Below are 114,288 nucleotides of genomic sequence, written 5' to 3' on the forward strand. Positions count from 1 at the left end.
TTTGAAAACACATGATGTTTCTTTGGTGTATCAGTGCAATGGAGGGATAACAAAACAATTTTTTCAAGAACTTGTGCAAGAGATACTCATTCCAAGAGGCAGGATCGGAAATTCCACAAAAGAAACGGAAAAATTTAGCCATAAAAATTTTTAGCGTGCTGTCCTTTTTCAGACCTTCTTCACAAAAGAAACGGCCGACAAAAGCTTTTCCGGAGTATCAAAGGAGTTTCACATCATTCTTACTGCTGAGAAGTGAAAAGAAAAGAGTGAATGAAAGGAAAGCTTACTTCAGCAATAATCAAAATGAGAATAATTGTAATAATTCAACATAACTTTATTATTTATATATCAGGAGGAGTACAAAAAAGACAAAGTTGATGCCAACTTCTAGTCTACCTTGAGTGGAGCGCATTTTGCTATCAATCCGATGAGTCAGTTTAAAAACACATGATGTTTCTTCGTTGTATCAGTGCAAAGGAGGGATAACAAAACAATTTTTTCAAGAACTTGTGCAAGAGAGATTCATTCCAAGAGGCCGGATCGGAAGTTCCACAAAAAAAACGGAAAGGTTTTAGCCAAAAAAAATTAGTGTGCTATCCTTTTTCAGACCCTCTTCACAAAAAAAACGGCCGACAAAAGCTCTTCTGGAGTATCAAAGGAGTTTCACATCATTCTTACTGCTGAGAAGTGAAAAGAAAAGAGTGAATGAAAGGAAAGCTTACTTCAGCAATAATCAAAATGAGAATAATTGTAATAATTCAACTTAACTTTAATATTTATAAATCAGGAGGAGTACAAAAAAGACAAAGTTGATGCCAACTACTAGTCTACCTTGAGTGGAGCGCATTATGCTATCAATCCGATGAGTCAGTTTGAAACCAGATGATGTTTCTTTGTTGTATCAGTGCAATGGAGGGATAACAAAACAACTTTTTCAAGAACTTGTGCAAAAGAAATTCATTCCAAGATGCCGGATCAGTGCTTTGAGAAAGGTCTTGAATTTTTTTTGAGCAATGGGCAATGCAAACTAGCACACATTCAGTAATGATTCAGTAAAATTCAAGTACATCACCAAACTGAAGAGACTGAGCTTAATCACAATCGGTAAAGTATCACTGCAATCCCTCTCCTCAACAGTCAAAAATATTTGCCACTGATTAAGGCCACATAATAAAAAAAACAGAAAAAGCTAAGTTTGAGATGACAATGGTGATCTCGTGTGCGTAACGGCAGAGGGGCATTCCCAGATAGCCTAAACACCCAAAAAAAAATTAAAAAAAACTAAGAGATGAAAGGGATCAGCAACAAACTAGAATAGGACAAAATTCGATACTTTTTCAGTAAATTGGGAATAATTTCAGTCGAAATTTAAAACCCCTTTAAACTTTCAAAACTGTGAGCTGATGAAAAACCCAATAGCGAGTAAGTAAAATTTCTGGATAAAAATTTTATTATCATAGCATTACACAGCAATAAAAATGGTGCAATATTAATGCGCTTGGTTTTTTTTTCCGGCAACAATTTTTTGATATTTTTTTCAACTTCATTTCTTGGGTGTCAACTATTTCGATTCTTCCAAGGATATTTTTTTCTTTAAGCATATTGCGCAGAGCGAATTAAGTGGCCAAGTAACAGAAGTATCAAGCAAATGGTCTTGATAGGGAGGCAGAGAGCACTCGCCAAAATTAGTGTGGACATTTACTGGCTTATTTTTGTGTGGAAATTTACTGGCTTATTTTTATGTATAAAGCAAATTGCCTTTTGTAAGAAAACACTAACCAAAATAAAATCTTTTAAATGTTTTGCAATCATTCGAGTTTAATCCTTGCAATTATTCAATCAAAAGTCCTTCGAATATCTCCTGGGAATCTCGCTGCTCCGGTAGGAATTCAAGTTTTTTGTGAAAACGGACTTAAGATTACCAGCCACATTATAACGGATTTCAAAGAGAATTTGAAATATCGACTGATGATGTTGTTGAGTCAGGAGAATTAATGACTGATTTGTTTAAATAAAGATGTTCACTTCGGCCTTAGGATTTACAAAAAATGAGCCGATACTTGATGTGTTTTGCTGCTGAACCGGAAACAATCTTCATTGCAGCAGAAAATGGCACTTTTTGAAGAACTGCTTTTTTCAAAAATGAATATTTTATGACGAAAGCGAAAAAAATCTGACGCATTTCAATTATTAATTTTAATTTTAGCGTACAATAAGGTATAAGCAAGGAGAGAAAAAATCGTAAAAGAAATAGTCACAACTAGTGCCATTTCTCAGCAACAGTAAATGTTGGTTGGATTTTTCTGAAATCATCTTGGATAGTTTTTATCTTAACTGGTAAAAAAAATTCCATTCAAAGTTTATTGCGCTCAGGTGTTTTCTCCAGTTGCTCAGGAGAATTTTTTCAAAAGATATCACCTCATCTAAGTTTTTTCGTTTTTTTTCTGGAAAAACTTATGAAAATATGTTTTTAAAATGAATTAGCAACAAATTTAAATATGACAAAAAAGGATAATTTTTCAGCAAGGTGGGATTATTTTCAATCGAATTTTTAAACCCTTCAAATTTTCAAAAGAGTGAGCTAATTACCCTTAGCTAATGAGCTAAAGTCCAATAGGCTATATGTAAATTTTGTGGATACGAGTTTTGATTTCATAGCATTATGCAGCAATAAAAGTGTAGCAATTTTAATCTGCCTTCCAAGGCTAAAGTGTGGAAGTACGCGCACTCCTTCATAAAGAACTTAAGTAATTATACCGTGAAAGAATCAACTTTAATCACAATCCTAACGCTAGCCACTGGTCTGGCTGAACTTGTTTCAAACCAATGGTAACGTTTACTTTGACAGTCATTAGACGTTACATAATAATCTTTAAAGCGCTAATACATATATTCAGAGATCATGATTTGACCTCTACTCCACATTCTCTCTTCGATTAATTCCATAACAATAACGAGATCAATCTATTTTACTGCAGTTAACATCAAACTAAGTAATTATCATATCTAATAAGTTCAACTCAATTTGTAGTATGTCTCAAAAGCCTGCTGGCTAGTGTTATCCCACCATCTTCCTTCTTCCCCCGATAACTGCCGGTTTTTCGTCTGATACTTTCTCAAGCTGTTCCAAAATTTGTTTTTGATCATACTCCGCCATGCTGATAGTTGACATTTCACCTGCAATATACGGATTGTCTGATGCAAATGGTCCACTAGAGTACAGTAAATAATCAACAAACTTGCGATTCATTGGGCCATTGCAATTGAAAATTTCGGCTCCTCTTCAATTAAGGTATTTAGCGGCTTGTTCGCTCCTATTTTCGCTAATCCTTTTTGGTTGGCTCTGCGACTGAATAACCAAAGGCGTAATTTGCTTAACTATCTCTGAAGGTCCTAACCGATTGACTGGAGTATCGATCTTCACTCGACACTTTATTAGCACTGATACAACGGATTATATTCCTCTTCTGTCCAATAACTGCTCTCAGCATTATCAATTGCCTCTCTTGTCCTTTGAATCTTCGCTTGAGCTAGGTGTACAAGTTTAAATAGGTTCGGATTTTCCCTACTTTTTCGGATTCTTGCTTCTAACCCCTGGTACAATGAGTTTAACCTGATTCTATTAACGTACTGAGGGTAGGTAACTAAAGGCACTCTCGCTGTGTGTTTTGTTTCACTATTCCTCTTATTTTGACAGCACATCCCCGAATGTCAAGACACATCATCGTCCAGCTCTGAGAAATCGTCCTCCACGTAATCCTGAACCCAATAGAATCGACACATCTCTCTGTCGAAACACGTGTCTTCAACACTCCTCTATTTTGGTCTCGGTATATTTTTCTTCGGACGGCTATTATTCGCTGATTTCTTTCCTGATCTATCACCCATGTTCGTGCTACCTCCTCCTCTCGTTCAAATGATTGTCTCCAATGCCACGTTTGGTGTTGCGCTGAACGATTTCTTTTTTCTTCATCTGATGTGTCCAGTTGAGCGACTATCTTAACTTGGCTCTTCTCAATGGAGATCGCGTCCGTAAAAACTGTTCGCCCAAAAACATTCGTGGTCTCCTTTTCTTGAGTGGCTGTGTCTTGTCTCTTGTTACCGCTGCTTTCTCGAAGTCCCTCCAATCCGCCTTGGCGATTGCTCGAAGCTCTTGGTATAGTGAAGGCATACTCTGTCCTTCTGCCTTTCTTTCGCTTTTGTTTTGCCCTTGGTGATCTCCCCTTTGGTAATCTGCGGTTCCTGGGTGTCCATCTTGTTTGAGCTCCGATCTATCATCTTCCTCCGCTTTATCCGCTGATGACACGATCATGGAATTTCTGGTCTCGTATCATTAGCAGTCTCCAAAGTCTCCAAGTGTATGAGTTGATGAGGCTTCCGTCTTCTCAACTATAAAACGATACTATTCTACACGTTTTTAGGTGTACTATGGAGTGTTTCGTTTCCAAATCCATTGTTGTTCCCACTTCAGTCGACCGGTCTACAGTTGTCTGCAGCACCATTTTGTCGCTTGTCTCAGTCTCCTTTACACTCCCCTGTCTTCGGCCGAATCGCCACCGCTCTTACTTTCCAATGACATCAATCCCTTCGACGAACTGTCGATTTTGATCGGGTTTTCAGCGCTACTTTGAGTCTCCGGCAACCCTCGGAACTTTGAGCTAGATTTCTGTGGGCTAGGTATCCGTGGCGTCTGCTCTTTGCTCGGCATCCGTGGCGACATCTCCGCCGTTTCTATTAATGTGGCAGTTTTCCTGGCATCTAATAGCGTTTTTCCATTACTCTTGGCTACTGATTTTTTCGAGCTTCTACTCGTATTTTCTGGCGTCTCGTGTGGTCTTGACTGCATACCTAAATTTATCGACATATCAATTTCATTTATTATTTTTCCCAAGAGTAAGGTAACTGTATGATCAATTTGCCTAACTATTTTTCCCCGAGTTCTTCAAAGCAAGGCTCTGGTTTTACCCGATCCTTGATTTTCCAAAAAACTTTGTAACCTATTTTCTCGGCCTCCAACACGGATGTTTTAAGGAGTGATTGTCCTTTGATAGCGCTCCCTGATGCTCCTTGGGTCGCAGTACCTGAGGCCAATGGAGAATCGATCTTGTCAAACTCGACATAGTCGACTCTTTATCCTTCATTACCTTCGCAGGGAATATCTTCTTCTTTCAACCTTTTGAAGTCAATACATTTTGCCAAGACATGTAACTAGCTCACGCAGATCGTGCTGCCAGACGCCAAACTCTTTTTGATTTTTTAAAAATCAATATGCACTTTGAACTGTCTACAACCCATTTGTTGATGGGCTGTTGTTCTTATATTGTGAATAATTTCCTTTAAAACTTGTTTCATTTGGGTTTTAGAATGAAATCCTTGAACACATTCGTCTACTAAGTCTGTGGATTGGTGATTTCCAGCTGGTGCAAAGATCAACTTGATGTTATTTTGTGTACAAAACTCACTAATCGATTTGGCTAAAAATCCTGACCCTTGGTCCGTTCTAATCATTCGCGGTATCGCTTGTATAATTATATTTTTTTGCAGTAATTTCGTTATAACCGCCGTGGTTAGTTGTACCGTTGGAATTTTCGAGACACTATCAACACAAATCAACAAATATTTTTTTGCAAAACAAATTTTGGGCAACGATCCCGAGAAATCGAAATGTTTTTCTTGGTTTGGCTTCTTGGTTGAATCTAAACTAGTGATTTCCGTAAAAAGTACTACCAATTCTTATTTCTTAGCCGATTTGATACACTCCACTGCGGTAATCTGATTTCGCCGATTCATGTGCGGCAACGAAAAGTAACTACAAGCCGAATCTCGCATTTCGGACGTGCCTGCATGACCCTTGTGAAAACCCATCATAGAACGCGCCCTTAACTGTGCCAGAACAACATTTTTATCCTCCATAAACATAATAAGGTTTGACGTAATGGCTTAAGCAGGGTCCAAGGATAACGATGAAAAAAAAATTTGTCCGTATTTTTGCCATAATTTTGAGTATATACTCTGATCAAATGACGATTTTTAAAAGCGCCGATGAGATTCTTCGCTGCACATTCTTTCGATACGCAATTCTTGCTCAGATTTTTTTTTGCACATGACGTCATTTTGAGCGCAGCTCACACTGTGGCTTGCGTTCACCGATGGCAGTATTGGCCGATTGTCTCATGTTTTCCCCGGCGTATTTAAACTTTATAATCAATCGAAGGGTAATAATCTATCAATATAACGAGCTAACTTTGTGTGTGTCGTTTTTGAATCCTTTTTCTCTGACAAACCTTATTTTAAAGCATTGTATAATAAATAGTTTTGATAATGAGTCACTGCCAAAACGATCGCTGACAATTCTAACTCAATGATGCTATACTTGAGTTCTGCTTCATTCAGAAATCTAGACGCGTACGAGATGGGCTTTCAATCCTCGACATGCAGTTGCTCTAAAGCAGCCTCCAGGTCCTTTTTTGACGCATCACATTTGACTCTTGTTTCTCTTCTTACGTCAAATTGCTGGTTTTGTACAAAATCACTAATCGTGTGTTTCAGCGTTTTGTAACGCTTCTTCGGTTTTATATCTCATTCGAACTTCGAATAAGTTTTTTCATCAAATCCCGAGACGGCTCTGTTGGTGCCGTTACATTTTGAATAGCTAAAAAACTGATTGATCGATCCAACTAACGAACCAATATCTATAATTTTTTCTTTTTTTTCTTTTTCACAATGGAATCTACTTCTCTTTCCAACGGTACCAATCCCTTATTGGTAAGTTTAAACCCCAACCACTCAATTTCTTTGGTGAAAATAGTTCATTCAAAGCACTGGACAGTAGCGTTATGCTCATTCAAGACATGCAACTAATGGCGTTCACCGGACCAAGGGTTTGCGTTTTGTATATTGTCTAAATGCACATGTATCCCTGGCAAATGGCCTATCATTGAGTCCACAACCCGTTGGAACTCACTAGGCGTGTCTAGAAATCCATAAAACTCTGTTTTAAAACGCTAGGTTTCCTTATGATTCTTCCCACAAGGCTGAAATTTCATTGTCTATCATTTTTTTTTTAAATAAAGCCAATTTTACCGAGCTGTCTCGTTTTGCCGTGAACACTGACCGCAAATTGAAACAGTCCTCTGTGGTGAATTTTCCTAATTTTTCAAAATGCCATCTTCTAATAAGCCATTTATAGTTTCTTCGACTTTAAGTAGCAGATGCATCGGGGCTCTTTTCCCCCTTCAACTGTACGGGTCGCAACGTTTCGTGGAAGTGCGTTCCTGCTTCACAATTTTTAATACCCCCTTCTCTCGATCTTTTCGTGGAACTCTTTCAGTATATATTTGATATACTTATTCTGACCTGGTGAACACTCTATTTATGTCGTCTGTGAAACGCCTGTTCCGACTTCTTTAACTAATTTGGAGCTTTATCTCTGACGTACTTCAATCCCAAATGCAAGCAAAAAAGTTTTTCACTAGAATATCACGTAGTCCTTTCTCTTTGGTAGAAGAAACTTCCTCCCGGCCTCTCCAACCTTTCAATTCTTTCTCTACACATATACGTCCAATCATCTTAATGACGTCGTCAGTTGCACTACAAATCACGTTTCCTGTTTATTTAGGAATTGATATAATGCTCACAAATCGACACCTTTTCTACATTTCGTGTAGTTTTGCTTGCAAAATGAATGAAACAGGACTCGCATCTCATCCTTTTCGAATTATTTTTCCCATCTGCATCCAAGCGTTCAAGTGAAAAATCAAGTGTTCCTTGATTTTCATAATTTTTCAAAGAACCATCTTCTAATAAGCCAATCAAGGTTTCTTTGACCTTCGGTAGCACATGTACCGGGTATATTTTCCCATTTAACTGTATGGGTCGCAACGTTTCGGGTCGTGTTGGTGGAAGTGTTTTTCTACTTCACAATTTTTCAGTACCCCATTTCTCTCGATCTTTTTATGAAACTCATTCAGTATATATTTGATATTTTTACCTGGTGAACACTGAATTTGCGTCGTCTCTGGAACCACTGTTCCGACATCATTAACTAAACTGGATCATTGTCTATAGCGTACTTCAACCCCAATGCAGGCAAAAATGCCCCGAGGTATCACGTAGTCCTCCCTTTTTGATCTTTCTCTCTTCAGTATATCTTTGATATACTTACTCTGACCCAGTGAACGCTCTTCTTGTGTCGTCTGTGAAACGCCTGTTCCGACTTCTGTAACTAATCTGGGGGTTTGTCTCTGGCGTACTTCAACCACAAATGCAAGCAAACAAGTTTTTCACGAGAATATTACGTAGTACTCCCTCTTTGATAGAAGAAACTTCGTCCCGGTCTGTACAACCTTTCAATTCTATCTTTACATACATACGTCCAATAATCTTAATGACTTCATTAGTTGCACTACAAATCACGTTTCTTATTTCCTTCGGAAATTATATATTGCCCACAAATCGACACCTGATCTCCAGTCGGGTAGTTTCGCTTGCGAGATGAATGACACAGGACTCGCATCATCGATTTGGAACTCTGTTTGAAACCGGCTTTTGCCCATTTTGATTTTCAACTTTTTCCTATTATTTCGCCCATCTTTATCTAGTACTGTCCTGATAACAAACATCTCAAAATTTTTATCATCTTGTGGTTCATCAAACTTCCACTTTACGTTCGTTTCATAATTCGTCAATTCGAACAATCCAACAACTAGATTAACCGCTGTTTTCTTACAGAGCTTCAAGAAATGCCATCAGGCACTAATATTATTGCAATTTGTATTTTTTGCTCTGCAATACTCCCGCTGGTTTGGTTTCAGAACTCCCATTTTGTCCTGAATTGTTTGGTCGCCCAGAAATGAATCTTTTTCTTCCAAAATTTGGCAATCATCACTAATTGAAACTCATATAACTTTGTTTTACAACGCTAGGTTCACCTTATGCTTCTTCCCACTAGGCTGAAATTACACTGTCGACTCATTGCCTCACTCAACAACTTTTGGGAGTACGCATATTTAAGGTTGATGTTTGTTGTCAAAGAAAACTTTTTTTGTTGTTAGAACGAATCCTTTGAGTGTACTTATTCAATGTTCTCTAAGCAAAAGACGCTGAAGATAACTGAAAATGCTCGCAATCCGTCATAAATAAATTTTCTCGTCCCATACTTGAAGATTTCTGATCAAATGCTTATTTCTCACATTTTTCTGATTTGTTTTCAGTTCTTAGGACTTGATTTGGAGTTTGAAGCTATAAAAAGCAGTAAAAACCACTCAATTTGCTAGAGAACATATCTTCAATTCAACTGATCGATCGCAAGTTTCAGGGAGAGTTCAGGTATTTCGCTTAACAGATTGATCTGTTTTTTAAATTTATTTTTCGAAAAAACAATAATTTTATAATTGAACGAAGGTTGGTGGTAATGAATAGCAGAAATGCTGCCCCGAAGAACGTAAGGTGAAAGAACTTTATCAGCTTTCAAGTTTACCTGAAAGTGAACTATGGTTTGAAACGCTGATATATTTTTTGGATACAGCTATCTATAACTTTGGAAAGACTTTTTTATACACCACTGATAAGTCCTTTTGATGCTGATTACGTTATTATCAAAAAATTTGTCAGAAAAACGAATTTTTTGCCTTAGATTAACTAATGTATAGCGTCAATATTTGTCACTTCTAGTTGTTTTATGAAATTATAGTGAGCTAGAATCAATTATATAAAACTTTGTGGCTTGTGATCCTCAAAATAAAATAATTAAATTGAATAGAATTTTTTCACTATCAGAAGTAACTTCGTTTTTTCACTATCAGAAAAATCTGAAACTTTTGAATTAATTTGAAGTGAAACAAGTTTTTCCAAAATGAATCATTAGTTTAGTCACATTTGTATTGAATAAGGAAAATCTCTTGATATGAAGTGCAGATATTCCAGCCAATTCATGCAAATACTGCAAACAGGCAAACAGCCTCTTCAGGTTATCGTTTCGTTTCTTAAGGTTCTTTTATGTTATTTTCAGCCAACGATGAATGTATTTGATGTGTTTAATGGGTACTGAGTTGACTATGCGACTAAACATTACTTAAAATTTTTTCTGGAGTAAATTCAGAATAGTTGATCTTTCAAGTACTGGTATTAAAATCTTCTAGTTGTACAAGGTGATGTGTGCATGCAGCAAAACTTTCGAATTTGAACTATATTCAACAAAAAATAGTTTTTTTTTCTTTTTGATAGTTATGCAACAGAGTTTTGCATATTTTGTGTAACTAAATTCCATCAAAAATTACAACTCCTGGAAAAAATTGAAGCCGAAAATTTTCAAACTATATGTTAAAATTTATAATTTCTTGTCATATTAGAGCCGAAAAAAGGTTTTTAAAAACTGATTGGTTCTTTTTGTTGCAACAAAACAAGTTGGTCCCTACAAAATTTCTCGGCCAACTATTGCAATACACTGGAATTTTTGTTTGTGACATTTTAGAAGCTAATTTTATATAGAAATCATTGTTTCCGTGAATCAGAAAAAAAAGAACGGAAATCAGGTTTTGCTAAATTGTACTAGCTAAGATCCAAAATTGGTTTTTGTCAGAGAACAGTTAAGATTTGAAAATTATTTTAAAAAAAAAACACTTTCAATATTGCTAGGAAATTTTAGATCAGAAAAATAGATAGGAAATCAGTTAAATCTAATCGAAAAGAAAAAAATTTGTTATACACAACTGAAAAAGTGTTTAAGTCTATGGGAAAAGTATCCCCTTAAGCAAAGCAAGTGAACGACAACCCCTTTCTAAACAAATGCCAAAATCAAGCAATGATTGGTTAAAAAGAAAAATTGTAAATAGGTGAATGATGTATTCTCTAAATTGATTGGTGTGAAAAATTGTTCACCTGGTCTTTTGCTTTTCAACAATTTGTGATGAAGCGCCTCTTATACAAACTTTATGCATTTTCAAATCTAGGAAACGTACCCAATCGCCATAGAAAATTAGTGACCCGGGTTGAAGTCCCATTATAAATTATAGTTTTATTTGTAGTATCCCAGTGATCGCTATTTTCCAGCGCTGATTCATGTATAATTCAGTGTTTTTTGCATAGCTAAACCTGCGATATTTCAGAGCTATTTCAGTAATGATTCCGTAGAAAATCATTGCTAAAACTTAAGAAATTCATTCTAGTTGCTTTCAAATAAGAGGTTTATAGTTAATAAGCGCTTTAACTTGTGGATATGTAAAAATTTATGTCGCAGAGGTAGCATACAAGTCTGTAAAGCTAATGGTTGAGGGATCAAAACCCTGATAGAGCAATTTCCTAGCTCAATTTGATAGGTTTTATCGCTGTTTCAAAGCTGAAAATCAATCAGCCAAATTAGCAATAATTTATTCATAACAATTGCTAGTGTGACAATGAAAATCAATAACTCATTAATGGCGATTGCTGTTTTTTTTCATTTTCTTATCGCTAATTTTCGAAGTGAGCTCAACCTGGGATAGACAACCAGATTTAAGCAACGGTCATTTTTAATAATACATTCAATGTGCTGATTTAGGTAGGTTTTGTCCGAAAAAGTTTGTTGCGAAGAGCTTGAAAAACAGGGACAGCAATTCATACCTGCGTGCACATACTGCGATATCTCAAATGGCAGTTGTGTACTCAATTTTTGAGTGTCTTCAATTTTTTAAACTTTCAGCTGTAAGGGTCAGAAATCTAGATAATAAAGTAATTATTTTTCATAGAAATTTGAAAAATTTGTTTGATGTGGCAAAAATTTTGGTCTATATGAATAGTTTCCCCTAAACTAAGCAAGTGAATGATCTCCAAGTTCATGATACTCAAGTGAATTATTTTAACCAAGTGAATGATGTCATCCCCATATTGATTTCGGTATTGTTCAACTGGTGATCTGTTTTTCAATATATTTCAGAGAAACGCCTTCATACAAAATTCGTTCAATTTGTTAAATGTACGAAATGTATGGAAATTATCCAATCGAAAAAAGAAAATGAGTTAGACTCTCGGGAAAAATTGCGTGTCACATGTGCTTCACATGTTTAAGCAAGTTAGAAAAACGTGTTATGCAACGTTTTTCAAAAACACGAAACAAGAAAAAAAAATCATTTTACATTTATTTTTTTATTTAAGTGTACATATTTGTCACCCATTTTTGACAAAAACACTAGGTCAAAAAAAAGTTTGAATCAATGTTGATGCATTGCTTTACAGAATTTTTGAAGTTAACCCAATTTGAATAGATGGTGATAAATCAACTTTTTTTACCACACACTAAAACAATTTTGCTATTCAAATTGTTCAAAAGACACAAAATTTTTCAATACATTACTGGAAATATACTTTTTAGAATTTTGAAACAAAAATGAAGATTGTATATGCTTGGGTTGGAATTTTAGAAAAATTTTCAAAGAAATGGCACAAAGGAGATCAAACCTGTAAAAACTCAGTGTTAACCAGCGAAGGCTTAGCAGTATCCTAATTTTGCTTTGAGCTTATATAAAGTGCTATTTTAAAACGTTCAGGATTCTGTCTATGATCCTGAGGTGTGATACCTATTACTATCCCGTACAAAGGTTAAAACGAACTGAAATCTAGCAAGCTAACTTGGTCATGTTTTTGTTCCAACTTTCGAATAATTAGGCTCGGCTTATTTTTTCCCATAAAAACTTTGGGTTTTTACTCAACGAAAATTTTATACAGTCTGAGAGATAATGATGATCATGGTGCAGAATTTGAAAAAAAAATCGAACTCAGGATCATTTTATAAAAAAAAATGGTCCGAAAATGGGAGTACTTTGACATTTTAGTTAAGGCTCGATGTATTTCCTCCTAGTAAAATAAAAGCAGGAAAGCAAATAACTCCAAAATAAATTGAAACAAGGAATTTGCTCGTTTGATCTTTTTTTCACCAGACACAAAGTTTTTTTTCATAAGACTCAATTTTGTATTTCCGCAATTTTTTTCCTAACTATGAAAAAAATTAATCAACAAGCTTTTAATAGATGCTTGTGGGCAGTCGGAATACGAGCAGTTTTGCCTTCATTCTAAAAGTCTTGTTTTCTTTCACGGCTCAGTTTAAATTTTTGTTGGATAAAAATCGTCAAGTAAATATGGGTTATTGAGATTTTCTCACCAAAAAGTCTTCGAAACACGTAAACGACAGTCGAAAGATTCAGAGCTTTGCCGTGATGTGCAAGCAGTTTGTTTTGGTGAATTTAATTGCGGTTACCCTGCAGTGAGTTTGATATGAATAAATCGATCAAGGTAACATTGTCCCCTCCCCCCTATATTACCAAGTTAAAACTATCCACCCCACGATTTGCTTTTGATTAAAGTTGCTTAGCAAAGCCTGTAAACTACTTGGTTTTGATTGGCTAAAATTTACATAATTGAACAAAGTTAACATCGTTTTCCCCCAATAGTGTTTTATGGGAAGAGAAGGATGGTCATTTGGTCCGAATCCGGGACGGATTTAGGAGGGGGTGGCGTACGCCTCCCCCTACAGGGATTTGACCCACTCCCGACCCAAAGGGGGTCCAATCCCAAGGAGGTGACGGCTGTTTTTACCTGTTTTTTTTTCAAAAATTTGCCTTCGGCGCAGAAAATTTGGTCAAAACAGCGTCTTTTTAGTGCTTTAAGAGAGCTCGGAAAATTAATTTGGCCGACCTAAAAAAAGGTCGTCAAAATTTTCGAATATTTTTTGAAAATCCGCCCCCCCCCCCCCCCCTCGAGAAAATCCTACATCCGCCCCTGGTCCGATTAAATTATTACTTTCAACTGCTCAATTTTTTATCAATTTCAGTTTTAAAAACTACTTTTTCCGATAGACGGATTGAGATTCAAATAAAACAGTTCGTTCTCTGAAAGCTTTATTGGAAAGAAAGCAGAAATATAGAATCATTTGTTGGTTGAAACTACAAAAAATATATATATTTTTTTCAGTAATAAACCCTTCACATCACAATATACAACTTAGGGGTTTAAAAACGAATCTAACTAATAGTTCATAATTTGGTAGAGAGTTTAAGAGGGAAAGATTAATGATGAAAACAGTCGAATAGCACCACTCCACTTTTGATTGATCTAGTCCATTGCGAGATGACGTTGAACTTCGGGAGCTAAGTTGAGCAGAATCATCTTCGGCTTTAAACTAAAACAAAAAGAAACGTTTTATTTGTTGCAGCACAAGTTTTTTATAATATATGTCGTAACCTCTTTCAATTTTACATTTCTTGCTCGCACTTTTTTTGTCAATTTTGCAAATTTGCGTGTGCGGAAGGGGAGCTAAAAACTTTGATCAATGTCTTCAAATCTATCAGAAATGAGTAATTTTCACGCTAGAATGTCGCAAATGCTACACTTTGATTGGCCATTATAGTTTTCTGATGACTCACCAATGAGAGAAGGGTTGAATCTGTGGTGCCAGTCAGTGGTTGTGTGGGGAAAACCGACGGCAGCTGCAGCCGCACTTGCCCCCACCCCTACTGGGTTGTACTGTCCCACCCCCACCCCAACTCCCGCAGCTGCGGCAGATGAGTACACCTGCTGAAGACTCTGAGCGTATTCTTGGGTAGCTGAAAAAAGACAATGAGTGAGTAAATTTACCTTCTACATACTTCAGTTCACTCAATTAATTTGCAGAGAAGATTTATTTCTGAACTTCTCATCGAAGTAGTCTCTTTTCAGCCGCTTCTGCTAATAACGTTTACCTCATAACTTTGTTTTTTTTTACAAAATTTTTATCATCTTTTGCTGGACAATCGTTCAGTTATCTCGCGATTTAAGAAAATTTAACATTAAGATCATGTCACTTATTCATTGTGTATGGCAAGTTTGAAATTAAGGCTGTTATTGAACTACACTCTGTAGTTCAAAGTGGTTGTAGTATACAAGATTTTAGTGGGTTTTGGAGGGTAAAGTGGCTGAAGTCATTACCTGATGGGTAGAGTGCAGCATACATGCTGGGTGCATGATGTGGGGTCCCTGTGACACTTGTGCCTGTTCTCCCGAAAGAGGAGTTGACATTCATGAGAGGGGGGACGAGAGAAGTGGCCTGCTTGTTAGACCCCTGCAGCAGCAGAGAAGAAGTGTCGCCCTCCAAGATAGTCGCAGTCTTCTCGGAGTCCGATCTGGGCTGTGAGTCGAACAGGCCCACTAAAATATCAAATTCCAATTAAAATTTATGCGACGACAGTATATGATTAGAGCATAAAGTTATCTTATTATAAGCCGCCTTAAAAGTATCACGCCTTTGGTTAAAAAGACTAGATACCAGCTGCAAAAAGTTATTAAGAAATAATTTTTAAAATAAACAAATTAAGAGATGGACAATGAAAAACTGCTATTTTTAAGCCATTTCAATTTGTGAATAGTTTTCTCTTTCTTTTTGTTCAGTCTAAAAATGAGAAACACAAATTTCTGGACTGATGATTGTTCTACGAAGAGTAAAAAAATTTACCATTGGCGTCAGAACTAGATCTTCCATCTTTTACATTATCCCCACTTGAATTCGCATTATTTGCCATCGATATCTGCAAGTTCAGATCCATCCCCCCTGCAGACAACTGTTGTTGCCCCCCACCCCCGACCAAAGAGGGGTTCTGACTCATTGGGCTTTGAAAGAGGGCGTAATGTGATGACATCATATCGGATGCATTACTACTGGATAGGTTGTTGATTGTGTTTGAGTTGCCTCCAAGTGTGGGGTTGAGTGAGGTGGGGATCCCTCCCCCCACTACCCCTCCTGAAGTGGCACCCTGTACTGCTCTGAGGTAGTCTGAGGGGAGTGCTGATGTGAAGTAGGGTGTGGTCATTTTATCGTAGTAGAGAGAGTGCGGGTTCACAGCTGCAGCCATCATCTGAAACCAGCAATGAGCAAATGTGCAAAAAAAAACTTTTTTTTAAAATAAAAACAAAATTAAATGTTTCCAGTTTTTTCAATAACGGCTCACATTAAAGTCAACTTTCACTAAAAACAAAACAAAACGAATATTTTGCTATTTTATCAAAATTAATAACAAAGATGAAAAAAATGTCCTTCATATGAGTACCTGTGATTGCATCATTCTAGTATCCCCACTGTTGAAATGAGCTGCGTGATTGTGATGCTGATGCACATAGGCAGGGTACCCTGTGCCCACTGTCGCTCCATAAGTCCCCACCCCCGCTGCCCCCATGTGCCCTTGGGGTGCAGTGGCGAAAGCGGCAAAGGGACCCATAGGGTGGGGGGAGGGGTGCATGTGGGCTGTGTGGAAGAGAGAGGCTGAGGGGTGGTTGTGGTGGGGGTCGTCACCTCTTTTGAGTTTGGAGGAGTGGTCTAAGAGTCGGTCTCCATCTAGAAAACAAATCATAAAATATACTTTTGATTAAATTTGAAGAGTTCAAATTTACTTGAAAACTGAGAAAAAATATCAGTTTAAAAAAACTGCACGAATCTTTTTTAAAGACGCTCAAAGATAACGTTCGTGAGCATTCGAATGTAGAAAAAAAGTCAAAAATAGTGTAGAACATTTCATTGAAAACTTCAGATCAGAGATTCATAATGCAAAAAAATCAGCTTTTTCTGATCATTGAATAAGTCATTTTTAGTCAAATCACACATGCCGAATGCAATGCCAGAAGTTCTTTTTCTGGACAGTCCACTCAGAGCATCCCTCATTCCCAATATTCCATTAATGGAATAGGAGGAGCCATTACTCGTCACTGAAGAGGACACTAGATGTGACTGGGGATCCTTGTCCATACAATCATGGCCGCCAGGTGTGGACATGGAGTCACCGAGAGAGTCCCGCTTACCATCTCCGTCCAATTTGTCTCCAATTTTGTTTCTCACAATTCTGGAATGAAAAAAAAAACTATTCCAATTTACTTGCTTAAACTATCATTTGATCGAAAAATAAAAGTTTACAATTTTTCCTCGAAGAAAATAACTGTGTTTTCTTCGTTTTCTTTCAATCTTTCCTGTATTTTTGGCATTTAATTATAAAAAAAAAACTATTTAAAAACATCAGCATAATTTTTGCTTTCATTAATATCACTTTCAGAAAATCATTTTGATTGAATCAAAATTATTCCAGTCCCGAAATTTTTCAAGTGAGACACAAAAGTCGTCACGCATAATTGTTTTTTTTCTTTGTGAAGTGTTCTAACTTTTCGTTTACTTGCCACTCTTTTTAAGTCCCTCAATGGTCTTAAAGTGCGAACATTTGTTAGTTCATGCCTCAGGGAAGTTGAGACGGAGCGAAACTTCATTCAGAAATTATGGCTCTCTTTTTCAAGACAAGTTCTCTCAATCAACGCCAACTGTTATTGCAACATATTGAATCAAATCCGCTCAACACATTTTTACTAAGTCTCAAAAGTTTCAAGTGGACTTTTTCAACTCACTGAGAAGTTAATGAGGCGTAGGCTTAAGTCCATTTTGCAAGCAATTGATACTATAATTTCCAGTTTTCATTTTGTAAAAAAAAAGTTTCAATAAATTATTATTTAACTTTGATTTGCAAATTTTACAATGATAAAAAAACTGAAGTGTCCAAAAATTGAAAAGAAATATCTATATTTTGCACAGGATATGATCCTAGATACTATCAGCTTTTCAGCCGTGACTTTGTTGTTGATTAGTTTACAAGTGCTTGTGTAAAAATGTAATTGAGTAAAATATTTCCTGGGCTAGACAATTTTCATTTTTCCCTTCTTGTCATTTAAATATTGTAACTTGTAACGGTGTCTTTCTATTTTGAGTCCAATTGCTTCTTATCAGGTAAATTAAAAAGTACTTTGATGCGTCTACCTCCAAATTAAAATTAACTCGAATTCCAATCAAAACCATCATTGCATTACAAAAAGAGAAGCCTAGATCTATTTCATGTCGATCAAGCTTCAAGTTCAACAGCAAAACAGTGAAAATTAATTTTCAGAAAAAAAAATCAGTCATTTAGCTTATTTTTTTCCATTTTTGTCATCACTTTTAGCGCAAATATACGGCACGAAAAATTAATGAATCTTGCAATTGTTTTGGCTGACATGATGTTTGTTTTATCTCAAAAACTGATGAGTTGGAAACAGGAACCAACGAATAACCGTTCTTTTTAGTACACTGGCTGAAGCATTACAGTTCAAACATGAATGTTCATTATAATCAAGCCAGCGTGCATTTTTTTCAGACGCATGCATGAAATATTTTTCTTTCCTTCAAAAGATATTATTAATTATAGATACACAATTTTAGTTTTTGAAAAATTTTTCAGAACCCCAACTCCACCTCTGATTTTTTTCACAAAAAAATGTTATTATGATAAATGTCTAAGAACCCTCCAGAAACCCTTGAAATTTTTTTTTTATTTGAAAAATGATATCATCCATTTTTCAATTTAAAACGAAACAATGCTTGTTACACTTATAGTTATGAGGTAATTGTTGATTAATAATATTTTAAGAAATACCAAAAGTTGACCTTATTCAAAAAGACTGCAAACAATGGCCTTGAAATTACTCGACTGACCTGTTGATAGAAGACACACTAGGCACAGTTTCTGATGAACAGACATTGTCCTGCAACAACCTGTCTCTGATCTCCCACGCGAACATGGTCGGATTGAGTCTCTTATATTCTCCTATCTTGTCCACCACACCAGGAGTGGCCACTTTAGGCTTACTGCCCCCAATCACCCCTGGACGGATGGAGCCTGTCTCGTAGAACCTAAATGCGTGCACGTATTGAATCAAATACAAATCAAAAAGCTCAATTGGCCGAATACAAAATTAGCACATTTTTTTGATTTAAAAAGTACTGATAATTAAAGTGTTTAGCAAAAATTTCATTTTTTAAGTAAATGTTTCAAGATACTGAAATATTTGGGCTTATTTGAAAAGAAAGCTTCAAATTGTTATATGGACTTTGAAATCAATCTGGGAGGAAACGTGTTATCGGAAAACCTCATCAATAAACTAGATTTACAGAGATTTTTATGATACACATATGGCTGAATTCTGTTTGATATGTGAAACTGCTTTTTAGAGCAGCCAGATTTTCATCCAAATAATATCCAGGCTAGCGGAAAAATATCGGATCTAAAAACGTCTTCAAGTTATTTTCTTCTGTTTATGTATTAGAATTTGATACTTTAGGATTAGTTTTGAAAGAGACGTTTTATGAGAACATTTGTTATTGTTTTTTTATCCAGAGTCAAAAATAGGGAAAAAAAAATCTTAGCAGGGTTGGATAAATTTCTAGGTATTTACAATATGGAGTCTATACAAAAGACGGGGTTTCGCAGCGAAGTGGAAAATAGAAAAATGAGATGAAGAGTCTCTGAAATTGACCCCTAAATTCCTGCGATTAGAACCCGAGACTGAACAAATGTACCCTAAAAATTAAAAAATAAAATTGAAGAAAGCGGAAAAAGTGGAAAATAATTGAGTGGAACGAGTGTTTAAAAATATAGCAGAGTATCATCAGGATCTGTCTCATTTTTTGATTCTGGTGGATTAGTTCTGGATATAAACAAACAATTTGGACCCCAAATTGAAGATTAACTTCATCTTTTGAAGTGCTTGTTTCAAAGAGCAGAACTATTCTTTAATTAATGGACCCTGCCCGCATATACAAAGAAAAAACAAACAAACAGACAACAAACAAATACCAAATCATATTTGGATTACTAGTAGAAAAAGTATCACTATTTGTGAAGATTTTATGACTACTCCTAAGCAAACAGATTAATATTAAAAGAAAAAAATTAACTTAAATGAGATAAATTGCCTGTTAAATAGTTGTAAAACAGATAAATTTGAATAGATCAGAAACTTGGAGATTCTTTTTCGGTCAGTTATAGACTCTTGCGAGACACTTTAAGAGTCGCCGTTCTTCCTTTGAATTGCTATAGAAAAAAAAACAAAAATAAACAAAAAATGACATTTGCCAAAAAATGAAAACCTAAAAAATCAGACTCAAGCGTTGTTATGAAAATCGGCTCCTACAAAGGACAACAAAAACATATCATGAGCCAAGTAAACCCTTGCAATATTGTTGTTTATAATAATTTCATCAGATGATATTTCATAGTAAAAAAAGTGAAAACATTCTGTAGTTAGGTGACACCGAGTAACAATGCTGGTCGTCAATGAATCCCAACAATCCATTTTTATCAACAGTCAAATTTGGCACGAAGCTTGAAACTTCAAAATCCCTTCCAAAACTAAGTACAATATTTAGGATGATCCGATGTCCTGGGGCGGAGCAAATAATTGCGGCACTCTAATAGTTTAATTGGAAAATTAGAGAGAAGTGACAATTAATGGTGATTAGAAGAACATAGAAATCATAGCAGGAGATTTTGAAGAATTCAAGGCAACCTAATCTGTCGGTCTAAATTGGAGAAATAATGGAAAAAGTTCTGAAAATTACAAAACTTTTGTGTTTGTTTTTGCCATCATCGTCCAAAGAAAATAAATTATCTTATAACTGAGGATGGTCAGCATTTCAGAGTTAACTTGCACTTTTCTGTTTAAAAAGAATAAGTTCAGCTGCAATTTATACAGGCTTTCATTTAAATTTTTGATACCTAATTAAAATTTTGACCAATTATTGATCGATATTGACTCACGGTTGGTTTCGCACGATGGTAATGTTATCCACTAACAATGGGATCATGCAATGGATACATTTGTTTTCAGATAGCTCCGGTTCGAAAGTAGTTCAGAACGAAGTGTCTCTCACCTGGCGAGTATTTTGCTGACACATCCATGACTGACTCTGAGCTGTCTGGAAATGTCGCATGGCCTCACCCCACTCTGGGCCAGGTCAACTATCCTCTGTCGCACCATATCTGGCAGTGGCCTCCCATTCACATACACTCCCCCCAACTGGTTCACGCCCCCGTGACCCAAATCGGAGTCTGGGAAAACTAAAAACACAGCCCACAAAGCGTTAGAGAATGGACAAAAACGACCAAAGAAAGAAGAAAAAGATGATAGCTAAAAAATTCTAATCACAAATGAACTTATGAGTTTTAAGTAGAATTTTCATTTGAAGAAGTTTCGAGATAAAAATCAAAGTTGAGGTCAATCACTTACATCATACACAACGCAGGGTTTTTGAAGATGTCAGTGAAATAAGTGATAGCCCGTTTTCAAATATGTCAAACAGGAGCAAGCAAGTCTTGTTTCTATTTCCTATTTTATTGAAGATTAAGAAACTCGAAAAATCAAAACTGAGAATAAATTCATCATTTTTTCCAAATTTTCCTTTAGCGAAGGAGTGAAGTTTAGTGAATGTTTTCTAAAGTTTTACTAAAGTTTTCCTTTCGTGATAGAGAAAATCAAAAGTTGAAAGTCAGCAGCAAGAATGGTTTGCTTGAATGAAAAGGTTAAACGTACTACTTAAGTGGGCTCGAATAGCCAAAGAAGTTTGAAGTTAAAAACTGAAAAGTTTATACAAAAACTGTAACAGTATGAGGATCATGAAGAACATAATTTTAACAATTCTAAAATGTTATCAAGTTATTTGGTTAATTGCAATCTTAAATTTGACTACAAGATGGGTTTGTTGTGGTAAGAAAATGAAATGTCTACTTACACTTGAGCTGTTTGCACCGATCCGAAAACATCTCGAAATCCATGTTGCGAGAAGCTCCTCGAAGTTTCCACGAAATCAGTGGTCACAAATCACCAATGAAGTATAGCAGAACTAGCACACCTTTTCTATATTATGAGTTCGTGTTTTTCTGACTCAGTGCGTGTCGATTCAACTCGTTTCGGCTCAGTTGCCAGTCGCAAACTCTTCAGGTTTTATTTCCTGATTAAGAGTTGACTGATCAAGCAATGAACAGTGAAGCGTCAAGGTAACAACCACGAAAGAAAAGTCTGCGGTTTTTTATTACCGTATATTTTTTCAAGAAGCTTCACTCAGTTTTTGGTTGATTGAAGATAACTGCAGACCAAATGACTACTATGCTTAAGTATTGTTGTGTGTTATCTAGTTCAGTTGAAGAAGTTTGTTTCGGGTATGATGATTTTGATGACCGCGCAAAATTCCACCGATGGGTAGTCACGAGGAAAAAGTTTAGCAGACGAAAGGGGAAAATGAAACAACGGAAGCGGAAAGCAAAAAAGCTAGCTGCGGGTTCTGAAGCGGAGAAAGCAAACAATGATACTAAAAGTCTTCAGCTACTGTTAGCTCAAATCTAATCAAGCTGATAGCTTGAAAAACCAATTCGATCAGTTTTCCTGTGGAAAAGGAGCAGTTTTACTGGCTGCAGAGATGGACCAATCACAGATCAGATACGCGAAGGAAAAAATCAGGATGGGAATCAACGCGAATGATGGGGAAAATAACGTGAACAATTTGACAGATATTGAGAGAAGTGAAAATTGGGAAATAGGCTAAGAAGGCAAGTTAGATATTGGAAGGAATATCTTTGGGTTAATAAGTTAAGAGTTTGTTTATTTTTTTTTTAGCTGAGGTGGTTTTTTTTTCAGAGTATGGACTCTTTTCTTTGGAGTAGGGAAGTATAATAATGGGTTTCGGTTCAGGAGCGACTGTTGAAATTTATTAGATTTCCGCGCCGTTGGTTCCCAGATGGAGCGGCTTTGCTCGAATGGTGTTGCGCGGTGATTAGCCAATAAAAAAGGAGCTCATTAAATCCACTGAGGAATTCCAAGCCAAGAGCACTTTTCGAGACTCGCTACTTTTTCTAATCAGGTGGTCATTGGCGCGCATCCGCAATTAGCAATATTAATCTCAATAAACAATCAACAAAGATTTCTCTAAAGAGTCTTCTTTAAAGACACGTCACTTCAAACATTAGAAATCCCATTACAGAAACCCCCTCCATTTCACTCGCTAAACTAACCAATACCCCCTCCCCACAAAAGCCATAAATTTTAATAAAGTATCAAACCAACCCCCACCTCCCTCCATAACCACATCGAGCCTTTAAAGTCAATCAGGATTTAATGTTCTACGTTTACTATCGTTCTTATGCACTCAGGGAACGTAAAAATAAACCAATTCCATTTGGTTTTATAAGTAAATTGCATTTTAACCTAATGAGAAAAAAAAACTAAATTGAAATCAGAAAATCAGTTTCTTGTTTCTATGAGAAAGCAATCCAATTTCGTTTCTTTTCTTTTAAAAAAGCTATATTCAATCAGAACACAGGAGATTGATTCGTTGTTTGGGCTAATGTTTGTGAGTTCACTTTCCTTTCTAATAATGGAAATTATATTTTAAAAAGTATAGAACAATTTCAGCCCATTCAATTTGCCAATGTCGCACGCAACCATGTGTGAACAAGTAATTTCATTACAACGCAGATCATCTAATGGAAAACTAAAAAAATGATCAAAAAATTGAATTCTCAAAACATTTTTCAACTGACGTATTAAACCAGTCCTATTATTAGCCAGCTAATGTATGAATCAGCTGGCGGGTTTATAGAGGGGCGAGGGTTGGCTTAGGGATTCGACCCCTCGCCACCAAATGAGTCACTCCTTTGGTATTGTTTTACGACATCTATTTTCGCCCTAAAATTTTACATGCCAGCAGAATCTGCTACCTAACCTCGTATCCCTTGCAGGGGGATTTAAGAGGGGGGGGGGGGGGGGCGTTTCACCTCAAGGATTGGATCCCTTCACCAACCAAAATATACCCCTTTTTGTATTTTTTTTATTAAAGCCATTTTCGACCGATCAACCCTAAACTTTTTCTAATAGCGCCTTCGTCGGGAATATATAGTAATTCTAAGGGGCAGCACGCATTTTTGACCAATTTTTTTTCGAAATTTGCCAAAATAGTGTTGTTATTTCAGTTTGCTGCATGTTGAATTTGTAGCAATTCTAAAAAAAATTAAATAGTTTTAAAAACAGAGGGCTGTTTTTTGTTACTTTGATAGAAAAATAGTTCAAATTACTTAAATTCCGGCAAGCTTAACATACTCTAATTTTATCACTATAACAATTTAGATTTCGTTTTCGGACTGATATCCGGTTGCCTCATAAATTTCTAGTTTGAAAAAATATGGCGTTATTTTCTTTAAAAAAACTTGAAAACTTGTTAGCGGGTTGCAATTAGTCAAAAATTTGCAGTGCTGGAGTACCCACACCGAGCACTCGTGTTTTTTAATCGATTACAATGGATTTCCGAGACAAAACTTAAGCATGATGATCCAGAACAGATGTAAAAATCAAACCACGAAATCGATTATATTGTCATTATAATCGAACATTTTTGAAAAAAAAAAACAGCTTAATCCATCCATTATCATCGACTATAATTCATCATTTTTGACACTGAAATCAAATGCATTTTTTATCACAAAAATCCGTTATAATCGATTAAATTGAATAGATTACAATGCATTTTTCTTAGAACTAAATTTGGTTAAGTTGCAGAAATTTTGCAAATTTTTGCAAGAAATTCGATGATATCCCGCAGTAAGAGTCCATGGATAATAATCGACTATAATTACACTTTAGGGTCAGGCAATCGATTATAGTCCAACAAAATCCATTATTTTTGAAGAAGTTAAATCGATTATAATCCTTTTAAAATCCATTATAATGGACTATTATCTGTATAAAATTTTCAATTTTTTGTAACTTTTTTGTAGCTTTTTGTATAATACTCACGACAACTCGATTTCTAAATCTACTCACTTTTGCTTAATTTTACTTAAAACCATATCCATCACCATGTAAGCCCAGGTCTTTTTATCTTTAACGCCAAAATATACCCACATCCCCCCACATTTATCGCCACAGTTACAACCAGCCACCCACTACCCATCCACCCCGCCCCCATTTAAACCCAACCCCATCTATCCCAGCCGACTTACCCTACCCCACCCACTCACACCTAACCCCCCTTCCGAACGCACACACACCTGCCTTTCTCTCCCCCACCTATACCACCTCCGCAATGCAATTTTAGTACTCTTTCAAAAATCCCTCAACCCCAACTATACAAACACAACTTTTTGTCAAGCTTTCCAGACACGTGGCAGCCCAAAACTTTTTTGGTAGGTAAAGGTCTGAAGGGAGGTGCCATAGATGTGTTTGTGGGGGGGGGGGGGGGAGGTTTAAAGAGGCACGTGATTACGATCTTTTTCGATATCGAAATTTTACGATATGATGGGGAAAGGGGGAAATATGTAGAAAAAAGACAAGTCAAAACAAAACAACTTTTTTTATGCAGTAAATAAATTCAATTTATTCGCTGAAATTTTGAAAATTTCGCAAAAAGTTCTATACTATCCGGCAGTGAGGTTTCATTGATAATAATCGGTTATTATCAGTTTTGTCGACCGATATATTGCCATTAAAATTGATTATAATTATACGTTGGGATCAGTTCATTACAATTGATTATAATTACAGGTTGGGATCAGTTCTTGATTTTAGTTCATTATAATTCCTTATTTTTGGAGAAATTATTTTGAATATAGTCCATTTAAACTCTAATATAATGGATTATTACAGACTATATTCTGTATAAAATTTATTCTGCATGTTGGGGGAGGGAGAAACAATCAGAAAAAAGACAATTCTAATACAGTACAACTGGTTTTTGCAATAGCCAAATTTGAAACTAAATTTAGCAATTGCAACGCTCAAGTTGGAGTGTTTATTTTTAAGTTTTTGGAAAGTCCAGGCGTTAACTCATAAAAACCTAATAGTTTCCACTGTAAGCTATTATAACCCTACATAATCCGTTATAATTGATTATAATGATTCAAGTTGACTTCTACTTTTTTATAATCGGTTTTTAATCAATTATATATGTTTGTTTTATCAATTATAGAGACAGACCATAAAATTCCATCAAAATCATATATTATCCATGGAACCGTATTGCGGGTTGTTTTTTTTACAGTTATGACAAGCAAAAACTGTAGGATTAAATTTCGAACACCCACTCCCCAAACTATCACCCCATTCCCAAAAACTGATTTCCCCTTAGTCTCCCCCTCCCCCGGGCGTATTCATACCCAAATTTTTACCCTCCCCCCTCGAGGGTACTCCTAACCAAGTTTTTAACCCCCAACCCCATTTCACCAAACCCTCCCCCAGTGTACTACGCCGCTTAGTTTCTATCCCTCCTCCACTTAAGTTACGTACAATAAATGTGGAAACTAGGGGCGAGTGGTTAAACCGGGGAGAATGGGTGGTAAAAGAAAAGGAATTCAACTAAAACCCTTAGACTACCTAAGGGAGGGGGCTAAAATAAAATAAAGTTGTAAATTTCGAATTTCCACACAGAGGCGAAGCTGAGCTTCGCATCACTTGCGATACCACAAAAATAGCATTGTAATCTAGCAGACAAGAAAGGAAAGAGCTACTAAGTCCAAAGAAATCTGAAAACTTTTTGAAAAAACCACAACTACTAAACTTCAAAAGGTTATCTGGAATGATGTTCTATTTGCGGAAAACACGCCCGGAAACCCATCCGACGGCGTTTAATGGAAATTCAAAAACATTTTTGAGCGAAACAAAATCGTTGTCATAAAAGCAAAATTGTTGTCTATTCTGAGATTTTTAACATGTTGTACGATACGGAGGAGAACATTACAAACTGCAGAAAAAAGATAACATAAACAGCAACTACAATAAAAACTCTAAGATGTGATAACTAAGCCGAGAAAACAAAAGCAGACAAATAATAAGCCGAAAATTTATTTTTACAAACGGAAAATTAACCTTTTGAAAAAAATCAAGTCATGGTGACATTCGAACCCACGACCTTTGGCGTTACAGGCGTATTCGTTATCTCCAGACCAAATGTGCACGAGACACTTAGAAATTTGAACTCATTATGAACCAAGAGACTAAGTGATTCTGTTAAACACGTTGTTAACTGAAAACAAGCGTAATCAATAAATTCTTTAAAAAAACAATATATTCGATTCCGATTGATTATAATGGATCAAACTGACACTAAAAAAAATTTGGTTATAATCCATTTTCAATGAATTATAACAGATTGTTTTGTGATTTTATAGATAAAAACAATATATTATTTTATGATTTCTCTGTGCGGGTACAAATTATTTGAAAATATGAGCAGTGTCACGTTTTTTCATAGATTTTTTTGTATCATAAATGTGCTATGTTTTAACTGACTGCGATCGAACTTGTTGACTTCCAAAACTAAGGATCAAACTTTTTATGCAGTTTTTATCGAATTTTTGAACACCAACAAGCAATATGTCATAAATTCAAAAGACATAAACAAGAATTACAGAAGCAGGGTTCGAGTAACTCTCAACAATCAAAAGATATTGAATGATCAAAAAATCAATTCTTTAAAAAAATATGTCACGTTTTTTTTGCACATTTTTGTAAAAAATATATGACTGGGCATTGTTTTTGGTGCTTTAGAAGTGCTTATGTTTAACTCGTCGGCCAAAAGAAGCTCAATGAAGTCCCTAATCAAAAGCAGTTCTTAATCTCCTTTTTTTCTCGCCAAAATTTGAAGCGTAGTCTAGCGGCACATCGTAATGCCAAAAAATTTTCACCTTGAAACCCTATCTGACACGATTTGGTTCGCAATGCAAAATTTGAAAGTTTTATGATGTTAAAAAAACTATTTTTTGACATTTTTAGTGAGAAGAGTTCACGTGAGTCGTCTTCGGTATTCCAGGTATTTATTTAAAGAAAAAATTTTACGCTTTGACCAAAATTTTTTTAGGCATTACCTGGTGTACCACTTTAACGAGCCAAAAAGCAAAAAAATCATGGAAATATCTTGTCAATTCTTGCAAAAACCCCTGCAACAGCATAGCTTTTTTGTTTTTTAGCAACTTTCACTGAGATCAGGGTGGATTTAGGGGGGGGGGGGACGCTTTTCCCTCAGGGATTCGACCCCCTGCCGACCCTTTGTACTATTTTAAGATATCAATTTTTGGCTGACGGACCCTAAAACGTTTTAAAGGCGCCAATGTAAATTAATTTTGAGGGAAGAGCACGCGCCAAAAAAAATTTCGGAAAATCAACTTGGACGACCTAAAAAAATAAGGTCGACAAAAGTTTTAAAATCCGCCCCCCTTGAGAAAAACCTAGAGCCGCCCCTGACTGAGATGTTTGTTGGGCAAATAAACACGTATGAAACGTTTTTTTTATCGATTGCCAAAAAGAAAACGAAATCTACCCCTTGATAGATGATGGATCTGGCTCTTGGTGAGCAAAGAACTTTATTGTGTATAATTTGCGTGAGATATGCAAGGTCAAATATGAAAATCAATTGTCGAAAACCAACAATAATCATATATCTTAACTGTTAATAATACTGATATAGGCAATTTAACTGAAAGCAATTGTTTTCCTTATAGTTGAATTCGCTCTGATTTAATTTGAAAAATATTAGTAAATCAAAAAGCGATGTGGTTGGTGAGCAAAAAATTTGATGTCGACAGAATTATAAAACTACTTTTATATGCAAGCTTAAAATCGAAGGCAATTTTTCGTCAAGATTGCAATTTTTTTCAGTCATAAGTTTTTTTTTGTGCATATATTTCGTGAGTTTATGCTTCTTTTTAAGAGAAGTTCACTAGAGCGGCAGCAGTTGATTTGAAATTTTTGGAACATCAATTTTGCACTGATCCTTTTCGTTCATCGAAGTTGGATCGGTACCGACAAACATACGTTTTTCACAACTATTTGTGGAATTTGTAATGAGAAGTTTCATAACATAATTTTTCACATTTAGTTTGCGAAATTGTGTTCCAAAAAACTCGACATATTGCTAATTTATGAGTGAAAAACATATGGTTCAAAATGTTCAGACAAACTGCTTCCACAGGAAAGGTCAGCGTAAGAAGACACTTTGTTGGTTGACATTTTTATAAGAACAATTTTAATTTTAGTTAAAGTAATTGATCTCTTTAACTATTTCCATCATATGACAAGGTGGAGGGGAGATTTTATTTGTTACTAGGTAGCGTATTTCCGAATTCCTTTCTTGGTGTCAACAATAAACATTTTGAGGTAATTGCCAAATGACGTGTAGCCGCCGCACGAGCCGAGACAGTTTCTGCCGAAATCGCAAACCTGTCCCTTGGAGAAAATGTTAAATGAACATTACACTTAATTGTTAAATGAAAACTAAAATCGGAGATTGTTTGATTGTTTTCATATGAATCTTCATCCAAATGGGTTGGCTCTAGTCTGGGAAAGATCAAATATTGTTTTGATTTTTAATAAGCTGAAGGTCCATTTGGAGGATAGGGTGTCAATTTGAACTTAACAATTTAATAAAATAGTTCAACCCAGAATTAACATTTAAGCACTTGTCCTTAGATTTTTACTTCTCGTTGTGAGAAAACACAAATAAATCTCGCAAATACGGCTAAGATTACTTTCAATTAATACTGCAACTCTCTTTGGAAATACTATTATTGTTCCAGCTTAAGTAATAATTTTTCAACAACATTCAATGGAAAATCATATTAAATCATGCATCATATTAAATCATGTATCAAAAAGTTAAGGATATTTTTGATGTTGCATGTCGCGAGCAAGCTGCTTCAATTAAAAGTTATTTTTTGAAGTACGACAATTGTTGAGTGAACAGTTAATTAGGCCCCTAAAAATAATTTTCACAATGGGAGGCTAACTAACTTTTTAATTGTAATTATCAGCATAGGAGATTGCTCCTGCTGCTAAACATTAAAGCGGAACTAAGCAAATCTGCACTAAACATAATTTCCAGCATACAAATTTTTTGGGTTCTTTCAGTAATTGCATAAAAGAAATCCAAATAATCTTGATTTTAAAAAAGACAATTCGCAACGCTCAACAATTCGGAATCCGCCAAGTTTATTTTTTGTATCAGTCGGGTGAAATTTCAGTAAAAACCTAAAGCCAACAATAATTTTTTTTCAAAAAAATGTCCGAAAAAGCCAAAAAAAACTCAAATATGCACCTATCGTAACTCGAGTTTTTATTTCAGTCCGTAATTGTTTAAGTTAAATTTCAATAACTCTTAGATTCCATTAAAATTTATGTCCGATCGTTATCATTTTTGATGCACAAAAAGTTGAATTCTAAAAATAAATGAGCTAGTTCAAAGTAATCAATAATGAAAAATGTTTATTGCAAAATGATTGAGAAGATAGTAAAAGCCAATTTTATAAACAAAAAGTCTCATTCTAATTAGTCGTTGATTTATTCACTTAACATTCAAGATATTTCTTGTTCACACGTGCTTTTAAAATTAGAGGCACCCTTTTCAAATAATTCGCCCGTCATTATGGACGAAATTGGGTAGAAAAGGGTTGATTAAAATTCAAAAGGGGAGATGTGACTTCAACAGTTATGACTGTTTGTCCACTTAGCTATGCCAAGACAAGCGTATCCAAGTGTAAAATATGGTAATTTGGACCAAAGTTCTCTCCAAATTAACCCCTAAAACAACATCACAAAACAACTATTTCTGGCGCCCAGGCAAAATTACAAAATCATCTGGGATGGTCCAAATTACTTTTGCAAATACATGTTCTTTCTTTAAAAAAGTAAGCAGTTGATTTAAAGGAAAAAAAAGTTATTTCTTCTAATGCATGAGACATAAAAACGATTTAATCCCAAACTGAGCTTTATTGAATCAATTAGTTCAATCAAAATAAATGAAAAAATAACCACTGAAACATAAATGCTGTGCAAAAGCTAAGGGGCGGGCTCGTAAGCCCATTTCAAAAAGACGTATAATAAAACTAATAGTATCTAAGATCTAAAACTTCCGACAACACACAAAGTTTTCCTGACAAAAAATTCATCAGAGAGGCTTAACGGACCTTCGCATCACTTGCGATACACCATAAAAACAGCACGAAAGGTAACCAAGAAAAAAAGATGAAATCCATTTTGTAAATTAACGTTACCATGGAAAACAATTTTAAGCAAAAATTACAGAACAATATCAACCAAACTTTTTCTGCGTTAGTCTCGAGTGAAACTAAGTGAAATTGGAACATAAGTAGTTTCAATAAAAACAAGAGGTACATCCCAAAGATTATTTATTCAAGATTAACAAGCAATGGCATTTTTGGGAGAACTCACATCGCTCGCAACACATTTTCGATTAGATCCCGCAATCATATGATTGCTAGGCATCTTCAAAATGTTTTGCGATGCTGAACTTCGCACCACTTGAGATACAATAATTATTGGATGAGTGCACCATGACTCTAAAAAATAGCAAACAGAACTGCGAACTATGTTAGAGTTGAAGGAACTGGAAAACGAAAAAATAAACAAAAGAAAAAGTGCTATTTTTTTTTGGTTTTGAAAATATTGGGTCCTAGTGGGGTTGAATTTGGGCATTAAAAACATTTGTGCCAGAGTCTTAATGATTTCAAAAGTACTAACGAACAATTTGGCAAAAACAAATCGGTAAAAAGCAGACAGAAATGAAGCCGACATTTAAAAAGCTGAAACTCAGCCGTAAATTTTTGTCTAAAAAGATATAGGAGAAAAATTTTCAAGTAACGCCTACATAGGATCCAACGATTATTATAAAATTAGCGTATGCAAAATAGACTACCTCATTTGGAAACCAAACTGACAGAGCTTAAACCGACAACCATGAAGCCAAAAAACCATCAGTAGAAAATTAATATGAAAACTCTATAACTATACATATAATGGTTTGAGTTCTAGATATATCAAGAGTAGTAACTAACATCTGGTAGTTACATTTGGTTTTTCATGAAATTGAGCATGTCAGCAGCATAGCAGCATCATGAAAGATTAACTGATTTTGTTACACTGGTTATTAACAATACAAAATACATAATAAAAACGACGCCCGTAAAAGAAAAAAAGAAACAAGAAAATTATTTTCCCCAAAAATTTCAGCTTGAAAAAATTACGCTTCTGAATGCCGTGTGACACTTTTCACATTTTTGCTGACAAAACACTTTAATCAAATTGCAAAAAAACCTTTTCCGGAAATGTATAGAAAATTTTGTATGTTTTTTACGCAAACGCTATTCCATCAACTTGAATAGATTTCAAGTAACGGTGCTCAAACTTGAAACAAAACAATAAGCTAAAATGTTTCCACGCACTTGTAGTTGCAAAATAACCAGAATCGATGCATTCGAAAAAAAGAAAGTGGAGGGAAACTTAATTTAAAAAAATTCTCGTCTAACAAAATGTTTTGAGTGCATAAAAATCAAAATTTTAATTACCTTGTTGAAAATGAAGAAAGAGAGTACTTAAAATTCAACCAAAAACATCAAAAAATAAAACGGCAGGTAAGCCGACAAACATTGTAATGCAATCAAAAAGCCGACAAAAAATTCAGTTTGTTTTCAAGTGTAAACCAGTATCGCTCTAGTAGCTCTAGACCAAATTTTAAATAACAATGCAACCTGGCAAACTCGAGCTGACGTGCAACTTGGAGTGTTTGGAAATGGAGACTTTAAAATTGGAGATCGTGTGAACAAAGTTCTTTACGGGGGAAAAATCTAGTACCCGATTGCAATACCCTTGTTTATCGCAAGGGTACTCACTACAAAGTCATCAGCAGTCATATCAATTTAAAAATTACTGAGTTAGCTCAAAACTATTTTTAATTTTAGTTTAATATTTTCTTTTAAAAAATATGCTCTTTAGAAAATAATTTGAGCAAAAATAAACACAATTGATAGTCCGACCAAAAACAAATCGTAAAAAATATAGAGAAAAAAACTCCCTGAGGCGGGAAATAGACGGGAATCAATCATAACATTTTTGTCGTAGAATCGACACATTCGAAAAAAGAAATTGTTAGGAAACTTTCTATAATTAAAAAAAATCCTCTAAAAATCTTCAAAAAAACAGGAATCTTTTTACCCTCTTGAAAAAAAAGAAAAAAATAAGAAAGCAAACTCCCAAAATATCAAGAAATAAAAAAAAACTTGTCAAGTAAGCCGACAAACATTGGGAAGAAATCAAAAACCGACAAAAATCAACTTAATTTTGAAAATTGTTTTATCTGTAGACCCAGTATCGCTCTAGTAGCTCTCGACCAGATGTTAATTAACAATGCAACCTCAACCAGATGTTAATTAACAATTCAATCTCTCCAAATTGACTGACGTGAAATTTGGAGAAATTGGAAGTGGAGACTTTGAAATTGGAGATCGTGTGAACAAAGTTTTTTACGAGGGAAAAGTCTAGTACCCGATTTCCATATCAATTAACAAATTACAGGATTAGATCTCTTCAATTTTAGTTTAAAATTTTCTTTCATGAAAAAAATATAATCTTTGCAAATCAAATCGAGCAAAAACAAACACTTGATATCCGACCAAAAACAAATCAAAAGAGAAGAATTTCATATAAAAAGCTCTCTGAGGCGGGAGTTAGACGGGAACCAACCCAACTTGTCGTTGCAAGCATGGACTGAAAAGGCAATAGCCGTTTCACTCACCCTTGATAATTGAAAAAGCAAAAGAAACTGCTAAGAATACGGTTGAAAAATTGACTTTTTTATACTGGAGGAAAAAAGTTTTGCTAAATTGAGTATATTTTAAAAAATCACGGTCCTTAAAAATTGGATTTCGTTGAGATACTTGAAAAGATAAGAACTTTGAGATTAAATGAAAAAGTAAAATTTATTACACTAGACAAAAATTTTAAGTTTAAATAAATTTATTAATAAAATTCAGGATCCTTACAGATTGAATTTGGTCAAGATAGGTAACAAAATTTGGGTCAAAACCTGTTTGGGTCGAAAACAAAACTGTTGTCATAAAAAGTTTCATAAAACTTGGAACATTTTTAAGCCTTAACCAATGGGAACCACATACCGCAATCTAATATATTTGATCTCGAAATTAAATTATTCAAATTAAATTTACTAAGCCGATACATCATAAACTGCAATTTTGAATATTTAAAAAAAACCCAATAATAGACTTATTAAACTTATAAACTACTGAATTTTCAGCTGAAAAAATCAAACACATGCTCTAGAAAAAAGCCAATTAAATCCCATCAGATTTTAAAAATGATGGTAAGAAACGGATCCGACAAAAATAGGAAAACCAAAAACCCGGAAAATTGAGACATTTTTTGAGAAATAATTACAACCTGAGCAGCTTTACCTAATTACTACTTAAAAAATTGAGCATGTCAGAAGATGAAGGAGTCCAGGAAACAAAATGAGTCCTGTGAACAAAGTCTTTTACGGAAAAAAGTGTAGAACCCGAATGCAATACCTTTGCTCAACGCAAGGGTTATGAACAGGGGCGGATTTAGGGGGGGGGGGGGCGGATGCTCCACCTCCCCTCAGGGATTCGACCTCCTGCCGACCCAAAGGGTTCCTTAATTAACGCTTGAGCAATCGCATATGATATTAAATCTATTTTTTTGCGGGAAAATTATACTAGGTTTTATAATGCGAGCTACTATTTTTGACTCAACTGCAAAAAGTAATTGTTTCCTTTGAATATTCTTGAGCTAAACCGTCCACAAAAAAGGAGAAGCTAGATTTAGAAAAGAAGATGTTCACTTAGTTCAGAGCAACTTTTGCCAGCTAAGCAGGATCCAGCTTCTGTTCGATTATTTTTACTACAAAATTCATTTTATCCGATCTCAGACTTGTTTTTCTCAGTTCCTTTTTTTTCAAAAACAAATTGCATTTGTTTATGAGGTAGCGTTTAATTCGGAACGCGGCATTGACATTTAGAAAATGGGTATTTTTCACAAAATAATTTCAATAAAATTTACAGTTGTAGATGTCTTCAGTTTTCACGAGTCGTTATTTCAATTGAGCTGTTAGAACACAGAGCTGTTAGAATAAAAAAAATTGACGACCTTTGTGCATATTCCGCCCAAGCTGCGCTCAAGAATATTTGAAAGACTCAACTGCAAAGAACAGCACAACGCAAAAATTAGTTGAACTTTTTACATATTTCAACTAGTACCTTGTTAATCAAGTTCAAACTACAAATTAGTTGAAATTCTATACCAAATACACAAAGCATATAGCAAAAAGCAAAGCCGAAAAACAGCAAGCCATCTGAAGCTATACAGTGCTGATTTAAATTATCCGGGCAAAACGAACAAAACTTGAATTTTCAAACGCGTTTTTCTCAAATTGGGTTAAGATTAGACAAAAAGTGAAGAGAATAAAAGTTGCTTAGAATTTCACCAGAATTAACATGGTGCCATTTTTTCTCCGAAATTCTCAACAAAAATTTTACCCCAAAAATGGGTCATTTTGGCTTTTTTCAATTAATCATGAATTACGCGGAAACTACTGTGTTAATTGATGAGAAAAATATATCACAGGAAGCCTCTTACGCAGCTCAACAAAGTTTAAGAGGGGTTAATTCTCCAAAAATTTGCGCAAATTGTTAAAAAATTTTTTTTTAAACAGAGATTCTGGGTTTTATATAGTAAAAATCACATTTATTGACTATCAAGTGAAATTTTTTTTCTCTTATACTGGTTTTTGGAGATTTAACCCTTATTAAACTTTGTTGAGAAGCGTAAGAGGCTTCCTGTGATATAATTTTCTCATCAATTAACACAGTAGTTTCCGCGTAATTCTTGATTAATTGAAAAAAGCCAAAATGACCCATTTTTGGGGTAAAATTTTTGTTGAGAATTTCGGAGAAAAAATGGCACCATATTAATTCTGGTGAAATTCTAAGCAACTTTTGTTCTCTTCACTTTTTGTCTAATCATAACCCAATTTGAGAAAAACAGGTTTGAAAATTCAAGTTTTGTTCGATTTGTCCGGATAATTTAAATCAGCACTGTATTTAAAAAAAAATTATTTTCGCCTTTTATAATCATTAAACTGCAAAATCAACCAATGCAAGCACACTAAATTCAACCTTGAGATTAAAAAATCTCACGTACAGACATCTGCACAAAAAAATACCAGCGAAGATCTAGCTCCACGCCAGTCTACTCCAGTATATCGAGGCAATGACTAAGAAAACGAATAGAAAGAATAATTTCTGTATGATAAACTAATTGCAAAATACCAAGGAGAACTTCATTTGAAAGTTTAATTTAAAGGAGAGAAAATAGATTAAGTTAGTTTTGTCAATTCAGCTAAACTGTCGCACTTCAGGTTCATATCAAAATGTCACATCGTCATCTGGATTTTCAGAGCGCCTTTCTGCTGAGCTGTTTCTATTGCTTTTTGCCACTGTGAGAAAGGAAAAACTGTCTGGATGAATTTGGCAGGGTTGATTTTCTTGTCTTTGAGCAGTTTCAATGCTGCTGGAATGGGCCCACACCTGCAGCAGTTAAAAGAATTGAATAAATTTCAAAAAAATGGCAGTGAATTGGCTAACGTCTTCGCCTCTCAATTCAATTGTCGTTATTTCAAAATCACGAAATATTCATCCAATCAAATCCGTGAATTGACGCACGCAATTCACAGCCCTATCGAAAGCTTCATTTTTTCCGATGACTTTTTACCTTAGCCTGAAAGCCCATCTATTGCTTTGGTTGCTACATGTATTTGAGAAGTTATAACTGGAAGGGAACTTGACTTGCCTAGAGCCGACTAGTTTGAGTTCCTTCACTACGACTAGGGTGGAGTCGAACACGTCATTCGTCGCACATGTAGTCTTCAGCACCACAGTGCCCATTGGCCGACACATGCTGATGGCCGACATAATTCCCAGAGCATTTCCTAATAAACATTCATTTTATTTCAATAACCCTCAAGGTAAAAAGTTTCGATGGTTAATCAGTAACCTGCGGTCAAAAGCGTCACCAAGCCGTTTTTCATCATTAAATATACCCAGGACTCGCAAACAAGTATGTTTTTCTTTCTCTTGTTTCAAAATTAGGCAACTATTTAAACATTCAAAATCTAAATGTAACCTTCACACTTTCTATTTCAGAATTTTTCAATTAAAACTGAAAAATGTTTTGGTTATAGTAAAAACAACTCGTTAACTGATTATTTCAAAAAATCAACGCCACAAGTCGACGTTAAGGTTTTTATTGCAAATTACATAGCTAATGCCAAATCCTCGACAATACCGGCGAACGTTAGCATGTAGTCGGCAAAAAACAGCATTTAAATGTTTCAGACAGTTAATTTTACATTTAAATGTTTCAGACGTTTTTACGTGTTAAAATGACAGAAACTTGTTGAGCAGTTTCCTATTTTGAAGCCAAAAGGAGCAGTTTCAGGAATAAAAACTTCCTTCAGGTACGTTGACCGAAAAAGATATTGTCAACAGTTAAACATTTACTATCAACGTTGCCTCTCCTCACTACACGACTGGGAGAGAGAGATAGAGAGAAAGAAAGAGAGAGAGAGAGAGAGAGAGAGAGAGAATGAAAGGGTGAGTGTTTAGTGTGAGTGAGCGACCTGTGGCTTCGATGACAGTGTCGAAGTAGTCGATGAAGAGTGTCTTGGTCATGTCGCTGTGGTCGAACTTCTCCACTCCTCCCCCACTCAACATCATCTTGTGCTCGTACTTGCCCACCAACACCAATCTAGCACAACACACATTTTTACTCGTGGTTATAAATGGAAAAATCGACGAAACAAAAATAGATTTATAAATAAAGGCCAGAGATGTTGGCCTTTTTTGAAGACGTCTACCCAAGACTTAAGAACTGTATTTCAGCAAGGACGTTTGAAAATTAGAAAAAAACTATCTGAATAGCTCAACGCTTTAAAGAAAACCATCAAAAACTTCGTGCTAACCTTTTCAGTTCTATGGCAGCACAGAGCACTTCGCAGATGAGGAGTCCCAGTTTTCCATCTCCTATCACACACACAATCTGGTCTCTGTGGACCAACTTCTGTTCTATGATCTTGACAGCAGCTGCTATGGGCTCACAGAACACTGCCGCCTCGTCACTGATTGAGTCGTGCACTGCAATGGAAACAAACGAATCCAAATGTTAATCAAGTGGCCTTAAGCCAAAAAATGCAGCAATCTCGCAAAATTATACCACGAAATCACTCCGCAAAAGTTCTACGTCACACAGAGGCAAAAACGAGCTTCGCAACTTGAGATTCAACAAAAAACAATGCGTTACATAATGAAAAAAGTTAATTTGAAAAAATAGCTTGTCGAAAAAATGCACCTACAAAAATTTCATGTTTGCATTGCACCTAATCACTACTTAACCCAAATGCTGGTAGTTTTATTCAAATACTCAAGAAATTGAGCATGTCTTCAGTCGTGAAATTTACCATTCCTACTAAAATTGACCATTCTGTGAACAAAGTTGTTTACGGAAAAAAGTGTAGTACCCGGTTGCATATACCGCCAATAAAGTGCAAAGGGTGTTTTCAAGCAGATGTTGTAAAATGAGTTACACTTAAATTAGAGAAACAAGAGCTTTGCACCAAAACATTACAAAAAACGGGGACAATGATTAAAAATTCTACAACAGAAATTTTGGTTTCAAATAACTAAAAATGTCGATTAAAAATTTTCTGGCGCTTATTCGAGGAAGCATATGCATGTCCATATGCATTTTTGTTTTCAAATTATTAAATTAATTGGATTTTTATCAATTAAAAATTGAAGGAAAACTAACCATCAATGACATGAGTTGTTTCGATCACTTGATTTTATCTTACGTCGTAAGTGACTTTATCCAAACTAGTCAAATCAGATAGCACTGGATTGCAATAATAAGACCTTGTCAAAAGGTACAATATTCAACTCATTGCCAGTAATATAGGCTTACGAAACTTGCTAGACGACGACTGGCGTATCGAGAAGAGACAGTCTTCGAGTACTGCAGTCGTAGAAAAAATGCAGTTCTATTAGTGTTGCAACCCATCACCGTTATTAAGCGCAATTCGCACTTATATTTTCCACTTTTGATCATTTACAACTATTGCATTAAATAGATATTAAAGTGGCGCAGAGACAATTCAGCCACAGACAATTCAGCCGATTTAAAATACAGACAATTCAGCCAAAAAAAACTCAGACAATTCAGCCAAAGACAATTCGGCCGACTTAGATTAAAGAGACAAGATAAAAGGGAACAATAAAACTTTTCTAATTTGATTAGAGTCAGAAGGCTTTCAACAGTTTACCAAAGAAATGTAAAACATCAAATAACAAATTTCGAAGATCAAAACAAACTTGCTATGCATAAAGTTTTACGAAATATGTACGTTGAAGGTACACAGTTTTAAATACTTCTGTATATGGTCTCGATTGTAGTTTTTTGCGTTTTGAACGAGTTTATCATTTGCTATTGAATACTTGGGCTTCTGTTTTGTGATAATATCACCGGACATCAGTCTCTCTACATTAATTTCGGCGTTTTTTTGCTCATCTTTGAATCGTGTGATCAACTTGGGGAGGGCTGGATGCTTTGTCGATACGAATTTATTGGAGCTGCCATTCCAGGCCTCCAACGCATTGTTCGTACGAGGTTCTCCGCTGACCACCCGATTGAAAACGTTCCAATCGGCAATGTCAAACTTTGGTTTGACGCGTCTATTTCCTCGACAAGCACCAATATAGGTGTCTTCGAAGTAGTCTGATAGACTCTGGAATTCCTCTGAGGGATCCTCTTTTCGGAGCGCCTCAAAAGCGAAAATAACGTCGTCAATGAGAACGAATGCCAAGCAAATCATTTTTTTGACATTCAGTCGAAACTCATCATCGTCCATGTACTTGCGCGAAAAACCAAGTTTTTGTACATTGCGCCATACTGCTTGGCCCAGGTGGAAGAAACAGAATTGAATTTCTGTATCAGGCTGCATTTTTTTTATGGCGTTGCGAACAGCGGCTTCAAAGTCAATGACTACTTTTTTTCCAAATTGCTCTAAGCAGCCAAAAAGTTTTTCGTAAGTGTCTTGCGTCTTATTGGGCAGCAGAGCATACACCAAGGGTATAACTGCGTTTTCGATTACAATATACTTGAGTAGTTGTTAGAGAGTTAGTATGTTCATTGGTCTGTGTTTTCTGGGACGTAAGTTTTACCTTAATTTATCCCTATTTTTCCTTTAACGCATTGCATTGTCTGGAAATTATTTTTCTTTTTATTCTAGAGAATATTGACTGACCTGCATGTAGGTTAGCAATGGGCAGCACGAGGTACTCTGCGAATGCACCTGCCCTGTTGCGGATTCCGATGACACTCCTCTGGGGACAGTGGTACTTCTGCATGGGGGATCCCTGCTGCTGCATGCACACGTGACACCTCCCACACGATATGTTGATGTCACCCACCACTCTCTGTCCCACAGAGACACCTGCAAAGCAAACCAATCACGGAACTTAACCTGAGACCTCGCTCAGACTATCAAAAAACTATGGCTTCGTCGAATCATTCCAAGAAATGTCATTAATTAGACAACAAAAACTTGGAAAGCTTACACTCTTTACTGTGTTTAGCTCAAAGCATTTAACCTATTCTCAAGAACGCCTTGATATATAACATCTTTTAGATATGGTATCAAAGCCTGGTGGACACTCCGTCTAAAATTGTGCGAGCTTACCTCCCCATGAGATCAATTCATTAGGCAGTCTAGCCACTCGGCCTATGAACTCATGGCCCATTATGCCTTCAAACTGCGAATAGCCCTGGAGAATCTCCAGGTCTGTGTTGCAGATTCCCACTCTCAGAATCTGGACTAGCGCCTCGTCTGATGTTATATCTGGAACCGGAACCTCTAGTTCGGTCATTCCATTCTGCTTGTCGAACATAAGGCATTTCATGGTGTAATATGCACAATCCAGACTTTACTACTCAACTGGACTGTGAATTATGTTCAAGACTGGTTCGAGAATTGAGAATTGTAATTGAGCTAAGGAGCTAAGTAGATCAATGGTGATATGATTGCTGTAATGGTTATTTAAGTCAGGATCTAAAAGTGATCACCGCGTAATAGGTTATCTCGTCAGGAGACGGGATTCATTTCTAGAAGCAATAATGATCGCACTGCAATCATTGTACCAAACACGAGAACATCTGAAAATAAATAAAACCATGAAACCCGAGCCCAGATTAATGAGTTAAAAGTATCTTTAATTTCTGATTTTTAAACTTGCGAATTAGATTTATGGTCTTTTCAGGTCAGCGCCTTTCATTTTCCAAAAAACTGAAATTAGTCATAATTGTTATTTAAAAAAGCCTAAATGTTCGCTGTTTTAATTCAAGCCATTTTTTCGTCGTTTTATTATGAAGGTAAACGCAATGGGCATTTGGCTCCAATAAAAGCAAAAAATGGCTTATTCAAAAAATATTGACCTCTCTGACGTTCCGCTGAAAAATCAGAATTCTAAAAACATGTAGTTCAAAAAGTTTATTATACAAGATAATTTCACCCATAAATTGTAATAACTTTAATTTTAAATAGAGACAATTGTGATAAATTGGAAAAATGTCATGCATTTAGTGGATAAAAGACAGACTATTGCTAGACTTCGGTCAATATTGGCACAAGAATATCTGCGTAATTTATAAATTAGTTTTAAGTTTTAGCACCGTGATAACTAACTGTACAAACGATATAACACTATATGTCAAAACATTCCCAAATATATTATTTATTAAGATATTTCAAAAAAGATCGTTAATCAACCAATAATTATTTAAATTGAATTGGCATAACCTTTTTTGAAATAAGAAGTTTACGTTCCATTGTTTTCTTACATTTATGCTTTCTCTATGAGGGTCCGCCTGTTTGTACGTTTCATTGTTTAAATTCAGCATTAATTTTTCAACACAGAGGCGAAGCTGAACTTCGTACCACTAGCGATATAAATAATGCCAAAATCAAAAGATAAGCAAATGTTTCGTCCGGCGTTCTAAGTCTTTGCAAGCAGAATAATTGTTTTTCAAAATTTATCTCATCTTTGCTGAATTTGAATCTTCACAATCAAATTTGATTGAAACTTTCTACAAACATCAAGAGTCAGTCTAGCAATGAGCAGGAATGCTGCAGATATTTCATTGTTATATATACTGATGTGCTTATTTATGCGAGGTATGGACAATTTTGTTCTTATTACTCTATCATTCTGGTTGCCAATGCGTATCTGAGCAGCCAAGCGATTGCAGGGGAGCCATGCAATTGCAAGATCAAGCCGAGCAGGATGCTAACGAATGTCTTAAGAATTCAAAAATCCTAAATCAACTAAGATTAGACATGATGTTTTCAACGGGTCCCCTACTTGACAACAGTCTACGATAGCTAATAAACTGGCAGTTTCTGCGGATGACGTAGTAACAGTCAATTTGTAATATTTCCTGACAACTGGTGGAATTGCTCGAGGCGTGGAATGTGTCTTGCAACGTCCCGGTGAACTTGTTCGCCTGAGAGCAAGTGTCACCCATGCTGTTTTGAGTGACTTTGGGCGGACCTGCATGCGGAGATAGCAGATCCGGGGAGAAACATCGCCGCGGTTGCAAAAGGAGAAAGCAGTCATCGAAGGCGCAAAAAACGAAAGCATCGCGGCCAAAATGGTTGACACGATTTTTTGTATGTCAGGAAAAGGAATTCCTCTTCAAAAAAAAATAATTTAAGCTATTAAACTGATTGAAATAGATGTCGCGTAGCGTAGTGATAACTAATGAAGCCTGAAGCGAAAGGCTAGGGATATGGGCGTTTTTTTTCTAGAAGCGACAAAAACTTAGCATTTGAATCAAACTTAGTAATTTTAAAACAAATGACTTGATATTAAAACACAAGAGGCAAAGCTTTGCTTCGGAAAACTTGCGAGAGCACGACAAAAAGCAGCTCTATAGCATGCAATAATAGAAACCAGAAATAAGCCTCGAAATAGCAAAAACTCGGCTGCCTCTGAGATTTACCTGCGACCTAGTGATTAAGAGCCTCGCACACTAACCCCTCAGCCACGTCACCTTTATTGGCTCTAAAAGCTAGCCGTCACAAATAAAGCAGAGAACAGATGCTATGCAATTTCCAACGCTGCAGTGAGTAAACAATGAATTTAAACACTTTCATTGTTGAAATTCAGCATTAATTTTTTCACACCGAGGAGAAGCTGGGCTTTGGCATTATTTCTATCGCTAGTGGTGCGAAGTTTTCAAGCGAGATGAAATTCGCCGTTGGAGCAAAGATAGCACTTCAATACTTCTGGGTAATCTCTCTTACAAGCAGCTAAAAATAGGAGCTTAGGAATGGTGTTGATATGATTGCTGTAATGGTTGTTTAAGTCAGGATCGAAAAGTGATCACAGCGTAATAGTTCATCTCGTCAGGAGACGGGATTCATTTCTAGAAGCAACCATTGCAATCATTGTACCAAACACGAGAACATCTGAGAGCATAAAAAAACCATGAAACCCGAGTCTAAGTGCCCAGATTAAGTAAAAAGTATCTTTCAATTTTGATTTTTTCCAACTTGCGAAGTAAATCTATGGTCTTTTCAGGTCAGAGCCTTCATTTTCCAAACATACTGAAATTAGTCATAATTGTTATTTAAAAATGTCTAAATAAACGCTGTTTTAATTTAGGCTATTTCTTCGTCGTTTTTTATGAGGATAAAGTCAAAATGTCGGAATGACTACCTATTAAAACAACGGATGTCTAAATCCAAAAATAAGCATTATGCAAAGCAACCGAGTTCCAACCCGAATACAAATTACAATTGAACAATCGGGACTAGGTCTTTTACTTTACTGATCTTATAGCAGATCTACCACTTACCAGATCAAAATACTCATTCAACAGAGGTGAAGCTGAGCTTCGTACCACTTGCAATACAAATATGAAGGCTTACCTGAAGCAACCGGGTGGTCGGAATGACTACCTATTAAAACAAAGGATGTCTGAGCCAACGGATGTCTAAATCCAGAAATTAGCAACTTGCACAGCAACCGGCTGTCCACCCGACTACAAATTACAATTGAAAAATCGTGATTAGGTCTTTTACTTTACTGATCTTATACCAGACCAACCATTTACCAGATCAAAAAATACACTCATTCAACAGAGGCGAAGCTGAGCTTCGCACCACCTGTGAAACAAAAATGAATGACTACCTGAAGCAAATGGGTAGTCTACCGGGTAGTCAAAATGACTACCTATGGAAACAACGGATGTCTAAACTAGAAAAATAGCAACTTGCACAGCAACCGGCTGTCCACTCGAACACAAACTGCAATTGAATAATCGGGACTAGGTCTTTTACTTTAAAGATCCTATACCAGACCGACCTTTTACCAGATTAAAATACACTCATTCAACAGTGGCGAAGTTCAGCTTCCCACCACTTGCGATACAAAAATGAATGACTACCTGAAGCAACTAGGTAGTCTACCGGGTAGTCAGAATGACTACCTATTGAAACAACGGATGTCTAAACTAAAAAATTAGCAACTTGCACAGCAACCGGCTGTCCACCCGAACACAAACTACAATTGAATAATTGGGACTAGGTCTTTTACTTAACTGATCCTATACCAGACCGAGCTTTAACCAGATCAAAATACACTCATTCAACAGAGGCGGAGTTGAGCTTCGCACCACTTGCGATACAAAAACGAATGACTACCTGAAGCAACTGGGTAGTCTACCGGGTAGTCAGAATGACTACCTATTGAAACAACGGATGTCTAAACTAAAAAATTAGCAACCTGCACAGCAACCGGCTGACCACCTGAACACAAATACAATTGATTAATCGGGACCATGTCTTTTACTTCACTGATCCTATACCAGACCGACCTTTTACCAGATCAAAATACACTCATTCAACAGATGCAAAGTTGAGCTTCGCATCACTTTCGATACAAATATGAATGACTACCTGAAGCAACCGGGTAGTCGGAATGACTACCTATTAAAACAACGGATATCTTTAACAACATATGTCTAAATCGAAAAATTAGCAACTTGCACAGCAACCGGCTGTACACTCGAACACAAACTGCAATTGAATAATCGGGACAGGTCTTTTACTTTAAAGATCCTATACAAGACCGACCTTTTACCAGATTAAAATACACTCATTCAACAGAAGCGAAGTTGAGCTTCCCACCACTTGCGATACAAAAATGAATGACTACCTGAAGCAACTGGGTAGTCTACCGGGTAGTCAGAATGACTACCTATTGAAACAACGGATGCCTAAACTAAAAAATTAGCAACCTGCACAGCAACCGGCTGACCACCTGAAAACAAATACAATTGATTAATCGGGACCATGTCTTTTACTTCACTGATCATATACCAGACCGACCTTTTACCAGATCAAAATACACTCATTCAACAGATGCAAAGTTGAGCTTCGCATCACTTTCGATACAAATATGAATGACTACCTGAAGCAACCGGGTAGTCGGAATGACACCTATTAAAACAACGGATATCTTAAACAACATATGTCTAAATCGAAAAATTAGCAACTTGCACAGCAACCGGCTGTCCACCCGAACACAAACTACAATTGAATAATCGGGACTAGGTCTTTTACTTAACTGATTCTATACCAGACCGAGCTTTAACCAGATCAAAATACACTCATTCAACAGAGGCGGAGTTGAGCTTCGCACCACTTGCGATACAAAAACGAATGACTACCTGAAGCAACTGGGTAGTCTACCGGGTAGTCAGAATGACTACCTATTGAAACAACGGATGTCTAAACTAAAAAATTAGCAACCTGCACAGCAACCGGCTGACCACCTGAACACAAATACAATTGATTAATCGGGACCATGTCTTTTACTTCACTGATCATATACCAGACCGACCTTTTACCAGATCAAAATACACTCATTCAACAGATGCAAAGTTGAGCTTCGCATCACTTTCGATACAAATATGAATGACTACCTGAAGCAACCGGGTAGTCGGAATGACTACCTATTAAAACAACGGATATCTTTAACAACATATGTCTAAATCGAAAAATTAGCAACTTGCACAGCAACCGGCTGTACACTCGAACACAAACTGCAATTGAATAATCGGGACAGGTCTTTTACTTTAAAGATCCTATACAAGACCGACCTTTTACCAGATTAAAATACACTCATTCAACAGAAGCGAAGTTGAGCTTCCCACCACTTGCGATACAAAAATGAATGACTACCTGAAGCAACTGGGTAGTCTACCGGGTAGTCAGAATGACTACCTATTGAAACAACGGATGCCTAAACTAAAAAATTAGCAACCTGCACAGCAACCGGCTGACCACCTGAAAACAAATACAATTGATTAATCGGGACCATGTCTTTTACTTCACTGATCCTATACCAGACCGACCTTTTACCCGATCAAAATACACTCATTCAACAGATGCAAAGTTGAGCTTCGCATCACTTTCGATACAAATATGAATGACTACCTGAAGCAACCGGGTAGTCGGAATGACACCTATTAAAACAACGGATATCTTAAACAACATATGTCTAAATCGAAAAATTAGCAACTTGCACAGCAACCGGCTGTCCACCCGAACACAAACTACAATTGAATAATCGGGACTAGGTCTTTTACTTAACTGATCCTATACCAGACCGAGCTTTTACCAGATCAAAATACGCTCATTCAACAGAGGCGGAGTTGAGCTTCGCACCACTTGCGATACAAAAACGAATGACTATCTCAAGCAACTGGGTAGTCTACCGGGTAGTCAGAATGACTACCTATTGAAACAACGGATGTCTAAACTAAAAAATTAGCAACTTGCACAGCAACCGGCTGTCCACCCGAACACAAACTACAATTGAATAATTGGGACTAGGTCTTTTACTTAACTGATCCTATACCAGACCGAGCTTTTACCAGATCAAAATACACTCATTCAACAGAGGCGGAGTTGAGCTTCGCACCACTTGCGATACAAAAACGAATGACTATCTGAAGCAACTGGGTAGTCTACCGGGTAGTCAGAATGACTACCTATTGAAACAACGGATGTCTAAACTAAAAAATTAGCAACTTGCACAGCAACCGGCTGTCCACCCGAACACAAACTACAATTGAATAATTGGGACTAGGTCTTTTACTTTACTGATCCTATACCAGACCGACCTTTTACCAGATCAAAATATATTCATTCAACAGAGGCGAAGCTGAGCTTCGCCTGACTTGCGATACAAATATAAATGACTACTTTCAGGAAATGCGTAGGCTACCGGGTAGTCAGAATGACTACCAATTAAAACAACGGATAACTAAATTAATTTAAAAAATTAGCAATTTGCACAGCAACCGGCTATCCATCCGAATACAAATTACAATTGAATAATCGGGACTAGGTCTTTTACTTTACTGATCTTATACCAGACCGACCTTTTACGTTAATACATAGGGTGCGGACCGGATACTCTATAGCCTATCTTGATATGGGGGTCCGCACCCCCAGACAATTTTACCGCGATATATACTACTGCTGGAGCTAGATGCATTAATCAATGGAACTTAATGTCTGTTGCCGCAGCTCTTTGCGTTTTGAAATACGATTGCTCTCCGAACGCGAGCGTTTGGTCCTTTGTAAATTTTTGATGCATTATCAAAGTAACTTGTTGAGAACTTTTTAACAAAATGTCTTGAGCGCTTCAAGGTTTCTTACTGTAGCTATGTTTTTTTAACTTATTCCACATGAATAATCTAATTGGTTCACAGTAAATCGCTCCTTTATTTTACATAGTTTCATATTTACATTATCATAGTCTTACAAAAACTGAATTCTTCAAGAAAAATGTTAGAACAGAACATGAGTCAGAGTATCAATCGAGAGATAAGTTTTAGTTCACAAAAAATAACCCAATACATTAAACAAATTGGTTATCAGTGCAAGCCAAGCCATTGGATTGGCTTCTTCTTCTTCTTCTTTATCGTCTTCAACATTAGCGCTTTGGGTCAAATGTTTGCAGCTTGAGAGAGCTAACACAAGTTAAATCGCAAGTAGTAGATAACCAGTAATATTGCAATGCGTCGTGGATTCTAATCGGGAAACCTTCCTAAGGGTGGGTCCCTATATTTAAAGAAAATCCTAACATAAGGGTCTCTAACTTTTGCAAGGACTTAGCCCTTAGGATTTTGCAGAAAGCATGTAGTCCCCGACCCTGAACGATATGACCACAACCAAACGACTAATGGCTGCAAATTTGCGACAAGTAAGCAAAACAATTTTAATTTCTCTCATCTTGCAATATACGCGCAATTATGAGCGCAGGAACGCCAAATAGGATAGTGCAATGATATGACATCAAGTTGAAAATTGGTAAGATTTTAAGAACACGAAAAAGCTTGTTTGTAGATTAATCTTTGATGAACCCAAAATTCTGTGCGTCTCTCTGAAAAACCATGTGAAGGAATGTGAAAAACAATAATATAGTTATTTTGATAACTGAAATTTTTCTTTCAAATCTGAAATTAGCTGGAGCTAAATGCATTAATCGATGAAACTTAAATGTCTGTTACTGCAATTTTTTGCGTTACGAAATACTTTACGAGAGCGTTTGGTCCTTTGTAAATTTTGATGCAAAATAAGAGTGACTTGCTGTGAGAGCTTTTTTAACAAATTGTCTTCAGCTCTTCAAAATGTCTTACTGTAGCTATGTTTTTTTACTTATTCCACCTTGAATAAATAAAGTTTACAGTAAATCGTTCCTTTTTTTCACGTAGTTTCATTTTTTTTACCTAAACACAGTCTTACAAAAATTAAATTCTGGAAGAAAAACTTTGTACGGATGAGCTGGGAGTCCTTTAAATTCAAAAAAAAATAAAAAAAAAACAACAATTTTTGATACTTCGATTTTGTAAGCTCACAAGGACTAAATGAAGAGATTCAAATGATCCTTCAGTACCAAAACAGGGTTATGAAACATGCTTAAAGACAATTTCAACAAATTTTTAAGAAAATAATTATCTGTGCCGTAAAATGAAAAAATAACTTCGAACAAAAAAAAAGTCTGATGGTGATTTTGATTTTCGAAGCTCCCATATACTTACAGCAATTATCCGTTGAAAAATTTTCAGTCAAAATTTTGACGGTTATTTTAATTGTAGACAATAAAACAATCTTTTGACATAATGAAAAAAAAATTGTTTTTAGCACAGCAAAATTTTCTTTCGTCGAAAGATTGTTTTATTGTCTAAAAGACATAGTCATATTTCAAGAAATTTTGAAAAATGGTCAAAAAGAGGGCGTTACTCTGCCCGAATTTCTAGAGAATTTAAGGGATTTTTTTCGCGAGGTGAATGAGGCGTTAATTAATTTCTAAAAAACTTAATTTTTTCTTTTTGCTATTTGGTTTCATAAATATTATATTTATCACTTATTCATAACTCATTGATGTGCTTTTCTTTTGTGTAATCTGTGGGGTACGCTCCTAGTGTATTTGAAGAAAACCCTTTGCGTATCCTCACTTAACAATCCTGGGTAAACTGTTGATTCATTTATTATGTGATAAAAATATACTTTTTGTTTAATGTAATAGTGTATCTGATTGTTAAGTGAAATTAATTCTTCTTTATTGTTTTATTGTCAACAAATAAAGTAACCATGAAAACAAATAAATACTTCAGGTTTGTGGGAGCTTAGAAAACCAAAATCTTCAAACGAAGAAGGTTTTATGAAAAAAATTGTATTCAGCACAGCAAAAATTTTCTAAAAAATTTTTTGTTTGAAGATTTTGGTTTTCTAAGCTCCCATAAACCCGAAGTATTTATTTGTTTGAGTTTTTATCACCAAGCTTGTGACGTTTACTTTGATTGCAGAAATCAAAAACAAGCTTTCATCCAGAGAACTTTTTTGCTGTGCTGAAGATAAAATTATTTTATTTCTAGAAAAAAGTTTATGGTGATTTAGATTTTTTAAGCTCACATGTACCCAGAAAAAATTATTCGCTCGAGTATTTACCATCAATATTGTGATTTTTATTTGGCTGCAGACAATTAAAACAGGCCTTGGTTTTAAGAATACATTTGCTGGGCTGAAGAAGGTAAAATTACTTAAATTCAAAAAAAAACTTTGTTTTTTTTCTTCGTGATTTTGGTTTTCTAAGCTCCCATATGCCTGAAATATTTATTCGTTTGAGTATCTTTATTTTTATTTTAAAACTTTGTTTTTGATTGCAGATATAAAAGACGTGCTTTCATTTGAAGATAATTTTTGCCGCGCTGAAGATTGTAAAAATTTAAGTCGAACGACTTTTTTTTGCCGCGCTGAAGATTGTAAAAAATTAAGTCGAACTATTTTTTATCAAAATTATGCAGATTTCGATATTGATTGCAGAAAAAAACGCAATCTAACGAGACGGGAAATTTTTTGCTTTCTGAAATATGCAACAGATTATTTCTTGAAAAAAATTGAGATTTCGAGTTTTTAAGTTCTGTGAAGATAATGCTCCGAACTATACAAACAACTTACATCACAATGTGAGCAATGGTTCAAAGATGATATTTTCAGATACAATTATATTGGACTAATTCTGATATGACTAATTCTGATTTTGGACTAATTCTGACTATCTTGGACTAATTCTGAGAAAAAGAACTGTTTTGAACTGTTTTTGAGTTTCTCAAGTTAATTCTCATTAAATCTTGAGTCATTTCAGCGTTTTCCGAATCATAACTATAAAAGATAATTGATATTTGAACCCATTTTTTTGTGCAAAATATTCAAATTTCACATCATTTTTGGTGTTTAACTATATACGTAATGCATTGGTGTTTTTATGTGCAAAGGAACTAAAAACATCAACTAAGAGTTTCTGAGCTCAGTTTAAATGTGTAAACCCAACAGTGAACAAAAACATAGGTTTTGAGGTTAATTCGTAATTTGGTGTTTTTGGTGATTTCTGGGTTTTTTGGGAAAATTGAGGTTAGTCCCAACCATGCGTCTTTTCCGATAGGTCTTCGAGTCTTTTCGATGTATGCGGTCCCCTTCTGCCGAGTCTTTTCCGATATCGCTACATCGGAAAAGACTCCCAGATTATGGCCAAAAACGAAACTTTCAGGAACTAAGAAACGTTTTCGCTTCCCACAATAAAACAAGCTAGTTAACTTAACTTGAACGAGTAAATCTATTTGAAGGTTGTCTTTTTGAATAATTTTAACTTTTTTGTAGCGAGTTCAAGCTCTTTAAGTTCTTTAAAGTAATATTTATTCTCATTGAGCAAGTTGGATCTTAAAATTTAATGTTTGAACAAATAATGAAATTTGCGCCAAAATTATCCACCAGCATCTATAGAATAATCACCCCCAATTAGAGCGGGAACATTTTATTTAGAATAAAATCTTCAGATCTCGCCATTAAAATTTGACTTGAGGAAAACGTTGATGTTGATGGACTGGTGTCAGGACGATTTGCCCCAAGTCAATTAGCCCTATGCCAACTTGTCCTATACTAACTTGCCCTACATGGTAACTTGTCCTATGCCAAATTGCCCCACAAGACATTTTGTCCTATGACGTGTTGTCCCATACTTAACACTTTTATTTGATTCTTTGATGTTCAAATTGAGGACCAGCAAGGGCTAATGTAAACAGGACTCGTTTTGAGATAACAAAAGACTAACCGAAAATTATTGAAGCTGATCCTATAAAACCATAGCTTTTGGTAATAACACACCAAAATTTGACAATAATCCACAATTAGCGCCATTGAAACAAACTGAAACCAGGCTATTATTTCATTTTGCTTCATTGTTTACCATTTTGTTCCTAAAAATCCAACATAAATAAAATACTATGAGTCAACTTACGTGGGGAATATCTCAACGAATTAAACGAACGCTCATTATTGACGGACACGATTTCACAAAAAATCAAACGACAAAAACTACTGAGCACTGGAGATGCGCAAGATACAGTTTACACAAATGCCGCATGCTCGCCGTCACAGCAGGAGATGAACTCGTATCAACAAAAAATGAACACAGCCACGATGTTAGACCTGGGAAAATTGAGGCAAACCAGATCATGCATCAAATGAAAAGAGAGGCCAGGCAGCGAATTGTACCTGTCAATAGTAGTATAATTGCCACTTGTCTCCAGGAAGTAACAGATGAGAAAGCAGTTCAATTATCCTTGCCCCGTCGTGCAGCAGTACACAGAACTCTTAACCGCCAGAAACAGAACTTGGTCCCGTCCTTGCCAATCATTAAAGACAGACATTTCTTAATTCCGACGGAATATTCCGATTTCTGTTTATGCTCTACTGCCAAACAAAACCGAACAGACGTATTCAAAATTCCTGAAAGCCATCGCCTCTGTCTCTGATAACGCGCAACCATCCAGGAATCTTCTAGGTTTTGAACGAGCTGCCGTAAACGCTTTTACAAGTGCGTTTCCAGAGTCTTCAATCAAAGGCTCTTACTTTCACCTCTGCCAGGCCTTTTTACGCAAAGTTAACGAGCTGGGTTTGAAGAAAGCCTATGAAAACAACTGCGAGCTGAGCTTAGCTCTGCGTTTAATACCCGCTCTGTTTTGTTTCAACTGATTTTGCGAAACAATCGTTCGAGAGCGTCATTGAAGATATTGAGCATGTGGTGGACCGGTTAAATCTTGAGCAAAGCCTGTCAGATAAAATTGACGAACTTGCCTCATACTTTCAGAGAAGTTATATAAAAGGCGAAACAATAGGGCAAAACAGCAGCCAACGGTTATTCCCAGAGTCTCTAGAACCATTCCCAAGAAACAGCAGGCTTGATATGAACGACAAAACGCCGTTGAAGGTTGGCATCTCGGAGTGACAGCACTAATTCAAGGGAGCCACCCAAGCCTCCAGACTTTCCTGAATAAGATTCAAATGGACTCAACTAATCAGAAATTCAACATTTTGAAGGCTATGGGGGGAACGCAGAATCAAGGGTGGAAGAAATATCGGGATATTCATGCAAAAACCCAAAACATTTCTAGTAATTTCAACAAAGACCATGTTGTTGACTATTTATATGCACTAGCTCATTTAACTCTTTTAGGGGCGAGGCAGTACCTGCGGTTTTCAATTTCATCAATTTTGTGCTAAAATTTTTCGACTTCTTCAAGTTTTGAACTCTGGACTTCTTGATTAAGAGTGTTGTGCACTATTAACTATGCTATGGGAGCTTACAAGATCAGCAATCAATCTTTCGAAATGTTTAACGACATGAAAATTGCATTGAAGTTTTGCCGCTTTCATTTTGTTCATGCATGCTTTGAACTCATTTTGATTCAGCTCGTTTTAATGATTCCGCATTTTGTTTCAAGCTTAATTGTTCAACAAAAAAAATCTTTCATCCTGATGCCGAAATTATGTTCTACGAGGATATCAAAAAATCTGGGTCAAGTTTTGGCTCTTTTTCTTTTCCCCCCACCTGCAAAGTTTTATAATTCAAATTACTGTTCACGTTGTCCAATTGCTATAAAAATTGACATGCAGACTACTTAGGCCATGGCAAACATATTTGATCTTCATAATCAATCTTGTAAAACCACCCCCTACACCACAAAATTGATGCCTGTGTGAGATGGGGGGAAAAGGAAAAAGAGCCCAAGTTTCAATTTTTTCATCATCTGGGACAAGATGGCATTGCACAAGTTGTCATCTGGGGCAAGTTGGAATCGGACAAGTTGGGCTGGGACAAGTTGACTTGGGGCAAATTGACATGTAACCGATGGACTATATTATTGGTGAGATGAATGGTTTTAGAGTGACTGCTGTGATGATTCGCAGTAAACTTTAAAATGAGATCATTCCCAGCGCCCTGGTGCGAGTTCATAATAATAACAACAATAACTATTAATTGGAAAATGATGTTGTCTCAATCGATGCAGTTTATCTAGAATCCCGCTTTAACCATACCATGGTGCTTGTTTCACTTCTGGAGGCTTCATGGAAAACTAGATAGTATAGATCCAAAAAAACTTAAGCTAAACAGGTGTAACCTATTCCTATTTATAGAAAAAAAAAACAGGCTGATAAATGCGCTAAGTGGTCAGATTTATATTTCAATTTATAAGGCAACCCTGCTGAAGTAGTTATTTGAGAAGCAAACGTCATCCAATGGAATGGAAACCTATAGCTTACTATTCAATTAAATAGGACTTCTATATTCAGATGAATAGCTCTAAACAGAGATAATAAATTATTCTATTAATTCAAAGCATAAATATTTTACAAATTACATTTGCACTTATAATAATAAAATTATATCTGCGATTGAAGAGATGTGCTCAATCATCGGAATACTCAAAAGATCCGGCAATAGTCGAGGTTATAAGCTGGCTTTTAGGCCTCTGTTTCACTCCTCCTGAACCCCTCGGCGTCCGAGCTGAAGATGTGTATCGCGACAGGCGTCCGAAAAGGGACGAAAAACTATTTCTCAATGACCCTTGACCTATCTGCTGCGCTTGCTGTGCGTCGTTGTTTGAATCTTGGACCTTTCTACTATCATCGGCAATGGTATCTTTGGTCCTCGGAGGACCATCATCGGCATCTTCAGCTGTTATTGTTGATTGTCTCGAAGTAGAGACTGCTTCTTGGATTGTCTTGGAGATAGCACTCATCATGCCAGGAATGGTTGGCTGTCTAGTATGTTTAGGAGCCGCGAGTAGCTGACGCTTCTTTGCTTCAAGCACTTTCTGATATCGGACCTGAATCAATTCATTTTTATCAAAACTGACAGTGCTTTCAAATTATTGGGCTTTCTTTTGTTTATACGTATGAACCATTGAAAATGTAATACACGAGCAGATGCAAGAAATGATGACCCCTATTGATTCTACGAATTCAATTTTTTCAACGAAAACAACGGTTACTAATTTTTAGTCCCTTCACAATAACACAGCAGAACAAACAAAAGCTTGTTTTCAACCCCCTCCATTAAAAACTGCGCGACATTCGTTATAGGCAAGTAACCACAACCTGTTAAAGGGTATTTTACAAAACGAGCAACTAGGAACGAACCCGTTGACTGAACACCTAAAATTCAACTGATTGAAAGTTTTTACAGACGTGCAGCTGCTCTTTGCATTCACAAATTTTAAAAATGTCAGTTCCGATAAATATAGTTTCTTGCGTAAAAAAAACGGAGCAAAGCTGCTCACGCAGAAGGAATTTAAGCAATCTATAATTTCGATTGAACCCAAAATGTCAGATTTAAGAGGGTAGTTTTCAATAAAAAAAACTTTCAAAAAAAAACGGTTAAACAATCAAAATTCCCGAGGGCCATGAAAAACAGTTTCAGACAAATTGGGGTGCAGTCGCATAACCAAATGAGCTTACCACAACCCCTTCTTTGAATTGAACCCAAAATCTCAGATAGGTAGGGAAGTTTTCGAGAATATTCAAAAAGTTTTAAAAGGTGAAGAAATCAAAAATTTGACTTTTCCGAGGGCGATAACTTTTGTGTACAAAAAAGCTGCGAGGGGCCGCTTATGCAGGAGAGATTCCCAGTGCCCGTTAACTCCTTTGAACCCACAATATCGGATTGTAGATATTAGTTTTCGAGAAAAGTCAAAATGAATCACAAAACCGTCGCAAAAGTCAAAAAAGGACTATTCCGAGGGCCATAACTTTTCGTGTAGGAAAAAATTGTGCGTAGCCGCTTATGCAGGGGAGCTTTTCTAAACAGAGCTTATTATTTAAGCCCAACTCAGATTTGAGAGGAGTAGTTATCGAGAAAACTAAAAACAAATCAAAAATATTGGTCAAATAATCTCCCACACTTTTTCGAAGGCGGTAAACAGAGGGGTCAAGTACAAAAAAGTTCTAGGGGAGTATTCAGGTAGACAGGGAAGTGGACAGTCTTTCAATTGATTCATTTTTTTCAAACTCAGTAGAAGTGTGTTAAAAAAAAACAAAAAAAAAACGCAAAACGTGAAAACATTTTTCAAAACGAAAAAATTAATTTCAACAAACCGATTGGTAAGCATACAACCAACTTGAAAAGTGCGGAGGGAAGTGTTAAAATTGGGTTTGCTTTGAAAATACCCAAAATTACGTCATTAGACCGATGAAAAACAGGCCGCATTAATTGGGATTAAAAATTAGCGGGTCCTACTGAGATTCAACCCCGGATCTTTGCCGTCCAAGACATAATCGTTACCTCCAGGCTAGAGTGGCTGGGAACGCAAAAAAAAAAATTGATACAAGTGATTCAAATGATTCTGTTAAACAAGTTGTTCACCCGACAAAAAGTCTTATAGTTTGATAACGCTTGCTGATCGCAAGCGTAAAAAAAATTACATGTACTTTGATAATTTAGACATAAGGATACCTTACGTTTGCATTCAAATGGAAGTTACCCTCTGCGCGTAGGCGATTAAATTCAAAGACGTCATGTCTTATTTTCGCGTACGTACGAGAGATGTTTTCGTTTCACCTAGTCTTCTTTTATGAAAGCTGAAAATACCACTAGGCATGAATGGGCGGAAAATCAAAGACACGAAGAAGAATTGTTAAGAAAGTAAGCACCCAACAAGAATTACCTCCACAAAAAATGGAGAAAGCACATTGAATCATTCTAAATGATGGCATCCATAAAAGGAATAAAACAGTCTAAAAATAAAGGAACCTGTTTAAGCATAAAGCGAAGTTTTTCCATTACCAACGATCGACTTATAGACAAGTTTCTGTAATTGTATTCCCTATTTTCACCAATTAGCATTATCAGATTCAACGCTTTGCTTGCTTGATTGCATGTTTTGAAGTTCTACAGGAGAGATCGATGAGCTACCGTTCAAACACCTCCATTGCGGATGTCAAGACGGATTTCACCACTTCAAAAACAAATCTCAGACCTACTGACTTCAAAAGCACGATTTTAATGGGTTAAATCGGTATGTATGCCTGTTAGCTTAGAACGCCTTTCTTCAGATTGTCCTTTAACCATAATCACGAGCTAGAAAAAAAAAGATGAACTATAAGACGGATACAAAAAACATTTAAAACAATAATTTGGCGTCAACCCAAGGAGACCCCGGGTATGAATCCAAGATTCAAAGCTGTAATGCGGCTCTATTATTTCACATTATGGTAGATAGTCTCGGTTAGCAACTGATCGAACCAACAAAGGAACTATTTCGTCTTGTTAAGGCAATAAATGGGCTGAACAAATGAGATTTGAAATACTTTTTACCTTGCAAGCAGATTCGACAGATTTAGCCAGGGGTCCAGCCGAGTCCGGACAATGCAGTACGTGGCATATGAACTGGTTGCGACAAGTGCTCACAATGTAGCCAAATTTACAGGCATCTTTCCCAATTCCCAGAAAAGAGAGATAGCTAAAATAGCAGAGAGAGAGACTTCCGAATGAATTCAATTATGAAAGAGGATTTTACAGCTTGGAAGAATTAAGTATGTATAGACTTTCATGAGTTAGACGAACGAAAAGCCCAAAGCCTCCACGTGTAAGCTTGAATAGTTATATCACTTACTTGCGAGGTGATATCTAAAAATAATCAAAAATTTTTAAAACGTAAGCGCACACAGAAACTGGAAATACATTGGGGTTTGTTATCTATCATTCTACCAAAAAGACTGCAAAGTTGATTTTAAATAAAGTTTTTTTTATAAAGAGTGATGAGGTAATTGAAGATCATTCAAAGCTTCTTTACGAGAAAAGATAACAAATTAATTTTCTTAGGTAATATTTTACGACAGCCATTTCTAGATGAACAATCGTAATTATTTTTTCAAAATGCGTTTTCGATGACAATAAGAACTAAATTTGAGTTAGTGCCCGCAGAATTCACGCTATTTTCCGTCTAATTTCATAAACTGTACAAAACGGCTATTTTCTTCCTACAAAATGTGAGCACCGCAAAACATGGTTATTCAGCAGAGCACGAGCTATTCAAATGGTGCAACTTAAAAACGCACCCCACCAGTCGGAAAATTCCTGTGCACGGCGGCACTGGGAATCATGAATCACTATTATAGTTGGAGAAACTGCGATTAACTGAAGCTGATTGTTTGAGATACGGCTCTGGTCTTGCAGGAAAATACACTAGTGGACAAAGTTAAGCGCAAAATCAGAAGTTTACTCTCTAAAATGCCTATTTTCAATGTCCATTTTGGACAACATTTCCTTAAAGACATTAAAAACATTATCCGAATTCCAGTAAAGATTTTGCATAGACCAAGAGCAAATGATCAGAGCTACCCTCTATGAAACTTTCAAAATTTGGCTTCAAGGATTTACCAGTTTTTTCCGGGTCCGCAAATTCCAGTAATCCTCATTTGCACCAAGATTTTTTTTGCGTGAAAACTGAGAAACGTTCTTACACTGATTGTTACCATTTTCTCGCTGAGAATGTTTCACGTTGCATGAAAAGTTTTTACACTGATTGTTACCATTTTCTCGCTGAGAATGTTTCACGTTGCATGAACAATTTTTTTACTCCGCTTATTCGAGAAAGCATTCACTACGATGCGAAACTTAGTTCAGATGAGGAAAACTGGAATTTGCGGACCCGGAAAAAACTGTTAAGTATTTGATACGAAATATTGATAGTTTCATAGTGTCGCTCCGATCATTTGGTTTTGGTTAATGTAAAAAATTTACCGAAATTCGAAAGAAATTTTGTCCAAAATGGACTTGAAAACGGGAATTTTAGAGATTAAAACCCTGAGTTTGCGCTGAGATTTCTACAATTCTAAAAAAGTGTAGAAATCTAATTTCATATGATTGCTGAAGAAAGCAAAATCACATTACAAGCTTAAAAAATCGGCTTGTTTCAAGAACATCCTGAAATACTAATCATTTTCAATAACATGTGAACAGATAGCCTCCAGTGAAATCAACTGGTCTGTTCACATTTTTTTGAAAAAAAACTACGTATTCAAGAATCATCTTGAAACAAACCAATTTTAAACAAGCTCATCATCTAGTGTTCGTTTGTTGATCTTCAGCCCTAATAGTAACTAGCGTGTAACGCACCTCCGGGACTCATAATAAACCGCATAAATTGGAAATAAGACCTGAATTTTTTGAGTGTAATCTCACAGCACCCAAAAACAGGGTTCGTAGTTACAAATTTTGCAAAGTTTTTTTACTCAAGTCTTTTTTTTCACAAATTTTGAAGAACCATAAAATTTTGTAAAGCTTTTTATAAGATCTTCGAAAAATTTGAAAAGAAAAATTTAAAACGTCACATCTGGGAAAAAAAAGCAATTGAGCAGTCGCATTTGGATGCAAGATTTGTAACTCCTGGGAGTGCTCTTACAGTACCCAACTACAACCTTGAGAAATTCAAATTTTGAGAAACTTCAACTTAAGTTTTCTAAAAAAAGGAATTTTTTTAAAACCAGTAAAAATTTCACATCTCGAAAACTACCAAGATTTGAGCAGTCTTACTTGATGGCAAAATTTGCAACTTTTGAAAGTATCTGACAGCACACAACTACAGGGTTGGGAATTTCACTTTAAGGAATTATTCAGTAATTTGAGTTTTCTGAAAAATTCCAAAAATATCACAAAAATCGTCGTAACTCTTAAATTGAAAAGATTTGGGCATTCTTAATTGGAGGCCGAAAATGCAACCCCCGAGATTACTCTGACAGCCCCCAACTACAGGTTAGGAATTTCAAACTTTGAAAAAAAAATTAATTTAATTTTCATGAAAATTTTTTTGAAAAAAATCACAAAAAACGTCATCTCTGGAAAACTGCAAGGTTTAAAGCAGTCATATTAGGAGGCCTTATTCGCAACTCCTGAGAGTACCCTGACAGACCCTCACTACAGAGATGATAAATTCAAATTTCTTTTTATATCTAAGTTCTCTGAAAAATTTTGAGAAAATCCTAAACGTCATACCTCGAAAATTACAAAGATTTGAGCAGTCATAATCAGAGGCAAGGTCCGCTACCCCTGAGAGTACCCTCACAATATCTAACAACAGGATTGAAATCCTCAACGTTTCGTAATTTTTTAAAATCTAAGTTATTAAAAATTGTTTGAAAAAATCATAAGAAAAACCTCAGATCTCGAAAACGACAAGGATTTGAGGAGTGAGATTTCGAGGCAAGATTCGCAAATACAGGGCGAGAATTTCAAAAAAATTAAATTTTTTCAAATTAAATTATCTAGAAAATTTTGAAAAATCTCGAAAATTGCCTATCTCGTAAACTAAAATGATTTGGTTATTCATATATGGAGGCCAGAATCTCAAAACCTGGGACAACTCTGACAACATTCCACTATTGGGTTGCTAATTTCAACTTGATGAAATACACACTAAATACTAACTGAAAAATCGAAAAAACCTTCACCATTGCAATATACGATATAGCTTAAACGTGAAAAAAAATTTTTTTGTTAAACCTGCGAAAATATTACGTTGAAAAGGCTTAAACATGGCGAGATAGTGAAGTTCGCATTTAAATATATAATAGATAGATAATAGATGAAAGTTTAAAAATTAGGAGATGGGTAGATAGACATAATCAAATTAATTTAAAAAAACAGGTATACAGACAAACAGACAGACTTAATTTAGCCTCGAAAAAAAATTATTGAAAAATTAATGACCTTGCGGAAAAGTAATTGAAAATTTTTTTAAAGCATTGCAACATATGATATAGCTTAAACATGAAAAAATCATTTCGTTAAACATGCAAAATTATTATACTTAAACATGGGAGATAGCTGTCACTCGCATTTAAATATAGTATGTATAGATAGATAGATATAGATGAGCGGTCCCCTATTTTCGTGAAACGTGAGGTTCTCAAACAATCAGCTCAAAAAATTCTAACGAAATCAAACAACTCACGAGCAATCGTTTCAGCTAGATTTGCTTTTCTTAAGTTTTAGTGCGCAAAAAAAGAGCTGCAAAAAGAATCAACAAGTTCATCAAATTCTTACTTACAAGCAGAACCTACTTTAAAATAAGGCTAGCCGGTTACTGTGCAAGTAGCACAGAATGTTCCGGCCATAGTCTTCAAAAAACTACAAGAAAAAAAATTATTTCGAATTAGTGTAGTGCCTGGTGTGATAAAAGAATCTGACATAAAACTATAATTTAGCCATCTTCGACGATCATAGTAAAATAGGCAAACTGGACAACACTTTTTGATATAAATGACTAAAAAAACAACAAAAAATAGATATACAAACATTTTAAAAAAATCAATGTTTTAAACTTTGAGGTTTTTGATTCCCGAAATGGCTTTAAAAATCTCAAAAACTTTATTCACTCGAGTAAATTGTAATTAATTATGAAAGAGCTACTGTAAACGGCTTAAAATAGTACAAAAATTTTCAAATCGGTTTTTCTCGACACAAGAAGTAAATTTTGAGAATTTTTCAATGTGTTTCGAAGCGAAATGGCTTTAATATGATATATCAATCAACCCAGTTCGATGATTATTTAGGGTACCTGATTGTGCGTGAACTATAAAACCTAAAACACAACCGAATACAAAGTTCCTTCACGTTTTCAATGGCCGGAACAATTATTAAACAAAGAAAAGAATGTGCAAACACGCGTTTGTAACAAACCATCATTTTAAACGCTCAGAAGAAAACTAAATTTATTCAAATTCAATCAAAGACTGGGGATAGTTAGCTTGAAAAATAGCAAACAAGTGATCATATCATCGAACCACAAAGAAGAAAAAATCAGATGGAATTATATTAATTAAAGTTACTCAAAAACTGAAAAAAGATAATGATGAAAACATAAAACATAGAACTGAGAAACTTAAACAGAACTGAATAAATCACCACCAGAAACGCATTGAATCATTTGAACAATTCAAAACTCAGATAGAAACTAATTTTAAATGAAATTAGCCAGAGGTGGGAGAATTAGTCAGTAGTCATGACGGAAAAATTACAAATAGACTAATTTTAGAAAAATGATTTGTCCTTCTAAAGCAAAAAGTTAGACATTTAAAACTCCTGATGGGCGAGAGTTATCATAAAATTACAGCTAAAAATTTCAGAAAATTATACTAAATTACAATTACTCACAAAACTGAAAAACTTGTTATTAAAAACAGAAATGTAATTACTTAAATAATACAGCTAATGACCTAGAAAGAGATGAACAATGAAAAAATCAAAAATTGGATTGAAAATAGTTTTAATCAAAATTAGTTTGAGAGCTAGGATAATCATCACTGAGAAAAACTAAAATCAAACTAAACAAAAGACAAAAATGAAAAGAACATCTGTAGGCTGTCAACCTGTTACAAGCCAGTAAAACAAACGAAAAAAATGCTAGCTCTACGAGAGACAGAAAATCAAAGAGTGGGAGAGTCATGACGGAAAAACAATAACAAAACAGGGCCAAAATTAGACTTCAGCAAGTGAGCCAACAAAAAAAAAGAAAATTAGCCTATGCAAAAGATCAGTGGGAAAAACAACTTTTCAAAAATGAACGTCACGAATTGAATGATTTAAGATCAGATGCAAATTAGCTGTAATAAAAAAAAATAAGAGTTGAAGAACCATCAGTGAAACAAACAATTGTTTTAGATATCAAGCTTCGAGGCATGAAGTTAGAAGCTTATAAGCCATGATGATCAAGTCATAATACACCTAAATTACGAAACTAAAAACCAATAGTGTTAATGAGTTATCAACACAAGCGGTAACAAAATCAAAAAATCAGATTAGTGCAAACTATTAAGTCATTGAGCACATCAATAAATCACAACTAGTCAAAGAGCTGTAAGAGTTCTCACGAAAAAGATCAAAACCAAAACATAGAACCAAACTAAGATGAAAACAACCATTCAAAACTAAAAACCATGAGTTGGTCGTTTGAAGATCAGATGCTAGCTAGTGGTAATCAAAATTAGTCAGAGGGATGGGAGAATCTCCACAAAAAAAAGAAACTTCAAAAGAAGAGCCTTAAAGCTTCTGAGCATGAAATCGGACATTTAAAACTCATGGTGACCTAGTGATAAGGCCATTAATAACAAAGCTAGCAACACAGATAAACCAATTATAGATAACAATTACTCAAAGAGCTGAAGGAATTGTTATTTAGAACAGAAAAAATAAACCGTGCATCAAAACAGTTAACCACTATAACAATAAATGAAACAACTAAAAATCGAAAATCAGATATACTAGTTTTAATCAAAATTAGTCAGAAAGCTGGAAGAGTCGTCAAGGAGAAAAAGTAAAATCAAATTAAACCATCGACAAATATGAAAAAATAGAAGCAGCTAAGGGCTATCAACTAAACGCAAGCAAACAAAAACAAACGAACAAAAGCTGGTTTTAACAAAAAACACGACAGAGAAAACCATTCATTCAAAACGGAGCGTGATTTCTTCGTTTGAAGATCAAATGCTAACTAGTTGTAATCAAAATAAGTCAGAGAGCTGGGAAAATTATCACGGAATAAAGACGAAATTGGAAAAACATTTCATGCTTCTAAAGCATAAAATGAGACATTTACTAGTAATGATGTGTAACTTAAGTTACCATTAAGTTAAAAACCTAAGAATTTCAGAGCAACTCATATTATATTACAATTACTCAAAGCTCAAAAAATTTTCACTAAAAACAGGAAAACTAAGAATTAAAACAAAACCGCTAACGACCTTGAGAGAGGTGAGCAATGAAAAAACCTAAAATCAGATTAAAACTATTTTTAATCGAAATTAGTCAGAGCTAGGAGAATCATCAGTGAGAAAAATTAAAATCAAACTCAAAAGACAAAAATGATGTAGGCTGTAGGCTGTCAACCTGATACAACAAGGGAGAAAAAATCAAGCTTTCAAAACTGAACTTCATGGTTTTGTCGTTTAAAGAAACATTGAAAACCATAACAAAAAACTAAGCCATCAAAAAAGCATTAAACTATGGGAACCAATCAAAATTGGGACTTAAACTAACTTGAAACAAAATTAGTCAAGTGGAAGAGTCATGACGGAAAAATAATAACTGACCAGGGCCAAACCAACAAAAATCTCAAAAGGATAAGAGATCATCAGACTTATGCAAGTAAGCCAACAAAAAAAGAAAATTAGCTTAATCGAAAGATCAGCGAATCAAAAATGAACGTCCTGAATTGATTGATTAAAGATCAAATGCAAAAGAGCTGTAATCAAAAATAATTAGGGAGTTAAAAAACCATCAGGGAAATAAAACAATTGTTTCAGAAGAGATCAAGCTTCGCGGCATCAAATTAGAAGCTTACCAGCCATGAAATAAAACTAACATAATTGATAAAAATAGAAGCAGCTGTAGGCTATCAACAAATTTTTCAGAGAGCTGGGAGAATCATCACGGAAAACATCAGAACCTAACAAGAGAGAACATCAACTATTTGAAACTCAACGCCAAGACTTAGTCGTTAAAAAATCAGATACCTACTAGTTGTAATCAAATTTATTCAGAGCTGGGAGAATCATCACGGAAAATAGAGGAATATTAAAAACAGAGCATTTTTGCTTCTAAGCCCGAAACTAGACATTTATAACTCATGATAAACAAGTTATATTACCATTAATTTACACAGCTTAAAACACAGATAAAAATTGTTTCAAATTACACTTACTCGAAGAGCTGGAAAATTTGTTATTGAAGACAGAAAACTAAACAGAACATCCTAACAGTTAACCACCAAAACAAGAATTAAAACAAAAAAATCAAGGAATCAGATGAACTAACTTCAATCAAAAGTAGTCAGAGCTGGGAAACATCGGGTCGAAAAAATAGCCAAATTAAACAACCAAAATATATGAAAAAAAATGTTGAGAGTTTCAGGCTTTCAACCTAAAGCAAGCAAGAAAAACCAAACGAATAAAATCTGGTTTTAACAAAAACACGACAGAGAAAACCATCCATTCAAAACTGAGCGTCAAGATTTGGTCGTTTGAAGATCAGATGCTAACTAGTTGTAATCAAAATGAGTCAGAGAGCTGGGAGAATCATCACGTTAAATAGAAAAGTATCAAAAAACCAGCTTTTATGATCCGAAATATGAAATGAGACATTTACAACATGGTGAACAATTGATGATACCCTTAAAAAAACGCTTAAAAAATACTTTAAATTGCAACTACTCAAAGAACTGAAAGAATTGGTATTGAGAGCAGATAAACTTAGCATTGGATCCAAACAGTTAACCAATAAAACAGAAATTGAAAAAACCTAAAATCTGATAGAAACGTTTTAATCGAAAATGGTCACAAAGCTGGGAGAATCATCATCGAGAAATAAAGTCAAATTAAACACCAAACATAATTGATGAAATCAGATGCTAAATAGTTGTAATCGAAAAAATTTAGAGAGCTGGGAGAATCATCACGGAAAACAGAAAAAACTAAGAAAAGCGTTTCAGACTTCTAAAGCATGAAAATAAACATATAAAACTGACGATGAGTAAGTCATATTAGCATTTACTTTTTCAGCTAAAAATTTCACAGAAAATCATATTCAATTTTATTTATTCAAAAAACAGAAAGAATTGTTATGAAAAACGGAACAACTGAACAATAGAACAAAATAGTTAACCAGCAAAAAATAATGAAGGTAATGAAAAAAAAATCCTAAATCAGATTCAAACTAGTTATAATCAAATTTAATCAGACAGCTGGGAGAATTATTACGGAAAACATCAGAATATAAAAATAAAAAATGAACCATTTGAAACTGAACGTCAAGATTTGGTCGTTTAAATATCAGATACTACCTAGTTGTAATCAAAAATATTCAGAGAGCTGGGAAAATCATCACAGAAAACAGACAAAATTCAGAAAAGCGTTTTAAAATTCTAAAGCATGAAATTAAACATGGAAATCACAATGAGTAAGTCAAATTACCATTACCTTACTCAGCTAAAAATTTCACAGAAAAATTATACTCAAATTCATTTACTCAAAAAACAAAGATTGGTTCTGAAAAACGTACAACTGAACAATAGAACAAAATAGTTAATCACCAAAAAATATTGATAATCAAAAAAAAAATCTAAAATCAGATTCAAACTAGTTATAATCAAATTTAGTCAGAGAGCTGGGAGACTCATCACGGAAAACACACAAAACTCAGAAAAGCGTTTCATACTTCTAAAGCATGAAATTAAACCTAAAAAACTCACGATAAGTGAGTCATATTCCCATTAAGTTCAAAAGCTAAAAATTTCACAGAAAAACAAATTCAAATTTATTTACTCAAAAAACAGTAAGACTTGTTGTAAAAAACGGAACAACTGAACAACAGAACAAAATAATTAATCACCAGAAATATTGAAACAAATGAAAAAATCTAAAATCAGATCCAAACTAGTTATAATCAAATTTAGTCAGAGAGCTGGGAAAGTCATCACGGCTAAAAATCGAAATCAATTTAAGCAATCAAACCAATAAAAAACAACGAAAAAGCTGTAGGACATCAACTTAGCAGAAGCAGGCAACCAAAAACAAAAACGAAAAAAAATATTCAGAGAGCTGGGAGAATCATCACGGAAAACAGACAAAACTCAGAAAAGCAATTCATACTTCTACAGCCTGAAATTAAACTTATAAAACTCACCATGAGTAAGTCATATTACAATTAACTTACTGAGCTAAAAACTTCACAGAAAATCATATTCGATTTCATTTATTCAAAAAACAAAGACTTGCTATGAAAAACGGGAAATCTGAACAATAGAATAAAATAGTTAATCACCAAAAAATATTGATAATGAAAAAAAAATCTAAAATCAGATTCAATCTAGTTATAATCAAATTAAGTCAGAGAGCTGGGAGAGTCATCACGGAAAACACACAAAACTCAGAAAAGCGTTTCATACTTCTAAAGCATGAAATTAATTTTTAAACTCACGATGAGTAAGTCAGATTACAATTAACTTAATAAGCTAACAATTTCACAGAAAAAATATATTCAATTTCATTTACTCAAAAAACAAAGACTTGTTATGAAAAACGGAACAACTGAACAATAGAACAAAATAGTTAATCACGGAAATATTGAAACACATGAAAAAAATTTGAAATCAGTTTGAAACTAGTTATAATCAAATTTAGTCAGAGAGCTGGGAGAATCATCACGGAAAACAGACAAAACTCAGAAAAGCATTTCATACTTCTACAGCATGAAATTAAACTTAGAAAACTCACCATGAGTAAGTCATATTACAATTAATTTACTGAGCTATAAATTTCACAGAAAATCATATTCGATTTCATTTACTCAAAAACAAAGACTTGCTATGAAAAACGGGACAACTGAACAATAGAACAAAATAGTTAATCACCAAAAAATATTGATAATCAAAAAAAAATCTAAAATCAGATTCAAACTAGTTATAATCAAATTTAGTCAGAGAGCTGGGAGACTCATCACGGAAAACACACAAAACTCAGAAAAGCGTTTCATACTTCTAAAGCATGAAATTAAACCTAAAAAACTCACGATAAGTGAGTCATATTCCCATTAAGTTCAAAAGCTAAAAATTTCACAGAAAAACAAATTCAAATTTATTTACTCAAAAAACAGTAAGACTTGTTGTAAAAAACGGAACAACTGAACAACAGAACAAAATAATTAATCACCAGAAATATTGAAACAAATGAAAAAATCTAAAATCAGATCCAAACTAGTTATAATCAAATTTAGTCAGAGAGCTGGGAAAGTCATCACGGCTAAAAATCGAAATCAATTTAAGCAATCAAACCAATAAAAAACAACGAAAAAGCTGTAGGACATCAAATTAGCAGAAGCAGGCAACCAAAAACAAAAACGAAAAAAAATATTCAGAGAGCTGGGAGAATCATCACGGAAAACAGACAAAACTCAGAAAAGCAATTCATACTTCTACAGCCTGAAATTAAACTTATAAAACTCACCATGAGTAAGTCATATTACAATTAACTTACTGAGCTAAAAACTTCACAGAAAATCATATTCGATTTCATTTACTCAAAAAACAAAGACTTGCTATGAAAAACGGGACATCTGAACAATAGAATAAAATAGTTAATCACCAAAAAAAATTGATAATGAAAAAAAAAATCTAAAATCAGATTCAATCTAGTTATAATCAAATTAAGTCAGAGAGCTGGGAGAGTCTTCACGGAAAACACACAAAACTCAGAAAAGCGTTTCATACTTCTAAAGCATGAAATTAATTTTTAAACTCACGATGAGTAAGTCAGATTACAATTAACTTAATAAGCTAACAATTTCACAGAAAAAATATATTCAATTTCATTTACTCAAAAAACAAAGACTTGTTATGAAAAACGGAACAACTGAACAATAGAACAAAATAGTTAATCACGGAAATATTGAAACACATGAAAAAAATTTGAAATCAGTTTGAAACTAGTTATAATCAAATTTAGTCAGAGAGCTGGGAGAATCATCACGGAAAACAGACAAAACTCAGAAAAGCATTTCATACTTCTACAGCATGAAATTAAACTTAGAAAACTCACCATGAGTAAGTCATATTACAATTAATTTACTGAGCTATAAATTTCACAGAAAATCATATTCGATTTCATTTACTCAAAAACAAAGACTTGCTATGAAAAACGGGACAACTGAACAATAGAACAAAATAGTTAATCGCCAAAAAAAATTGATAATGAAAAAAAAAATCTAAAATCAGATTCAAACTAGTTATAATCAAATTAAGTCAGAGAGCTGGGAGAGTCATCACGGAAAACACACAAAACTCAGAAAAGCGTTTCATACTTCTGAAGCATGAAATTAAACTTATAAAACTCACGATGAGTAAGTCATACTACAATTAACTTACTAAGCTAAAAATTTCACAGAAAAAATATATTCAATTTAATTTACTCAAAAACAAAGACTTGCTATGAAAAACGGGACAACTGAACAATAGAACAAAATAGTTAATCACCAGAAATATTGAAACACATGAAAAAAATCTGAAATCAGTTTCAAACTAGTTATAATCAAATTTAGTCAGAGAGCTGGGAGAATCATCAGGGAAACAGACAAAACTCTGAAAAGCATTTCATTTTTCTACAGCATGAAATTAAACTTATAAAACTCACCATGAGTAAGTCATATTACAAATAACTTACTGAGCTAAAAATTTCGCGGGAAATCATTATCGATTTCATTTACTCAAAAAGCAGAAAGAGTTGTTATGAAAAACGGGACAACTGCACAATAGAACAAAATAGTTCATCACCAAAAAAATTGAAATAAATGAAAAAAATCAAAATCAGATTCAAACTAGTTATAATCAAATTTAGTCAGAGAGCTGGGAGAATCATCACGGAAAACAGACAAAACTCAGGAAAGCGTTTCATACTTCTAAAACATGAAATTGAACTTAAAAAACTCACGATAAGTAAGTCATATTACCATTAAGTTCAAAAGCAAAAATTTCACAGAAAATCATAATCAATTTTATTTACCCAAAAAACTGAAAGACTTGTTGTGAAAAACGGAACAACTGAACAACAGAACAAAATAGTTAATCACCAGAAATATTGAAACAAATGAAAAAATCTAAAATCAGATCCAAACTAGTTATAATCAAATTTAGTCAGAGAGCTGGGAAAGTCATCACGGCTAAAAATCGAAATCAATTTAAGCAATCAAACCAATAAAAAACAACAAAAAAGCTGTAGGACATCAACTTAGCAGAAGCAGGCAACCAAAAACAAACCAACGAAAAAAACATTTAGAGAGCTGGAAGAATCATCACGGAAAACAGACAAAACTCAGAAAAGCAATTCATACTTCTACAGCCTGAAATTAAACTTACAAAACTCACCATGAGTAAGTCATATTACAATTAACTTACTGAGCTAAAAATTTCACAGAAAATCATATTCGATTTCAATTACTCAAAAAACAAAGACTTAAATCAGATTCAAACTAGTTATAATCAAATTAAGTCAGAGAGCTGGGAGAGTCATCACGGAAAACACACAAAACTCAGAAAAACGTTTCATACTTCTGAAGCATGAAATTAAACTTATAAAACTCACGATGAGTAAGTCATATGACAATTTAACTTACTAAGCTAAAAATTTCACAGAAAAAATATATTCAATTTAATTTACTCAAAAACAAAGACTTGCTATGAAAAACGGGACAACTGAACAAAAGAACAAAATAGTTAATCGCCAAAAAATATTGATAATGAAAAAAAATCTAAAATCAGATTCAAACTAGTTATAATCAAATTAAGTCAGAGAGCTGGGAGAGTCATCAAGGAAAACACACAAAACTCAGAAAAGCGTTTCATACTTCTAAAGCATGAAATTAAACTTATAAAACTCACGATGACTAAGTCATATTACAATTAACTTACTGAGCTAAAAATTTCACAGAAAATCATATTCGATTTCAATTACTCAAAAAACAAAGACTTGCTATGAAAAACGGGACAACTGAACAATAGAACAAAATAGTTAATCGCCAAAAAATATTGATAATGAAAAAAAATTTTAAATCAGATTCAAACTAGTTATAATCAAATTAAGTCAGAGAGCTGGGAGAGTCATCACGGAAAACACACAAAACTCAGAAAAACGTTTCATACTTCTGAAGCATGAAATTAAACTTATAAAACTCACGATGAGTAAGTCATATGACAATTTAACTTACTAAGCTAAAAATTTCACAGAAAAAATATATTCAATTTAATTTACTCAAAAACAAAGACTTGCTATGAAAAACGGGACAACTGAACAAAAGAACAAAATAGTTAATCGCCAAAAAATATTGATAATGAAAAAAAATCTAAAATCAGATTCAAACTAGTTATAATCAAATTAAGTCAGAGAGTTGGGAGAGTCATCAAGGAAAACACACAAAACTCAGAAAAGCGTTTCATACTTCTAAAGCATGAAATTAAACTTATAAAACTCACGATGACTAAATTATATTACAATTAACTTACTAAGCTAAAAATTTCACAGAAAAAATACATTCAATTTAATTTACTCAAAAAACAAAGACTTGTTATGAAAAACGGGACAACTGAACAATAGAACAAAATAGTTAATCACCAGAAATATTGAAACACATGAAAAAAATCTGAAATCAGTTTCAAACTAGTTATAATCAAATTTAGTCAGAGAGCTGGGAGAATCATCAGGGAAACAGACAAAACTCAGAAAAGCATTTCATAATTCTACAGCATGAAATTAAACTTATAAAACTCACCATGAGTAAGTCATATTACAATTAACTTATTGAACTAAAAATTTCACAGAAAATCATTATCAATTTCATTTACTCAAAAAACAGAAAGAGTTGTTATGAAAAACGGGACAACTGCACAATAGAACAATAGTTAATCACCAAAAAAAATTGAAATAAATGAAAAAAAATCTAAAATCAGATTCAAACTAGTTATAATCAAATTTAGTCAGAGAGCTGGGAGAATCATCACGGAAAACAGACAAAACTCAGGAAAGCGTTTCATACTTCTAAAGCATGAAATTGAACTTAAAAAACTCACGATAAGTAAGTCATATTACCACTTTAGTTCAAAAGCGAAAATTTCACAGAAAATCATAATCAATTTTATTTACTCAAAAAACTGAAAGACTTGTTGTGAAAAACGGAACAACTGAACAACAGAACAAAATAGTTAATCACCAGAAATATTGAAACAAATGAAAAAATCTAAAATCGGATCCAAACTAGTTATAATCAAATTTAGTCAGAGAGCTGGGAAAGTCATCACGGCTAAAAATCGAAATCAATTTAAGCAATCAAACCAATAAAAAACAACGAAAAAGCTGTAGGACAGCAACTTAGCAGAAGCAGGCAACCAAAAACAAACAAACGAAAAAAGAACAATTAGAGAGCTGGAAGAATCATCACGGAAAACAGACAAAACTCAGAAAAGCAATTCATACTTCTACAGCCTGAAATTAAACTTATAAAACTCACCATGAGTAAGTCATATTACAATTAACTTACTGAGCTAAAAATTTCACAGAAAATCATATTCGATTTCATTTACTCAAAAAACAAAGACTTGCTATGAAAAACGGGACATCTGAACAATAGAACAAAATAGTTAATCACCAAAAAATATTGATAATGAAAAAAAAATCTAAAATCAGATTCAATCTAGTTATAATCAAATTAAGTCAGAGAGCTGGGAGAGTCATCACGGAAAACACACAAAACTCAGAAAAGCGTTTCATACTTCTAAAGCATGAAATTAATTTTTAAACTCACGATGAGTAAGTCAGATTACAGTTAACTTAATAAGCTAAAAATTTCACAGAAAAAATATATTCAATTTCATTTACTCAAAAAAGAAAGACTTGTTATGAAAAACGGAACAACTGAACAATAGAACAAAATAGTTAATCACGGAAATATTGATACACATGAAAAAAAGTTTGAAATCAGTTTGAAACTAGTTATAATCAAATTTAGTCAGAGAGCTGGGAGAATCATCAGGGAAACAGAAAAAACTCAGAAAAGCATTTCATATTTCTACAGCATGAAATTAAACTTATAAAACTCACGATGAGTAAGTCATATTACAATTAACTTACTAAGCTAAAATTTTCTTAGAAAAAATATATTCAATTTCATTTACTCAAAAAACAAAGACTTGTTATGAAAAACGGGACAACTGAACAATAGAAGAAAATAGTTAATCACCAAAAAAAATTGATAATGAAAAAAAAATCTAAAATCAGATTCAAACTAGTTATCATCAAATTTAGTCAGAGAGCTGGGAGACTCATCAACGAAAACACACAAAACTCAGAAAGGCGTTTCATACTTCTAAAGCATGAAATTAAACGTAAAAAACTCACGATAATTAAGTCATATTACATTAAGTTCATAAGCTAAAAATTTCACAGAAAGTCATATTCAATTTTAGTTACTCAAACAACAGAAAGACTTGTTATGAAAAACGGAACAATAGACCAAAAAAAATTAATCACCAGAAATATTGAAACAAAAGAAAAAATCTAAAATCAGATCCAAACTAGTTATAATCAAATCTAGTCAGAGCTGGGAAAGTCATCACGGCAAAAAGTCGAAATCAATTTAAGCAATCAAACAAAAAAACAACGAAAAAACTGTAGGACATCAACTTACCATTAACTTACTCAGCTGAAAATTGCACAGAAAATCATATTCAATTATATTTGCTCAAAAAAACAGAAAGACTTGTTGAGAAAAACGGAACAACTGAACAATAGAACAAAATAGTTCATCACCAAAAAATATTGAAACAAATGAAAAAATCTAAAATCAGTTTCAACTAGTTATAATCAAATTTAGTCAGAGAGCTGGGAGAATCATCACGGAAAACATACAAAACTCAGAAAAGCCATTCATGCTTCTAAAGCATGAAATTAAACAAATAAAACTCACGATAATTAAGTCATTTTACCATTAAGTTCAGAAGCTAAAAATTTCACAGAAAATCATATTCATTTTTGTTTACTCAAAAAACAGAAAGACTTGTTATGAAAAACGGAACAACTGAACAATAGAACAAAATAGTTAACCAGCAAAAAATATTGATTATGAAAAAAAAATCTAAAATCAGATTCAAACTAGTTATAATCAAATTTAGTCAGAGAGCTGGGAGAGTCATCACGGAAAACACACAAAACTCAGAAAAGCGTTTCATACTTCTAAAGCATGAAACTAAACAAATAAAACTCACCATAAATAGGTCAAATTACCATGAAACTCAAAAAATAAAAATTTCACAAAAATCATATTCAATTTTATTTACTCAAAAAAAAGAAAGACTTGTTATGAAAAATGGAACAACTGAGCAATAGAAAAAAGTTTATCACCAAAAAATATTGAAACAAATGAAAAAATCTAAAATCAGATCCAAACTAGTTATAATCAAATTGAGTCAGAGAGCTGCGAAAGTCATCACGGCAAAAAATCGAAATCAATTTAAGCAATCAAACCAAAAAAAAACGAAAAAGCTGATGGACATCAACTTAGCAGAAGCAGGCAACCAAAAAAAAACAAACGAATAAAAGCTAGCTTCAACATAACACGACAAAAATGATTAATTCAAAACTGAAAGTCATCATTTGGTTGTTTAAATATCAGATACTACCTAGTTGTAATCAAAACTATTCAGAGAGCTGGGAGAATCGACACGGAAAAAAGAGGAATATTGAAAACAGAGCGTTGATGCTTCTCAGCATGGAACTAGACAATTATAACCAATGGTGATTAAGTGATAAAACCATTAGTTTACACAGCTTAAAAACAGATAAAAATCTTTGAATTTACAATTACTCGAAGAGCTGGAAAATTTGTTATTGAAGATAGAAAATTGAACAAAGCATCCAAACAGTTAAGTTAATCACCAAAACAAGAATTGAAAAAAAAAAACCCGAGAATCCGATAAACCAGTTTCAATCAAAAGTATTCAGAGAGCTGGGAGAATAATCGGGTAGTGAAAATAGCCAAATTCACAAAAAGAATGGTAACAGCTTCAGGCTTTCAACTTAAAGCAAACAATCAAAATAAACAAATAAAAGCCGGCTTCAACAAAACATGACAGAGACAACCACTCATAACAAAACGTCATGATGCTAACTAGTTTTAATCAACAATATTCAGAGAGCTGGTAGAATCATCACAGAAAACAGACAAAACTCCGAAAGGCGTTTCATACTTCAAAAGCATGAAATTAAACCATTAAAACTCACGATAAGTAAGTCTTATTACCATTAACTTACAAAGCTAAAAATTTCACAGAAAATCATATTCGATTTCATTTACTCAAAAACAAAGACTTGCTATGAAAAACGGGACAACTGAACAATAGAACAAAATAGTTAATCGCCAAAAAACATTGATAATGAAAAAAAAAATCTAAAATCAGATTCAAACTAGTTATAATCAAATTAAGTCAGAGAGCTGGGAGAGTCATCACGGAAAACACACAAAACTCAGAAAAGCGTTTCATACTTCTGAAGCATGAAATTAAACTTATAAAACTCACGATGAGTAAGTCATATTACAATTAACTTACTAAGCTAAAAATTTCACAGAAAAAATATATTCAATTTAATTTACTCAAAAAACAAAGACGTTATGAAAATCGGGACAACTGAACAATAGAACAAAATAGTTAATCACCAGAAATATTGAAACACATGAAAAAAATCTGAAATCAGTTTCAAACTAGTTATAATCAAATTTAGTCAGAGAGCTGGGAGAATCATCAGGGAAACAGAAAAAACTCAGTAGAGCATTTCATGTTTCTACAGCATGAAATTAAACTTATAAAACTCACCATGAGTAAGTCATATTACAATTAACTTACTGAGCTAAAAATGTCACAGAAAATCATTATGGATTTCATTTACTCAAAAAACAAAGACTTGCTATGAAAAACGGGACATCTGAACAATAAAACAAAATAGTTAATCACCAAAAAAATATTGATAATGAAAAAAAAATCTAAAATCACATTCAAACTAGTTGTAATCAAATTAAGTCAGAGAGCTGGGAGAGTCATCACGGAAAACACACAAAACTCAGAAAAGCGTTCCTTAATTCTAAAGCAAGAAATTAAACTTATAAAACTCACGATGAGTAAGTCATATTGCAATTAACTTACTAAGCTAAAATTTTCTTAGAAAAAATATATTCAATTTCATTTACTCAAAAAACAAAGACTTGTTATGAAAAACGGGACAACTGAACAATAGAAGAAAATAGTTAATCACCAAAAAAAATTGATAATGAAAAAAAATCTAAAATCAGATTCAAACTAGTTATCATCAAATTTAGTCAGAGAGCTGGGAGACTCATCAACGAAAACACACAAAACTCAGAAAGGCGTTTCATACTTCTAAAGCATGAAATTAAACGTAAAAAACTCACGATAATTAAGTCATATTACATTAAGTTCATAAGCTAAAAATTTCACAGAAAGTCATATTCAATTTTAGTTACTCAAACAACAGAAAGACTTGTTATGAAAAACGGAACAATAGACCAAAAAAATTAATCACCAGAAATATTGAAACAAATGAAAAAATCTAAAATCAGATCCAAACTAGTTATAATAAAATCTAGTCAGAGAGCTGGGAAAGTCATCACGGCAAAAAGTCGAAATCAATTTAAGCAATCAAACAAAAAAACAACGAAAAAGCTGTAGGACATCAACTTACCAGAAGCAGGCAACCAAAAAAAACAAACGAATAAAAATATTCAGAGAGTTGGGAGAAGCATCACAGAAAACAGACAAAACTCAGAAAAGCGTTTTATACTTCTTAAGCATGAAACTAAACATATAGAAATCACGATGAGTAAGTCAAATTACCATTAACTTACTCAGCTAAAAATTGCACAGAAAATCATATTCAATTATATTTGCTCAAAAAAACAGAAAGACTTGTTGAGAAAAACGGAACAACTGAACAATAGAACAAAATAGTTCATCACCAAAAAATATTGAAACAAATGAAAAAATCTAAAATCAGTTTCAACTAGTTATAATCAAATTTAGTCAGAGAGCTGGGAGAATCATCACGGAAAACATACAAAACTCAGAAAAGCCATTCATGCTTCTAAAGCATGAAATTAAACAAATAAAACTCACGATAATTAAGTCATATTACCATTAAGTTCAGAAGCTAAAAATTTCACAGAAAATCATATTCATTTTTATTTACTGAAAAAACAGAAAGACTTGTTATGAAAAACGGAAAACTGAACAATAGAACAAAATAGTTAACCAACAAAAAATATTGATTATGAAAAAAAAATCTAAAATCAGATTCAATCTAGTTATAATCAAATTTAGTCAGAGAGCTGGGAGAGCCATCACGGAAAACACACAAAACTCAGAAAAGCGTTTCATACTTCTAAAGCATGAAACTAAACAAATAATACTCACCATAAATAGGTCAAATTACCATGAAGTTCAAAAAATAAAATTTCACAAAAATCATATTCAATTTTATTTACTCAAAAAAAAGAAAGACTTGTTATGAAAAACGGAACAACTGAGCAATAGAAGAAAGTTTATCACCAAAAAATATTGAAACAAATGAAAAAATCTAAAATCAGATCCAAACTAGTTATAATCAAATTGAGTCAGAGAGCTGCGAAAGTCATCAAGGAAAACACACAAAACTCAGAAAAGCGTTTCTTACTTCTAGAGCATGAAATTAAACTTATAAAACTCACGATGAGTAAGTCATATTACAATTAACTTACTAAGCTAAAATTTTCTTAGAAAAAATATATTCAATTTCATTTACTCAAAAAACAAAGACTTGTTATGAAAAACGGGACAACTGAACAATAGAAGAAAATAGTTAATCACCAAAAAAAATTGATAATGAAAAAAAAATCTAAAATCAGATTCAAACTAGTTATCATCAAATTAAGTCAGAGAGCTGGGAGACTCATCAACGAAAACACACAAAACTCAGAAAGGCGTTTCATACTTCTAAAGCATGAAATTAAACGTAAAAAACTCACGATAATTAAGTCATATTACATTAAGTTCATAAGCTAAAAATTTCACAGAAAGTCATATTCAATTTTAGTTACTCAAACAACAGAAAGACTTGTTATGAAAAACGGAACAATAGACCAAAAAAATTAATCACCAGAAATATTGAAACAAATGAAAAAATCTAAAATCAGATCCAAACTAGTTATAATCAAATCTAGTCAGAGAGCTGGGAAAGTCATCACGGCAAAAAGTCGAAATCAATTCAAGCAATCAAACAAAAAAACAACGAAAAAGCTGTAGGACATCAACTTACCAGAAGCAGGCAACCAAAAAAAACAAACGAATAAAAATATTCAGAGAGTTGGGAGAAGCATCACAGAAAACAGACAAAACTCAGAAAAGCGTTTTATACTTCTTAAGCATGAAATTAAACATATAGAAATCACGATGAGTAAGTCAAATTACCATTAACTTACTCAGCTAAAAATTGCACAGAAAATCATATTCAATTATATTTGCTCAAAAAAACAGAAAGACTTGTTGAGAAAAACGGAACAACTGAACAATAGAACAAAATAGTTCATCACCAAAAAATATTGAAACAAATGAAAAAATCTAAAATCGGTTTCGACTAGTTATAATCAAATTTAGTCAGAGAGCTGGGAGAATCATCACGGAAAACATACAAAACTCAGAAAAGCCATTCATGCTTCTAAAGCATGAAATTAAACAAATAAAACTCACGATAATTAAGTCATATTGACATTAAGTTCAGAAGCTAAAAATTTCACAGAAAATCATATTCATTTTTATTTACTCAAAAAACAGAAAGACTTGTTATGAAAAACGGAACAACTGAACAATAGAACAAAATAGTTAACCAACAAAAAATATTGATTATGAAAAAAAAATCTAAAATCAGATTCAAACTAGTTATAATCAAATTTAGTCAGAGAGCTGGGAGAGTCATCACGGAAAACACACAAAACTCAGAAAAGCGTTTCATACTTCTAAAGCATGAAACTAAACAAATAATACTCACCATAAATAGGTCAAATTACCATGAAGTTTAAAAAATAAAAATTTCACAAAAATCATATTCAATTTTATTCACTCAAAAAAAAGAAAGACTTGTTATGAAAAACGGAACAACTGAGCAATAGAAGAAAGTTTATCACCAAAAAATATTGAAACAAATGAAAAAATCTAAAATCAGATCCAAACTAGTTATAATCAAATCTAGTCAGAGAGCTGGGAAAGTCATCACGGCAAAAAGTCGAAATCAATTTAAGCAATCAAACAAAAAAACAACGAAAAAGCTGTAGGACATCAACTTACCAGAAGCAGGCAACCAAAAAAAAACAAACGAATAAAAATATTCAGAGAGTTGGGAGAAGCATCACAGAAAACAGACAAAACTCAGAAAAGCGTTTTATACTTAAGCATGAAATTAAACATATAGAAATCACGATGAAGTCAAATTACCATTAACTTACTCAGCTAAAAAGTGCACAGAAAATCATATTCAATTATATTTGCTCAAAAAAACAGAAAGACTTGTTGAGAAAAACGGAACAACTGAACAATAGAACAAAATAGTTCATCACCAAAAAATATTGAAACAAATGAAAAAATCTAAAATCAGTTTCAACTAGTTATAATCAAATTTAGTCAGAGAGCTGGGAGAATCATCACGGAAAACATACAAAACTCAGAAAAGCCATTCATGCTTCTAAAGCATGAAATTAAACAAATAAAACTCACGATAATTAAGTCATATTACCATTAAGTTCAGAAGCTAAAAATTTCACAGAAAATCATATTCATTTTTATTTACTCAAAAAACAGAAAGACTTGTAATGAAAAACCGAACAACTGAACAATAGAACAAAATAGTTAACCAACAAAAAATATTGATTATGAAAAAAAAATCTAAAATCAGATTCAAACTAGTTATAATCAAATTTAGTCAGAGAGCTGGGAGAGTCATCACGGAAAACACACAAAACTCAGAAAAGCGTTTCATACTTCTAAAGCATGAAACTAAACAAATAATACTCGCCATAAATAGGTCAAATTACGATGAAGTTCAAAAAATAAAAATTTCACAAAAATCATATTCAATTTTATTTACTCAAAAAAAAGAAAGACTTATTATGAAAAACGGAACAACTGAGCAATAGAAGAAAGTTTATCACCAAAAAATATTGAAACAAATGAAAAAATCTAAAATCAGATCCAAACTAGTTATAATCAAATTGAGTCAGAGAGCTGCGAAAGTCATCACGGCAAAAAATCGAAATCAATTTAAGCAATCAAACCAAAAAAAAACGAAACAGCTGTAGGACATCAACTTAGCAGAAGCAAGCAACCAAAAAAAAACAAACGAATAAAAGCTAGCTTCAACATAACACGACAAAAATGATTAATTCAAAACTGAAAGTCATCATTTGGTTGTTTAAATATCAGATACTACCTAGTTGTAATCAAAACTATTCAGAGAGCTGGGAGAACCGACACGGAAAAAAGAGGAAAATTGAAAACAGAGCGTTGATGCTTCTCAGCATGGAACTAGACAATTATAACCAATGGTGATTAAGTGATAAAACCATTAGTTTACACAGCTTAAAAACAGATAAAAAATCTTTGAATTTACAATTACTCGAAGAGCTGGAAAATTTGTTATTGAAGATAGAAAATTGAACAAAGCATCCAAACAGTTAAGTTAATCGCCAAAACAAGAATTGAAAAAAAAACCGAGAATCCGATAAACCAGTTTCAATCAAAAGTATTTAGAGAGCTGGGAGAATCATCGGGTAGTGAAAATAGCCAAATTCACAAAAAGAATGGTAACAGCTTCAGGCTTTCAACTTAAAGCAAACAATCAAAATAAACAAATAAAAGCCGGCTTCAACAAAACATGACAGAGACAACCACTCATAACAAAACGTCATGATGCTAACTAGTTTTAATCAACAATATTCAGAGAGCTGGTAGAATCATCACAGAAAACAGACAAAACTCCGAAAGGCGTTTCATACTTCAAAAGCATGAAATTGAACCATTAAAACTCACGATAAGTAAGTCTTATTACCATTAACTTACAAAGCTAAAAATTTCACAGAAAACCATGTTCAATTTTAATTACTCAAAAACAGAAAGACTTGTTCTGAAAAACGGGACAACTACACAATAGATAAAAATAGTTAATCACCAAAAAAATATTGAAACAAATGAAAAAAAAATGTTAAATCAGATTCAAACTAGTTATAATCAAATTAAGTCAGAGAGCTGGGAGAGTCATCACGGAAAACAGACAAAACTCAGAAAAGCGTTTCATACTTCTGAAGTATGCAATTAAACAAATAAAACTCACGATGAGTAAGTCTTATTACAATTAACTAACAAAGCTAAAAATTTCACAGAAAACCATATTCAAATTTATTTACTCAAAAAACAGAAAGAGTTGTTATGGAAAACGGAACAACTGCACAATTGAACAAAATAGTTAATCACCAAAATAATTGAAACAAATGAAAAAAATCTAAAATCAGATTCAAACTAGTTATAATCAGATTTAGTCTGAGAGCTGGGTAAGTCATCATGGCGAAAAATCAAAACCAATTTGAACAATCAAACCAAAAAACAACGAAACATCTGTAAGATATCAACTGACCAGAAGGAAGCAGGCAGCCAAAAAAAACCGAAAAGCTAGCCTTAACATAATACGGCGGATATGAACCATTCAAGTCATCATTTGGTTGTTTGAAGATGAGATGCTAACTAGTTATTAACAAAATTAGTCAATGAGCTGGGAGAGTGATCACGGAGAAAATCAAAAATCAACTTCAGCAAGCAAACTAATGAAAATGATAGAAATAGCTGTAAACTGGATCGAAGATCGGAATCTATCTAGTTGTAAACAAATTAGTCAAAGATTAGGGAAATTCAGATATAATCAAAGAGCCGAAAGAGTTGTCACGGAAAACATCAGAACGAAAAGCTAGCTTCACTAAAACACGAGAAAGAAAAACAACCATTCAAAGCTGAACTGGTTGTAAAATCAACTATTCAAAACGGACGTCAAGATTTGGTCGTTTGAAGATCAGCTGCTAACTAAATGGAATCAAAAAAGTCAGAGCTGGGAGAATCATTACGGAAAACATCAGAACATAAAAGGAGAAAAACATCCATTTAGAACTGAAAGTCAAGCTTTGGGCGTTTAATTATCAGATACTACCTACTTGCAGTGAACAAAATGTTGAGAGCTTTAGGCTATTAACCTAAAGCAAGCGATCAAAAGCGAACGAATAAAGTATGATTTGAACAAATACACGACAGAGAAAACCATCCACTCAAAACTGAGCGTCAAGATTTGGTCGTTTGAAGCTCCGATGATAACTAAAAGGAATAAAACAAACTCAGGAGAGCTGGGAGAATCATTACGGAAAACATCAGAACATAAAAAGAGAAAATCATTCATTTAGAACTGAACGTCAAGCTTTGGTCGTTTAAAGAACAGATACTACCTAGTTGTAATTAAAATTAGTCAGAGAGATGGGAGAATCGACACAGAAAAAATAGGAATATTAAAAACAGAGCGTTGATGCTTTTAAGCATGAAACTAGACATTTATAACTAATGGTGATTAAAATATAAGACCATTAATTTACATAGCTTAAAACACTGATAGAAATATTCGAAGTTACAATTACTCGAAGAGCTGGAAGCTTTGTTAAGTAAGACAAAACTGAACAGAGCATCCAAACAGGTAATCACCAAAACAAGAATTGAAACAAAAAAAAATCGAGAATCAGATGAACTAGTTTCAATCAAAAGTATTCAGAGAGCTGCGAGAGTCATCGGGTAGTGAAAATAGCCAAATTAACAAAAAGAATGGTAACAGCTTCAGGCTTTCAACCTAAAGCAAGTAATCAAAAACAAACAAATAAAAGCTGGCTTCAACAAAACATGACAGAGACAACCACTCATAACAAAACGTCATGATTTGGTCCTCTGATGATCAGATGCTAACTAGTTGTAGCCAACAATATTCAGAGAGCTGGGAGAATCATCAGAGAAAACAGACAAAACTCGGAGAAGCGTTTCATACTTCTAAAGCTTGAAATTAAACCAATAAAACTCATGATAAGTAAGTCTTATAACAATTAACTTAAAGCAAAAAATTTCATAGAAAACCATATTCAATTTTATTCAAACTCAAAAACAGAAAGATTTGTTATGAAAAACGGGACAACTGCACAATAGAACAAAATAGTTGACCACCAAAAAAAATTGAAACAAATGAAAAAAATCTAAAATCAGATTCAAACTAGTTATAATCAAATTTAGTCAGAGAGCTGGGAGAGTCATCACGGAAAACAGACAAAACTCAGAAAAGCGTTTCATACCTCTAAAGCATGAAATTAAACATATAAAACTCACGATAAGTAAGTCTTATTACCATTAACTTACACAGCTAAAAATTTTACAGAAAAACATATTCAATTTTATTTACTCAAACAACTGAACAATATAACAAAAGTGTTAATCACTAAAAAATATTGAAACAAATGAAAAAATCTAAAATCAGATCCAAACTAGTTATAATCAAATTAAGTCAGAGAGCTGGGTAAGCCATCATGGCGAAAAATCAAAACCAATTTGAACAACCAAACCAAAAAAAAACAACGAAACATCTGTAAGATATCAACTGACCAGAAGCAGGCAGCCAAAAAAACCGAAAAGCTAGCCTTAACATAATACGGCGGATATGAACCATTCAAGTCATCATTTGGTTGTTTGAAGATGAGATGCTAACTAGTTATTCACAAAATTAGTCAATGAGCTGGGAGAGTGATCACGGAGAAAATCAAAAATCAACTTCAGCAAGCAAACTAATGAAAATGATAGAAATGGCTGTAAACTGGATCGAAGATCGGAATCTATCTAGTTGTAAACAAATTAGTCAAAGATTAGGGAAATTCAGATATAATCAAAGAGCCGAAAGAGTTGTCACGGAAAACATCAGAACGAAAAGCTAGCTTCACTAAAACACGAGACAGAAATTATCAGATACTACCTAGTTGTAATGAAAAAAATGTTGAGAGCTTTAGGCTATTAACCTAAAGCAAGCGATCAAAAGTGAACGCATAAAATATGATTCAAACAAATACACGACAGAGAAAACCATCCATTCAAAACTGAGCGTCAAGATTTGGTCGTTTGAAGCTCAGATGATAACTTAAAGGAATAAAACAAACTCAAGAGAGCTGGGAGAATCATTACGGAAAACATCAGAATATAAAAATAAAAAATGAACCATTTGAAACTGAACGTCAAGATTTGGTCGTTTAAATATCAGATACTACCTAGTTGTAATCAAAATTATTCAGAGAGCTGGGAGAATCATCACAGAAAAGAGACAAAACTCAGAAAAGCGTTTTATACTTCTAAAGCATGAAATTAAACATATGGAAATCATGATGAGTAAGTCAAAATACCATAAACTTACAAAGCCAAAAATTTCACAAAAAAAATAGTCAGAGCTGGGGGAATCATCAGGGAGAAAACTCAAATTCAATTTATTAACTAAAAAAAAATGAAACAAAAACAGCTGCAGGACATGAACTTACCTAATGCAGGCCAGCGAAAAAAAAAACAAAAGCTGGCTTCAACGAAATACGACAAAAAATGAACCAATCAAAACTGAATGTCATGATTTGGTCAACTGAAGATCAGATACTAACTATTTTCTATCAAAAATATTCAGAGAGCTGGTAGAATCATTACGGAAAACAGACGAAACTCAGAAAAGCGTTTCATGCATCTAAATCATGAGATTAAACATACACAACTCACGATGTGGTGTCAAATCACATTAACTTACAAAGCTGAAAATTTCACAGAAAATCATTTTCAATTACATTTTGTCAAAAAACAGACAGACTTGTTATGAAAAACGAAACAACCGAATGCTACAACAACATAGTTAACCACCAAAAAATATTGAAAGAACTGAAAAAAAATCTAAAATCAGATTAAAACTAGTTTTGATCAGTATAAATCAGAGAGCTGGGAGAGTCTCACAAAAGTCTCTTCAAAAGCTTCCAAGCATGAAATTTGGCATTAACAGCATAAACAAGTGATGATATCATCAAATTACAAAGCTAAAACTACAGATCAAACTAAATTGAAATAAAACTACTCAAAACAATCATAGAAATTTGCTTGAAAACGAAAAAAAAACTTTTCATTACATCCAAATCAATAAACACCAAAACAACAATTGAACAAATGAAAAAAATAGACAAAAATGATCGATACCGCTGCAGACTGTCAGCCTGATACAAGCCAGTTAAAACAAACGAATGAAAGTTAGCTTCACTATCACACGAGACAGAAAATCAAGTGTTGAAAATTGAAAGTCTTGATTAGGTCGTCTTAATATCAGATGCTAAATAATTTTTACCAAAAACATAGACAACTGACAGTTTGAAAAAGCAAAGAAGTTAAGGAAACAAAAAAACTGACTTCTTTCTTGAATAATCATGTCCTTAAAGCTCTGAATTTCAAGAAAAACTTATGATTGGTACTTTTCCGATAATATTAACCCAAGTTGATGCAACTGGATCAATAGAATTTTTCTTCCGCTGGGAAATCTTAAAAACTAAATTCAAATAGCGTGTAACGCACCTCCGCTGCTTCAAACAGATTTGGTTTGAAAAAAAAAAACGAAACGAATTCAGCTGCAACATAAGACGGAGGCATCTAACAGCGCTTTTTGTAATTCAAAAACTGAATAACAAATTTCAACGGAGGTTCTTTTAAAAACAAAATGGTCAAATCTCTAAAACTACTGGATTTCAGATCTTCGTATTTTCAACTCATTTTGAAAAGTAGTTTTTATGAGGAACATAGCACTTTTGAAAAATCATAAAGTCATATTTTGAGTCCAGATATAAAATCCCTGCGAAAACATTGACAGCACACCACCATTGAACTAAGAATTTCAAACTTAGTTAAAATTTTATAGATGAAACTAATTAAAACTTTCATTTGAGAAACTTTTTGAAATCATCGTGTCGAAAACTTAACGCATTTGAGCAGCCACAACTTGAGAAATTTTGTAAATCTAAGTTTTCCCAAAAAGTTTGAAAAAAAAAATCACTTATAAAAAATCAAATCTCGAAAACTTCAGGGAGGCGACATGTCAATAATTACAACACCTGAGAGCACTTTCACAGTCCCCACCTACAGAATTGCAAATTTTTAATTTTTTAAATTCTTTTAAATCTTAAATTTTTGAAATATTTAAATCCAAAAAAATAAACATAAAAAAATCATAAAAAACGTCATTTAAAATCTCAAAAATTACAAGGATTTGAGCAATCATAACTGGAGGCAAGATAAGCGACCCTCGCGAATAAATTGACAACACCCAACTACACGATTGAGAAATGTTAAAATTTTTAATTTGAGTTTTCTGAAAAACTTTTAAAAATCCTCTATTGGGTTGCTTACTTCAAACTTGCTAAAATAAACAGTAAAATCAAACTGGAAACACGAAAAAAAACATAACCATTGCAGTAAAAGCTATAGCTTTCAAAAGCATGCAAAAGTATTACTATGGAAAATCTTAAACTTGGCGAGATAGTGAAACCCGCATTTGAATAAATATTAGTCAATTAATAAATTAAATGAAATCCAGCAGATGAATTTCAATTGAACTCAAAAAAGGCATATAAACCTAATCAAACAAAAAACTAATAAGAACTATAAGTCTTCACTGCATTCATTCCTCCTTATTAGTCAGAGAGCTGCAAGAATCTTGACAATTTCGGGAAAAAGTTTTGAAGATAATTTCTCGTTTCCTGGCAACGAATAAAATTTTTATACCTCATGATGAACACATGATAAAACCATTAAAATACAAAGCTGACGAATTCAGATAAAACTAGCGCATGAATCGCACATACGGTGCTTCAAATAGATCGTTGCATGTTAAGGAGCTTCCTATAACATGTACTAAAATACTTATTGCAGCGCTGAAGATGAACTGGGCTCATGTATCAGGCGTTTCTACAACACAAAAAAAACATCTCGGAAAAAGATTTGAGCAGTCAAATTTAGAGGGCAGATTTGCAACGCATTTTGCGGGCAATTTGTAGAGCAGTCAAATTTGGAGTGAAGAGTTGCATGCCATGAGTGGACCCTGACTGCACCCCAACATAGGGTTGAGAAATTCAAGTTGTGTCAATTTTTTTATATCTAGGTTTTAAAAAAAAAAATCAAAAAACGCCATATCTCGAAAACCATAAGGATTTGAGCAGGCATACTTGGACGCTAGATTTGCAAGCCCTGAGTTTACCCTGATAGCTCTTCACTATAAGGTGGAGAAGTTCAAATTCGGTTAAATTTTTTAACTAAATTTTAAGAAAAAAAAAACATTAAAAAAACGCCATATTTCGTAAACCAAAAGGATTTGAGCCCTTATACTTGAACGCTAGATTTGTAGCCCTTGAATGTACCCTGGTAGCACCCTATTATAGGGTTGAGAAATTCAAAATTAATTAAGTAAATTGTCAAGCAAAAACTTTGATAGTTTTACGTTGCGAATAAAGGGAAAAAATGTTAGAGTTAACGCATTTGTTTGGGCTCCGATAGATTTTGAAACGCTGACTTGTGTTAACTTTTGAACCTTTGCAATGTTTTGGCCTTTTAACAGACCAACATAGGGACTTATTAAACATGTGCCAAATGAAATTTCTTGAGCGTTTTACTGAACGATATAGCTGAAACAAGCAAAAACACTTTCGTTAAACATGAAAAAATAATACGTTGAAAAAGTTTAAATATGCAAACATAGAGTTCTCTTAAACATGTCAACATGGTGACTTCTTAAACATGTGTCACATGAAAAGCCAATTAAATAATAGAATATGTAAAACAATTATTACTCAAAAAGCTGACAGAACGGTTATTGAAAACAGAAAAACTAAACCATATAAAAAACAGTTGAAAATCGAAGAAAAATCGAAAAATTCAAATTTCAGATAGAAACTAGTTGTAATGAAAACTAGTCAGAGAGCTAGAAGAGTCATCACGGCTAAAAGAGAACAAAGACATAAACTAAAACACTGAATAATGACAGGAGGTTATCAGTCTAATGAATGTAAGTAAAATTAAGCTGAAAGTTGTGTTATTAACACCAAGCATCAAAAAAGAATTGAAACAATTGAAAAATCTAAAATCAAATTTAAAAAAAGCTTAAAATCACGGAGAAAGCTAGCTCCAACTAAGCCCAAAGAGAAAACCTATCATTCAAAGCTGAACGCCATGATGCTGTCGTTTAAAGATCAGATACTAACACAATGTAATCAAAATTAGTCAGAGAGCTTTGATAAATGTAACGGATTATAGGGAAAAAAAGAAGCTTTATCACTTCTTGGCATGGAATTAGACATTTCCAACACATGATGAACAAGTGATAAAATTAGTAAATTACAAAGCTGAAAATTCATTATTTTGAATAACAATGACTCAAAAGGCTGAAACAGTGTTTATTGAATTACAATTAAAACTAGTTGTAATCATAATTAGTCAGAGAGCTGGTCGAGTCCTCGCAGAAAAATGAGAGCCGAACCCGAAGAAAAATCACTTGAACTGAAATCAGTCTACGGTATCAGTCTAAGGGAGTCAGCTAAAATAAACAAAAGCTAGTCTAAAAACAAAAAACGAAAAGAAACATTCAAAACTGTCGTCATGAGTAGGCCATTCAAAGATACGATGCTTACTAATTTTATCATAATTAGCCAGCGAGTTGGGAGAATAACCAGGGAGATTAAACAAACTTTCTTGCTTCAAGGCATGAAATAAAACAATTACAACCCACGAAATTTAAGTGATAATACCATTAAACTACAAAAAAAACAATACAAAGGATATTGAGATGTCCCGGAAACATCATGATCAAACAAACGACCAAACCATTATGTACCAAGCATAACCATCAGAAGGTCGGAAAAGCGCCAAAGAAAAACAAAAAAGAAAAAAAACAATAGAAATTTGTAGAAAAACAACCGATTAAAGTTCGTTTAAATTCCAGAACACTTACTCAATGAACACTTACTCACTTACTTTATCGACACAGGCGAAGCAGAGCATCGCACTACTTATGATGCAACCCAAACAAAAATAAAGGTAGGGAAATGATGAAAGATGTTGAAAAACTAAAACATATAAAACTTTTGTATGTCTCGAAAAAACCAGGCAATCAAGCCAAGCAACATTTGAATGAAAAATTAGCAAAGTAACGCAGACTTAAGCGGAAACAAAGCCGAAAATCTTTGAGCAGAAAATTAGTAGAGCCGATCAAAACGAGTACAGCAAACTTATTAAGCGGAAACGAAGCCCACAATCTATGAGCAGAAAACCATTAAAGATTGGAAAGAGTAATGAACGCTAGTAAACAAAAAAAAACAGGTGGTTGAGAAAACCTCAATTTTCGGATTTCAAAGAAAGAAATAGATGCCCTTAAAGCTCTTTGAACTTCTATAACAACTTATGACTGGCACTTTTTTTGATAACATGAGCCCAATTAGAGAAAACTGGATCAAATAGGTAAAATTTTTACTCCGCTGGAAACCTAAAAACTAAATTTTTCGAAACTAGAAATCGTTCAAGTTTTTCGCGCCATTTCCACGTTCGCATTTGGAGAAAACTTTTTAACGTTACTTTCAGCAGATGAATTTCAATTGAACTCAAAGCTCAAAAAATGACTATATACTTAGGTGCATTCATAAATGTATCAAAATGTATGAATGCACCTCTGTAGTTATTTCAGACTTTTAAAACTTTTCCTAAAAAAAATCAGTAAGACCTATATTAGAGTCTTCAATACCTGCATTAAAGCAGATAAAAACAAACCGAATTCAAAAAGGGCATACATACCTAAATGCATTTGCAAGAGCAGGAAAATGTATGAACGATCTTCTGTAGTTTTTAGAGCAAGATTGTTTACTAACTTTCAACTGTTATCAAAATTAGTCGGAGCTGGGAAAATTATCCGGGAAAAATAACGAAAATTTGACAAAAAAGCTTTCTTGCTTCGATACTTGATATTAGACAATCAAAACCAATCAAGATGATAATACCATTGAAATAGTCCAGCACAAATATATCCAGATAAACCTCTCCCTAACAGTGAAAAATACCAGTCCCAGGGAGTTTCAAAAATGATTTAGTTTAGACGTAAAAGCAATTCATATACAAACAAACTAATGCTACCGATTGTTCAAGGTTGTACGCAAAAACAAACAATGAAGAAGAAGAATTTATTAGAAGAATTTATTTGAATGAATTCAAAATGTCTTCCAAAATCCAAAATAGTCGAAAAAGTCTAAAAATTTCTGCTAACTTATTAAAGCTAAAATTAGCTGCTCCCGCCGACACACACAGGTCAATGATCATTACATAAATTACCAGATACGATTCAAAAAGTAGCCAAAAGCAAAAATGATGAATCTTGACAAAATTATGAGCCAAAAAACTACTAAAACAAATAACATTATGTAAGTTTAACTAAAAAATAAGCGCATGGTTCGATATCAGTTAGAAATTTGTTTCGAGAGTCAGAAACCGCTTGTTTCTGTTATGTTAGAGCTTCAACGCAGAGGATAAACGGAGCTTAGCACGCACCACTTACGATGCAAAAAGATGTGCAAGAAATACAGCTCGAACATATTACTGTATAAACAGTAACGCACTTCATATTAATGGGAAAAACTCATAACTTAACACAAGTGCGTACGATCAAAAGTGCGTTTCATTTGACAAATTGAAATCAATCGAATAAAACAATTGTTTGCAACACAGACTCCGAGTGTAATGAGTATATAACACAAAGATACTGCAATTCAAAGATGCTGCAACGCCAAAAGAGCACTCACTGACAACAGGAAAATAAAAAACGCTAGAGTATAAGCCTCGAAATGAAATCAACTCAAAAGTACAAAAGCCTTTAGGACTACGGACTGGCCACCCAGACCTAGATTTATGTGGTTTCACCACTAGATCATGCTGTTTAATTAACGCGTCAACTTTTTCGTGCTAAAATGCGCGGCTTTCTTTAAAAAAAATGGACATATCCGAACAATACGCTCATTTCTTTTTCAAATCATCGATACACCCTCGAAACTAATTTTTCACACTTTAGATCTGACTGGTTTTTGTGAGAGAGCTGCAATTGTGGTATGACAGCAAAAGTTAACTTACCGAACTCGACTCTCAGTTATGAGCTCGCCATTCTCCTCGTTTGTGATCAAAATACTTGAGGGAGAAACATGGACAACAGCAGCGGTATAATCCTCCTCACCGATATCACGCAAATCAGCGATTGCTTCATTTATTGAACCGATTCCGCTAGGCTTATCGGCCGGCATTGATCCGATGTAATATACATTGAATCGCTCGCATTCCTCTAAATTATGTTGCATCTTTTGCGACAGTTTGTCCAGTGGTGTAGCTTGACTAGTTATTGCTGGCTCTGTGATGCTACTCGCCGGCGCGCGTTCGTTGTCATTCCAGAAGGCGTTTTCAAAAGAAGGCTGCAAAAAAGGGTTTGCAGGTAGCGATCGTCTTTTAGCAGCCCTTTCTGCAACTATTTTGTCACAGAGTTTCTGCAGCGCGGCAGAAATTGCCTTAGCTGATCTGTCGCTTCGGAAGGCATAACAGTAATGTAAGCCAGCTCTTCTGTCTTTGGATACAAATGCGAAATCGTGGCCAGAATCTTTCCCTACTCCCCACAATCGAATCTGAGATACTGGAATCGATAGTAAAACGCAGTTGTCCAAGTAATCGCAAACTTGTAGCGCCTCGTTTTCGAGAACCAGGAGAAAATCCCGGCCTGAAAATTTATCGTCTTGACCTTCGTCGCTATCTTGGCAGATATACCTGATAGCAGAACTTATTGCAACTGAGCTATCTTGTTTCAAGTCCTCGCGGTCCAGAGTACAACTTCCCAGCCCAAAAACCGGAAATACTAGACTTTGCATATCATTTCTTTGGTTCATTTCTATTGACGCCACAAGCTTCGAAAGCTCTTGGCTGGAAGAGTGACTTAGAGAGATGCTTTCCTCGTCGACGTTGAGCATTCCTTCGCTGTGTGACTCTGGTATGTTTAAGGATTCAATAGCTTCTGGAGAGAGGCCAACAGCCGATAGACGGTTGTTCTTCTCCGGTTGTGACATGGAATGGTGGAACTCGGGAATATGTCTGGATATTTCTCCAGATTGCACGTGCCAGTAGTAAACTCCAGTGTCGCCCGTCATTCGTCTCCAACCAGGCGGTAAACCCAAACCTGAAAAGGGATCTTCAACTGGAGTATCGTCATTTGCAGCTTCAACTGAATTGCTCGAAGCTTCTTCGACACTTATTTCTGAGTTGGAAGATTTATCCATTTTTGTTTCTTCAATGCTCAAGGAATCCTCTCGTTTTTTGCAATCATCAGTGTGTTCGAACTCGTTTCTATACGCTTCAGTGGGTATTTCTTTTTCAGGAACGTCAGCCGCTTCGTTTTCCAATTCGTCTGCTTCTAGTTCAGAGCAGGGGGAACTAGTTGCCATTGAGTCCTCTTGTTTACCGCTGCTGTCTTCTTTATCTCTGTTCGAAGCAACTGTTTCGGTTGCCGAACAAGTCGATTGGTTCAGATTCACATTCACTCCACTATCGCATTCCGACACGCATTCAGATGAGGATGTTTTCACACCGACTTCATTTGAGTCTCTATCGGCTATTGCTACTTCACTATTTTCAACATCAGCCGATAACATCGTTTCTAAAGTACATACCAAGTTAAACAATTGTTATTTCATTACTCCTGCAGTAGAATTCTCGAACAAAGCAATAAAATGAAGATGACTGTTAGCAATGTTAATCAATGAAAGCAACTCAGCGTTCACGGTTGAATGCTAAAAATATCTCACTTAATAAAATATGCTTTTTGTGAATGTGAAAAGCGGTCATATTCAATTTGAACACGTTTTAGGCTTCTCTGTCAATAATCTTTTGAATAATCAACCTGTAAAACAAATCGATTTTTCGGTAACAGTTACAGTGCCGATAATTATGTAGGCGGCGACAATCAAGCTATTTTATGAATTTAGCACCAAGCAATAAAAAAGCGCAAAATAGACAACACAAATCAAGTGAAACGAAAAAAAATAAGTATTCCAATTGGATATTGAAGCTTTCCGTGTATAGCTATAAGATGAACATGTAAATAAGTAATGCAATTTCCGCTAGTTACGAGTAAGCTGAGGCATCAGTCCCAGCACCAAATGGTGATTTCCAAGGAAAGCAATCAGACACAAAGTGAGGAAACTGCAATCAGCTGACATTATTTTTCTCATCAACAGACAATCAAGCATTCAAAAACCTAATTTAAAATAATCCCATCCGGCTCAATCACAGTTCTTTGTTCTTTTTGATATATAGTTATGAAAATAGGAAAAATTTGCCCATTCCAATCAAGACTCTTTTCCAGTTTCCCACCGCCGTACAAAGAATATTACAAATATCTAAAACATTCTAATATTGGCCAGCAGAGTTGAAAAAGCGTAAGACAGATAGTTTTTCTTAACTTAGAAACTTTTCAACTTTAGAAATCGAAGTTCAAAATTAGGTTGTATTTAAACTCTTCTATGATTGACACTTTTTGACACAGAGTCGAGGCTGAGCAACGCAAAACGTGCAAGAATGGGCCAGAATTACAGCTTTAAAAATTACAGAGAAAACATCGACATATTTCTTCTTTTTTTTTTCAATTAAAAAATACTAGCGTGTACCGCACCTCCGGCGCTTCGAATTTTTAGCAGCTCAAGAAAAACGTTTCTTTGAGTGTACTCTAACAGAACCCAATTACAGGGTTCCTAATTAAAAATTTTGCAAAGTTTTTTTTTCAAGTTTTTTATACAAACTTTGAAGAACCATAAAGTTTTGTAAAGTTTTATATAAGTTCTTCGAAAAACTTAAATTGAACTAAGAAACGTCACAACTGGGAAACTGAAATCAATTGAACAGTCGCATTTGGACGCAAGATTTGGAACTTCTGAGAGTAACTTCAAATTTTGTAAAGTTTTTCATTCGTTTTTTTTAATTCAAATTTTGAAAAACCATCAAAAATTAGTGACATTTTTTTATATCTAAGTTTATAATGAATTAAGAAACGTCATCGCTCGGAAACTGGAAGCAATTGAGCAGTTGCATTCGGACGCAAGATTTGCAACTCCTGAGAGTACCGAACTACAACGTTGGGAAATTCAAATTTTAAGAAAATTCACCTTAAACCTTAAATTTTATGAAAAAAGTATTTTTTTTGAAAATCAGAAAAATACTCACATCTCGAAAACTGCCAATATTCGAGCAGTCTTTATGGCAATATTCGCAATTTTTGAAAATACACAACTACAGGGTTGGTAATTTCACTTTAACGAATAATTTTGTAAATTAAGCTTTCTGAAAAAAAAAATGTCCAAAAAAATCTCAAAAATCGTCGTATCTCTTAAACAAAAATGATTTGGGCATTTTTAATTGGAGATTTGCAACCACTGAGATTACTCTGACAGCCCCCCCCAACTACAGGTTTAGAAATCAAAACTTTATTATTAATTATTTATTATTAATTATGAAAAATTAATTTGATTTTCATGAAATTTTTTTTTGAAAAAATCACAAAAAACGTCATATCTGAAAAACTGAAAGGTTTTGAGCAGTCCTATTTGGAGGAAAAACTCGCAACTCTTGAGAGTACCCTGACAGAGCCTCACTACAGAGATGATAATTTCAAATTTTGTGAAATTTTTTATACCTAAGTTTTCTGAAAAATTTTGAAAAAATCCTAAAAAAAAGTCATATCTCGAAAACTACAAGAGTTTTAGAGGCCATATTCAGAGGCAATATTCACAAACCCCTGAGAGTACCCTGACGAGCCTCACTACAGAGATGGTAATTTCAAGTTTTGTGAAATTTTTTATATCTATGTTTTCTGAAAAATTTTGAAAAAATCCTAAATAACGTCATATCTCAAAAACTACAAGGATTTGAGCAGCCATAGTCACAGGCAAGAATCGAAACCCCTGAGGATCCAACCAGAGGATTATGATCTTCAACGTTTTGGAATTTTTTTAAAATCTAAGTTTATGAAATTTTTTTAAAAAAAATCATAAAAAACGTCATATCTTGACCAAAATACTTCGACGTGTAATTCATCAAGTTTACTTGGAACTAGTATGATGCTTGAGGAGTATTCACTGTGCTTGTATGTTTCGACTGTGCTTGAGATTTATTTACATTACTTTTGGGTGTGTTTTAGTTGTGCATGACCATTATTTTTTCGACGTATCATTCATCAAATTTGACTGCGATTGGGAATGATGTTTGAGGCTGCTTGTATGTTGAGACTTTATTTCAGATTTTTATGTGAAAATTTTGAATGTGAATGACCTATCTTACTTCGACGTATCATTCATCAAATTTGACTGAAGTGTAACATTCGCCCGGAAGATACATATCGACGGATAACAAAACTAAGTCTTAAGACGACTGGCCAGCGTCTAAACAGAGCTTTGCATGTTTTTCACCGTCTCTACCAAGCCAGTACTTTTTGGTGGTCTTTTCTAACATCGGGTCGACAAAAACGTTACTGTTCTCCGGCTTCGACCAGAACGCTCAAATTAACCGAATTACATGCAAAAATAGTGAGCTCATGGCTGGGTCTCAGTATCCCCAGACCACGAGGTCACTCCTAAAAACAGGGCTACTACTTATTATATTACTATTGTTTTTGTTCAGTAGATAAAAATCATCATCTCCATCGAAGATGGATCAACCCTTTCCCCCCAACTCTTAGCACCTCATCCTTGTCAAAACTAATCCAAATATCAATTAAATTCAAGTCAGGATATGACAGGATGCTAAAAGTTCACTCGAGTCAATAAAAGTTTTCCGTCCCGAGACCCTTCCGGATTCTTGAATCCGCTGAATCAAGCCCGTTGATCTCGATTTCTTCCCAATCCGGAAGGCTGGTTTCTTACCCTTCACCGTTGTTCGCAACGGCCTTGCAACTATTGTAGCAGCACAATAGTTGCAACTCGGAACGTTCTCTGCAATCTGCTGCTGTTTTTCAATCACGATTGTCGTTGTTATCGTCAGCGCAATTAATGTTGTTGTGTTTTCTCTCTCGTTTTTTGTTAAAAATGGCCGTTTCAGCATTTCTCAGAAATGTTACGTCATCACTTCGAAAATTTAAAATTTTAAAATACGGGAATATCCTGACCTTCACCGTTCTGCTAATCATCCGAATAACGTCGTTAATCCTTCAAAATCATTAACTCGGAAGGTTCACTGCTAAAATTTCGAAGTCTGCAGAGATTGCATTTTGGCCATTCTGGTCGAATGTCACATACTCCCCGGACAGTCCGGTCAATGTCCTCATTGAATCGCGCAATATTCGTAAAATGGTTACAGTGTCATCGAACAGAATTTACAAAATGCACGAAATTACTTTTATCCACGTCACATCGACTCACTGCAGAATATAAATGGCATCATACTACATCACTATAGCCTTCAAATTCTTTCATTAATCTGCACATTGAGGATATGACTTAAGATAAAACATTTTTTCTGACTTCCAGTGTCAATGTCCCGATTAGAACTTTTTTTCCTAGATTTAAAAGGTGTTGGCTTGCAGGACAGTCCTGCCAACCAACAAGCTAAAATTATCCTACTATGCTCCTTCCCTTCGGAAATCTTGCTTGTTTATTGTCCTGAATATTAAAACTAAGAAACTTTGTGGTTAGAAAGAACAAGTAAAAACCTCCCTCCTCAAGAGATTACTCAAGCCTTCCACATCACCACAAAGTGATCGGTCTTCCTAAGTGATTAAAAACAATCATGCAGGCTGGAATATTTAAATATACTCTTCCCTCAAGCCTTTCTAAACAAATAATAAGTGAGTGTCTCTAAAGCCACTTCAACTAAAATCAAAATGCAAATTTATAAATGCAACAATTTCAAAACTCAACTAAATGTTTCAGTTTTCAATTACAACTTGGTTGCTTGGTTTCTCACTTGAGTTTTTCACACACATAAAACAATTCTGAGTTTTAAGTTTTCTTTATCACTCCTTTGTTTTCTTCTTTTTTCGTCGTTTAGAAGTTCTAAATCTTCTAAATTCTTCTAATTTTCTTTCTTGTTGCCTCTTGTTTTCTCGACCATTCATCAATGTTCCATTTCTTCCTCCTGTGATACTGACTCCGCACTTTCGGTTTCCGTGTCCTGTAGCACATCGTTGGCTATCCTGACGCTGTTGGAAGCCGTACTCCAACACTTCTGCTCTTCTACCCTCTGTTTACAGCAAGGCAGGGGATCCACGTTGGATTCTCTGTTTCTACAGAAGCTGTTGTGGAGACACAACGTCACGTTTCTCTCCAGATCTTCTTTCAGCATCTCTGCCTTCTCATTTCCACCACGCTCACTCGTTCTGGAAATTCTTTTCACGGCGGTGGTCACTGCATTCCGATGAGTCACGAGAGCTCGCTTGAAAGCTCCTGCCCCAATGTCCAGCTGATATTCACTGTACACCCTGCCGTGCTTCGACATATGCTTTTTCGCATACTCGTACAACCATGCAGTCATGTTGGCTCTGAACCATGGCATCAATCGTTTTCTCGCCCATATCTTCTTCACTTCCATCGGAATGTTTAGAACTTTGCACATTGTCTCAAAAAGATCTAAATCTTTTAGACAATCTAATTTCCGCAATTGTTCTCTCGTCGGTGCCTCCTGTCTATTATTTTCTCTCACATGAGCTTCCAGCCATCGTATCGCCATCATAACTCCCACTATCACTATTGTTACGGGCTGTGATGAATCTGGTAAACCCATGGAGAGCAGCTCTCCAGAGTCCCAGATCAACATCAGATTACTACGCTTGGGATACCACCAGGTCTGCAGCAAGCAGTGGCAAGGAAACTCGTCATGTGTCAACATGATGCTCCTACAATTACGTTTTCCCGAAGCTTCCAGCAATGGTTCCAATTCCATCATCACTCGGTGGATTTCATCATTCTCATCTACTGCATTGTAATCTGAGACAGTTGATCCTCTCTGTTTCTGTTTTTCGAAGTCACTGAAGTTCCCGCTCACATATCCCATGAACTTCTTTCCTAGTATTGACTCCAATTCTTCTTTGGTTCTCTCTGGAATTGCTGAGAACATCTTACATAGTAACTCGTAAGACTTTTCAGACATTCTCGCCAATCTCACACACTTCGGCACTGAGAAGGCTTGATCCACAATCGTTCTTGTACTCTTCACGTCCACAGCTACGAAATGTACAGGATATCTGCTCTTGCACATTGGAGCCAACGTTGAGCCCACCAAATATCGTGCTCCTGATGGTCTACAATAAGTTTCGCTGTGTCTGATGTTCATCTGTGTTTCGATTGCTTCCCTCCATTTTCCTATGTATTTCTGCTCAGTCTGCAGAACTCCTGGGAATACTTCTACGCTGATGGCTGTGACCATCTCATGTTTCTGTTCTAGATTCAATAGTGACTCTAAAGAACCAAACATGCTGTAGAATCCTAGTGCAGTCACTAGATTCACATCGGTTCCTCCATGGCAATCTGCTATCAGTTCCGTTTCAGTTCTTGCTTTCATCACTACATTTCCAAACAATACTGTCAATTGCTTGTGTTGTTTCTCCAGGGTTTTCACACAGTCTAGACCTCCACAAACATGACCCTCCAGTCCACAGACTTCCGCCAGACAGCCACCAGGTTTGACCCAGTCTTCTGGTCCCCAGCCAGGCAACTCTACTTTATCTTCTCCGTTGCTCTTAGAGGCTGTTATCATCACATTATATATGATGTTGAGGTCACGCAGGTTACAGTCTGCATTCAGTTCCCTCTGTACGTCTTGTGTCGCCCGTAATATTGAGTCAGCGTTGGGACTAGGACACCATGATGGCCTCATCAATTCCCACACTGCCATCAAGCTCGTTCTCAGTAATTCATCTGAGAATTCCAACCCAAACTCCACTCTCTTGTCGGATTTTGGTACTGAAGGTGCAGTCACCTCTTCTTCCAAGACCAATCCCAATTTGGCCTGTGGATTGTTAACGTTCTTAATCGTTACAATTCTGGACGTCCAGAATCTTAGTAACACCGCCTGCTCATAATCAAAGAAGCAATCACGTATGTCTTCACTCAGGAAAGGATTGTACGCTATCCCTATGATCCCGGATACGTAGCTATATGACTTCTTCTTGATCGGTCCACAGTATTCACTGGATTTCGGCAATGCTCCCATAGATTCTTTAGTGAGTCTCAACTCCTTGTTTGAGAATCTCCTGATCTCGTCTATCTTTTTCATGGGTTCCAATTCTTCAGGTTCCTTCATGTTCACCCTCATCGGTTTACTTTGCTGCATATCCAGCATTGCTAGTAAGAACATGGCTTTCGTTCGCTCATCGCCTTCCCTCAACATTTTAACACAAGTGCTTAATGCAGGTACTGAAATCTGCTCTATCAGGAATCGAATGAAACAGAGAGCGTCTCTCCGCTTTGCACACGCTACTGCTGCTCCCTCCTGGACTATCAGATCCCTCAGATTCGTCATAAGGAAAATTTTTTCCTCCTTTGATCTCTTCCTTTCTTCTGAATCATATTCTTCGCGAGTCAGTCCCATCATGCACCAGGCGAACCTGAGTTGTAACTCTGTTCTTACGTAAGGTACTGCCACGAGAGCATGTATCCTTGGCGTAGTCCTCATTTCTTCTTCGAAATACCTCAACACTACTGCTTTCCATGGAAGGCTCACTAACTGCTCGATCGTTTCCGCCTCTACGTCAGACGACGCCAAAGTTCCATACGCCTTCTGCTTGAGGGTGGTGCCTTGCAACATCGTTTCCAGATAACCCTCCATGGCTTTTTCGTCTTCCAGGGCCATTACATACCCTCTAGCCGAGTTCCGACATTCCAACATCTCCATGTATCCTCCAGTGGGTTCATCTATCGACACTGTCTCCGACACGGTTAGTCGGTTGTATTCCACTGGTGTTAGCTGTCCTGCAACACTTCCCTTTCCATGATTCATGGGAGATGGCTTGAAGTCCCTCATTTTGCTTTCTCCACATTGAATGAGTATTTCCATTTCTAAAGTTGCTCCAGTCAGAGTGCGGTCACTCCTTTTGGATTTATAACCGGTTGACTTTATCCCCGCCATGAGAATGGGTGGCACCATCGCTATATCGGTTAATATTCTATCTGTGCCAGACAATTGATAATCACCTTGTCCCAAATCCATGACCTCCTCGACTCGTTTTCTTTTCGCTGAGTTACCAGCTTTCATCGATATTTCTGAATCCACTTTCGTCTTCCCAACTCTCCTCGGCATCACTCTGCTGCCTAACTTCATTTTCATCGCATTGATTTTATCAATCACCATTTTCGATCGCATCGTCCCTCTCCTGGTTCTTGACAGATACACCACCTCTCCTTCATCGTCCTGCGGTGTCATCTTGATGGGAGAATTCGCTTCACTCTCATCAGTGGCTGAGTCGATCAATAACTCACTCAGTCTCCCTTCACACTCATCAAGCTTGTCAAGTACTTCTCTCATCAAGGGTTGATTGAGACCTGTTTTGAGGATGGACTGGGTCCCATAGCTCTGAATCACGGTCCAGACTTCTTCCATAAACGCCACTCTGTCCAGCTTACATCCCGTCCTACTCTCGTGGTCTCGGTGATGTACTTCCCATTCTTCTTCGGGCAGCGTTCCCAAGAAAGGTACTCTGGCTGAGGCCTCTATTCACCTCCTCCTAGGTGATTCCATGAGGATTCTCTGGTCGTCATTTCTTGAATTGCCAGGAGAGCTGCTCTCCGGCAAATTCCGTTTCATTTCCTCAAAGGCTGACGGAGGTTCCAGTGTCGAGATGCCTTCATCCGCTGGCTCAGTCGTTTCCAACGTGTCTGCATTATTCTCAAGATCACTGAAGATATTGAAATCCAGGCTGGATGTTCCTCCTGTCGATGCCCTGTCGTCTTCCCCACCAGCTTGATCTTGTTGCATGGGTTCTTCCGTCTGACGGCTTCCACCCTGTCCGTCATCTCCTTCTGACTTATCCTTGTTCGAGCTCGATGGTCCTTGTTCGTCATTGTCAGCTTCTCCCTGGAATCTCGGTATGAGCAATGTACCGGCTGATTTATCTTCCTCTTCTCCATGGACCACTTTGATTTCTTCGCAGCCGAAGGGTGCTAGGAAGGTTCTCGTCTGCAATATTCCTCCCACTCTCATCTCCTTTTTTACACTGGTCAGGATTAATGAGGCTTCAGGCAATTCTGTCCTGCCTCTCATTCTCATCGGAGATAAGCCTAGTTCCTTCCATTCTTCATCAAATCTTCCAGGCTTGGGAGTAGCGGCGTTGCTTATTCGCCTTCTCGTCGCTTGGTCCGTGTATGCAAATCGTGTGTACTGTAACACGGCGGCATTTCTCCCTACGAAGTATGGATCCATCGTTCCCGCGAAATTCCCTACTCTCCTTTCATTGGTCTCGAAGGCTCTCAACCTAGGAGTTTGTACTACGGAGACTGCTCCGAGCAACATCCTTCTTATTATAGGGAATTCAGGGATTGCCTCCGGTAGCTTCTTGTAATCGCCCCAGTCCTTCGTTTCTTCTCTCACCTTGTGGTATGCTGCAGTGAGACGAGGCACTCTGGTTATTTCACCATTCGTTTTGTCATAGAATCTCAGATTCCAAAGCTTTGGAAACACCTCGATGTGTCCTCTTTCTACTTCTCCCATGCGGTCACAGAAGTGATCGTCAAAATTGATGACTGTCATCTCCGGCTCCGATATTTTCGCAAACAACAGATCTTCACTCATGAGCTCCCGCAGTGTGTGCTGCTCACACCAGTTCAGTGTACTACCGTCCACTGCCGATATGAGGTTCAGGTGCAGCACCGACCTCCTATATGCTTCCACTTTAACGTCAGGGAACGCAAAGGTGACTGCTGGTCCATAGATCACTGTCACGAACTCCGTGACTCCTCTGATCAGCGCCAAGGGATCGGTCCTCATAGCCAAGCTCAGATCTGTTAATAGCGGCATGCCTCCAACATGTCGTCTAACATCTTCCTCTCTATCAATTGTTTCGTCTTCTCCGGTTCCAAAGCGATTTTGCTGCAAGAGATATTGGATAAGAGTGTGTCTCAGGTCTCTTATTTTGTTCCACGAGTCCGTGGATTTCTTCATATCCAGATTCCTCACTCTCTCTTTCATCTGCTCTGGACAACGTGCCAGTTTCATTAGTCCTCCCAAGTTTCCGTGGGTTATTGCGATCAATGTCAGAAGTCCGTCTAGCCGCAGGTTCTGTATTCCATCCGTAAGCAGTATCACCGGTCCTTTCACGAAACTCCCCGCTCCGAATGTCACGAACAAGGCTATTAATTCCACTATCGATACTCTCACTACTGCTTGGAGGAATTCTTTTATCAAATAGTGCGAGACTTTTGGGTAAACTTTTGCCAAGAAGGACGCGGTCCATCCGGCTCCCAACCCTTCTAGCATGCTGTCTGTCCTTTCAAATCCCTCCTGCCCCTTTACTTCCTGGGTCCAGAAGGTTTCCAGAGTAATCTGACACATTCTGTTCACAAACTCAGCGGTCTTTTCTCCGGCATTTTCCGCCAGGTTCACCTCCTTCAACAAGTAGGCATGTATCTTCGTGATCATTACGGGGCCTTGCTGAAAAGCATCTGCACCCAATGCCGCTACTCTAGGATTCAGGTGTAGCCACTGGTTGGCTTCCGGCTTGGTTCTCAGCACCATCGCTTCCAGATGAGCTCTCGTCTCCAGTGAATTCTTTCTTCTCGTGTCTTCACTCGCCACTTCCATTGCTCGGAACCACAAGTCGTTGGGCATTGCCGTGATCACTTGATGGTCGTCTTCTATTCCTGGTTTCAGTTTGAGTTGCCGACTGAAGTTGGACAGTTCCAACCCCAGCACTTCGTCCAACACTAACATGTGTAGCGCGTGGTCCTTGAATCCTCTCATCGCGTTTGAGATATCTGACCATACTGCAGGCAGTTCAGCCTTAAGTGGCCTCAGGTTCTCCATTTCTATCATTCGATTCGGGGCTGATATGATCACATCATATTTTCCTTCCGAAAGTAAGGCTACCATTGCATACACAAATTTCAGTCCATCCGGGAGATGTGCATATCCCGGAGACAACGCAAATACTACTCTCAACGTCACTTTGTTGAATGATCCCTCCTTCGTCGCATCCACCGCTTAACCCATCGACTCCAGGATGTCTTTTATCGCTGGCCATACTGCGTTTTCTGCTGTTGCAGGATCTCTGAGCCTGCTCAGAAAACCTCTACTGTGTAGATGGTCATTGATGCCAGCAAACACAATCGTTATCGGGTTCATTTCTGTCTGCCTTTGTACCCCTATAGCCAATGACACTGATTGCAATAGGTCTAGGTCAACTGCGGCCAGCATTATGACGTCCGGCCAAAACAAAGACTTGGAGGTGTACACGAACTCTGAATTCGCTACTACCATGATTTTGGCCTTCCTCATCTCTGCTTTGTCATAGGCGGCGAAGATGGTCTCATCTTTCTTTATCGCTGTCAATCCGCCATATCTCTGGGCATCACCATCTTGGTTCACTAGTTTTGGGTACACTCTCTCCTTCACATGACCAGGTGGTGTCGTCAGTTGCCTAAATATTTTCACGTGTTGTCCAATCGGCGCTCTCGCCGTCAGGAATCTTCCTGGTCTTTCTTCACGATTCCTCTTATCATGGTTCAATCTCACATCTTGCAACGGTCTTGCATTCACAGGTCCCATTGTGTTGTTGGAGGGCAGTCCCTCCAAATCGGCAAATCTCAAGGCCGTCGTGGAGCTGAAATTTATGCTAGCGGCTATCAACCAGTCTACGCCGGTTATTGAGTATAATCTGCTGACGGATAGCGTCGCTCCATTCAGCATCCTCCTTGCATCTTCAATGAAGCTTACTCTCTGTAGGTCCAGCTTCATCAGTTCGTCTTTGTATATATGCCAGGGAGACGGTATGGATCGAGACCACAACAATGAACCTCTGCTCGGTCTCTCCTCTCGGCTGGTACTCGTCGTCTCCGATCTAGTGTCCGATCTAGATGTGCCTGCTACTTCTTCGATTGGTTGGTTGACAGGTCCTATTCTTCTCCTAGGATGAATCGTCCTCCTCATCGGTGCTTCTCCCAACCGATCCTGCACGTCTGTTCTTCGACCTGGTTCACTGGAGCTTTGTTGCCGGTAATTTGTGACGGCTGGGACCGTAGCCAGGCGTGTTTCCAGGCTAGGAGGCACAAAGGTGGTAATTACCGCATCACTCACCGTTCCCCCTTCCTTCAGCACTCCTGTGTCAAAGAGTTCTGCTTCCAGCTCCTCCAATCGTTCTTGGAAGACTCGATTCAACCAAGCTTGTCCTTCGATACTGTCGAAGTGGATGCCATCCGTGGTCAGTCTGGCCTGATCCATGGCTCTCAACTCATGCTCAATGTCCATGAGGATCATCCTTCCGGCATTTCGATTTGCTAGGTTCCTCAAGATGTTGTTCCATCTCATGACTCCCTCATTGTGCCTCCTTCCTGATGCTGTCAGGCTTCTCGTATTCATTGGCACAGTGCAAACGGTCAGTACCGCGCAACTGAACTTCTGCCAGAGGGTAGTGAACAAACACACCATCATTGACTCCCACAGTGCTTCCTGCTCGTCTGATCCCCTGGAGATATCATTCGTCCCAACTTAGATCATCACATTGGAAATCTTCCCTGGATTCATCAGTTCCACCATCCGATATAATTGGGCAATCGTCGCGCCTCCAAAGGCCATCACCGTGGTGACCCACGAGGTCCTCAAATTCGATAGCACTCTGACTAAACTGTCTCCCAATATCAGGTGAGATGTCCCGAGTGGTGGTTGCTGCAGGTTCACAGCCGGGCTCCAGGTAGCTCGATTGAAGCAGGCCCTCGGATCTGTCTCCGGAACTCCCGTGAAATTATACTTCAATTGATTATTCTTCTGCACGTCTATTACACGAGACACTTTCTTCGCTGGCATCTTTCGTACTTTCCTTTCTGGGATTCTCGAGCTCCCCATGAGTGGTGTCACGTTACTTATCCCTTGTCTGATCACGGTCTGGGAGAGTTGTACTCTGCCCGTATCGTCAATCGTTCCATAGGGTGCAGTCACCCCGGAACCTGGCGCATTCTTGTTAGCGACCAGTCGTCCAGCTGTCTCTATCAGTTTCCTCACTGTCTGTTCTACGACGGGGTCACCCAAGGTGTCACTAGGATCCGGGATGGTTACTCGGTTCGTCTCTGCTGGAAGCCGTGTCTCCGTTGTTTGACTCATTTCTCGAGGTGTCAAGAGCTCCATCGGGGACTGTCCACGAGGAATATCCCTTGCAGGTATCACTTTCTCCATGGCCGTTGTCAACGCCACCTGTTCCGATCGCTCTTTGTATTCCTGCCTTAAGCGTTCGATCTCTTGACCCTGCTTTTTGTTGCAGTCTTCAAACAACTTTCTCCACATGTCCCGGTCTTCCTCCATCGCCAGCATGGTCTTCGTCATATCGTCTAACTCCTTCTTCGTACTTCTCAGTTGATCGTTCATCTCGTCCAGATCTTGTATGGTTTGGTTCGTCTGAACCTTCTGCGTTACTTTCGCCCTTTTTGGTGGCACAGCTGCTCTCAGTGGTGAACCAGACGAGGTCGCCTCGCTGTTCATCTCCCGATGCATTCTCGTCAGCCCAGGTTTAGGCTTAGAGGGCATTGGCATCTCACCTGGTTGGTAAGTCCTAGAACTTCCCAACCCAGGCTCATTCGCCAAGTCACTCCCTGAGAGAGCCCCGTTTCTCCACCTCATCACTCTCATGTTCGGGCGGTCTAGTACTCCTCTTTCTCCATATGCTGCCATCAACAGGACTTCCGTGGGGCGGTCTCCACGGTTGTCGTGCCCCAAGATGTTGATCAGGGCGGTCAGCAACATGACCACCTCTGGGTCCTCCAGAGCGAAGTCTCGTTCGATCAGCCGACGATAGATCGCATCTACCATCGGTCCTACATATGCCTCTGCCAGGTCCATCAATTCATCCAGGTTGAAGTTGTCCATTCTATTCTTTTCAAGTTTGATTTGATTCGATTCTTTGACTCAAGTGAGTAATTTAAATGATCAATCAGGATCTAGAAAAGCAATCACGAATGTCACACTTGTCAGTTTCACATTAACATATATCGTTAAAATTTGCTTAAAACAGTTCAGATAAAAAGATATTTATCCTAAAATTTATTAAAATCAATTGGTTTCTAAAATTTTGGAATTCGACCTAAGATTGGACAGTCCAAACTTTGGATCTATTTCCAAGATCGTCATTTAGTTGTTCATGGTCACTAACCCCTACTTACCCATGATCTTAACAACCTAACACATAACATAACATAACACACACATCACATGCAACTTAGTCTTTGACCTAACACTCTTTCGCACATCACTCAGCCTATACTTAAGTAATATTTCTTGTGTAGATATACTTGTATGTTTGTATCAGAGAATATCACGTGTACAAGCGCGTACAATTCCCGAGGATGCAGTCTTCCTCTGTTTGGATCGTACACTGGAAGCGAGAGCTCCTTCACGTCCATTTCCACAAGGAAGTCCCTCAGCCTCGTCAAAGACAAGACTAGGTTTTCTGGGTCCACGTGCTGCTTCTCTGTCGCCCTCGTTACCAAGAAGCATAAGTACTTTCCCGGTATCTGCGACACCGCCGGAGGTAAGGCTGCTACGCCCCCTATCCCTGGTCTTTGCTTCCAAAGGAATTCCACATTTTTGTATTCTCTCTTAAAGTCTGCCGCTAACGCTGTTCTAAAACTCATGTCTGCGGTGATTGTTATCGCACATGTTCTGTTTGTGAGTATGAAATCACTGTCTGTTAGTATTATGTTACTTGAATATTCATTTGGTAAGTTAAAATATGACTCAACCACCCTGCCTATGTCAGGTTTCTTAGGTTCTTCGCCTGTTTCTGCTTCTAACTCTCCTGTTTCTCTTGCTATTCTCAATTTTTATATTATCAGGTTTTCAGTGTGGGTAAGTCCTACCCCCACTCCCCGGACAAAAATATCCATCGGCGTCCCCGTCGATCGCATACCGGATATCAAGTCAAGGTTAGAAGCTGGAATGAGAAGTTGTCCTTCCTGGGCAGCCCAGGAAGGATCATCTCGTTCGGTCTTAATGTATTTCGCGCTTTCACGATCTACGTCTTGAATCGTAACGCTGGACTTTTTAGGGTCTGATGTCATTTCGTTCAGCCACTCTAAGACACGCAGATTCGTCAGGTCCTGTTCATTTGACTGCTGTTGCTCATCGTCGAATTCTACCTCGGGTTTCGACCAGTCGTCAACCCACTCATCGTTGTGATCATCGACTATGTCAATGTCTTGTGACACGGTTATTTCCTCTAAACCCACTACTTCCTCCACTATTTTCTTTAGATCTATCCTATCCACTACAAAGTCGTCACCGTAAGGATTGTATTTCTTTCTTGGTCTCGTCCCGTCCTTCTGACGAGTCTGCATCGTGAACGGAAGGTCCGGTTCGAAGTTCTTGGGAACCTCTGTCTGTTCGGGATCCTGCCAATCTTCCTCTGCGTAGGGTAAGGTTTCATCGTCCGCTTCGATCTGTTCGTTTGGATCCAGGTCCAATGGTGTATCCGTACCTTCCTCTACGACTTCGTTTCCATCGTTCTTCTCCCTGGTGCCTTTTTCATTGACCTCACAAGCAGGATCCATCATTAGATAATCCCCTTCTTCCATGTCTGCAGGTATACACCAGTCTTCTGTCGATGGATTGTGTGGCTTGATGTTCTCGTAGTGGGCGGCTCGGCCAGTACTCAGTCTATAAAAGCGTCCCTCCTGGTGCACCTCCGTAATCATGAAGGATCCCCTCCATTTCTTTAGAAGTTTCTTTGTCCCTTTCGGTGGTATAACGTTCTGAAATACCCATACTTAGTCTCCCACCGAGTAAGCTTTTGCGCCAGCTGCTTTCTTGTCGAATCTTTTCCTTTGCCTTGCCTGTGCTTGCTGAGTATTTCGTCTGCACAGATCGTTCAACTCCTGTTGACGTCTGATCACATCCCTTACGTAAACTTGTGGAGATGTTTTCTTTCCCTCATACTCTGGGTAGAAGAAGGTTAAGGGTAAAGACTTTTCGTGTCCAGTTAGCATCATGTGTGGACTGACTCCAGTGGTGGAGTGTTGCGTGTTGTTATATGCTCCCATCACCTGTGGAAGGTATCTGTCCCAATCGGTCATGTACCTGGAACAATATACCCTCAGCATCGACACTAACGTCCTATTCTGTCTTTCCACTAGGCCATTCGTTTGAGGGTGGTATGTCGGGGAATGAGCCTGAGCGACCTGTGAGCGTCTCATAAGCTCTTTCGTAAGCTCTCCTACGAAAGCTGTTCCATTATCCGATTGAAACGTCATCGGACAACCATGTCTTGCTATCCACTATCTCTTCCGCCGAGGCAGTTATGCAGGGCACGGCCTCTGCATACTTCGTGAAGTGATCTATCATGACCAAGACTTGGTTGTAACCGCTGTCTGTCATGCATATCTTCTGGTGATCTATCTGCACCACCTCGTTGAATTCAGACGACTCAATCGATTGTAAAGGAAATCGTAATTTCCTTGGATCCTTGACCTGTTGGCATGACAGGCACGCTGTTACCCATTTCTCGCATGCCTTTTTCATCCCAGGCCACTCAAAGCGCTTCAGGATCCTCTGATACACTTTGTCGATCCCTTGATGGCCCATCTGATCATGCTACCTGAATAATAGTTCTGTCTGATAGAGTTGCGGCAACACTATCGCGTTATATTTGTATAAGACCTTGTCTTCTTCTCTTCTCCTGCAAGCCACGATCCCGTCCTTGTTCAGATATAATCTCCCCTCCTTCTGCATGAAGTATTGTCTCAGGATCCTATAGCTGTCTTCTTCCAGGTCACCTTTGTCAGGTGCACCGTTTTCTATCCACCTTTTTAGGTTGCTTGTCATGCGATCATTTCTCTGCGCCCTTAGAAGGTCCGACAGCCTGTATCTCGCCTTCAAGTACGTCTTCATGACTCTCATCTGACTATTCAGCTCGTTGGGCTGATGTGTGTCTTCTTCCATCTTAACGCAACAAATCTTCGCCAACGGTTGTGTTTCTTGCTGAAACGGCTGAAGATCAGTCCTGACTACCTCTTTCTGCGGCAACAGGCTTATCGAACGTTTCGATACCGCTATCGTTTCTAAGTCATCCGCTGCGTTGTCAAAGACTCTTTCGCTCGGTATAAGGTAGCGATCGCTGTCCGGATCCTGGTACACCTCTCTGTCCAGGTCTCTCGCCCGGGTTTCCACTAGTAGCGTGTGTATCGCCAGTTCTGACAGTTCTGATCCCGAGGTCGAATCCCTGTCTGAATAGGTGTTCATTCTTGAGCTTTCTGACTTATCATCCGTCGAAGGTGTTGTGCTGGAGACTGCACGCTCCTCCAGATCATGTCTGTATTTCCTTCGCATCCATCTAAACTCCCCGGACAAAACCTTGTTCTCTAGGTCCTGTTTCTCATCAGGAATTTTCTCGTCTATCTCGGACTCCCCGGACAAATTCACTTGTCCCGGGTGTTGATCTTGTGATCGCTGGTTTTTCTCCTTATCCTTCTCCCCGGACAAATAGTCTTGCAGCAGATTTTGTTCCACCACTTCACCCTCTTTATCCCGGTCCACAAAGGTGACGGTTTTCTTTTGCTTGCCGCTCTCCTGTTCTTTCTGTCCGTATGAAGTACTGGTTAAAATCTCTTGGGGTATTGAGGATACTAGTTGCTGAACTATTGTCCTACAATCCCTCTCGTTCTCTTCGTGCTGTCGTCTGGACGGCATGATCTTCACTTTCTCTCTGACTGTTAGCGATGCCACTGCTGCTGTCCACTCGGGGTCATCTCTGGTCACTTCTCTTTCTAACAATCCACCCAGCATCCGCATTACTTGTGGTGCGACTTGCACCGTTTTATCCAATAATGGGAGGCTGTTTATATTCATGCGAGAGAGTTCTTGCTGGACCAGATTCGAGCGCAGCAACAAATCCAAGGGGACCGGGTCCTCCTTGGACAGGATCTTTATCTCGGCTGCTTTCTCTACAGGTAGTTCAGGGTGCCCTGGACTTGGATGTCCTGATTTATCCAACCATCTCGTTAAGGGAAGCGCTTCATAAGTTTCTTTGTCCAGAAACGAGAATCCCTCCTTCACTTCCGCCTGATTGGCCTGCTTCTGCTCCAATCTTTCATAGAACTCAGTTTTCTTGCTGAGGCTGTCAGCATTCTGGTGTTTATCACGCATCCTATGTTCGATTATCATGTGGTAGCCATCTAATCTTACTATCCATCTACCAATATAACTCTGATCCATCGAGTAGGTCTTCAACCAGGATAACGCTCTGTTGTCCACGCCTGACTTGAAGGGAGCGCTCCCCAAGTATGCACGGTACTTCTCCACAAAGGTGACTACTGCAAACATTTCTGCTTTTGGTGCGCCATATTTCATCTCTGTGTCACTCAAGACTTTGCTGCCGTATGCAATGGGACGGAGAACTGTTCTTCCGTTCCATTCTTGCTCTTGATGCAAGATTCCTGAGATGGCCACCACCGATGCGTCTGTGTCGAGAACATACATGCCCTTTTCTGTAGGCATGCCCAGCACTGGCGCTTCGCACAGCTCCCGCTTTATGTTCTCGAAAGCAACCTGTGCCTCATCGTTCCATTCGAACTTTTTCCCTTTGTTGCGCATCAGCTTCTGCATCGGGTACACCTTATCCGCATATCCTTTAATGAATTCACTGTAATAATTGGCAAACCCCAGGAAGCTCATTAGCTGTGTGTCCGTCCTCGGAGCTTCCATGTCAGCACAGCCTCTACTGCTTCAGGATCTGGCCTCACACCATGCCTGTCTACCATCCTCCCTTGGTACTTTATCGAATCCCTAAGGATTTCACATTTCGATGGTTTGCACTTTAATCCTGCTCTGTTCATGCATCCAAAGACCTCATCGAGCCGATCAATGTGATCCTCCAGGGTCGGTGTCGCTATGACTACATCATCTACGTAGCACATCAAGAGATTCCCGTACTTTTTGGTCACTCCTGTCAAAGCCTGAGCCATCAGCCTTTGAAAAGTTGCTGTTGCATTGCACAAGCCGAAGGGCATCCTCTTCTACTGGTACAACCCCAATTCGCACGCGAAACCGGTTTTTTCCCTATCCTTTTTCCGCAAAGGAACCTGCCAGAAGGCAGAACCTAAGTCCAATGTGGTGAAGAACTTGGTATCACCAAGTTTAGATAGGCTCTCGTCTATTCGCGGTATCGGGTACGCATCTTTTATCGTTACCGCGTTCAAGTAACGAAAGTCGCAACAAAATCTAAGCTGCCCCCCTTTCTTTTTCGCCATTACTACTCCGCAAGCCCATGGCGATTTCGAGGGTTCTATCATGTCGTATTCAAGCAACATTTCTATTTCCGCTCGGCACGCTTCCGATTTATGTGGCGTCATTCGCCTTGCGCCTTCCCTATGGGGAACGGTGCCCTCTTCTAGTTCGATTTCGTGTTCGACGAAATTACAGCAACCGATGTCCGCCTTATGTTTTGAAAATACCTCGGCGTTCCGATTTAGGAGGTCCCGCAATTTTTCAAAATCTCCCTCACCTATTTTTCCTTTTAAATGTTCTATTTCTGGCAAAACCGGTTTGTCAGAATCTAGTTCATATGACGAGGGGCGTTCCGGAAAATTCGAGCAGCTTGATAAGCCGTCGTCCGTTTCGGATTTCATTGAAAACAATTTATGAATAGATTTTAATTCATTAATTCTCTTTAAGATTTTATCTTTATTTGCATGATAAGGACAGTCTTTCACACTATATTTCTTCAAGTTTTCTGTCTCCTCATAGTCGGTCCTCATCGGCAAGGCGTAGCCAAGCTTCTTTCCACGCTGGATTGAAACCGTGGTGTCCAGTGTGTTCAACAACACACTGACACACAGTCCGTTTCGCGTTACCGAGAAGCTTCGGCCTAAAATCACCGAACTCTGACTATTTGGAATCGGTACTAAGCAAACCTGTTTACTATCACTCAACGAATTTAGATTTCTCATTCTAAAAATTGCTACTACAGCTTGTCCTGGTTGTAATTTTACTTTTCTATCCAAACAAACTGGTACCTTATTTTCATCTGTTATTATCCTATTAATTGGTCTCTTAACATACTTTCGGTCCGGGTTTCTAATCCGTATCAGACCGTTGTTCAAATCAATCATCACGTCAAAATTCCTGACAAAATCTCTGCCCAAGATGAATTGGTCGGCATCGTCCAGATTCTCTACCTACAGGAAGCTCATCCAAAGATCCCGTCCTCCCATGTGGAGGACCGTTATTGGTGTTCTTCCGGCTACGTAGATAGCTCCTCGATTGGCTGCAGCCAGTCGGAGATTCGTTGGAATCAGATCTTCCCGCGTGAAGCCCATTCTTTCCCAAGTTTTTATCGGCATCACACTCACGACCGCTCCTGTGTCCAGAAGCCCTGTGACTCCGATTATTGTTCCGTTGGTGTCGAGCAGATGTGCTGTCACATCTGCTTCATATCCAATGTGTACTGCGTCTTGTTCCATCATGGCGTCATGGCCTATCCTGCGGACCTTGAGTTCCTCTTCTCCCAAATAGATCTGCCCTATTTGGTCATCATCTGTTGTTACATAAGTCCTGGTGTAGATACTGATCCCATCCACGTTCAGCATCACTTGATACGGCCCATAGACTTCTAGGTAGCGTCCATGAAGTTTCCTCGTGCGAGGGCCACCCGTCGTTAGTAGTGCCCTCACAGCCCTCGACTCGGTGCGTGGCTCCATCTGCCTCAGATAGTCTGCATATGTGTCCAAATGCATCAAAGTGAACTCAGACGGTTCACTCAGATTTCTGATTACCTGATGCCCTGCCACCGAGATTATCGACTGTATTTTACTTCCTTGCGGTGCCATACCGAACCTCTGACCAGAGATAACATTAAGTTTCATGCTCAAGCTGCTTGGTGCTTTTGCCTCTTCATCTTCCGTTGCTTCGAAGGCGTTCAATTGCTCCTGTAGTTTTTCATTCTCCAGCTCGAGTTTCACCTTTTGTTCAATCTCTTTCGTCACTAGTTCCTGTTGTACTCTATTTATAGCATCCCTCGCAGCTGCCCTATAATCGATTTTGAAGTCATCGGCCGCAGTTGCTGGTTCCGGTTCACGTGCTTCCTCTGTTACCGCCTGCATCTTCTTTGCCACCAGCTCTTGAGGTTTATCCTTTCTGCGTGCCTCCGCTTCACTCAAAAGTCGAGCCTTGCTGGCTTTCACTCCTGACAGAGCTTCTTCATGTCTTGGATGCTTGATGTCTGCCACTGCATCCCAGAATTGCGGACAATCTGATTTAAAATGACCTTCCAAGTTACAAAAGAAACACCTCGGGCCGAATTTCGCAATTACTCCTCTCATGAAATCCTCCTGGTCCAACTCTGACGCATCTTCGTCCTCGAGGCTAAAGCCTATTGCTTTCATGCCTTGTTTGTAAGTTGGGCATGCTGACACATGATGGTCTGTTGAACTGCAATTAGCACAAGAACGTCTCTTGTCCATATCATCCCTCGGTTTGTACCAATTGTTCCCTTGGTTGGCTGGTCCGTTGTTAAAATTTCCATAATTGTTCTTGTAATATCCAGATCTCGAAGGAGGTTTCAACAAAAGATACTCTTTTGATTTGAGCCCCAACTCCTCCGGTGTTGGCGCATTAGTTGATAGTGGTGTGTAATGCGTTGCTAGCATCGTACGAAGTTCGTCATTTTTCACACCATCGATGAATTTTGAGGCTACGGCCAGGTTCATCCTTCGGTTTGACTCATCCGGTTGGCTGCGTCTTCTCAGCATTTCCAAATCATCGAGAAACTTGTCTATTGTTTCATCTTCTCGTTGCCTCCGTTTCTCGAAGCGCATCATCGCCTGGTGCCCCTGCACCCCTGATCCGAAACAGTTTAACAAGATTTCGAAGATTTTCTCAGCAGTGTCACGTTGATACTGTTTCTTGGCCATGACACAGTTCAGGGCTGTCCCTTCGAAGTTGCTGGTGAGCGCGCTGCATTCCTGTCTCTCCGACAAGTCCTCTTCCTCGAAATGCAGCTTCATTACCTCTATCCAGGTATCAATACAGCCATCAGATTCGTCTTTGTAGCATCTTGGTTTCTTAAAGACTCTTCTGGACTTCTCACTGCGTTCATTGGTTCTTGATAACCTCGTCAGGAATGTCTCTAAAGACCTGTTCAGGGGTTCAAATGCTGTGGCCATTGCCCGCTTGAGTGTCCTCACACCTTGTCGAAGGCTCTGTGTGCGGTGCATCCCTGCAATCCGAATCACCATGAGCGTTTCCCGCTTGGTCCATATGACTCCTCCTCGGGCTTGTATGCCCCATGTTGCTAGAATCGCTTCTCCCAGTCGCATGTGTGCTTTGCGTTGGTCGTTCGTTCGAGGTTTGTCTGTTCCCCGTTGAACTTGCTCTACTGTTCGGGCCCCATGCTGTATTACCCCTTGTGGCATAGCCTGATGAACTGCCCCTGCCTCTAGTGGATCCATACGTCTTCCTCCTTTGATGTTCATTGAAGTTCACCCTCGGTTCCCTGCTGGGAACTCCCGAGTTCGGCTCTCCTTCTTTTGGTCCACTCTTGCTGCTTAGTAGCCCGTCCAACCTATCCATGATAGCCTGAGTTCGCCTCTCCATCATCGCGTCTATCTTTGTGTCAAGAGACCCAAGAGACTGCTCTTGCTGAATTCTTAATTTCTCCATGTCGGCTCTTAAGCGTAACTC

General features: G+C 36.3%; 3 protein-coding genes across 4 annotated transcripts; all 3 read right to left on the reverse strand.

Annotated features, from left to right (window-relative positions):
* Nucleotides 1–13,864: 13,864 nt before the first annotated feature.
* LOC134848014 (paired box protein Pax-8-like) lies at nucleotides 13,865–22,581 on the reverse strand. Of its 2 annotated transcripts, none has more exons than XM_063865345.1 (9): nucleotides 21,578–22,581; nucleotides 20,720–20,906; nucleotides 18,503–18,700; nucleotides 16,603–16,835; nucleotides 16,050–16,333; nucleotides 15,458–15,857; nucleotides 14,935–15,153; nucleotides 14,394–14,573; nucleotides 13,865–14,149 (listed from the first exon to the last, which is right to left on the reverse strand). In XM_063865345.1, exons 1-9 carry the CDS (start codon nucleotides 21,618–21,620, stop codon nucleotides 14,145–14,147), a joined length of 1,749 nt encoding a protein of 582 aa, XP_063721415.1. In that variant the 5' UTR covers nucleotides 21,621–22,581; the 3' UTR covers nucleotides 13,865–14,144. The 2 variants fall into 2 exon arrangements, with proteins under 2 accessions (XP_063721415.1, XP_063721416.1); XM_063865346.1 differs by lacking the exon at nucleotides 21,578–22,581 and adding an exon at nucleotides 21,076–21,532.
* Nucleotides 22,582–35,948: 13,367 nt separating this feature from the next.
* LOC134847978 (erythritol/L-threitol dehydrogenase-like) lies at nucleotides 35,949–40,913 on the reverse strand. Its single transcript, XM_063865292.1, has 6 exons — nucleotides 40,445–40,913; nucleotides 40,010–40,198; nucleotides 37,673–37,844; nucleotides 37,331–37,458; nucleotides 36,502–36,640; nucleotides 35,949–36,239 (listed from the first exon to the last, which is right to left on the reverse strand). The coding sequence occupies exons 1-6, from the start codon at nucleotides 40,662–40,664 to the stop codon at nucleotides 36,086–36,088; spliced, it is 1,002 nt and encodes a 333-aa protein (XP_063721362.1). The 5' UTR covers nucleotides 40,665–40,913; the 3' UTR covers nucleotides 35,949–36,085.
* A 12,973-nt stretch (nucleotides 40,914–53,886) lies between these two features.
* LOC134847618 (amyloid-beta A4 precursor protein-binding family B member 3-like) lies at nucleotides 53,887–92,302 on the reverse strand. Its single transcript, XM_063864744.1, has 3 exons — nucleotides 90,535–92,302; nucleotides 56,994–57,138; nucleotides 53,887–54,507 (listed from the first exon to the last, which is right to left on the reverse strand). The coding sequence occupies exons 1-3, from the start codon at nucleotides 92,088–92,090 to the stop codon at nucleotides 54,088–54,090; spliced, it is 2,121 nt and encodes a 706-aa protein (XP_063720814.1). The 5' UTR covers nucleotides 92,091–92,302; the 3' UTR covers nucleotides 53,887–54,087.
* Between the last annotated feature and the right edge of the window lie 21,986 nt (nucleotides 92,303–114,288).

Source organism: Symsagittifera roscoffensis, chromosome 6 (genome assembly GCF_963678635.1).
Source record: "Symsagittifera roscoffensis chromosome 6, txSymRosc1.1, whole genome shotgun sequence".
Classification (NCBI taxonomy): Eukaryota; Metazoa; Xenacoelomorpha; order Acoela; family Convolutidae; genus Symsagittifera; species Symsagittifera roscoffensis.

What these genes read in the sequence shown, in the direction of transcription:
- LOC134847978 (XM_063865292.1), bottom strand. Translation starts at nt 40,664, where the DNA reads ATGAAATGCCTTATGTTCGACAAGCAGAATGGAATGACCGAACTAGAG. An exon ending in CACTGTCATCGAAGCCACAG is followed by an intron (nt 36,641 to 37,330) that starts GTCGCTCACTCA and finishes AATGTTTATTAG; the next exon opens with GAAATGCTCTGGGAATTATG. An exon ending in CTCAAACTAGTCGGCTCTAG is followed by an intron (nt 36,240 to 36,501) that starts GCAAGTCAAGTT and finishes TAACTGCTGCAG; the next exon opens with GTGTGGGCCCATTCCAGCAG.
- LOC134848014 (XM_063865345.1), bottom strand. Translation starts at nt 21,620, where the DNA reads ATGGATTTCGAGATGTTTTCGGATCGGTGCAAACAGCTCAAGT. An exon ending in TCGGTGCAAACAGCTCAAGT is followed by an intron (nt 20,907 to 21,577) that starts GTAAGTAGACAT and finishes CTGTGTTTTTAG; the next exon opens with TTTTCCCAGACTCCGATTTG. An exon ending in GTCAGCAAAATACTCGCCAG is followed by an intron (nt 18,701 to 20,719) that starts GTGAGAGACACT and finishes GCACGCATTTAG; the next exon opens with GTTCTACGAGACAGGCTCCA.
- LOC134847618 (XM_063864744.1), bottom strand. Translation starts at nt 92,090, where the DNA reads ATGTTATCGGCTGATGTTGAAAATAGTGAAGTAGCAATAGCCGATAGA. An exon ending in ATAACTGAGAGTCGAGTTCG is followed by an intron (nt 57,139 to 90,534) that starts GTAAGTTAACTT and finishes CTGCTATTTTAG; the next exon opens with CTATCTCTCTTTTCTGGGAA. An exon ending in CTGTCGAATCTGCTTGCAAG is followed by an intron (nt 54,508 to 56,993) that starts GTAAAAAGTATT and finishes GAATTGATTCAG; the next exon opens with GTCCGATATCAGAAAGTGCT.